The 141725-nt window shown below is 44.7% G+C and overlaps 13 protein-coding genes, 2 long non-coding RNA genes and 2 pseudogenes across 17 annotated transcripts; 10 read left to right on the top strand and 7 right to left on the bottom strand.

Annotated features, from left to right (window-relative positions):
• Positions 1-8891: 8891 nt before the first annotated feature.
• Positions 8892-9770, top strand: LOC127769071 (uncharacterized). The gene is made up of 3 exons (XR_008016650.1): positions 8892-9021; positions 9114-9206; positions 9701-9770. It is a non-coding gene; the product is annotated as an uncharacterized LOC127769071 (long non-coding RNA).
• A 3791-nt stretch (positions 9771-13561) lies between these two features.
• On the top strand, positions 13562-16885 carry LOC127769048 (heat shock 70 kDa protein 8). The gene is made up of 2 exons (XM_052294751.1): positions 13562-13811; positions 14820-16885. Exon 2 carries the CDS (start codon positions 14821-14823, stop codon positions 16555-16557), a length of 1737 nt encoding a protein of 578 aa, XP_052150711.1. The 5' UTR covers positions 13562-13811; position 14820; the 3' UTR covers positions 16558-16885.
• Positions 16886-22707: 5822 nt separating this feature from the next.
• Positions 22708-27475, top strand: LOC127768347 (sugar transport protein MST4). Its single transcript, XM_052293901.1, has 4 exons — positions 22708-22939; positions 23715-24034; positions 25912-26036; positions 26141-27475. Exons 1-4 carry the CDS (start codon positions 22810-22812, stop codon positions 27111-27113), a joined length of 1548 nt encoding a protein of 515 aa, XP_052149861.1. The 5' UTR covers positions 22708-22809; the 3' UTR covers positions 27114-27475.
• A 211-nt stretch (positions 27476-27686) lies between these two features.
• LOC127768346 (protein OBERON 4-like) lies at positions 27687-33759 on the bottom strand. The gene is made up of 3 exons (XM_052293900.1): positions 29349-33759; positions 28434-29069; positions 27687-28072 (listed from the first exon to the last, which is right to left on the bottom strand). Exons 1-2 carry the CDS (start codon positions 33094-33096, stop codon positions 28504-28506), a joined length of 4314 nt encoding a protein of 1437 aa, XP_052149860.1. The 5' UTR covers positions 33097-33759; the 3' UTR covers positions 27687-28072; positions 28434-28503.
• Positions 33760-35915: 2156 nt separating this feature from the next.
• Positions 35916-43315, top strand: LOC127768979 (uncharacterized). The gene is made up of 6 exons (XM_052294651.1): positions 35916-36241; positions 36829-36932; positions 37505-37593; positions 41865-42098; positions 42188-42340; positions 42431-43315. The coding sequence occupies exons 2-6, from the start codon at positions 36890-36892 to the stop codon at positions 42797-42799; spliced, it is 888 nt and encodes a 295-aa protein (XP_052150611.1). The 5' UTR covers positions 35916-36241; positions 36829-36889; the 3' UTR covers positions 42800-43315.
• Positions 43316-50651: 7336 nt separating this feature from the next.
• LOC127765019 (uncharacterized) lies at positions 50652-51564 on the bottom strand (annotated as a pseudogene).
• Positions 51565-56799: 5235 nt separating this feature from the next.
• LOC127765263 (uncharacterized) lies at positions 56800-59510 on the top strand. The gene is made up of 3 exons (XR_008016101.1): positions 56800-58523; positions 58612-58913; positions 59194-59510. It is a non-coding gene; the product is annotated as an uncharacterized LOC127765263 (long non-coding RNA).
• Positions 59511-61930: 2420 nt separating this feature from the next.
• Positions 61931-67662, bottom strand: LOC127768588 (uncharacterized; annotated as a pseudogene).
• A 2376-nt stretch (positions 67663-70038) lies between these two features.
• On the top strand, positions 70039-70708 carry LOC127768777 (hapless 2-like). Its single transcript, XM_052294424.1, has one exon. It carries the CDS (start codon positions 70151-70153, stop codon positions 70580-70582), a length of 432 nt encoding a protein of 143 aa, XP_052150384.1. The 5' UTR covers positions 70039-70150; the 3' UTR covers positions 70583-70708.
• Positions 70709-70791: 83 nt separating this feature from the next.
• On the bottom strand, positions 70792-75617 carry LOC127768776 (uncharacterized). The gene is made up of 5 exons (XM_052294423.1): positions 75032-75617; positions 74558-74902; positions 74142-74438; positions 72150-72377; positions 70792-71451 (listed from the first exon to the last, which is right to left on the bottom strand). Exons 1-5 carry the CDS (start codon positions 75452-75454, stop codon positions 71104-71106), a joined length of 1641 nt encoding a protein of 546 aa, XP_052150383.1. The 5' UTR covers positions 75455-75617; the 3' UTR covers positions 70792-71103.
• A 3594-nt stretch (positions 75618-79211) lies between these two features.
• On the bottom strand, positions 79212-81863 carry LOC127768547 (polygalacturonase-like). Its single transcript, XM_052294151.1, is given in 8 exon segments — positions 79212-79502; positions 79589-79705; positions 80184-80292; positions 80512-80593; positions 80703-80910; positions 80984-81004; positions 81109-81498; positions 81618-81863. Coding segments are annotated over 8 exon segments (1398 nt in total). The 3' UTR covers positions 79212-79277.
• Positions 81864-90983: 9120 nt separating this feature from the next.
• Positions 90984-101999, top strand: LOC127765451 (protein DETOXIFICATION 42-like). Of its 3 annotated transcripts, XM_052290361.1 has the most exons (16): positions 91139-91233; positions 92777-92828; positions 93402-93463; positions 97311-97719; positions 97822-97943; positions 99041-99247; positions 99605-99798; positions 99905-100040; positions 100158-100254; positions 100359-100459; positions 100548-100711; positions 100836-100907; positions 101011-101127; positions 101223-101318; positions 101423-101544; positions 101675-101999. In XM_052290361.1, the coding sequence occupies exons 4-16, from the start codon at positions 97475-97477 to the stop codon at positions 101715-101717; spliced, it is 1716 nt and encodes a 571-aa protein (XP_052146321.1). In that variant the 5' UTR covers positions 91139-91233; positions 92777-92828; positions 93402-93463; positions 97311-97474; the 3' UTR covers positions 101718-101999. The 3 variants fall into 3 exon arrangements, with proteins under 3 accessions (XP_052146319.1, XP_052146320.1, XP_052146321.1); XM_052290360.1 differs by lacking the exon at positions 92777-92828 and having other exon boundaries at positions 91112-91233; XM_052290359.1 differs by lacking the exons at positions 92777-92828; positions 93402-93463 and having other exon boundaries at positions 90984-91233.
• A 708-nt stretch (positions 102000-102707) lies between these two features.
• On the bottom strand, positions 102708-106724 carry LOC127765450 (probable glucan 1,3-alpha-glucosidase). The gene is made up of 6 exons (XM_052290358.1): positions 105122-106724; positions 104734-105007; positions 104521-104656; positions 104080-104290; positions 103792-103998; positions 102708-103359 (listed from the first exon to the last, which is right to left on the bottom strand). Exons 1-6 carry the CDS (start codon positions 106688-106690, stop codon positions 102991-102993), a joined length of 2766 nt encoding a protein of 921 aa, XP_052146318.1. The 5' UTR covers positions 106691-106724; the 3' UTR covers positions 102708-102990.
• A 4637-nt stretch (positions 106725-111361) lies between these two features.
• Positions 111362-112908, top strand: LOC127767611 (uncharacterized). Its single transcript, XM_052293001.1, has one exon. It carries the CDS (start codon positions 111477-111479, stop codon positions 112527-112529), a length of 1053 nt encoding a protein of 350 aa, XP_052148961.1. The 5' UTR covers positions 111362-111476; the 3' UTR covers positions 112530-112908.
• A 692-nt stretch (positions 112909-113600) lies between these two features.
• Positions 113601-115053, top strand: LOC127767610 (putative pentatricopeptide repeat-containing protein At3g13770, mitochondrial). The gene has a single exon (XM_052293000.1). It carries the CDS (start codon positions 113678-113680, stop codon positions 114854-114856), a length of 1179 nt encoding a protein of 392 aa, XP_052148960.1. The 5' UTR covers positions 113601-113677; the 3' UTR covers positions 114857-115053.
• Positions 115054-115068: 15 nt separating this feature from the next.
• On the bottom strand, positions 115069-118481 carry LOC127767607 (pentatricopeptide repeat-containing protein At5g64320, mitochondrial-like). The gene is made up of 4 exons (XM_052292996.1): positions 116753-118481; positions 116576-116676; positions 116219-116296; positions 115069-115671 (listed from the first exon to the last, which is right to left on the bottom strand). Exon 1 carries the CDS (start codon positions 118458-118460, stop codon positions 116859-116861), a length of 1602 nt encoding a protein of 533 aa, XP_052148956.1. The 5' UTR covers positions 118461-118481; the 3' UTR covers positions 115069-115671; positions 116219-116296; positions 116576-116676; positions 116753-116858.
• Positions 118482-133125: 14644 nt separating this feature from the next.
• Positions 133126-135316, top strand: LOC127767612 (zinc finger protein 8-like). The gene has a single exon (XM_052293002.1). The coding sequence runs from the start codon at positions 133634-133636 to the stop codon at positions 134525-134527; it is 894 nt and encodes a 297-aa protein (XP_052148962.1). The 5' UTR covers positions 133126-133633; the 3' UTR covers positions 134528-135316.
• The last annotated feature ends 6409 nt before the right edge of the window (positions 135317-141725 follow it).

The following is a 141725-nucleotide window of genomic DNA, read 5'->3' as shown; positions in this document are numbered from 1 at the left end:
CTAGTATTTTATTTTGGAAAATAAAAACGAAGTGACTGTTTTTCAGATGGTGGCGCTAGCTACTCCCTCCGTTCCAAAAAAAAAAAAAAAGTCAAACCCTGAATTTTCGTGCCAACGTTTGACTGTCCGTCTTATATGAATTTTTTTTATAATTAGTATTTTCATTATTGTTAGATAATAAAACATGATTAATGCTTTATGTGTAAACCAGGGTTTGTCTTTTTTTTTTAACGGAGGGAGTAGTTGGTAATATACTGATATGAAATGTCAGTTCCATCGATGTCATTAGCAAGAGTCCACGGCCTTGTGAGTCTCCTTTGCATGCTTACAGGGGCCCCGGCGTACGTGGTGATGGCCACCCCAGCATTTTGTTTGTCGTGTGGATCTTAACGCTTCACATTTAAAATCCCTTCCTCCCCCTAAACACACTTTACAATTAAGTACCCTATCCGTTTTATATTATAAGTTGTTTGATTTTTTTCTAGTCAAACTTGTTCAAGTTTAAATGTGTTTATTAAAAAATATATTAGTATTTTCAATACAAAATAAAAATATTATCAAAATATATTAAACTTTAATTTAATAAAACTAGTTTGGTATTTTAGATGTTACTAAATTTTACTATAAATTTGGTCGATCTTAATTAGATTTTACTAAAAAAACAAATGACTTACCGTATGAAACGCAGGTGGAATAGCAATGATCTAAGCACTTCGGTATGCTGGCTGCCTCCAACAAAACAAAAGTAGCAGTTCTTTTTCGGTGAAAAAAGTACTCCTAGCCGTTAATCCAGACTCCGTCCGTCATTAGTTTAGTGCAAAGTAACCGGAGAATTGCCATACATCTAGCGTGCTAAACTACTACTCCGGCGGTCCGGCCCATGCAACAAAACGACCGTATCGATCCGGCTATGAGCCCCCTGCAAGGCTGCAATTTTACCTACTACTACGTACTACTATGCTACCACCTCGCTGACGACCACGTACGTACGTAAAAGCGGCCGCACGGAAAGCCAACAAGCTCGCCGGCCGCGCAATCGACGCGAAGCCCGGCCATGAGCCATCCCCAGGAAAACATCGAAAACTTGAGGAAGAAACAAAATCGGCAACTCTCGTCCCCTTCTTCCTACCACCCACAAACCACACTCGCCGTGCCAGAGCCCCGCAACATGGGTAGCACCGTACGTAGCACGAGATGAGTGCGCACGACCTCCATGCCATGCATGCGACCCCTGCCCACGGCCGGTCGGCCACGTACGGTGCGTGTCTGAGCGAGCAAGGCAGGCTTGGCTTACACACACCCCGGCCGCGGCAGCGTGTACTCCGCCATGCACCCGTTGTTATTTCCGGTTCCCGAGGGCCGAGGCAGCCGTGGTGGGGAAGGGGGAGAGAAAAAGCTAGCGAGCCAGCCAGTCAGCCAGCGCCACCGTGCGTGCGTGCATGCATGCATGGGCGGGTGGTGGGTTGGGTTGACTAAATGGGGAAGCAAGGCGCGGGTTGGAGGCGAGCGCGGCGTCGCGTTGCGCTCGGTGGAATCCCGGAGAGGGACAGCGAGAGAGAGGCCGCGTCACTCACCGCGCGAATGCGCGATGAGACTGGTTGGCGAGTGCCGCCTGCCCCGTACGTAGTACGTCTCGCGCGCTCGAGCGTTTCGGGAAGCCGATCGATCGAGTAGTAGTGGGCCGGCTAGCTAGCTGCCGTCCACGTACGTCGCCGTCGGTCATGTCGCGCGCGGCGGTGGAAGCGCGCGCGAGGCCCTGTACGTAGATTGATCGACGGTGACGGATGGAATCGATGTGTGTTCGCCTTGTTCTCTCTTGTTTCCCGACTGGCTGGGTTGATTGGTTTCCACTGTTTCGGACTTCCGGTTCAAAGAGAATAGAGACGTGTACACATGATATGGAGTAGGACTTCTTCTCCAGCTGGCAAAGTAAGAAAAGAGCAGCTTATGCTTAACTTTGTGCCATTTCTGTGAATCAAGATTCAAGACCTAAAAAAGAAACTGTGAAATCGTGAGGTGTAGTTCGATCTCATGATTACTACTTGTAGTACATTCTTTTCTAAGCCTGTGATTAGTTTGTTTTTTAGTGTAGTACTACATGATGCTGCACGACTAGCTTGCTCTGCTGAGTTTGTTTCAATTCAATTGCGCTACAAAAGGTCAGGTAGGATAAAAGTCCTTTTGACATTTCCGCTCTGTTTCAGCCGGTTTGCACAGCAGAGGCAACCATTCTTCTACTACCTCGTTGAGTGTCCTAGAAATAAACAAGATATATATAATTACGGCACCGTATTTTCGCTTATACTTATAAAATTTAAATTTTTAACTTTAAATTTAGAGTTGATTTTAGAGTTTTTTTCCTCAAAATTTATTTTTCAGCCTTTACTTTTATATCGTTATAAGAACATGTATATAAAATTTTTATTTATAAATTATTTTCCATTTAAAAATATATTGTTTGGCTTATTTCCCGAATAAATGAAATGATGCGGACCTTAAAAGCATAGTGATGGACGCAATAGTGATGTTTATTTAAGGGAGATACGAGGAATGCATGTCATAGTGCTGCTTTGTTCCCATCGGACCGTCATGGGGATGAGAAAACTGACGGCACTAGTCAATCCTACTCTGCACTCTGCAGCCCTGCACCAAGATGGGTTCAGATCGATATTTGTACGGTTAGTTCCCATCTCGAGATTATTCAACAATGTCGATCACCAGCTAGTACGGTGTATCAGTTTTTGGAGCGTGGATTCTAATCCCTCGAGGGGATATCCCCTCGTATAATCTTTTCTTTCAAATTCGATGCAAATAGTTGTAAAAAATTCTGAAAAAAATTGACAATGTAGAGTATAATGATACCTACCAGTCCACCAAAATTCATGTTCAAATTTGATCTACACATCGAGAAACAAAAAAGACAAATTTAGATATAAACAGTACGCTACTATTCATACGCTGAATTTGTCTTTTTTACATCTCGACGTGTGAGTTGAGTTTGGATTTAAGATTTTGTAGAGTTGTATATATGTGTTGTATGAATGTTGTCAAATTTTTCCAGAATTTTTCATAACCGTTTAGATGGTTTTGAGCAAACGAGGGAACATCCCCTCGAGGGATTAGAATAGTTCCCCAGTTTTCGTACTGCTAGTCACATGGGCGTCATGTAGATTGACCGCAATTTCCAGCTTACGTACCGGTCCAAATGAGCGTGCATGCATGCATAAAACTGAAGCAGTCCTCTTTGTCTAAAGATGATGGAAGAATAATTAGCCATTTTCAGTCTGTCCAAAATGGCACTCTGCGCTAGCTAGCTCCACTAGTTAACCAGGGGAGAAAAGGGGTAAATCGGAGATGAGCATGCATGCATGTGAGGTGTGACTTCAGGTTAGGTAAGCCTGGAAGGCTGGAACTACCGCAGTCAAAAGCTACCGACCAAGTAGCGAACAGCAGCATCCACTGCCTATTCAGCCACCATTCAAGCAAGACGCAAGTTTAATTTGAAATACGATGTACAGTCGATTCATCCTCCTCCTTCTTTGTCGAATGCATTTTAGGTAAGATCAAACAATGGTTAGTATAGAAGAGATCGAGTACCTACTGCTCGTTACTAGGAGTATCTGTATCTCATCCAATTCTTTGGTGTTTTCTCAAAGGCTAGCGATCGATCGAAAAGGGTTCCCGCTGAAGTTTCTTTCGATAAACCTGCTGTTGCTACTGCTTATCAGAGGTGTGCCCACGACCTTCGGAGACAGTGGTCCCCTCGAGTCAGTGAGAAAAATAGGTGCCTGATCAATGGGTGCTATGTCAAAGAGAGAGGTAAAAGGTTAGCTACATTGCCAGAAGGGGACAGAAGCTTACGGGTGGACCATCCGGAGATCACGCGGAATGTCGGATGTGGGTCCACATGTCTGCGTTTTGCTTCACCTACTACTGCTTCCACACCAATCCACCTCCTCTAAGCTGGCAGCAGCGGCACTGTAGTAGTGTAGTGAACTACTCCTACGTACAAAGTACTCCAGTATTCGTGGGGCACTTACCTGAGCAGCTCAGGTACACTCCGCACCAAGGTTGTCAGTATCTCGATTCGTATTCTAGTATCTTATGATACTACGATCCTACCAAGCCGAAATGATACCGATCCTACCTAGTATCCTAATTTTCATAGTATCTCGATCCTACTATTTATTACTACACGATCCTACGAAATCTTAGGTGGTATCCCGATTCTACGATCCCTACGATACTACAAAATATTATTTAAAATAACATGGTTTGAAAATAATGTAAATAAATATGCTCAAATTTATATAAAAATTAGTTAAATATATCAAACCAACGTGGTTTCTCTTTATAAATGTCTCTATTTGCATGACATATATCATTACTACATTTTTTAATATATAATGGCTATATATAATTAATATAAATATTAATTAAACTTAAAAAAAAGAAATCTTATAGTATCCCGATACTACGATACGATTCTACGATACGATATTACTTTGAGAAAAACGATACTGCCTAATATCCCGATCCTGACAACCTTGCTCTACACTACTGCTGATTACTATAGCTGAGTGAGCAAAACCAGTTCAGACCATGCACCACTATTACTCTATTATTATCATGGACATGTTCTTATATATACTACTCGAATGTCTGATGATAATACTGCTAGTAGTCATTAACAACTATAGTTCGAAAACGTTTTGTCAACCATGTTTGAATGATTGAATCCCGGGACACGGCGCACTGCTTGCCGCATGTCGCGCATGGATTCGGGCATCTTTGACCATTGCGCCATGTGCCGCGCTTGTGTGTCTTCGGTTAATTTACCAAATCGATCGATCTTGGCCATTTCATGGCCGGCCCCATGCAATGGACACTTGTTTGGCCGTGACAATGTCTGCAGGCAGGGACAACGCAAGTAACGGAATACATGTGTGCGTCTGGCAGCCTCGGCTCTCACCCTTTTTACTCCTGGGCCATCCATTGGTCGATCGTAAGCTAGGCAGCAGTCGTGACTCGCGATTCCGGCCCCCCACGATAAATCCTGGGGGCTCGGTTTCAAATTTTTGAAACGTATAACTGTTCTAAATTTGATTCTTATAAAAAACGTACTTGCCACCTTACGTCCTCCATGCATGGCCCGTAAAAAGTCCACGGCAGCAAGCGAGAATCTTGTCGCCCCCCCCTTTTTCCAACCTTTTGCGTGGAATTTCTTCCTCTGTATATATATATCTTTCGAATTCGAAGTAAGCATTCAATAAAATCTTTATCCGTTCACTGTTTCTCGTGCAAATTTGTGCATTCTTGCTGCACCCAACAGCATGATGGCTGCTGCTGCGTGTGTCCAACGAACGAGACATCATGCCACCAATCTTATGCATCTAGGCTGAAAAATTTTGGCGTATCACATCAGATATACGGACACACATTTAAAGTATTAAACATAGACTAATAATAAAACAAATTACAAATTTCGTCTGTAAACCACGAGACGAATTTATTAAGTCTAATTAATCCGTCATTAGCAAATGTTTACTGTAGCACTACATTGTCAAATCGTGAACCAATTAGGTTTAAAAGATTCGTCTCGCAATTTACACGTAATCTGTGTAATTAGTTTTTTTAATATTTAATACTCTATGTATGTGTCCAAACATTCGATGTGACAGGGTGAAAAGTTTTTACGTGGGAACTGCCTTAGGCTGCGTTTGTTGTCCCTGGTTGGGAACGCTACCCTCTGACACAGAAAACGGAATGGTTCATTAGCACGTGATTAATTAAGTGTTTGCTATTATTTTTTAAAAAAAGATCAATATGATTATTTTAAATAACTTTCATATATATATATTTTTTAAAAATATACCATTTAATAATTTAAAAAACGTACGCGTGAAAAACGAGGAAGAGGGGGTTCCGAACAAGCTGCAACGATCGCAAGCGCGGACGCTCGCTGGCATCCTCCACGTCTCGCGTCGCTGCCGCGGCTGCGGCTACCATGCAGACGACGGCATTGGCAACTTGGCTGCTGCTGCGCGCTGATACAGCGTTTTCCTTTTACCCATCGTCTCTGCGAGTTTCACGCGCGTGGCCAGGGGGCGTTTCTTCCCTCTCGCTGATACTGGCCCGGCGCTCCGCGCGCGCGCGTGCATGGCGAGGCCGATAGACGACGACGGATGCCACGGCGCGTCGCAGGGAGCCGCGGCAGTCGGCACAGCGCGGCATAAGCGCGGAAAAGATGGGGCCGTGTCCGTGCTCGAGCCGGTACAATGATGCTAGCTAGCTTTTGTGTTTTCTGGGTGATGCTACCAGTGGTACAGTACCACTGCTACTCCCTCCATCTCACAATATAAGGAATTTTGAGTTTTTGATTATAATGTTTGACCACTCATCTTATTCAAATTATTTTTGCAAATATAAAAAACGAAAAATTGTGTTTAAAGTACCATAGATAATAAAGTAAGTCACAAATAAAATAAATAATAATTTAAAAATTTTTGAATAGGATGAGTGATTAAAAACTTAAAATCCCTTATGTGACGGAGGGAGTACTTCCTACTGGATGTGTTGTACTGAGTGGAGATCGTACCGCGCGCGTACGTGCGGTGTCTGGTATCCCGGTCGGTCGTCCGGTGATATTTTTTTTTTCGCGGCGTGGTAATTATTGTTGGCGCAGCTTGGCGTTGAAAGGGAAAGGAGGGGTGCAGTGGGTGGTGTCATTTGGGTATCCGGGAAGTATGATTGATTAGCTGATACGATTTTCGGTCCGGGTCGTCTTCTGTATGAGCTGTGAGCAGGCGTGTTTGAATTTTCTTGGTGTGGAAAAGCTTGAGCTGCGAATGATGATTGTTCAGAGCACCAGTCGCGAGCTAAGGGAGCTTATCATTAGATCTTGTTCGAGTCATCGTCGTTCGTATTGGGGATTCTCTGCCGGTGAAAGGTAACTACGTACTACTACTACTATCGATCACCGAAAAAAAAAGGAAGGAAAAAAACATTGCTGCCCATCAAACATCGGCAAAATGTTTAGAGGTTGTTTGGTTACCAACATCCCTCTTGGGGTCATAGAAATGGTTTAAAGTTTCGGTCTCTGCCAACAATCAAACGGTTAATGAGTCAAGAAAAGATAAATAACTAATGTTATTATGGGGCAGGCGCGTGCGGCGCCGGCCGATGGTGCTCGTAGGCGTCGGTCGTTGGTGCTTGCAGGCGGCGGGGATGGCGATGGCGGTGGGCGCGAAGGCGGCTGCGGTGGTCCCTACGCAGCGGCGGCGCGGTGCTCGGCGGCGGTCTCCCTCAGATCTACGCCTCTTGGCCGGATCTGGAGGGTGGCCGGCGGTGGTCATCGGCGACGGCGGCTGACTTGCAACGGCTGGCGACGGCAGCGACAGTGGTGGTCGCGGCAGTTGGCGGCGACGGCGTCGGCTGACGACGCCTATGGAGGACTTGGCGGCGACGTGGCGGACGGTGACAGCGAAGCGGCCGCTTGCAGTGGCTGGCGTCAGTGGCTGGCGTCAGTGGCAGCGGTGACAGCGGCCGATTTGCGGCGGCTGTGACTGTGGAGGCGCTGGCGATGTCGGCGGATGCGGGTCGCTGGTGGCAGCAAGTGGAGGTGCGCGGTGAGGATGGCGACGGCGAGGTGGCTAGGCGTTCAACAGCAGCGACTGTGGTGGTGGTGGCCGTAATTGCGGTCACCGGAGGCATGACGGCCTCAGATGGCTAGCCGAGGGAGTGGGAAACGGCTACATTTGGCCGGCATGGCATCGTTTGGTGGAGGGTCGGAGACCGGCTTGGCGCAGAGAGGCGTAGCCGATGGCAGCGGAGGTCGGCTCGGCGCGAGAGGCGCGGGCGGCGGAGATGGAGGCCGGCTTGGCCAAGAGGCGCGGCAGATGGAGGGAGGCCGGATTGGCGCGAGAGGCACGTCCGGTGGAGAAGGCCGGCTTGGCGCGAGAGGCGCGGCCGGCGATGGAGGAGGCGACCTAGGTGTGAGGAGGAGCTGCCGGTGGGTGTGGCGCGATCTTCGGCGCTCGAAGGCTGGCCAGCGGGGGACGGCGGTGCAGGGGTTCCACAGGTCGGCAGAGCTTGTGTGGTGGTAGGGTGTCACGCCCTGAAGTTCCCCTCCCTTGCTCTAAATTCATAAAATAAATCGTCCGAAGAAATTGTTTAATTTAACTTAGAGATGAATCCGTAATTAATAAATGCAAATAATAATCGGAATCGACATGTGGATTTTTTCTTGGATTCTACATGTCAAAATATGCTAACAGGATTTTTAGTAGAATTTTCAGAGCCTTGGAAATAATTTTAACCAATTAAAATGAGCAAAGGGCAATATTAAATCCCTAGAAAAATCCTTTCTTCTTTTTCTTTTTCTTTTTCCTCCTTTTTCCTCTCTTCTTGGGCCGTCGGCCCAGTCCATTCGCCTCCCGCGCCGGCCTTCCCTCGGCTGGGCCGGCCCAAGCCAGCTCCTCCCTCCTCCCTAACCCCTCCGGGTCACCGACAGGTGGGGCCCACCTGTCGGCCCCTTCTTCCACCTCCCGCCGCCGCTCCCCAAGCCGGCAACCGCCGAGCCGCCCACGCCGCCCGCCTCCCCCGCCTTCCGCGCCCCACTCCGCGCCTCGCGCCCACGTCGCCGCCCACCATCCCCACTCCTCCCACTCGCGCGTGCACCCTGCAACGGAGGGATTCGAATTTGAATATCTCTCTCTCTCTCTCTCTTCATTCCCCACGTCGGCGAGAAATCCGGCCGCCTCCCGGCCTCGTCCGCCCCTCCCGACCCCATATAAACCATCCCTCCACTCCCCTCCACCTTTTCCTCTTTCCACCGCTCCCTCATGTGCCCTCTATCACTCCCGCGCCGCTACACCCGCCGCCGCCGCCTTTTCCACTCCTCCGGCCGCCGCTCGCCGCCGCTGGAGCCACCGCCGAGCCAATCCGCCGCCGCCAAAGCTACCCCGGCCGCCGCATCCCCATCCAATCCCGCCGTCGGGGCCCGCTTCTCCCCGCGCGCCGGTGAGTACCACCATAGCCGCCGCCGTCGGCCATGGCTCTCGCTCGTCGTGGACACCCTCTCTCCCTCTAACCTCTCACACTTCCTCTCTTAGGGTGTCCCGGAGCTCGGCCGCCGTTCGCCGTCGCCCTCCGGTCGCTCACCGTCGCCGTTTGCCATCGTCTCCTCCCGCGCCGGCCGAACCCCGGTGAGAACTCCCTCTCTCTTCCTCCCGCGTGCGCCGCCGCTCCTCGCATGCGCGTCGCCGCGATGCACCGTCGCCCGCGTCGCCGGCCGCCGCCGTCCTCGCCTTAACCGGCCGGCCGGCTTGAAGCCGAGCCGAGCCAGGCCGCCTTCCTCCTTCCCCCATGAGCCGCCGCCCAGTGGGCCCCGCCTGCCAGTACCCCTCCCTCCCCCTTGAGCCGCTGACCAGTGGGGCCCGCATGTCAGCGCCGCCCCACCCCTTGCTGACGTCAGCCCTGGGATGAATTATTGCGCAATAAATACATTAAGGATTTTTCTTTATTAGTAAAAACACAGATAATCTTCTAAAAATCATAACTAATTCATCCGAGCTCCGATTAAGTCCATTCAAGTCTCAGTAAATTCATAAAAATGTATAGAATCCATTAAAAATGGTTTTGTTTCCTGTTTCAGTAGTCTTATATCATGTTTTGCTTGTGTGCTTTGTTTGTCGTGTAGATTTCGCCCATTTCGTCGATTCGCGGTTTCTCGAAGACGTTGCTGTGGTTCCATCAGTGCGAGAGCAAGGCAAGTCATACATTACAATTGATCATATTGTACCCAATTTACAAATGTCCCGCATTTCTATTAAATATTGCATTGTTTTACAATATCATGTGGGATGGGTCCTATTACTCAGCTATATGTTGTTTCCCTTACGCCATTGATAACTTGGGTATTAAAATGACTAGATGTTGGTTTAGGAGATGCTTAGCCATGCTTAGTTCAACTAGTGCACAAAAGGGGATCACATTAAAGCATAGACTTTGATTATCGGCAATAGCTTTGGATTAGTGCCACCGCAATGGTGTTGGTTAATTAAAATACACTACATGGTGGGCTGTGGGTGCATGGTTTTGCTAGTCGTGCCCATGGCGATTAAGGACCGGTTCGCGGGATGCCCTGAAAGAACTTATCGTACTTACCACAAGCCAGCGTGGGCAACGGCTGGGCTTGTAGTGTAGCTTTTCTCTAGCCGACGTACCCAGGCGAGGGTGGGCGTGATGGAGTTGGGTCGGCCGGGGTGTCCGGTTGATTGGCTTCCGGATTCACCGCGGCACGAAAGGGGGGCTGCCCGTTGCCTGCTGGGGACGGGGGCGAACCCTAAGGTGTGGTGCGATCGGTTAGAGAGGGTTATGCGAAGGGTCCTGTCATGGCCTCTTTCCGGTATGTCGTGGTGGCATGTCGGCGCACGGGAACGTGTCGTGGGGCTGTGTCTTGTGGGTTCAGTTGTACACCTCTGATCAGAGTAAAACTATTCGAATAGCCGTGCCCGCGGTTATGGGCGGTCGACCAGATTCACCGTGATTAGTCTCACCCCTAGTTTAGCTTAATGAACTGGTGTAGTTCAGGTGGTTGGTTGGGCCTGTTGCAACGTGGTGTAGCGTTGGACAGTGACTGGTTGATATTGCTTAATTACTACAACTGTTTTTACTGTTTTCAACTACTGGTTTTAAATGCCTGCTTTATGCAAATGAACCTCGTAGCCTCCTTTGGTTATATCCTGCATCATACCTCCTCTTCCGGTATGGCTTGCTGAGTACAGTGGGTAGTACTCAGTCTTGCTCTTTTCCCCCACATCAGAGTTGAAGTTCTTCTCAGTTGGAGATGTCTTGAAGAGGTTGGTTTCGTCGCTGCCGTCAAGGGTTGCCTGTGGAATGGAATCGCCCGCTGCAGGAGTCAAGTCTTCAGGCTTAGCTCGCTTTTACCTTTTTCGCTGCATTTGTAATCTTTTATATTTTTGTAAGACGTGGATCCGTATGTCAACAATTGTCGTTTGTGTACCCTGGCTGGTCCTGGACAGGAGTTTAATACACATTCAGCTTAGAAATTCTGGTTCATGAATTTCTAGGCGTGACATAGGGCATCGGTGCGTCAGTCGTGGATTTGCAGGTGGTGAGCGGCGGCTGAAAACTCAGTCCGGCCTTGGCCGGACCGACAACGATGGTTCATTCCCCCTCCTAAGGGCGTTGTCGTGCTGTCTCACCCCTCAAGGGTGTTTGTCCGGCGAAAACCCAGTCTTGGCTCTTTTGAGTCCCGACGGACGGACGGCGGCGGCTTTTCCCTCGCTTCTCTTCTTGAAGACGTCGTTTTGGCATCCCCTAGGGGGCGATCTTGTCTGGGTCTCTTTGTTGGTCTAGTGGCGGTCGGTCACGCTTAGCGGCGGCCGGTCCGGTGCTAGTCTTCTCCTTGGCTTGTGTGTTGGCGATGTCGGTGTGTGGGTGGTGGTATATTTTTCCTTTTTCCTGGTTACGACCCTACAGGGTTTTAATCTTATAATTTTTTCCTGCTCTATCAATAGAACTTCGCACCGTCTCGTGCGAGTCGTTCAAAAAAAAAAAGTGATTATGGGGCACATCTCCATCTCCCTCCTAATTATGTCCAACTGGGTTGTTTGATAGCCTATGACAGTTTATGAAACTTTGTCACATTTTATGAAACGCTTGTTTGTTCCCACAATTGTAATGTGCCACGGATTTTTCACTCTTAGACCCACTAGCGATATATTTGCTCACAATTTTACTAAAATTTGCCAGTAAAATTTTGCCTAAGATGTGGTCATCATTTTGTGGGCTAACAACTTAGGCTAGATTATTTTGACAAGGTGTCCGTTGTACTATATGATGTAGGATTGTTTTGGTTTACTATCGTATCAAAATATTAATAATACCAAAACCAATATTTTAGCATATTATATGGCTGATTGGCATATTTTGACAGCTAACCAAATATTACCGTATTACTATTCAAAGTACTTAATATATTATAGTGCTAAAACTCGGATAAGTTTTTTACAATTTATATATGTATTGGTAACTTTTGGCAGCAGTCCAAACCTTTCTAAATCACTATTTAAAATACCAATAGTTTAGTGGAGCAAAATTTGACATCAAACCAAAACAACACTAAACTAAAACATCCTTAAGAATTCTCACGAGCTTAATGTGTCCCAGATGCTGTTAGTGTAAGCGTTAGGTTAGGCCCCGTTATTTTTTTTCTGTTAGGATGAGCTAATCCCTTGATTATCATCAGCACACTTTTTTAAACTTATAAAAGGTGTGTGTTTGAAGTAAAGTTCTATGTAGGACGGTAGGATTTTATTAAAAAGACTCAAATAAACCCGTTGTCGGTTTTCTAGATCAACGATAAAAAAAAGCGTATAGTACGAGATCTAAGGAGGATGAGTAAAAGGGACAAGGTTTAAATACATTCAACCATTCTTGATAAGAAATAATACTCTAGTCCTGTTTCGGTGATTGAATCCGCTAGGTATGTATACAATCGAGTTATGATTATATCCTTATATAGGTTGGAAGGCAGGGTTAGTTACAAGGAAGACCTAGTCAAATACGTAACAAATTTCTAAACTATTATATAATATTACATAATAGTATCTACTGTCTCCGTCCCATAATATAAGGGATTTTAATATTTTGATTGCATTGTTTGACCACTCGTCCTATTCAAAAAATTTATGCAAATATAAAAAACAAAAAGTTGTGCTTAAAGTACTTTGGATAATAAAGTAAGTAAAAAAAATAAATAATAATTTTAATTTTTTTAAATAAGACGAATGATAAAACAGCGCGAGAAAAATTGTCAAAATCCCTTATATTAGGGGACAAAGAGAGTAACACAAACTACAGAACATGCCATATTACAGAAAACGACGTTAAATCCAAGTCCGAGCATATTTTTTTTATCAGAAATACTGCCAGGGTTTTGTCTAGCAGTATAATTTTATAAAGAAAGAAAATATTTACAAGATTACAGAGTTACATGAGGGTCACATAGGAAGACTATAAGGTTTGTAACCAATTAAAAACAGTTTGTTTTAAAGGATCTTTCATTCTGCACATATGCAGAAGAACTTCTTTGAAAAAAAAAAATCTCCATGTTTGAAAGGAAGGTTGAACGTTCTAAAATATTAAGCCATTCTTTCCTTTCAGATGTGCCAAAGTCCGAGCATATTACATATTATATGTACTAATATTTAATTAATCATCATTGCGTTAATCGCTCGAGATTAGTTTCCCTGCCATCGAATAGCTCAGGAGCATCACTTTCGAACGTGCATCTGCACGGCACGATGACAGATGGAGTACTTTTACAGCCCAGCACGCTATCTGAACTAGTCGGACTTTTACAGCCCGGAGCGTTCGTGGGTTCGGCCCAACCCCAAGTACCTCCCAAAACATATGGGCCTATTTCTATACGAAATTTGGTCTAGTATCCGGGCCGTGTGCACTGGGCCTAGATCTCCGCTGCATTTCCAGGCCCACGGAAGCCACGCTTCTTCTCCAGCGGCGTCTCGCCGCTTCCCGACGCTTCGGGAGCCCGGCTCCGCACTGTCGGCGTGCGCGCCGCGTGCCGCCTCCCGTCCTCTCCGGAAAACTCCGGCGCGGCTTTCTTTCTTCCTCCGCCTTCTTCAAGGCTCCAGTCCAGCTGCTCGCTCCCACCACCCTTCGCCTCCCCAAGCTTCGTCTTCGCCCGCACTCCCTCCCAGCAACCGCCGCCCCGGAGAGTCCCGGATTTCGTGGCCATCTGCGTCGCACGATCGAGTGGCGAGGTATCTCCGCACACCCTGCGCTTGCCTTGTTTTCTTTACCTGCTTCGGTTTGTTCCCCGTCGTAGTGCTGTAACTGTAAGCCCGGATCTGTGAACCTGTTGTGATCGCTGAATACTTTCTCTTGATGGAAGCCTAATGCGATGCGATGCGATTGTCTGCTAGCTAGTAGCTAGGTGTTACTACTGGAAAATCCCGACATTTAATCCTATCCCGTTGATGTTGGATGTGTTGTTGTCAGTGCTAGAGGTTGGAGAAATTCCTGAACCCCGGCAAGGCATGAAATTGGCATAATCAGTGGAATCGAAGTACGTGACCTACTAAGTCCTAAGTTTGTCTTGTCGCAGAGAACTCAACTCATTACTTGGTTCATTGGTTTTTAGCAATCTTATTCCTTGGTCGATCCAGGATAGTGTCATCTAGTTACATGAGTTGAGACCACTATATACAACTGTACTGCAAGACAAGTTACTTGTTTCAAATACGCGAATTGGTTATCTATAATTCAAGCTGCCTTCGCGGGTGCATCAAGTGAGTCCGATATGCATGGATGAGGACAGAGCCAGAAAAAAAAAAGGAATTTCTTTTTATCTGTATGTGAAATGTACAAGTACTGTCAGGACTCCTGAAAAAAGAAAAGGAAATACTGTTAGGATTCAGAAAATATCACTTGAATGGATTGCTTATTTTGAAATAGTTTCATGGGTAGCTCCTTTAAATGGCTCGAATAGGTCATTTCTGAGTCATGGACATGTTTGGTTTGCTAGGATTTCACACCGTTTCATCGAGTGTCATTGGAATTCTGTTTTCTTGCTTGTTTTTTTGCCTTATGTATTGGCTTACACTTTTATGTTACATTTTGCAAATGCAATAAAATAGTACTATCATAAACCCTTGGCCTTAAAACTACTAATTCAAATGGTGGGCATAGTTTGGATTAACCATATCTTTTTCCCTTTTTAGAACAAGAAGAATGTTAGGTACACAATACTGACGCTGCATTGTTTGCAGGATGACTGAACAATTATACACTGTGGCATCTGACAGTGAAACCACTGGGGAAGATAAGTCGCAGATGTCGTTTCCTGATGTTGCTATTGGAATCGACATTGGGACCTCAAATTGTAGTGTTGCCGTTTGGACTGGCCATCAGGTTGATCTCCTCAAAAACACTCGCAACCAGAAAGGGATGAGGTCATATGTGATGTTCAAAGATGACAGCCTTTCAGCAGGAGTTACAGGAGGAGCAACCCGGGAACATGGACATGAGGAAAGAGATATTTTGTCAGGAAGTGCCATATTTAACATGAAACGTTTGATTGGGAGAATGGACACAGATGAAGTGGTTCAAGCTAGCAAGAGCCTTCCTTTTCTTGTGCAGACATTGGGTATTGGGGTGAGACCATTCATTGCAGCACTGGTGAACAATATGTGGCGGTCTACCACTCCTGAAGAAGTTCTTGCCATCTTTCTCCTTGAATTGAAGGCCTTGGTAGAGATGCATCTCAAACATCCGGTGAGGAATGCTGTTCTTACCATTCCAGTTGCATTCAGTCGGTTTCAACAGACCAGGATTGAGAGAGCATGTGCGATGGCTGGGCTGCATGTGTTACGGCTCATGCCAGAGCCAACCGCTATCGCACTTTTGTATGCCCAACAGCAGCAGCAATTGCTACATGACAATATGGGAAGTGGCATTGAGAAAATTGCTCTGATATTTAACATGGGTGCTGGCTACTGTGATGCTGCTGTGGCTGCCACTGCTGGAGGTGTTTCTCAGATAAGAGCACTTTCAGGAAGCACTGTTGGTGGAGAGGATATCCTTCAGAATGTCATGCGCCATCTCATGCCTGATTTTGATAGTCTATATGCTGGTCAAACAATGGACAGAATCAAGTCAATTGGCTTACTCCGGATGGCAACTCAGGATGCAATTCACAAACTGGCTACGCAGGAGCATGTGGAGATCAATGTAGATTTGGGGGGTGGCCACAAAGTGTCAAAGATCTTGGACCGTGGAGAATTTGAAAAGGTGAATCAGTCTATTTTTGAGAAATGTGAAGGGATCATCAAGCAATGCCTGGCTGATGCAAAGTTAACACCAGAGGACATCAATGATGTGATATTGGTTGGAGGATGTTCCAGAATTCCTAAAATCAGAAGCGTTGTCCTTGGCTTATGCAAGAAGGACGACTCTTACAGTGGTATAGACCCACTTGAAGCTGCAGTTTCAGGGGCTGCTTTGGAAGGAGCCATTGCCTCAGGAGTATCTGACCCTTCAGGGAGCCTGGATCTGTTGACAATTCAGGCAACTCCAATGAACCTTGGAATTCGTGCTGACGGCGGTAACTTCGCCGCAATCATTCCAAGGAACACTGCTGTTCCTGCGAGAAGGGACATGCTCTTTACCACAACCCACGACAATCAGACCGAAGCTCTCATTGCCGTCTATGAAGGCGAAGGGAATCAGGCTGAAGACAACCATCTATTGGGATACTTCAAGATCACCGGTATTCCAGCAGCAGCAAAGGGCACCGTCGAAATCAATGTCTGCATGGACATCGACGCTGGCAATGTCCTCAGGGTATTCGCCGGCGTCGTCAAGCCTCAGGGCCAGGCTGTTCCACCGTTCATTGAGGTGAGGATGCCAACGCTAGACGATGGCCATGGCTGGTGCGGACAGGCTCTCGCCAAGATGTATGGCAGTACGCTTGACGTGGCTACTATCCCGAAGAAGCTGCATCCTTGAGAAATTGCATATCGTCGCATGTAGTTGTATGACTCCATTATCTAAAAAAAATGTAGTTGTATGACTCGTATCATCCGGTGCCGTAGTTCGTGCATATGTGGTTCGACCGTGTCATGATGGTTACTTGGTTCAGTAGCTTGTTTGCCGGACTTTTTACATGTAAACATAAAGAGTGCCAATGTCATCTCTGTACAAAAAATGTGTGTCGCGTGTATAGAATAAATCAATGTTACCGGCTGTTCGGAACTCGAGTATTCCACTTTGTATAACACTAGAGTAGAAAACTAAAGGTATCTAATCCGTTGCTTGTGAAATATAAGGGCCTGTTCACTTTGATGCTAAAAAAAACCTTACCAAATTTTAGCATTGCTAAAATTTTGGCATAGTTGCTAAAATTTTGGTAATTTGTCAAAATTTTGGCAAGATTTCTTATATAGTTATCAAATTTTGACAGCAAACTAAATGTAGCTATTCTTTTAGCAACTTTATCAAAACTTAGTAAGGTTGAAAATGGTATTAAAATGAACAGGCCCTAACTCCAAAAGGTTCTACCTGGCTTAAACCCAGTGTTGATCGCTTTCCTGTATATCCTTCCCTGAGTTCTCTGTTCATCATATTTGTTACATTCAGATGTAGTAGCAACGGCGAGTGACAAACGTAAGTGTTCATCATATTTGTTACAAAAGTACTAATATAACATAAGCTTCTAAGCACAAATCCTAAAATGGTACTCCCTCCGTCCCATAATATAAGAGATTTTTAGCTTTTGCTTGCACTGTTTGATCACTCGTCTTATTAAAAAAAATTTGTGCAAATATAAAAAACGAAAAATTGTGCTTAAAGTACTTTGGATAATAAAGTAAGTCAAAAAAATTCCAAAATTTTTTTGAATAAGACGAGTGGTCAAACAGTGCAAGCAAAAATTTAAAATCCCTTATATTATGGGACGAAGGGAGTAGTATATAAACTTAGATGATGAGATGGAGAAAAGAAGTAATTAGGAGAGAGAGGATAAGTTATCCCTTGTAAGAGACTCTAGGAGAGAAAATGCAAAGAGTAGAAAGGAAAAAGAACTCTAAAGATACTTTAAGGCTGTGTTTGGGAACCCTCACTTCCCTAGCATGCAAAACGGAGCAACATGTAGCGCATGATTAATTAAGTACTCCCTCCATCTACTTTTGATAGGAATATTTTCAAATCTAAAAAATTTATTTTTGATAGGTATATTTCAATCCAACAACCTATCATCTTAATAACTTTCTCGGATTTAATGTGTGACTCTCCATTCTTCCACACAAGATTGACTATATGGGTATCGAGAAATTTAAATATTAATGAATCGCTTATTTACAATGAATGACTAATAGCATGTTTAAATAGATGATAAGTAAAATTACTTATCCTTGGTCTGTGTGCCAAGATAAAATATGACTATCAAAAGTAGATAGGGGAGTATTAGCTAAAATAAATTTTAAAAATGGATTAATATGATTTTCAAAGTAACTTTCATATATAAAGTTTTTGCAAAAAACGAACCCTCCCTCCCTAACACGTAAAACAGAGCAACGTGTAGCGCATGATTAATTAAGTATTAGCTAAAATAAATTTAAAAAATGGATTAATATGATTTTTTTTTAAAAAAATAACTTTCGTATATAAAGTTTTTGCAAAAAACACACTGTTTAGCCATTTGAAAAGTGTGCACGCGAAAAACGAGGGAGGTGAGTTGGATAAATAGAGATAAGAACTCAGCGTTAGGGTTTATTTAGATCCCACTCCAAAATTTTTCATCCTGTTACATCGAACGTTTGAACACTACATGAAGTATTAAATATATGCTAAAAATAACTAATTGCACAGATTGCAACTAATTTGCGAGACAATTTTTTTAAGCCTAATTGCCACATGATTTGATAATATGTTGCTACAGTAAACATTTATTAATGACAGATTAATTAGGCTTAATAAATTCATCTCGCGATTTACTGACGGATTCTGTAATTAGTTTTTTTATTAGTACTCGAACACCACATACGACACCGTATATAATATCCGATGTGACATATCAAAACTTTACGCCCTGAATTTAACACCCCTTTATTACTACCTTTGTTCCAAATATAAAGGATATTCATGCAAATCTAACCAGAAATTCCTTGATAGGTCCACCACCTGTACTGCTAACCACCAGACCCAGGAGGGTCTTTCTACCTGACTAACCCAGTGCAAATCGTGGTCCTGTATACACGGCCCATCGTTCTCGGTTCACCAATCAACATGCTTGTTTAGCCTCATTGCTTGTTTTGAGAAGCTTAAAAAACTGAGAAACAACTGATTGATAGTCAGTTTTTGACAATATGGAAAAACTCGATTGTCTAGTTTCTAGTTTATTTTCTAAATTTTACAACTATAACTTCTCAGAATCTGAACCAAAAGCTCAACTGTTTAAAGGAGTTTCTGATTCTGAGAGAAATTGTAGTAGTTAAAAGCTCCCTAAGCATGCTCTTAGTAATGGCCAGTGGCGGGCCGGCGTACTGTCTCTCTCTGTCACAACTCACATCGTCCTTAGGACGACAGGCGGTGTGATGTATCATGCACCTGCACAAATTCGTCCAGGTCTTTCTACCGGTCATGCGAGAAGGAAGCTCTGGTGGGATGGTGATATGTAACGGCTGCGACATCCGGAGGGCGAATTGGCATCACAGAACGGGCTAAAACGTGCACGTATAGATCATGGGCTAATGCATCGATGTATGCTGGGTGCAAGCATCGATCACCACAACTAATTTCGAGAATCTAATGACCCCTTTTCCTGCTTGCCCTCTGCACCAACATGTTGCCGTGTGAATCAACAATTATCTGCTTCAGGTTGGCCGCATATATTTTTGACCAATAGGCATTACTAGACGCCGTAGCAGCCAAACAATCAGAGAGTTCCATTGCTTACGCCTGCCTCGTCTCCGGGGTCAACTCCCCCGGTTTCGTGTTGCTCCAGTGCATGCAACCCTAATACACAGCCTCGTCATTTTCACTTATACTTATAATCAAAGTTTAAATTTTTAATTTTTAATTTTACTAAAAAAATTTGTGCGTTGTAAACGGGTGAAGGTTATTTTTAATCTTATTATTGTTATACGGTTTAGTTAAGATAAAATTCATTGTGGGAATTCACTTAGATATATATATTTTTCTAGAAAAGCGAGTTTTTTAAAAGAGATTTTTATGCGACTCCTTATATATTTCTAATATCAAACAATTTTAAAACACGATTCAAATGTGATCTGTATTTCTAAAAGCGAATAAACTTAAAAATCGACCCATACACGGATGACGTACCAAAGTACCGACAAAAAACATCTTCAATTTTTATAATAATAGAGATATTTGATTTGATAGTGTTTCCATTTGTAATTTATTTTATTGCATTTGCTTTTCAATCAAATCAATAAGGGCACACATGTGAAAATTTTTATCCATAATCTTTTATTAGTAAACCGTACGAACATGAATAATATAAGTATAAGTGAAACAACGAGACGGACACTACTCGACACGTCCTATGGCTCCTTCACGTCATTCTTATAAGCAGAATGCAAACTTGCAATGGCACTGTAGCAACAAAACAACAACTTAAAAAAATATATTGCATGCCAGCAACAGTTGACTGCAAGTACGGTGAAATCCAAACACACACACACACACACACACAAAAACCAGTCGGTCAGTTCCTGCGCGTACAGCTGTGCGGTGGATGGTACTAGTAGTTACAACTTCGAAATTACCAAAAGTCCAAAGCAGTATTAGAAGTCAACTAAGCAGGATGAAATTAACGGACGTGTCAAGGGGCAAAGCGCGTGTACGTCACCACTTGCCACGCACGGGGGATCGGAGTCATGCCCAACCTGGACACGTGCACGTATCGCGCCTGCCTCCCTGCCATCTGCCGCTCAAGCCCCGATCGCGACGGGTGTTTATTTTAGAAATTGTAACACACGAACAATCTCAAATGCAGAGATCGTTGGGAAAATTTACCACGGGATAAAAAACGGCGGTGTCACCGTGATCTACGTGCATGAAACCGACACCGATTACGTGCGCGCGCGGACTTGGACTGCATACGGCTGGTATTCGAGTGGCTGGTATTCGAGTGTTCCAAGTCCGGGGAATAGTACTGCTCCACGCGAAGGATTTCTCGCGAAATCGTCACGTACCTTACGGTGGCAACTCGTGTATGCAGCGCCCAAGGATCGAGCTGTGATCAATCGTGCACGCGTCAAGCGTCAGCGAAAGAAATTCCATGGAAATTTTCACCATGTTAATTCGTGAGGCTTGAGTACATTTGTCGGTGTGTACACAATCAGTTCATGGTCGATCAAGTGGAGTAGTTCCATCCGGTAAGCGTCAAACATCGTATCACAGCACGATTCCGACGACAAGGAGTTCACCCAGTTCGATCGGCGTACGTGAAAATTCCCATAGGCACGGAGAGTACGTACGTGCAGATTGTAAGTTGCAAAACGGTGCCAAAATTCAAATCATCTACCGAACGTGACGTGATGTTTGCGCAACACGTGTGCGTGGATATTACCGGATTTTTGGCTTTGAATATTAGTTGATCGATCTGACATGACCACTTGACTATGATACGGTTGTATGAACTCAACAAGAGTGAGAGCGTGCGAATATTTTTCGATGTTCAATTCGTTGATATGCAGAGAAGAACGAAGCAAAATTAAATTTGTGTAGACATAGGTACGGAGGTTATTTGGAGAGTGACTGGCCGTTAGACCACACGTTTGTTAATTCGTGTTCACGGTTTTTTTTTTTTGTTCTTTCTCATGAACTACACATGGCTGATTAACGGATACCTATTAATTATTACTAGCAACTGTGTCCGGTACTACGTACGTATATCTTATACAATCATATCTTAATGAGAATCACGAGTAGATCAAATCCAATAACAATACAAAGATGACTAAACTAGCAGCTCTTGGGCAAGAATAGCGGCGGCTAATCACCACTGCTTGTGTTCTGATTAAACGCCGTAATCTACACTAGCTACTACTAATATAGTACTATGAGAATGTTTAGATGCAGAAGTGTAAAGTTTTAGCGTGTCGTATCGGGTATTATATTGGGTGTTATATGGGGTGTTCGATCACTAATAAAAAACTAATTACAGTATCCGTCAGTAAACTGCGAGACGAATTTACTAAGCCTAATTGATCAGTCATTAGCACATGTTTACTGTAGCACCATATTGTCAAACCATGAAGCAATTAGGTTTAAAAGATCCGTCTCGCAAAGTAGTCGAAATCTATGCAATTAGTTATTTTTTTTCTATATTTAGTACTTCATACAAGTGTTTCAACGTTTCATGTGATATGGTGTAAAATTTTAGGGTGTGATCTAAACAGACCCTATGGTACCACGTTTACTAGAAGGAAAATATTACAAGCTAGGTAAGCCGACTAGCCGAACTAGAAGTCATTTTCTTTAGCTCGCATTTTCCACAGAACCACAATTTCCCAAGTAATAGTACTACACTACTACTCCACCATGTCCATCGCACATGTTGCTTAATTTTCCTTAGCAAATATTCAAGTCAAGGTCCTCCATTCACATGATCAGCTCGCCAAAGATTCAAGTGAGCATCACCGTACAGTACCAAGACAGCAACCAGCGTCAAGGCACTGACATGCGGGCCCGCCTAACGCCAGGAATCAATACTGTAGTACCGTACATCCAGCGTCAAAAAGGCCGGCGTTCAAACTTCAATATATCCAACTATATATCCAAATTTCCAAACTGCTGCTCCTACTTGCTCTCTCCCTCTTTTCCAAAAGGAGCTCAAAAAGCTTTAAAAAAAGGTTTTAATTTGGATAAGCAAAAAAAATTAAAGTGGGATTTGAAAGTCTTGTGCTGCTTATGCAACAGTCGCAGACTTGCGGCACGGCCAGCCTCCGGCCCGTGGGCCGCCGGGAAAGCCGTCGCTGACCGGCCGGCTAGCCAGCCCGGGAGGCGACCCGGCGGTGGGTCCCACTTATGCCACGTGGCCGCATCCTGCCTCTCCGATGCGTTTGAAATGTCTCCCCCCGTGTGATCGGGCTCCCACTCCCTCTCTATATATAGCGAGCGGCTTGGAGCCCTGTGAGTTCATCGTCTCCATCTCCTGCTTGCTCTTGGTAGCTAGCTAGTGGAGATCGCCGGAGAGGAGAGAGACGACGAGAGAGAGAGAGAGGGGGCAAGATGGCGGGAGGGTTCTCGGTGTCGGGGTCCGGGGTGGAGTTCGAGGCGAAGATCACGCCGATCGTCATCATCTCCTGCATCATGGCGGCCACCGGCGGCCTCATGTTCGGCTACGACGTCGGTATCTCAGGTATATATCTACGCACGGCCGGCCGCCGGCGATGTCCGAACATGGCCATGGCCGGCTTTGATGTCCTTCTGTTGATTAGTTGGTTCATCTCGATTATTCATATTGGTGTCTCCTGCTTGAAATTGAGTGAGATTCCTCTTGCACGTGTGTGTTATCGGTTTGATCTGTCTACATATTTGTGTTATCTTGCTATGGATAAGCACATATAAGCGCAAAGATTAAAGCGAAACGGATGATTTTATCCTTGTCATTAAATACCTACCATTTACAGAGGATCAAAAAAGATCTTGCCATTTTATTGAGTCCATTTGGTGCAATTTTATCCTTTTTCATTAGTTTCCGGCTTGTAGTGCTCCTACAGTCCAGCTAGTAGTATGATTTTCTTGAGGATCCCAAAGCATTAAAATTTTTAGATGTTATTTTAGAGAAGGAATCGAGTGTTATGAGCTAGCCACCTGCTTTGACAGGCTGGTAAGTCAATGCATTTGTTTATCCACGGATCACGTTTCTTGCAACTCTCTCAGCTTTCTTTCCTAATTTTGTGTGGCCATGTTCCCTTTTTACATCTAAGCCAATAAATTCCAATTAAAACGGAAAAAAAATCTTATTCACTCTCTGATTCAACCTTTTCCATGGCGCACTAACACAACATTTTAAAACATTCCAAGTTCATACTTATACATGCCATTTTTGCCACAATAGATGACGAACTTTACGACTTATGAAACTAAATAATATCCGTTGAAAATCTTGTGAATTTCTTTTTCTTGGTTAGGCGGAGTGACATCGATGGATGACTTCCTGCGCGAGTTCTTCCCGACGGTGCTGAAGAAGAAGCACGAGGACAAGGAGAGCAACTACTGCAAGTATGACAACCAGGGCCTGCAGCTGTTCACCTCGTCGCTGTACCTCGCCGGCCTCACGGCCACCTTCTTCGCCTCCTACACCACTCGCCGGCTCGGCCGCCGCCTCACCATGCTCATCGCCGGCGTCTTCTTCATCGTCGGCGTCATCTTCAACGGCGCCGCCCAGAACCTCGCCATGCTCATAGTCGGCAGGATCCTGCTCGGCTGTGGCGTCGGCTTCGCCAACCAGGCAAGCAACTTTCCAATAATCTTATCGTTACAGGCTTACAGCATTATATCATTTCATATAATAAGCTATGGAGTTAAACAAAGTCATTACGCCTTATACTATTGTTTTCACTCATAATTTGCACGGATATTTCCATGTTCCTTTTTTCGTCCTGTACTTTCTTCGCAACATCATCTTCTTTGATTCCATATATTATTGACTAGTACTAATATAAACTGATACTACTCACTTGAGTCCAAAAGTCTTAGCACAGAGTTTAAGTCAAACATATAAAGCGGTGGCTGGTTTGAGAATTTGCATCACAAGCAAGCCGAATTTTCTGCTTCCATGAAAACGACGTGCGTTCCTGCCTGCCTAATACTCCTATATGAACCACCGTCCTGATTAGAATTTTTATACTCGAGTCGAGCATATACATTACTAAAAATTATATTTTTATACGTATTTCTTATGGCGTCGGATACTGGGGTAGTTAGTACTGTACTTAAACACGGGGCCCTTCGTAATTGCCGTAATTTTGGGGTCAAACGCGTAGAAGTATGGGCATATATATACATGGATTTATGGACACCTCGGCCGGTGCCGAGAGAGTCTTGATCGTGCATGACTTGTGTTCGTCTACGTTGACATCTTCCATTGGCAGCAGCATGCGTGTGATAAACTTTTTAAGTTCCAAGATTCCGATGTCCTCGTGACTCTCCTAGTTTAGGATTAGCCACGCTTCTTAATTAATCCTTACTGAACCTGGCTAAATTACCCATTTTTTGTTGTCCAAGTTTGTAGTCGAGACGTCTGAAGAAGTTGCAGCCAACCAAGAGGCGATAGGTGTGCATGATTTTACAGCCGGTAGTTTTGCGTGTGGCTGCCTGCTATCTGGCCGTCGCAGTTGTTATCAACGGAGGAATCGACCTGTGTAGTGTAGCAACAGACTTGTGTTTGTCACGTTTGTTGGAGATTGGTCAGCTTTGTTGACTGATCTTTACAGCAACTGCTAGCTAGTTACAGCCACAACTGTCAATTCCTCAATGGATGCAGCTAGGAATACACACATGCTGTTGCAGCTTTGGCTTGCTCTGGTTTGATTTTTAAGCAGAGGCTGCTATGGCTGTCCACGCATATGCCACACGGGTCGCAATATGTAGACCTTTGGTTTGGTTCACTGAGTTTTGGGCTGCAAAGTACCAGTTGGCTGCTAGTGTGCTTGATTGGTAGGAGAGTAGGAGTAGTACTTAATTTGCTTGGCTTCTTCTGAATTTATTCGTGTCTAATAGATGAAACAGTAGTTTACATATTACGCACACTCGCCAACATATGGGACGTCTAGACTCAATTATGAAGCTGCCAAGACAATAAACTAAGTATGCAAGAGGTTTAGTACAGGACAGAGTTCATGTGATCAGTTATTCAGTCACCACCTAACAAGACTTTGATGGAGGCCTAGGTTCAACAAACATTAGAGTGGTAGCAGCAGTCAGCAGACACTATCGTACTCGTAGTAGTAGTCTAATACTACCATATGTACAACTACTACGGTTTGTTAATTCCACCTCTACCGATCAGCCCCCTTGATTATGGTTAAGATAACAAAAACTATCTTCTCTGAATAACAAAACTATCTACATAATTCAAGGGTCATGCCGTATTGCCATGTGATTAGGTATTAGGTTCAACGCCTAACCTAGCTTGGGTTGTTATTATACTCAGAAATACGCACGGGGAATTTATTGGCAGAGTTGGTGCCTTTGTAAGTTTATTATTACTACTGAATGATGAGCTAGGTATCTGCACGCTAAACAAAGGCGAATCAAGTGTCACTTTGGGCCTAATGGGCCTCGTCAAGCCCATCTGAATTTAATAACAGAGGTGAATACGTGCAGGCCGTTCCATTGTTCCTGTCGGAGATCGCGCCGACGAGGATCCGCGGCGGGCTCAACATCCTCTTCCAGCTCAACGTCACCATCGGCATCCTCTTCGCCAACCTCGTCAACTACGGCACCGCCAAGTACGTCACACATCATCATACACACACATTCAGATACAAATGCAATGCATTGTACGTATGATGATGAACTGACATGAGCTGCATCATTTTACGTACGCATGCAGGATCCACCCGTGGGGATGGCGGCTGTCGCTGTCGCTGGCCGGCATCCCGGCGGCGCTGCTGACGCTGGGCGCGCTGTTCGTGGTGGACACGCCCAACAGCCTGATCGAGCGCGGGAGGCTGGAGGAAGGGAAGGCGGTGCTGAGGAAGATCCGGGGGACGGACAACGTGGAGCCGGAGTTCAACGAGATCGTGGAGGCGAGCCGCGTGGCGCAGGAGGTAAAGCACCCGTTCCGCAACCTGCTCCAGCGCCGGAACCGGCCGCAGCTGGTGATCGCCGTGCTGCTGCAGATATTCCAGCAGTTCACGGGCATCAACGCCATCATGTTCTACGCGCCCGTGCTGTTCAACACGCTCGGGTTCAAGACCGACGCGTCGCTCTACTCCGCGGTGATCACGGGGGCCGTGAACGTGCTGTCCACGCTGGTGTCCGTCTACTCGGTGGACAGGGTGGGGAGGCGGATGCTGCTGCTGGAGGCCGGCGTGCAGATGTTCCTGTCGCAGGTGGCCATCGCCGTCGTGCTGGGGATCAAGGTGACGGACCGGTCGGACAACCTCGGCCACGGGTGGGCGATCATGGTGGTGGTGATGGTGTGCACGTTCGTGTCCTCCTTCGCGTGGTCGTGGGGCCCGCTCGGGTGGCTCATCCCCAGCGAGACGTTCCCGCTGGAGACGCGGTCGGCGGGGCAGAGCGTCACCGTGTGCGTCAACCTGCTCTTCACCTTCGTCATCGCGCAGGCGTTCCTCTCCATGCTCTGCCACCTCAAGTACGCCATCTTCGCCTTCTTCTCCGCGTGGGTCGTCGTCATGTCGCTCTTCGTGCTCTTCTTCCTGCCCGAGACCAAGAACATCCCCATCGAGGAGATGACCGAGAGGGTGTGGAAGCAGCACTGGTTCTGGAAGCGCTTCATGGACGGCGCCGACAAACACCACGTCGTCCCCAATGGCGGGAAGAGCAACGGCGCCACCGTTTAATTTAGTCGCTGAACTGTTCTATATATATGTCACTGTCTCACTGATCAAATCACGGTTGAGAAACTACACCGATGCTATGTATCAGCTCATGCGTGGCCATGTGAGATTGATCGATAAGCAGCTAGCGACGGCATGCAAACTTAAGGGTAGTGTAGCAATTTCGGCTCTGTACGTACTGCAAGCAATGGCGAGTATTTCAATTCGGAGTGCTTCTTGAGTTTGTAGTTTGTTGTATGAGTTGTATCCTTTTATGTTTCTCCGAGCAAGCCTGACACGAGTTGGCGCCTCAGTGTAACTTGCAGAACAGAATGCCATATATCTGCACCTTTTTTTTGCCAAATTTTAATTCTGGAGCTCTGAAATTCGACAGTTTTATGCATATAGTCGGTGACGGTGAGGGTACAGTTCAATACTGTATATCAGCAATGTGATCCCAGCAGGAGCGGCTGGCGACACATTTCCGGATTGCATTTCACACTCATTCCATGCCGGCGCATTCCCATGCACGTACGTGGCCGACGTACAAACGCTGCATAATTTAGATAAAAAAAAAAAGGAAACTGGTAATGCATCTTCTCACTGAAGATCAGAACCATAAACCTTATCATAATTTACATACGAGAAATAATTCATGCCTACCTATACTATTGCCAACATCAATTCATAATTTAGATGCTGTCTAGCTACGTTCTGAAATTCTGCTTCGAGGACCTTGCAGGCCTGATTACTGTGCTTCAGTTTGTGTTCTCCCTTGCAACAGCAATCCATACTGGATTCAGAATTGTATTTGACCAAACAGGTTTTGCAACGATTATGATCCACTCGCCTGTTCTCATAAGAGAACATTCATGCTCATCTTCATTGTGATGCTTAAAGTTGCAGATTTGCAGTCTAGCACCCTTCCATAAGAACTGTCCAGATATGTAGTAAGGCACGCCACGCTGATAAGAACTGCCCTCCTGTAAACAAGATAAACTCCAAAACGTCACTATTTCCCCTTATTTTCAATTAAGGGATGTGATGCGGTGCACCTAAAGATAAGTATGCAAAAGAACAAAGCCAGTGCCAAATTGGCGCACAATAAGTCATAGGTCATTGTCTTCAGTCTTGACTGTTAAGTCTAAAGCCACAAAAACAGTTAACTCCACACAGACTTATAACAGCAGATCAGTAAATAAAAGTGAAGTATATACTGTAACAGCTAAAGTTTATTGCACATCATCAAAACTCAATAACAGATTGTTAAATAAAACAACAGAAACATAAACTATATCAAAATACTAGAAAATGGATAATCGTGCAGTAAGTCTTAGAACTTACATCACATGGAACCTTCATTAGGCAAGTTGAGTAAATCCTGGTATCTTCAACCCAGAGCTGTTATCTTGGCTCATGTGCTAAAATTTTGTTTTGTTGCTTCCATCTTCAACAATAATTCCCTAATACTACCTTCCATCCTTGTTTTCATGCTGAGAAATCGATGGTGTGTCCTTTCAATGACTTGCAGTTCTTCAATCTTTCTTTTGCGTTGCTCTTGTAACTCATTTATGTGGAGTTCACCTATTTGAGTAGCATAATGTTCCTCTATTTGTGCATGTTTAACCATGGTGACGTGTTTCAGAGTCTCAGCTTCTTTGCGTGCATCATTGGCACGTTGCTGGTACATATTTGCTTCAGCCTGCTTTAACCTGATTAGGGCATCCAGTTCATCAACAGTAGGCTTATTATCAACTGTCTGGAAGTCAGTTCCGCCAAATTTTCTAAGCGTTGATGGGCTCCCGGTGGTTGAAATTACTCCTTGTTTTTCTAAAAATGGAACTCCCTCCAGGGTCACTGATGGTAGCCATGATGGTGCCTTTCGACTTGAACTAGGAATCCCATCTATTCTTTCAGCAATGTTGCATGGAATGCCCTTCAGTGGTACTGATGTACCACTACCAGCGTTAGAATTGTCATCTAGAACAGGGAAAATCGAGCATTAGCCTGGTTTTATTGCCAAAAGACCATTAGCATCTCTAATATAACAACATGATATCAGAACATGGATCACATAATCTTTTTGCCAATATAGCTGATACTTCTGCTATAGCATTGTGTAAAATATAGAAATCTTATTTCTATTTCCAGAAATATAAAATATCTTACAGGACAACAAAACAAAAAACAAACATCTTTATCAAGCATGAAAATGATAACTATTATTTTTTTTATTATGAACTATGATTAGTAGCTTACCAGAAAAGAATGCCATGATATATTTCACTACTTCAGGATGATAGGCCCTGTTTTCCAGTTTAATTATCATCTGTTTTACAAAGTCCCTGACTCTCTTTCCCCTTGCATCATCACTTGAAGAAAAAATTCTTTCTACGTACTGAAGCTCCCTAACCAGAGTCTCCATCCTCCATTGCATAGCACATGTTCGGAAGACTTCCTTCACAAAACCAAACATCTCTGATGGATGCCCACAAGCAGCACAATGAAACTGCAGCTCATTAGTACTATATGCCCTCGAGCCACTTCCCCCCTTCCGAATAAGAGAGTGGCGCAGGCCACAATCAGTATGGCACCAGTGAAGACATACGTCACAACCAACCCAACTACATGTATTAGATGCCATGTCAAAATTTGAGCAGACAATGCACATGCAAGAACTACAGAAACCAGTCTTCCGTTGGCAAACTTTACAATCACAATCATCTACTGGTAGAATGCTCTTGCATGAGAGATTGCGGCATTTCAAATACAGAAAAATGTCAACCAAATCACATGTACCAATGCTATTACTTTTCTTCATAAAATCTGGAAGACCAGTTCTTATAGCAACGAGTATCTCCAGCAATACGCGTGGACACCTTTGCAGCATTTCACTATTCAAGTCAGACCTTTTTTTAAGTGCCTCCTGCAATGCTACCACCTGCCCTCTTTTATCCGCATCAGCTATGATATCAGAAATGGCCTCCCTCAAGTATGTTACAGAATTGCTTGTCATCTCGTCAAGCATCCTTCCTGTATGATGCAAAGGTTCTGATACTATCTTGGAAATAATCCTTTCGATGACACCAGCACCATTAAGGACAAGTTGTTGCCCATCCTGCCGCTCACCCCTTGTAAGACTGCTGCTGCTTCTCTCTCTTGTGAGCTGCCTTCTATGTCTACTTTGTTCAAATCCTGAATCATGAGAATCCCGACTATGAGTTGGCGACAAAACACCTGAGATCCCTGCGCGCCTGTGAATGTCCTTGGAAATCCCATTGTTCTGCACATTCACACCAAGAAAGGTCTTGTCCGGCAGATTACCATATTTTACTGTATTCTGAAGAACTGCGGTAGGTTCCCTCTTCTTAGTAGATTCATTCGACAACTGAGCTTGCCATCTTGCGCTGTCGCTCAACTTATCAACACCCTTAAATAAAGGTTTACTGCCGACTGAATGCTCATAGTTGTCTAATGACTGTTGGGTAAGTGAGCAACTAGGATTGTGAACAAATGTTTGAGAATTGGTCAATGATACAGAACCTGTGAACCCTTCTGAATTTGTGCGGAACGATGATGATGGCAACATTTGGGAGCATGTTGCAAGGTCTAGAGATTCAGATCTGGGAACTGAGCATTTGAATTCAGGATTCTGTAAACAACCTGATAAGCTAAGTGAAAGGTCAAGCCTCCCTATCTTAGGTGTGTCATCTTCCTGCTTTACAGAAACAGTCCCACTAGATTTTAGCACCTCTGTTCGGTCAATGTCAGGTTGCAGTGCTAAGTCAAATGATCTTCCTACTGAACTTCCTACCCCTATGTCTTCTTCTTTACTAAGGACATCAAATGCTATACCCTTTCCTTTATCTTCAGCACTAGGTTTCCCCATAATTAAATTTAAAGCTGTACCCTCTTCCTTCCTATCCCCATTACATTCCTTGCTTGGTTGAAGGAACACATTAGCACCTACTGAGTTTGCTTCCAAACAAAAACCTTTTACTTCCTTCTCGATAGTTTTGTTCTCAGCAGCTGCCTCTTGTTCTGGGACTTCAGTATCACTTAATGCAACTATATTTTCACGGCCATCCCTCGGGAGTGCCTCTTCCACATGTTGAGACGCATCAGGTTCAAATGATTCACTCATCTTCTTGCTGGATATAGTACCTTTTTCATTTTTTTTCATTTCTGGGGCCCCTTGGCTTGGAGAGGTCGCCACCTTTTCATGTACCAGTTCCTCTGTAATAGCCGACTGCTTGCACTTTTTAGCTATTTCAAGAGCACTACTGGGACAACCGTCTTCTGCAGTTATTTTTCCATGCATTGCTTCCTTTACAGTGCTAGGTGAATTTCCCTCTCCCACCACATCAGCAGTTCCATCTAGCACCAGCTCTCCTTCAATCGTTTCCTTCAACATATCAGAATCAATCTTCTCTGGCTCAACAGCATTGGCAGTTCCATCTATTGATGCCATTCCTTCCTGTGGTGTCACCTGCAGAAGACCAGATGAAGTACTACATTCAACCCTGTCAACATCATTGGCAGTTTGATCTCTCGTTTTCCCCAGAAGAGCTTCTTGATGCATACCGCACAAACTGACCTTCCTAACCACATCAGCAGCATCAACAGCTTCATCTAATGCCATCGCTTCCTCCTGAAGTCCTTCTTGATGTATGCTGGATGAAGTGCCCAGCCCAGATTCATCAACAGCGTTGGTTGTTTCATCTTGTACAGGCACCTTTTCCTGAATAGCCGCCTCCTGGTTGCTAGATGAAGTGCCATTCCCAGCTTCATCAACAGCATTAGTAGTTTCATCTCGTATAGTCGCCTTTTGCTGAATAGCATCCTTCCGGATGTTAGATGAAGTGCTCTGCCCAGCTTCATCAACATCACTAGCAGTTTCATTCCGTATAGTTGCCTGTTCATGAATAGCCTCCTCATGTACACTAGATGAAGTTCTCTGCCCAGCTTCCTCAGCAGCATTAGCAGTTTCATCTCGTACAGCCGCCTTCTCACAAACAGCTTCCTGCTGGATATCAGACGAAGTGCTCTGCCCAATCGCATCAACAATGTTGGCAGCCTCATCCCGTATCATCGTTTCCTCCTGTGGCACCTTGTGACTTCCACTGGATGAAACGCACTGTCCAACTTGATTGAGAGCATTGGCAGCCTCATCTTGCCCTTGCACCTCATGTCCTCTCCCCGTTGATACTGCGGCATCTGAGGTGGATTTTTCATGCCTTGTATGAGTTACCGTTCCTGCTTCTGCAATCATACTATCCTTGATCTTCCCTTCTTCCCTCCCTGCATTGCGAGCAGCAGATGAACCAGCCACTCCTTTACCATGAGCTCCTAAATCCCCTCTCACACCGGATTCCATTTTTTTCACCTCACCGCGCTCCGGTCCTTTCTCCTTGGCATGCCCAGAAGACTCGATCTGCTTCCGGTGATCCACCGCAGCAGCGCGGGCCTTGGTCTCGGGATCTGGCGCAACCTCCCCTTCCTCCATCTCGCTGATGCCAAAGCTCTGCTTCCTGGACTTCTCCACCCTCGCACCATCAAACCTCCTGCTAGACTCACTGGGCAACCGCAGTGGCGGCGTCGGCGGCGACGCCCCGGACCGCCTGGGCGCCGCCCTGTACCCGTCCAAACCTTCCGAATCCCTCCACCCGCCGCTCTGCCGCCTCCACGCCGAGCTGCCGCCACCGTCCCGCCGAGACCGGTCGCGCTCCGAGCGGAACCCCTTGGGGAACTCCCGCCGGAAGCCTGAGAAGCTCTCGGACCGGTGCATCGCCCGGTCCCCGCCGTACCCTCGCGGAGATGGGGACTCCCTGTACCGGTGGTCGTAGAAACCACCGCCACCGCCGCCGCCGCCGCCGAACCCCTTCCGGCGGTCGAACCCATCGCCGTCGTAGTCCCCCGGCCGCCGCCGCGGCGGCGGGGGTCCTCGGTCGTAGAACCTCCTCCGGTCGTCGTCCATGTCATCTCCGTACGACCTCTGCCGCTTCATGGCGCCGCCGCCGCCGCCGCCCGGAAATCAACTGCCCCTCCGATCCGCCGAGGAGAGCGGGGGCTGCAGCTGCTGGGTAGTAATCAGGGGGGGAGAGATAAGGAAAGAGAGGAGCAGCTTGTACGGGGAAAGGCGTGCGCGAGATGGCTACCACCGCCCCCACTCCCCCATCCGCTGCTGGCTTGGCTGCTCGCCCTCCGCTTGCTTCCGGGTCACTCCTCCCCTCGATGTCTCCTTCCTCCTCCCGCTCGCTCCCGGCCACCACTTCACTGCCCCCACGGTCGCGGTCAACGGCCGTCACCTGGATTTGGACCCGGGTCGGAGATTTTTTCACCACCCCGCTGAGCACCGCGGTTAAAAACGCCTCCTCCTCTCTGTTTTTCTTTTCCTTTTTCACCGACGACGACGAGAGGGAGAGGGGCCGCAGGACACACACGCGGGCGCCTGCGTGCGGCGGGACCCGGGCGACGGCGGTGGGGTAAACCGGGGACGCCTGCGCCACGTGAAGGTGAAGCGGATCCGGAGCGGGGGGGCGGAACAGGGGACGCGGGGACGGGGCCGCAGCGGCGCGGCGCGTGGTGCGGTGTGGGATTCGGGCGCTCGGGGGTTCGTGCGGCGGTGGTGGTGGTTGGTGGCGAGTTGGGGATGCGGTGATGGGTTTGAATGTTTGATACTCCTACTCGTTTGATGACGGGTGGTGGGGGTGGAGGTGGGAGGAGTCGGAGCGGAGCAGCGTGGTGGTGGCGTGGGTGGGTCAGCTTTTTGACTGGTGTTTGCCTAGATAGGCGAGCGGTTAGCATCAGCGCTTTGACTTTTTTGACCCCACAAGCACAAGGCACACACCACCACACGGATGCCTTCCGTCGTCTCGTCTCCAAGTCCAAGCGGGCTGTGTGTTTCTCTCATTTATAATTTTCTTTTCTTTTTCTTCGCTCTGAAAAGAATAAAAAAAGGGCAAAACAATTGTGGGGCTTTGGTGGGAGTATTGTTTCGCTCGCCGCCTCGCTTCGCCGACGCTGGGAGGACCAATAGTGCAAGAGTGAGAGAGGGAGAAAATAGAGAGGACACAGCACAAATGATCGTAATCCATTTTTTTTTATAAAATTAAGGCCAAAAGCTCAAATCTTGTGCTTTCACGTCATCATCAAATTCTGAACTGTTGGATGAATGTATTAGATTGCTTCTAAGACGTTTGATGCAATACAGGATAGAGCCCAACCCATCAGTCATCGGGTGAGTCTTTTCGCCTCTTCAGTGCTAAATGTAGCCCACATGAACACATTGGCCAATCTCTACACACATGTATCCAACCCGTCTAACCGTATAAAAGATCTTTATGGTTGAACGCTCCTTCAGTTGACATGTGCTACCTAAATTATCTACAAATTATTGATAGGTTTGCTAAAAAGAATTTCTCTAAGAAAGCTATTTGTTTATTCTGTTTCTTCTTGAGATCATATCTCTTATCTAACAAATTGATGTTAACTAAATCCCGCAGCAACGCGCAAGGCATCCTCTAGTTTTTTTTAGTTATAAGGCCATATACAATACACCACTGTGAATAGTGGTTTCAATCCTCCCCATTAGAACCGTTGTTCCATAAGCCCTTGTCGTGCCTGTAGAGGTCATGGTTGCCTCGGCACGCTTCGGCTCTTGAGGTGTGAAACCACTGTTTAGAGCCACGCATTGGGGAGAACCGGAGCCTCTTGATGTGCTTGGGGAAAAAGGAGAGGTCGAGGAGGGCTTGCCATGGTCATCATCGCGCTCTCACCGCGGCCGTTGTGGTCGCCAATCGTCGGATCCAGCGAACTCACAGCCAAATCTACCGCTCGCCACTGTTGTGGTCGCATCGCCATTCCCCAACGAGGTTGACGGATCTGGCAAGCTCGCGAGCCCCTCGACCACAAAAAGAGGGTGGGAAGGGAGAGGCCAGCGGCCAGATTCGATGTCGTTGTGGGGATCCGCCGTCGCCACTCGCAATGAAGGAAGGGGGGGGAGGTGATGCTAGGCCCTTCCACCATCGCCGCTAGCAGATAAAACGAGGGGAAAAGACCGGAGGTGGAAGAGAAGTGTACCGGTGATGGGCAGCAGGGGGAGCAGCGCCACTGCGGCGGAAGAGGGGCGGCGTCGACACAATAGCGGAACAGGAAGAGTGGTGCGGTGGTGGAAGAGGAGGCACCGTTGAGAGAACGGGATGTGTCGGTCGGTTGTGGATAAGGATAGAGTTGGGTAGTGGTGGTCAGATCTGATTCGTATATCTCAATCACAAACCCGGGTATATCGACCCCTTCAACTATTAAAACCGTGTAAAATTGACAAGATAGAACAATATGTAATATATCACTCCACAACCATGCAAGTTAAAAATCAACTTATATAAAATGTAATAAAAATAACAAACAAAGCTCAGATTACTATACGTTTATTTGCAGTTAAATTTGTTATTTTTTAAACTTGTAGAATTTTAATTTGAACTTGCATAGTTATGGAATGATATATTACATATTGATATATATTTTTAATTTTTAAAATTTTTCGTAACATTTAGTTGGCATGCAATAGACGGGTGAGAATCCATCTTCCTAAAACTGCCATGGGAACAACAAAAAGGAGTCAATTTTTAAGTTTTCAGTAATTGGATGGGTCAAATACCCGGTTTTACGGTTGAGGACACAGATCAAATCTGACCTATATTAAGGGACTTAAATTGGACTTTTTGGTTCCCGGTGTGTGCGCTTAATTTGCACGGTTTCTGTCCAGTCTCATCTTTAGGGCCCAGCTTTGCTATCGTGTGCATCCGGCGTCGTCGTCCTCCTCATCCAGTGTAGTAGTATACTAGTATGAGTAGGCTTGGTAGGTCGCCCGGCCCGGCGGCGCCGACTCGATTTCCTCCCCTCGCGTCTCGTTTGATTCAGAAAGAAATTGTAAGCGAGCGCAGCATTGGGTTCAAATAATCAGAGAATCGAGAGGAGAAAGACATTAGATCAGTAGAGGAAGCGGGAGAGAAGGCAAGTCTGAGGTGCCCCCGACCCGATGCCTCCGATTTCTCGACTAGATCCGAGATATCATCGCGCCAGGGGACTACATGAGCTGAATCGGTTAATGTCCCTAAGGCGGGAGCAGCGCCATCTCCAAATCGAAACCTGTAAGCCACCTATTTGGCTCCTAGGTCCATACAATTCATCTAGTCCTATATTGTGCTATCCGCATGACATGCTTTTTCTTATTCGATTCATGACGTGCTGTGCTATACCACTTCTAAACTGTTAAAGCCGATTCCTAAGCTTATATACGTTACAGAACGTTGAAGAAAAATCCTCTTTTTAATGTGTTTTGCTGTTTGTCCATTTTTTATGTGACCTTCAAAACATACCTAGTTGGATATATAGCACGCTTCTTCCTTTCCATGGTGGAGGCTATCATGGTTAAGAGGAGCAAGAATTATTCAGCCAAACACAACAGTGAGCAGGGTTAGATGTTATAACTACGAGGTTGGAGATTCCAACTCATTGCCTGATGGTCTTTTGGGACGGTTGCATCATTTTTCAATAATACCTCAAATGCTCAATTGACGTTTTTTTTTATATACTGTAACAAGTTCCCTCTACTGAAATTCTTGTCTGTAACTAATGGATCCAATTTGGTTCTCTGCGTGTTTCATTGTGACTGATATCAACCTTGGTCTTGTTGTTTTCTTCCTGTATGTAATATCATGAGCATAACATGTTGCAGATCAATTTCTTGCTCAATGTGCTAAAAGAAAGGAATCTCCCTGCCAACAAGATAATTCTCAATGTGTGAAGAGAATGAGATATTCAGGTCCGGACCTTCCAGAGGTACGCCGTAAATGCCAGAATCATATATTTGGATGTCTCAGAAAGTAATTTCATATTATCATAATCTTATCAGGCTAACAATAGATTATAATGTAAATTATTAGTCAATGTTCTGTTTTGGAGACCGTATCAATGTCCAAAAGACTTTTTGTAAGCAGAGGGAGCTAGTGTCACCGTTATTGCTCTAACCACAAACCGTTGGGTTGATCGTTAGCAAAATATTGAGTTGTGAACAAATCCTGCAATACTGCAATCTTGTACGGTCCTACATAGGGATGGCAACGGACCATTCCCTAGTGAGGGTGGTTGCACCAAAATTTGGTTTGTCAAACAAACTGGTTCTACTACAACTTAAAAAATAATCACATCGTGCACAATACACAAACACAAACTGAAAAATGAGCTCAGACTCCATTCGAATGCCATATGCATTTTATACAACCATGTGTAGAGCAACATTATAGAATGCCACTATATATGTATCTTCTTTTTTTTTTTGCTTTCTCTAATTGTGTTAATTATTTACTCTTGAATTCCAATATTGAGATTTTTCTAAATGCTTGTGGATGCAGGACATATGGCACCATATACATTCCTTGTTGCCACTGCAAGATGCTGCCCGTGCTGCTTGCGTGTCTCAGGCTTTTCTACGTTTCTGGAGGTGTCATCCCAACCTCATTTTCAGTTGGAAAACGATGGGTTTGAATAAAGTGCCACATAAAAAGGGTGGGATAGTTAGAGATTACAACAACAAAGTTGACCGCATAATGAAAAATCACTCAGGAGGTATAAAGACATTTAGCCTTGAATTACATCCTTTTTCCAATGCCAACACCTATTATCATCTCAATAGTTGGCTTGAGATTGCTATTACATCTGGGATTAAAGAACTCACTCTCGTGTTGACTTCAAATGAGGAAAAGTACAATTTCCCATGCTCACTTTTATCTAATGGGAGTGGCGACTCTATTCAGTCTCTTCGACTTGTTCATTGTTCCTTCTGTCCAACAGTTGGCCTTGTTAGCTTGAGAAGCCTAACAAGATTGCATCTATCTTGTCACGCCCTGAACTAGCCCCGAACGGAACTAGCCCGTGACGCTCCAAATTAACCTGTTAATCGATACCAGTCCCAGGAAACAGTGCTGGTATCACAGGAAGACAGAATATCACAGCAACAGTGGTCTCTTTATTACAGAGTAGGAGTACAGTCATGTTGGGCTGCGGACAGATCCCGAGCTCACAACTGCATTACAAAAGGGAAAGCGGAAGCCGAGACTTGGACCAATCATCACAGGCGCGACTTGGGAACTAGGCCGAAACCCTAAAACTCGTCGTAACCGACTTGCTCCTGGAAGAACTCCTCGTCAGCGGGATCCATATCATCTTCTTCAGCAACTGGGGGGGGGGGGGAGATTATTTATATAGAGCAAGGGTGAGTACAGGAGTACTCAGCAAGCCATGGGAAATAAGTGTTTAATGCAGGCTTCAACGGGAAGGCTGTTGTTTTTGCAAATGATTTTATTCAAACTCCTTTTTGAAACATCTAAGTGAGTGCTTCTCAAACGGCACGGATGAGGCAGTGCGTCTCGTCCGGTCGGAGTATGTGCAATGTATCAGTCTTTGAATTGGTTTCAAGGTTGGCACCCGGCCAACAACTTTCAAACGGCCACCCGGCCTGGCTGATCCCATCAGCCGCCGCAGATTTTCCAAACGTCGAACCCAATCCCCAACAGCAATTTCACAAAGCAGTAGTCAAACAAAACTACGCTAGGAATCACCTCACATCCGCCCATGACCGTGGGCACGGCTGTTCGAACAGTTTGATAACGTCTGCAGAGGGGGTACACTTTACCCACACGACATTACTAACCCGAATCACCCAGCCCGTGCAGAACGACCACGTCTGGTGACCTAAAGGTTTTCATGACAAGGCATTTCGAGAGCAGACACAGGGTTGCCATATGCCGACGAGAGGGGTCCCAGACCAACAACAGGTTAGGTCCCAGACCATACTGTGCCAGGAAGCTCGGGGGTTCTCCCCGACACCACCCCGCTGAATCCACATGTCTCTCGGCATCAAGGCTCCCCCGATTAGCTAGTTACTCAGCCAGGGGTGTCCCATTCCACCCATGTGGTCGCACTTGTCTTATGTTCGGATGAAATTCCAAGGAAACGGTCCTTAAGTGCGAGAGCGGGAAACCGTGCACCCGGTACATTCCCCGGTCCGCGATTTTGGAAATTTATTTAGTTCGCAAGCACCGACCCAGGTGTCGGGTTTTCCAAGTCTTTTGTAAAACCCAAGTTTTACCCATCGTTGGATATTTTATATTTTGAGGGGGGGGAAGGGTGTTCCGGTACACGTACCCGAGGGCCCGTGCATCGAAGCACAACAGTTGACAAAGGAGGTTTAAGTGTTCAATAATTCAAGGAGGGTAATTGCAGCAATTAGGATTGGGGGGCCGGCAGGCTATCTCGCAAGCCGCGGCCGAATTACTTGTGTAAATCCTATCCATGCAATATTTGCAAAAAAGAAATACTTAGATTTACATTATAGGTGCAAGATGTTCAAAGGTGACTTGCCTTGCTCGAGATCTTGAGCTTGATCCTCGAAATCCTCGCACTGCGGGTCTTCGGGCTCCGAAACTACACGCGAAACGGGATAGCTCAACAAACGGCGAAAATAAAGCCCTATTATTGACCTCTAGGCGTGCCATTAGATAGATCTCGAGATTTGAGGAATTTTGGAAGTTGAACGGAGTCAAACGGACTTACGGTTGGGAAGATATTGAGTTTCTAAGATTATTGGATTTTTGGTCTAAAGGAAAAGGATTTATTTAAATCCTTTTTGAAAAAGAAAAGAAAAGAAAAGAAAGAGGGACGGGAATTAGACTTCGCGGGCGGCTTGAGCGCGGCCCGAGAGGGGTTGGCGCGGCCCGGCCTTGCCATTGGGCCGGCCGGCCTGAGGGACGGCCCAAGGGGCTCGCGGGGAGGAGAGGAGAGAGGGAGCCGGTGGGCCGGGTTCACCTTGCGTGGTCCCGGGTGGGACCCGCTTGTCGGCGGCTCGGCTCACCGTGAGTGAGGTGCACGCGGGGCGTGCTAGGGTTTGGGGAGGGGAAGCGTGGCGCATGCGCGCGGTTTGCGGAGGACACGGTGCGGCGGGCCCACGCGCAGCCTCACGTCTCGCGGTGGACCGCGCGCACGAGCAGGGCCGGAGGGAGCGGCCGACTGAGGTCGGCTCGACCCGGTCGCGGCTGAGGTGGCACCGACGTGGCGCCTACGTGGCTGCCACGCGGGCCGGCTGGAGGAAGACGAAGGCGCCGGCCGCGAATGGACGGCGGGCGGCGGCGGTTTCTCTGGGACGCTGTGCGACGACGAGGGGCGACGGGGTGTACACCGGAATGACGAGGGAGAATTAGAGGGAGCGAGCCAACGGCTTGGATTCGCCGGAGGGAGCTCGACGGCGGCGGATTGCGGCGGCGGCAACCGGTGGCGAGGGAAGGGGGAAACGGCGACGGCGCGACGGGAGATCGATTTGGGCGAGCTAGAGCATCTACGCGACTCCGGGAATCCGTCCCTTGCGCCGGATTAGGAGGAAACGCACCAAGGGAGGCCGGCGACGAAAGGCGCTTCCGAGCTTGGGCGGCGACGACGGCGGGCACGCGGCGAGCGACGGCAGCGATCGGGGCGGCGCCAGCTAGCTACTGGGGTGCTACACATGCTACTAACCGAGTCTAAGGGGAGGAGATGGATCGAGGAGGGAGAACGGGGAGATGCACTACCGAGACGAGGCGGGGCGCTGTGACGAGAGGCCGACGGCACGGGAGTGATCTCTCCGGCCTCGGGCCGGGGAAGCGGAGGAAGACGAGCGCCCGGAGTCCCCTTCCGCGTCCTTCGCACGCTCCGGCTCTCCCGGTGCTTGGCGATGAACGGCGGAGGTGAGACAGAGGGACGGCAATGGCGCGGTGGCAGCGAGCGAAACGGGAGGAGGAATGATGGGAGGGCGCCTTGGTTAAATGGGAGGCGATGTCGGTTTGGGAACCGACCTAGGGCGGTCAAGGGAGAGGGCTAGCGCTCGGCGGTCGCGGCCAAAACGGCGACAAGGAGGGAGGGATGACGCCGGCGGGAGAGAAAAGGGAAAAAGGAGAAGGGAAAGGGGGCTTGCCCCTCGCCACTTTGGGGAAAAGGAGGAGGGAGAGAGGGCGACACGGCAGAAGGAGGAGGAGCTCTGCCTCCGTCCCTTGGAGGCTAGCACGCGGAGTGGCGGGGCCGGGTTGTGACGACGGCGATGACGGCGGGGGCGGTGTGGAGCGGAGCGGCGACACGGGCGGCAGGCGCGGACAGGCGCGGCAGAGGCTGACGGCGGCGGCGACTGGCCGGTCGGCCACCATGGCGCGCACGCACGGGAAGCAACGGCGCGCGGCGACGATTTGGCGGCGTTGGCGGGAAGCGGCAACGAGGGCGGAGGGCGCTCGGTTCGGCGCGGCCCACGCGCACGCGCGCGCGGCGCACGGGCAGAGCGGGGGAGAGAGGGGGAGAGAGAGAGAGAGAGAGAGAGAGAGATGGGGAGGGAGGGAGAGATGGGCCGAGAGGAATTCGGCCCATCGAACCTGAGGGAGGCAAAATAGACTTTTGCGGGGGGATTTGATTTGGGAAGGATTTGGATTCGGGATTGAACTTGACGATAGATCGGGGATTTGAGATCCGGAATGGCACGGAGACTGACTGCAAGCGAAGAAACAATTTTCGCAATTAGGGTTTTTAGGAATTACATTTTCCCGCTAGGCGCCACGACGGAATGGGCGCTACATATCTTGTGTGCGTATTATTGATACCGACATAGAATATCTTCTTTCCAATGCTTTAGCTTTGGAGAGGTTGGAAATCAAGCGTTGTGGCGAGATTAATCGCCTGACAATACCTTGTCTGCTACAGCGGCTTAGCTTCCTGGGGGTATTTGGATGTTTCGGGCTACAAATGCTAGAAAGCAAAGCTCCAAATCTATGCAGTTTTCACTTTGAAGGTAAACAAGCGCAATTCTCACTAGAGGAACCTGTGCGATTGAAGAATCTGGAAGTGGTTTTCCCCAACAATGTCTGTTATGCTCGTGTTGAGCTTCCGTTTAGTATGCCAGATATTGAAACTCTTAATGTCATTTTGTCTTGTGAGGTATGCACCGCACTTTAGGTGATACATTGTTGGCGTGCAATGTAGTACCATGCTCTGAAATATAATTGGTCTGAGCCTTCTTTTTGCAGATGGTGGATACACCAACTGGCCCTGGCAAATTCCTCCACCTTAGATACTTGATGATTACTTTTGCAACATGGAGATTTTCCTGGGCTTATGATTATTTTTCTCTTGCATCTTTTCTTGATGCTTCTCCTTCCTTGGAGACTTTCATCCTATGTGTAAGTTGCCGTTCATTATGCAATGCTTATCTAATAACTATGGTGGACCATTTATAATTTATTGAAGTATCATTGATTTTTCATCTTCAGATTTCACAGAAAGAGAAGCATGACTTGACATTTAAGGATCCCATATGTCTAAGGCAAATCCCCGAACACCGGCACGACAAGCTTAAGAATGTGAAGATCACTGGTTTCAGTGCCACAAGAAGCTTGGTTGAGCTAATATGTCATATTATGGAAAATACAACGTCCCTTGAGTGCCTTACATTGGACACTCTTTGCACTCAACTTCGGTGTTCTGACGGCAACATCGATGTCTGCCTCCCATTGGATCAGGATGTTATCAAGGGAGTGCATAATTCGCTCTTGGCTATCCGAACATACATCGAGGGGAAAATTCCCTCTACAGTCAAGTTCAATGTCCGGGAGCCTTGCAGCCGTTGCCATGGTTGGTAACTTGGATGTCGGATCATTATTACCCAGTATTTAATTTTGTAACTTAAGGTGTGTTGTCCTTTATGTTTTAAGTTATTTGTTGTGTCCATTGTTTAGGTATGTGCGTTGGTTAATTTATTAATAACAGACTTGTGTAACTTGAGATGTGTCGTGCTTTACGTTTTGAGTTATTAGTGGTGTGGTGTCCATTATTTAGGTCTGTGCCTCCATTAATTTATTTGGAGTTATTAATAACAGACTTGTGTAACTTGAGGTGTGTCGTGCTTTTATCCAAGTCATCAGTGGTCTATTCAGCCATGTGCTTGGTTAATTCATCACCAGAATGCCAGTACCAGACCATCCTACGTTCATTGATGAAACTGTAGGAAAGCTGAAAACAGGTGGTATTTTACCTGTCTCCCACTGGCTTGGTTAAGATTTGGAGGATTGGAGCAAGGTACACTGGCTGGCTCCGCCCCTTCATCGGCGCCAGGCGAGAACAGGGGACGGTGGTCATTGGTGACAGGGTCGGCTGACGGTGTGATTGTTGTCAGCTCGCCTAATGCAGATGAGGCTGGTGGCAGTGTCCTAGAGGCATCACTTGCCAAGCGAGCGTCGACACCAAATCTGATTGCTAAGAGGTGTGGATGACAGTGGAGCATCTCCAACGATCTCATGGCAATAAAGGCAGTTGCAGCAACACTCTAGGAGCGACGACGAGTTTGACGATCTGCGCAAGACAATGGTAGCGCTGCAAAGCGGCTTCGCGGTGCACTGGGAGCGTTCAAAATACGGCGACAGCATAAGGGGATTGAGTTTGAATGGTAGCGCTGCAAAGTGGCTTCGTGGTGCACTAGGAGCGTTCAAAATACGGCCGACAGCATAAGGGGATTTAGATGATGACGGACAACAGTTGTAGCAGATGGTTGTTATGATCCGCAGAGGCATAAATGGTGTGACAACTGACAACAGGCAGCACGGACCAATTTTGATTATCCCTTCCGCCCTTGTACGGTGACGAAGCAATCTTCTAGCTTTCCATTTCCTTTTTGTATGTGTCATGCTAGGGTGTGACCTCCACGATGAGGTCATTGGTGTGACCTCCATGTGTCTAGCCCCCACCATTGTCCTGTCTCCTCTCTCCCGCCACCGCCACTCCCCATGTCAACGCTGGTCGTCGCCCTAAAGAGGGATGGGGAAAGAAGGAAGAGGTGGGAGAGATGGGAATAGATGAGAGAGGGCGATCAAAGGAAGAAGAGATCTCCTAACATATATGGATCTCAAATGTTCTTTATTTTCTTTCTATTGGCTAGGATGCACATAAGTTAAAACAACCATCCATACTATGATGGGACCCGACTAAGACGGTTTTGCTAAGATGAAAGGTGAAGATTTTTGGTTTTGCGGTTTAGGGATTTCAACTAAATTCCACGTAAAGATGACGAATGTTAAGTGGACTTATTCCGAGGAAGTACGCTAGCTAATAAGTCCACACATGTTTACTGGGTGGCGTCTCCTGCCTTTGTGCCTCCTGCCCAAGATCGCCACCTTCATAGCTTCATAGCACCGTACACCTTGTGTACACGTTGTATGCCACAACGCCCATCGCCATAGGCTTCATTGCGACGTAGAGGAATACATACAAACACACACAGCGCTAGCAGCAACCAACGGTGGTGGTGGACGGCCGGGCTGCACGGTGAGTTCGCTACCGTCAACGCCATCATCGAGCTCTGCCTCGTCGTTGCTGGCACTTCCACATGGACACCATAGTTGCAATCTCCTAAGCCTAGTACTCCCCGGACAGCAAAACGATCCTTGGCCATCACCGTGGCCTCTGAGCTCGCCATCGTCATCCACCACCTCGTCCCCTCTGCCCCCCGTAAAATCTTCGGTTATGATCTTCCATGTCGAAATACTGGTAGCACACTTCACACATGTATAAAGTCACAGATGATTCATGTTGAATTACAAAATATCATGTCGATTAGTTAATGAAAAACTTCATCGTCAAACTTGTCTGGTGCAGGATTGTAAAGAATGTACATGTTGCTTTCCCCGTCTTATGTGCTCTATGCATGACAAAATTTGAATGTATGATCATACAAATGTATCATGTATATGCCTGTGCTATGACCAAGGCAAGCAGGAAAGATATATGATTAAAAACAGTAACCACTTATTGTAAAAATGAAAATCTATGAAAATAGAATCAAACAATCATATAGAAGAACAGCCATTTGGTCAGAATGTCTAGCTGTTGAGTAAAAATCAGGATTTGCAATAGATTGAAAAAGTAACTAATAATGTATACCCACAAACTGCACTATTTTCTTTAAAAACAGAGAAGATATTATGTTGGGCTAGGGCGCTATTCCCTTTGAATGTCCATACAGCTTGCACAGTTCTAGCACTATACAATTTGAAATGGTCTGCATTAAGAACACTGTTAATTCCAACAACTTGCCAATAATTACTAAACCTATCATCTTTTACACCCAGTGTACTACTCTGTAAAAGTCTAATATTTACACTAATGTTTGGTTTAGCCTTGAGTACGTATAAGCATTTCATTTTTTTTGAACGACTCGCACGAGACGGTGCGAAGTTAGCTTATAGGTACTTACTGTGAACAGATCATTTATCGTTTCCATGTATGAAATCCTGAATGTTTTATAAATGACCTGCAGCACATCACAAAATACAACCAGAAAACCCATGTAAGAATTTATCTGACGTGAGGCCAAGAATGGCCACAATTTTCATCAAGATTTTGTCTATGAAAGATCATGTGTAATTAAAAATCATTCAGCATTCCATCAATTTTGTTGTTTACATATAAATAAACATCCACTTGTTTAAGTTTGAGCTACACACCAAGAAACATGTTTAAGTTTGAGGTACATACCAAGAAACCAACAGCCTGGCATATGTGCTTGAGTCATCCCACGCAGATCCTGTATACTGTTAGTGTCTCAGTTAGGTAGAACTGCAGGAGAAAAACAGAAAGATACTGGCAGTACAATATGACCTGTTTCTTTCTGATATAGGTCAAATGTAGAGGTCATACAAGACAGCAGTGAAATGGTGATGATTTAATTTGAAAACCAAATTTTATAGAAAAAATACAGTGTTTTATGCTTGATTTTCACTTAAGTTCACTCATCTCGGTTAGAATTTGTTTGGTTTTCCATGTAACTGTCAATACAGATTTACATAATGTAGAGGTGGCGATGTGCCGACAGTGCGGTTCACATATTTATACAGATTCAGTGTTAGATTTCTTTGTGATAGCTTTGATTTCAGGGTAGTGCTTCTCATTATAGCAATGTGCAGCCATATAGTACGTGAGACTTGTCATTAAAACTTGTATGCATGTGTTATGGCCAAGTCTATTGATAAACAAAGGAAGCTTTGTGCTCAGAAACTTCCCACAGGATAAAAAATTGTCTGCTCAGGAATACATAAACTTTCTACAGGAATACGAAGCTTATTATGCATAAATTTTCTAGAACACAAATCTTTGTGCTCAGAAACTTCTAGTCAAAAAGTTTATACAAGAAATAAACATTACTATGCATAAACTTTCTATAACAATACAAAAAACTTTCTGCTTAAAAACCTTTTTGAAACTGCACTGCCTAGAAACTTCCTACAGGGATAAAAAAAATTCCAGCGATGGTAGCTAATAAAATAGAAATAAGAATATGATCGAGTAGAAAAGAGAGAGAAAATTGATAATCACTGAATTGTTTGCCAATGTAAACACCACAAACCTAAAGTCTCCTTGAGAAAGCTACAGTCCTATCATTACACTTTCTTGAAGATTTAGCCCCACTGTTGGGCCTATTACGGTAGTTGTTCAATAAATCTCTAAGAATATTATGCTGCTCTCAGATGAGAAAGCTACACATGGACAGAAAACTCAAGATGGATTAAAAGAATATCCAAGGATGTTTTGTACAAGTCAAAGCACATCAATGCCACTAAGAGCAACTGCCTGAAAGACAAAGCACATCAATGCCACTAAGATGGATCTGTGAATGCAAGTGGCAAGTGGACAAGCAGCATTTAGTACACCCTACACATGTTTCTCCGTTTAGCTAATACTATGAAGCAATATTAAGGTAATATGTTGCGAAAGTAGTAGTTAGGAAAGTAGGAGACCATAGAGAGTATAACAAGTTATTACTGATTCTATATGAGTGTGCTTAATTGCTTAGCATATCTACCTTTGTGATACTATCCTCATTTGTAAATAAAACAATCTCGTTGAAGTGAAGTTATTGCAATAATAAGCATAATAATGTCCAAAGGCACTAACAAGCCCTTATGTTGAATTAGGTGCAATTAATAATACAGGTCTGCAGTGCTGAATTTCTGCGTACCTTAACTCTCTAGCACAGGGAGTATGACCAAGAGAGGAACCGCTGTGCAATATCCTGAGGTTTCAACAGAAGACATTCTGGATTAATGCATCATACATTTATTTGAAAGAAACATTTCTTTAGAAATATCAGTTTAGAGAAGAAAAAGGAAGACTGGTACAGTTTATCACCTGCAGGAGGATTCCCAGTGTAACTGATCTAAACCAAATCTCTTTGGGAGTTCACCTTTCTCAGCAAAAAAGGCTGCAGATGGCTTCCAAAAGCCCTTACTTTAAGAACAGTCCTGGTGATTGGGCTCACACAAGAAGATAAGTTGACATATGGAAAGACCTTCAGCAAAAGATTGTTGTAAATTACATTAGCCAGTACTTTTCAGTAATTGCAGTATTCGTATGAACTTTGCAAAGTTACAGGTACCACTTGTTAAGTCAGGGCATACCTTTCCTGGATGAGAAGAGTGAATCAGAGCTCCGATATCATTTTCTTCTATCCCATAAAGACGATCCAGATAGACATTTTCTTCTATCCCATAAAGACAATCCAGATAGACATTTTCATCCTCAAGTCTACTATTTTACATATCTAATTCAGAGAACACATAAAAAAATAGCAAACACATAAAAATGTAAATGACAAGCAGTAACTGATGAAAAACCTCATTAGGAAGGTCCATTACAAACTGCCCATATTTTGTGGTCAACACCCTTGCAGTACTCTAATAATAAGGATGTCATCTCAGACCACCTTTGACACAGACAAATCTCAAATAATGTCCTCATAACATGATCCAAGCTTCGACTAATGCTTTGAGCATTAGAGTGCAAAGAGGAGTTATCAAGTAGAGCACGTGATATGTAAACCTGCAAAGTTGATACAAGTGCTCAGTTAAAGAAAGTTGTTAGACTCAAGAATTATTGATAAACAGCATTCTCCAATAGATACCTGTATGAGAATTGAAATTTTCCTATGTTTGTCAGTGGGTCCCCCCTCCCAAACTTCCCCTTAATATCTTGTGGGCATGCATTCTAATTCATCCTGCTCTTCTTCTCTTAATACACTATTTTCGAATCCAGAGGAATGGGACCCCCAGTATCCAGAAAGGTTAGTGCAAATTTACAAGCATCAAATAAATAAAAAGAGAAAAATATATATTATCACCTTACTCTCATTCATGTGATGCCAAAGCATCTCATTGTAAGTCTCCACACTGGAGTACTGAAGGTAAAAGTGGTTTGCAATTCGACCAAGTTCTGTGCAATAAAAGTTGCCGCTCTTTTCACATAACCGCACCATCATAGCTTTATCTAGCGCACATGCAGCATGAATAATAAACGCTCTTTGCTTGGCAACCAAGGAACAATCACCAATAACCTTGGCAAATATGAAACTGGGAGTTGCAAAAAGATTCAATTTAGATTCAAAAACCAGAGCATGAGTATCAATAGTGCAATGAAGTACCATAACAAAGACAATTATCTTGCTTGTCGCATGATAGAAATGATCATCAGTAATACACAGAATATGTCACACTACCGCAACTGCTAATGCATAAAAAGTTAGCATACAACACAGTAGTCAACTCACACTACAAAATACGTACTTCCAGAATAAGCTTATGCAAGTCGTCGAAGATGTGAACAAGGGAAGAAAAGGATACCTCTTCCCAAGCTATCCCATACACCAGAGGATTAGTCTTCATCCTTATAAATATGTATAGCGAAACAGCACAGCCACACAGGCCTCCGTGACATTTGTTACAGTGCCCAAGGCACCTCAGAATTCAAATCATCTTTCAAACAGCCAAGGAACTGCAGGATAAACATTGCCACGAAGATTAAAATTAAGCCAGACCAGAAGAATGTACAACATCAGCCAACTAACCACCAGCCAAAACCAAGACACAAAGGAAGGGAAAAATACAAGATGCATCTCCAAATTTATATACAGGCCTTACAAGTACATGCATTATCCTACCCAAGTACCCATCTGAAGTGCTTATGTATTTGTGCCAAAGAGATTATGATGAATCTGGTCAGTTTGAATATTTGGTTGGTTTCCATATTAAAAGTCACAGTAATCTTAAAGCACAATTGTCAGTGATGTTAGTGCATGTAGCCACATGTACATGTGGAGAAGGCATTCCACATAACTCTGCAACTTTTTCAAGGCTTCACAAACAATATTAAGAAGAAACCGCCATGGTATACAAAATTAGGCCTAGGTGAAAATTAGTCAACAACCTAGGGGCTACACTTGAGCAAATCCAATGTGGGACTGAATCCAGCAAAACTACATGCATTTGTCACTTCAGATCCCTAGTAATTCGGGTGTGCTACAGAACTACTTTCTTGTAGTTCTACAATACCTCTTGTAGCACCAGTGAGAATCATGAAAAATGTTTTCAACTAAATAGACATGGTGTATGACAGACAAACAACAGTGCAATAAATATCCAGAGTAAAATAATTTCAACTCATTGTATGCAAATGTAGATATAGTTGACAAAGAAAATAAATAAAGTGCTTAACGAACATAGCAATGCAGTGCCTTTTCATGGTATCACCAGTTAGCCACAATAAACAGCACCAGTAAGGCTTAAGATAGTCCTCTCGCACTGGACTTCCTAATTGGAACATGGATAGTCTTCTTGTTGTACTAACTTAGCGTTCACTATATTTCTAGTTGTCTCCCTAGACAGTTCTAAATGCTGACCACACCGGCATAGCCTTTGGACATATGGCCAACTAGTAGGGTTTAGTGATCTTATCACGTGATTTGCACCAGTAAAATGAGTCCTCGAATTAGTCTGGTTTATATACCCTACTTCCTAGACAGGTTGCAGAATATAGAACTAGGTGACATATACTAGCATCTAGCTGAATATCAATAGAAGTTATAACAATTGCAGGTTATCTCAGAATCTTTCTTTTGGCTATCTTATCTCTGTAACATGTATGAAGAACAACATGCAAAATAAAATGGTCTTCTAATCTTACCGAAAGGGGATACTAACTGTTTCAAAAGCAGCATCAGCAAGAAGAGCCAACAATTCACCAGCAATCTGCAAAGTGGTATTATTAGATAATTATAGCAACAAGAAGAAAAACTAAAAACAGTTCACTCCAGGGTATTGCAGTCACCTGATTTATTAGATAGGAGCAGTCTGCACAAAGCCTTTGTAAGTTCATATCCTGAAAACAGAGCGACCACTTCTAGTTATCAGAATGCAATGATCTTTTATCCACGACCTGGCTTCTTACTCCAATTTTGTCTCTTAAGGCCTTAACCCTGTTTTTCTGTCTTCTCTATCTTCCTCTCAACTAACAGTGCCACTATGCATCATCCTCATTTCCATTGATCCTCAATTTCAACATGGATATTGCAGGGAGGATAGTAAGCAGGGAAATCGTAAAACAGGATGATAATAGGTTCAAATCCTAAAGTACAAACAGCATTCAGCAAAAATCTGAACAGAGACCAAAAACAAACGAGAAATAAATGCATCGTGTCATATTAACTCGATTTCTGTTCAAATCATATCCATTCCTTACATGATTGTTAAGGCAATTACAATTGAACATTACGGGATCCTTTCCGATATACCATTCCACAATTCATATAGCATTTCGAAATTCGAATCTCCTCTATGTTTACTCCTAATATATGCAGGATTCTATCTGTATTTCATATAGTACCTATATACTCCTCCTAAGGTGAGAATGTGCTCCGCCTATGCAACCATTAGATGAAACTCAGGCCTATCATCAAACAAAACTACTGCACATGAGTCGAAGGTGAAACCACACTGCTACCGGACAAAACATTCACCCTAAAAACGCTCAAAGGTGAACAGGTGCTTCGACGAGACCACTGAGGCGACGCCTGATGTCGAGCAGACGCTGCTGGAGCCTCGCCGCCGCCATGGAGTGGTTGCGGGCGCAGCTGGCGACGAAGCGAATCTTGCGGACGACGACGTAGGCGCGGTTGCGGAAGTTCCCTCCGATCACACCCGCCATCGTACGAAGAGCCGCCGCCTGCCTCCGGAAGTGAGTGAGCTGCGTGGCGTCGTAGGCGTCGTCGAGGAGGCGGGGGAGGGTGATGTCGAGGATGTTGTGGACCAGGTCGCTGACGCGGATGACTCGAAGCACGGCGTGGCGGTTGACCACGACCCACCCCTGCGCGCCACCATCGCCCGCAGCGTGTGGTCGAGACGGCGGGCACGGCAGGCGGCGTCGACGATGACGACATGGACCAGAGTTCCGACGGGCCACCCGCCGACCTGCAGGAGGGCGCGGGCCTGCGCCTCCGACGTGACGTAGGGCATCGTGTTTCACTGGCTAAACCTAACGAAGAGGAGGTACGGCAGATGCCGCCGTCGGAGCTCACATTTATATTTGCCGGCGAGGCGCCGCTGGATCCCGGCGAGGAAAAGGGAAAACACATTTGCGCTCCTATCCGTTCGATCAGAAGCGATCCGACGGCATATACTGCCGATCCGCGTGGCGATCCGTGGCGCTTCCGCGCTGACCATTCGCAAAACGACACGTGTCGATGCCGCCCGCGTGATGAACGGGAGAGAACTCCTACGGTTCTACCCGTTCGATCGGAATCCATCGGACGGCTAATATTGCCGATCCGTGGCCCTCCCGTATTTGCCACTCACAAAACGACACGCGTCGCTGCGTGTGCCAGCCACGCGCGAGCTGGACTAGAGAAGCGGGCCGCGTGGACCGAAAAGAAAGGAGGGAGGAAGCGGCCGTAGTGGCGGACTGCGTCATCGGTAGGCACGGGAATGGACTGACTTTCGATTCGGAAAGAAAAGCGATTAGTTTATATAAGGTCCCTTAACTTGACAACGAGTTCGATTTTCATCCCTGAACGACAATACCAGATACAACTGGTCCCTCAAGTCTCAAAACTGTGCAGATGAGGTCCCACAACGATTTGGATGACGGTTTTGGCTGACGTGACGTTTACGTGGTTGGTTTGACTTGGTCATCATCACGTAATCCTACGTGGCGATGATGTGACACTAAAAACAAAATATAAAAACAAAAAAATAAAACAAAATGGGGGGCCCACATGTCAGTGGGTCCCACCCTCCTCTCTATCTCTAGCTTGGGCACGTCATCACCGGCTCCACGAGTCCACGGATGAGCGCGTGCGGAGAGTTGGGGACAGAGAAAGGGCGGCGGTCGGTGAGTTGAAGCCAACCGGCGGCCAAGAGGCCAGTAAGCGAGTAGAAGAGGGAGGTGACTAGCGAGGGGGGCGGGGAGGCCAGGAGAATCGTCAGAGTCATCCCTACCATCGCCGTCATCGTCTTCGTCCGAGCCACTCCTGCCGGAGTACCACGAGCCCAGCCTCCCCCGTAGTTGTGACAACGACGACTGCCTTTGGCCTGACGACGACCCCCGTGCCCCGCCGCCCTTCCCCGATGCCTGCTCACCGGGATCGATGGCTGGAGGCGGCCAGGAGGGTCGTCAGAGTCATCCCTGCCGCCGTCTTCGTCTGAGCCGCTCTAGCCGGAGTACAATGAGCCCAGCCTCCCCAGCAGCTACGATGACCGCCTTTGGCCCGACAACGACCATCGTGCCTCACCCTTCCTCAACACCTGCTCGCCGGGATCGATTAAGAATTGCATGAAGTAAAGGCCTTGTTTTTTCACTTATGCTTATGCTTATCAACCAAATTTTGAATATTCAATTTTAAATTTGGAGTTGATTTTGAGGTTTTTTTCATTGAAGTTCATTTTTCAGCATTTACTTTTAGATCGCTAAGAGCACGTATATAAAAGTTTTATTCATAAGTTATTTTTCGTTTGTAAATATGTCGTTTTGCGAATAAGAGAAACGATAGCTCCGTAAGGATTTAGCCTCTCAACCTCCATGACCCAAATTTAATTCACTGCAGTAATTATGCCATACTCCATCCGTTAAAAAAAACTGAACCTACTATTTGATATTGACGCAACCTAATACCATGAATCTAAGCATGTATATGTCCAGATTCATTATATTATAATGTGGTTAATTTTTTTTAATGAGACAGAGAAAAGTACTTGTTTGTCGCATGATTAGATGTGGCATTCACATTCGTTGTATATCACATGTTTATTTTAATTCGGAAATAGTAAAAGTCCCTTGCTCCCTTAATTTTTTTTCCTTCATCATTTATGAGTTTCCATTATCAATTTCTATTTTTTTGACCATTATATTTTTTTAGCAGTAAGTTTAAACTCTTAACTATTTTGTTTGTCTAATAGTGAACGGTAATATAGTTGAGGGGTGTTCGATGTAATAGATTAACGGGTGTATTATTGAAAATACAGTAATCGAGAGGTAAAATGTACTTTAAATATTATGTTGTTATAAAAGGATAAGGACTTTCTAGATTTCAAACAGCTATTTTTTAATAAAAATATCCACTTACTTTTCCCGTATCTTTGAATGGTACAATGCTTATCACCACTTCCCTATTACTTAGGGCCCGTTCTACTTATCTGAAAACCAAAACGTTTGAAAACAAGTCATTAATAATTGATTAAGTATGTATGTATGAACTATAAATTTGATAAATGAATTTATTTGATCTTTAATAAACTTTTATATAAAAAATTTTCACACAAAATGCACATTTAATAGATCGAGAAGCGTGTTTTTTTAAAAAAAAAACAGGAGGAATTTGTTGTTTGAAGCTGAAAGAAAGAGCACAAACTTGTTTCCACCTCCCTAAAATATAACATCTTATCTGGGCAACGGTATGTCTGCATAACACTCCAAGTTGACTTCTAAATGAGACCTTAGGATAAGGGAAATACACCTAAGACATGGAGTATATGATACTACATCCGTCCAAAAAAGAGCTATATTTATATAAATTTAAATTTGATTTTAAAACAATTGTCACCTTATACTATTACATATATCGGGAGTTTAGAGCGATGAGGCTATTAACTGTTCTGTTTTTGTTCTGTTTTGTTATGAGACGTGAGAGTTTAGGTGGGATGGGGATTGGGATGGGAATTGTCACGCTATGATTTTTCTCGGGATTAAAAATAATTAAATAAATCATTTTTCTAGAATTTATATTAAAAGTTAAAGCAATTTAATCAAGTGAATTAACGAGGGAATTAAAATTTTCCTTTAAAAGTTGTCGGAGGATGATCTCCTCGAGCAGGGGACCGTGAGACCCTCCTTTTTTAGTTTGGCGAGAGGCAACAAGTGAAAATCGAGGAGCTGTAAGGATTAAGAGGGAGAGAGGGGGTCGGGCCCCCGATGGAGATGAGATGCTTGGAGGTTATCCAGGTTCGGGCCGCTAAGAAGTGTAATACCCTATTCCTGTGTATGATGATTTTTCTAAGCCTACAAAGTCTCTGAATCTCTGGTGCACAAGTTAGGGCTAAGCGTTCCACCTATCGATTGATCGATCCCCTTCTCACTAGGCCTGGACCTCCTTTTATACTACAAGAGGTTTCCACATGCGTTAGGAGTGCCACTAGTGAAGAGGGAAAAATACTCTCCATTAAATGTATGCCTGGTGCCCCAACCCGAAAGTCGTTTGTACATCGATTGTTGTGCGGGGCCTATCAAATCATGCTGACTGACATAGGCCGACGCGGGGAGGATCCCCCGTCATCCATCATTTAATAGAGGCGGACTTGGGGGCACGCATGCACCGAAAACACAATCTGGGGCATGTCCAGAGCGGTCAAGCCGACTCCAGACGGTTGAGAGGCGCAGCGCCTCTCATCATCGCGATGGGCGCGGGGCATACTTGCCGCACGCTGCCTAACACCTGGCTAGAGCGTGCCTGCCTTTCCGCCGTCCCATCTGTCATTCGACCGGTCACGCACCGGTCATGAGCTAGTCAGGCGCTTAGCACGCCGCGGCGTGGCGCGCCTGCTCTAGCCTCATTAAATGCGGTCAAGTGGGCGCTGGTTGGCGTCCACCCAACCTCACTTGCATGGCGGCCACGTGGTGACCGTCCCAATGGGTCGGGGCAGCCCGAGCCCTCAGGCTAGAGAGGGGCGGCTGCCACCCATCCACGGGCCCGACCCCCTCGGGGGAAACGCCACGTGGACGTTAGGGGCGACCTCTCCCCTTTAAGCATGCTACCCCGGGTCCATATCACCGATAAAAGTCATGGATGGAAATATTTTTTTAATATTCTCAATGCCCTAAAATAATTTTCAAAAATTACCATAAATTTGCAAAGCTCAAGAAGTAATTTTAAAACCACAAAGTTTATCTATTCAATTTATTTAACGATTTTGCTATATCTCATTCGAAAGATTTTTTCTTATCTCTCACTCGATTTTCTCACTTAAATTTACAATGCATTTTCTTGTAAGTTACAGTGTAATTTATGAAACTTACATTGTAACTTTTGTAAGTTACAGTGTAATTTTTGAATCTTCGTATGTAAGTTTTAAAATTTATATTGGATTTGGTTTTTTTCTTGAAGATATGGTAATTTAGTGTCCATTATGGTGTTTCTTAGTTGCTTTTTGCCTTTTACTGTGTCTATCAGATTTTAATCTAAAGATTAAAAATCTGTGTGATACGATCATAAAAATCTTTCGAAACATGTATAGTTACTCCCTTTTTAAATTAAAATCCCCTCCTTCACTGTGGACCGCTTCCAGCCCAAAGGTCGTTTCCGCTCCCCGCGGCCGCTCGGCCTTCCCTCCTTCCCCTCCCTCTCGGGCCGGCCCCTAGGCTCCTCTCCGTACCGGCCGCTCGACTGCGAGGTCTGTTTCACTTCCCCGTGCCGGCTTCCTCTCTCTTACTCTGGCCGACAGGTGGGACCGGCTGTCCGCTCCCTCTTCAGTCTTCAACCGCCGGCCACCACCCCACGTCGCGGCCAAATCTGCGCTCTCCACCTCCTCCACGTCGTTCCCCACTCTACCCGCGGAATCCGGCGGCGCACCACCCCCACGACCTCCGCGAAGACCGGAGCTTCGCGCCCGCCGCCTCGCCTCGATCTCGGCCTCCCGGCCCAACAAAAATACTACCCATATGCTCCCTTCACCGTTTTTCCCCTCCTCCCGACCTCCCGCGCATAGAAACCACCTCCCCACCGTGCTCTCTTTCTCCACCGCACTCCGGCCACGCGCCGCCGCCGCCCTAACCGCCGCCGAGCCGCTCCGCTTGCACCGTCAGCATCGCCGCGCCGAGCTCTATCCCGGCCCCTACTCCATTTCCCTCTATCGCCACCTAAACGCCGCCTTCGCCACGCAACCCGAGCCGCCGCCTCCAGCCGCTCCCCGCCGGTGAGAGAAGCCTCGCCCGGCCGTGCTGCCGCCTCCAACAGCGTCGCCGCCCCACCGCAGCCCTGCCGCCGCTCCACGTCGCCAGAACACCGCCGGAGCCCCATCTCCCTCGCCCGTCGCTGAGCTTCTCCATTTCCCCCTCCCTCCGGCCGACGTTCCTCGCCGCGCATCCTCCTCTCTCCCTAACTTCCCCATCATCTTTCTCAGGTCGCGCTGCTCCTCGGCCGCCCCTACACCTTCGCCGGAAGCCGTCGGACCGCCATCCGCGCCGCCTCCCCGAGGAGCGCCACCGCCTCATCCCCGCCATTGGCCACCCCCCCCCCCCCCCTCTCCGCCTCACTGGCCCGCACGCTCGGTGAGCCTCCACTCCCTCTCCCCACCTCCCTCCACCGCTTCCCGCGCTGCCGCTGCTTGCCGCCGGTCGCTGTCTCACCAAACAATCAAGATTTCTCTGAAGCTAATATAAATTCTACAAGTGTCCCGTTCAATAGGTGCATCTTTCTTCGTTATTGTCCACTCCTTCGTAGGCATACATTTATACTTCAAATTTCCCTTGTTTCCCACCTCTCTGTATAGGAGTATTCATATATGGATTAATTGTCACTGCTTCTGTGGTCCAGTTTTAAAGTTGAAGGTTTATTCTACATACCTTGTGCATCTTAAATAATTAATTTCACCTGTGATCAAACTGCCTCGGTCTGTGCCACTCCATCGAAGGTGAAACACATGAATTCAGTAAGAACAGCATACTGCATATTCATGGTCTCTTCTAGCACATATCCTGATCATTTTTTATTGCTAAACTATTGATATCTTCATACTATAAACCTCGAATGACTGTTTGTCACATGAAGGCTTCATGGTAGCCAGCCTCATCTAAGTATTCCTTTTGCACCAAAAGCACTATTTGGTCGTAAAATACTAATACCATCTATCTCATTCCCTTTAGAGCTAAAAATGCATTGCACAATTGTTAGTCAAGTGACACATAGCTCCACTACCTAACTTATTGTTATATTTGTACCGGATCATGTATTCCAGCAACATTTGGCAACTTTAATGCCATATGTTTTTGTGGTATGCTGATTCAGATTCATGTCCTGGATCTTTCTGTGCATACTAATTTAACCTTTTTTGGGTAAATTACATAGGTACTAATCTTTAAGTGTAAACTATATACTTCCTCCGTTTCACAATGTTAGTCATTCTAGCATTTCCCACATTCATATTGATGTTATTGAATCTAGATAAATATATATGTCTAGATTCATTAACATCAATATGAATGTGGGAAATGCTAGAATGACTTACATTGTGAAACGGAGGGAGTACTAATCTTTATGGGTAAACTACTAATCTTACAACATACATGCTGGTATGTTAAATCTTTTGGTATCTCCTAAAAAATTGCTATATCCTTTGCTATATACATATTCCTGCCATTTTGCCAAGTAAATGAGTTGTGCCCTTCATATCATCCATGAGGTAAGTGTATGATATTAAATAAAATGAATCAACATGTTATCTAATCTATATAATGTTTGTACATTTGATTCAACGAATACATATATGCAGACAAGGCTGGTTTATTTTAAGGAAGGAAATGTACCTCTTCTCTTTTTCATTGATCTAGGAGTACTAATCAGCCAGCTTATATTTCATTTTTGCACTTGATATTTGGTGCCATCTCACTTGTCATCTCATAGTATTATCGATTCATTGTTTTTCACCTTGCTTTCAAGACGATGCTTATACCGAACAACATAGACAGTTGCACTATATGTGTTTTAGATTTTATGATAACCATTCCTTAAGTTCACTTTTTTTTCCCCTTTCATTGTACTAGCAGATAAGCAGCCATCAGACCCTACCATCCTGCTTTGTTTTGCATTTGAGATTGCATTTACCACCTTTTAGGGTTGCTAACTTTCTTTCCATTTTATTCGCTATGTTATATGATGTATTGTTTAGTAGGACAATATCAACGAGGGCAATTCCAGTTCACAGTGCTTTAGAGAGCCACCGCATTTGTATGTTAAAAAATATGCTGTCAAGTTGATGGTACGGCAATGAGCAAACTTCTAAGGTTCGAAACTACCATGTGCTCTGATCTCAGCAACATACGTCAATATAGATATCATCATGTTCTAATTTTATGAATTTAATTTAATTAGGAGAAAGATTGTTACCATTGCTAAAATAGGAGTATTCGAAGAAATAGCTACCTCCGTGACTGACTGACTATTGATGAATCATATGTGTTTATGCAACCATCTGCTTCAGGGCCTATCAATGGGCAGGTCCTACAACTGTTTATTTGATTGACTTGCTGCGGTGCAGTGGCTTTTCTTGGTGTGACGGGTCTTTTCAACATCGCAACCTTTACCTTGAGTTAAATTCAGTGTCCTGCTCTGTTATTGAAATGAGTTCAATCCAAATTCTGTGGATGTTGCTTGCTGCTTCACCAACCTAACAGGTGATTTCAGAGTTCCAATGATTTTACACTGTTACTACTTCCCATTTTAGCAGGATAGATCAGCAAATGCAATTTGTTTCCTCTCCTTTTATGAAGAATTATATACTATATTGTCAATTTATATTCAGGAACCAGTGCACCACAGCGCTACTTTCAGATTTAAATATTCATACCTATTACATCTTATATTGTTGACTGCCTGGTTAATATGTTGGAGATATATACGTGATAAAATGCACTGAAGCAAATTTCTCTCTATCCATGTGGCTGCTTCTTGAAGTGGAGTTGCTTCACACAGACATCACTGATAGGATGAGGTTACAAGACTGAGCAGTGAGCACTCGTAATCTTCACTTCAAACTTGAAAGTTCAAGTACAAGATGTGATACTGATGTTACCACGTTGGAAGACAATTCCATTGCCTCTTTTCTTAAGCCTTGAAGATGACGACTGTTATAGTGCATGATTAGTAAAAAAAATGTCGTTGCATATACATTGATAATTTATTGATTATTTGTGTTCATTCTTTTTATTTTGCACATTGTTAATATGTTCTTATTAAAAGCATTATTTTACTGGTTTAATGATTACTAGCCATTTTAGTTGTGCATTGTGCAACTTTAGATACCCGTATAATAGCTTGCTTTTGGTTGCAAATGTCTCAAAATTTTTTTTTGAGATGAATCGTACATCGCTATTAAGGCTTTGTCCATGTGAGACCAAACAAGCAAGAGTATCTTATGTGTATATATTTTTAATGCCATTGTCTGATATTAAAACTATGCATACAAGCTTTCCGTGCACACTTAGTGCACATCAACTAGCAAATATCACGGAAAATTCTAAAAAGAGTTGGACACATATTTCCAATAGTAATACCTACATGTGAAATTTTATCTTTAAATTCATTATATTTTAGCCGTAACAAAAAAAAACAAAATTCTGACAGGTTTTTACCCTTAAAACTGTCAGATTTTTTAATTTTTTTACGGCTAAATATAATGAATTTGAATATGAGACTTTGTAAATGCTATTAGGAGTAAATGTTCATTTTTTTTATAGAATCTTTCATGACATTTGCTAATTGGTGTGTATGGAAAGCTGGTGTGCATTGGATATGTTCCTTTTATATTTTGGGACGAATGTAGTATAATATACCAACATGTGATTCAACTATATAAAATTTATCAGTGGCTTAAAATTTTCTGAATGGACAATCAACATCATAGAGGACTTGCAAACACAGCATAGTACTTACGCACCAAGTTTTCCCATCCAACCCAGATGTTCAGCAATGACATTTTTCTCTACCTGATAAACAACCGGAGACAAGATGATGATAAGATAAATGTGTCACATCTGGTTCATAGAAAATTAATTGGCTGCAAAACATAGCATTAACAGCACGCTACGTTGCCGACGAGTCATCCTTACCTGACAGTAGGAGCACTTGGGAAGGTTCGGTATGACATCAAGGGTGAAGCTGAACTGGTATCCTTTTGGAAAATCATGACAAGTGTTCTTGACAAAATTTCTTCCGGCTCCTAGAGTCATAATCTCTCCTATGCGTACTGGTGGACGGATCGGGGTCAGTCTAGATGAGGGGGAAGCGGCGACGAAATAAACAGAAAAAGAGGAGCCATGCACTGAGTACTCCTCTGCTGCACATTGCAGACAAAGGCTGTGTTTAGTTCAGCGCAAAGTTTGGATTTTGGTTGAAATTGAAGATGATGTGACTGAAAAGTTGTGTGTGTATGACAGGTTGATGTGATGGAAAAGGACTGAAGTTTGGATCCAAACTTTGAATCTAAACACAACCTTTCTTTACCATGGACGGCAAGAACCCATGCATCTGTTCTCGTTGTTGTGTTGACTATATCTGGGAGGGCCACCGCTAGGCGAGTAGAGATTGCAAGGCGGCAGCGGTAGCGGCGGAGATGGGTAGAGGAGGAGGCGGATGACGGCGGCGGAGGCGCGAAGCGGTGTCTCGCGAGGGAAGGCGACGCAACAACAGGGAGAAAGGGGGAAAATGTAAAAGATGAAAAAAAAAATTAAGGACGTGGAAGGACCAGAAGCTTATATAAGTTTCCTGAAGGGCCGAAAAGAGATTTCATTAATTAGCGGATCTAATGGTCCAAAACATCCGGAGGAGAAATCGTACGGTCCATATTATTTTAATAACATGACGAATTACCGTCTCGAGAAAGATTAGATGCTTCACTGCTTTACATTATGGGTTTTTTTTATCATAACAGGCATGCCACGCCTCCCTATCTAGCGGCCTACTCCCTCCGTCCCATAAAAAACGAATCTAGTATCAGATGTGACATATGAGTACTATGAATCTGGACATATGTATGTATAGATTCGTAGATGGAGTATATAAGGGATTATTCTCTTTTGGGAAAGATTAATGATGAAAAGAAAAAACTACAATACCCCTATTGATTTTGGTAAATTTGAATTAGAGTTGATGGATGTGATAAGTAGTATATCAAAATTCTTTATATTATGGGACTACTATAAGATTTTACCGTATCCTATATTTTTTTAAAAAAACTTTAATCTATATTAAACAACATAAAACAACAACTAATTTGAGATAAAGGAAGAATGCCACTTGGCAGGCTGGGATATGGATGGACGCTGCTGAATTTGCAGTGGTGATAAATAACTGCGACTATCGTGTCAGACACTCAAGCGTTAATGAGAAATGAAGCATTGGATTATAGAAGTACCGCTTTAATAAGTAGCCTTTTTTAGCAAAGCTTTAAACAACTTCCAGTAACATGAGTACCAAACTGACATTGCAGAGCAGAACAACCGTACAAGCACATGGATGAATATCAGATGGTCTGGTTGGTATTAGTATCAAATTAACCAAAGCACAGTCCTGAATATAACAGACCACCAATAACTTGGAACAAAATCACGACACATCTTAAGTTACAGAAAGAGATTAATAATAAACCAAAGCACATACCTCAGCATTTTTATGGACACCAGTACACCACTGATTTTAAAACAGAAAGCACAACGCATCTGAAGTTACACAATTAAATACTGTTTAATTACAATGATTTGGCATAGTTACCAAGCGTAGCAACGGCGGCAAGGCTCTAGAACACTGAACTTGACTTTAGCGGGAACTATACCCTCAATATATGTTCTGATAGCCAAGAGCGCTTTATGCGCTCCCTTGATAGCATCCCTGTCCGATGGGAGACATACATCAACACTACTATCAGAACACCGAAACTCAATGCGAGTAGTGTCCAATGTAAGGCACTCAAGCGAAGTTGTGTTCTGAAGAATATGGCATGTTAGCTCAACCAAGCTTTTTGTGGAACTGAAACCATTGATCTTCACATTCTTTAGGCTGTCATGCTGGCGTTCAGACATTTGCCTTGGATATATAGGATCCCTTAAAGTTAAGTCATGCTTTCCTTTCTGTAAAATCTGAAGGTGAAAACCAATGATGATATGTCAATAAATTATAAATGGCACAGTTACTAAATATGCCTTGCAGAATGAATAGTAACTCACACATAGGATGAAAGTCTCCAACAAAGGAGAAGCATCAAGAAAAGAAACAAGAGAAAAATAATCGTAGGCACGTGAAAATCTCCATCCCGCAAAAGTAATACTCAATTATCTGAGGTGAAGGAATTTGCCAGGTGCAGTTGGTGTATGGGACATCTGCATAAAGATGACTCAGAACAATTATATATCAGAGCGTGGCGACTGCTGTAAGCATAAGTGTAGAGCATACCTCACAACGTGAACTGATATTAAGAGTTTCAAGATTAGGCATACTAAATGGAAGTTCAGCACGGCCAAAACTGATACTGTTGGGGAAGATCACTTGCAGGTTCTTCATTTGCAGCGGTTCTCCAATTGAGAACTGTACCTATTCACCTCCAAAGCAAAAACTGCATAAATTTGGAGCTTTGCTCTCTACCATTTGTAGGCTGTAACATTCAAACACTTCCAGTGAACTGAGCCTCTCTAGAACACAAGGTATCTTCAGGCAATTAATCTTGTCGCAGTATTTGATTCCCAACTTCTCCAAAACTAAAGAATTGGAAAGGAGAATTCCTAACTCTCTATCCGTAATACGCACCAAACATAGATCTAAATTGTCAGGCTTCTCAAGCTAACAACCTCAACTGTTGGACGGAAGGAACAGTGGGAAAGGTGAAGAGACTGAATCAAGTCCCCTCTTCCATCAGATAAAAGTGAGCAAGGGAAGTTGTACTTTGTCACATCTGGAGTCAACCTAAGGGTGAGTTCTTCAATTCCAGATGTAATAGCAATCTCAAGCCAATTATTGAGATGATAATAGGTGTTTGCATTTGAAGGACCATAGAATTCGATCTCAAATTTCTTCATTCCTGTGCCTGAGTGTTTTTTCAGTATGCGGTCAACTTTTTTATTGTAATCTCTAGCTATTCCACCCTTTTTACATGCCATTTCACTCAAGCCCAGAGTTTGCAAACTGAAGGTGAGGTGGGGACGGCACCTCCATAAACATAGAAAAGCCCGAGACACGCAAGCAGCACGGGCAGCATCTTGAAGTGACAGTAAGGAATGTATATGGCGCCAAATGTCCTGCATGCACAAGCATTTGAGTAAAGTATAACATTGGAATTTTAGAAGCAAACAATCAACTCAATTAGAGAAAGCAAAACAATATATGTCGTAGCATTGTAGCAAGGTGGCACATGGTTGTGTAAAATGCTCTGCATTGCAGAGGTACATATTGAATTGGAAGCAAAATTGTTCCGTAGAGAAGAGCAGTCCATAGGTCACTATGCGTTTATTGTACCATGATGTGCTTTCATTTTAAGTTGTACTAGAAAGGTAAATTCATGAGCATCAAAGTTTGTTTGATAATCAAGCTATGGTTAGACAATAGATGTTATCCAACTGTCCAGTGTCTCCAAATTGTTCCTTATTTTCAGAACATTATCATTACCATTATCATCTGAACCTAGATTGAAAGAAAGGTAATTTGCCAAACACTGAAAAAATTCTAGAAACAGTTGCAAGAGCAAGCACCATGTGGCTGCTTGTAATCAAGAAAGATTGTGATTGCCAGATATTACAACTGTTTTGTCTGCATATTCTAGTGAACTCACAATGGCATATCTTCTTGAGTTTGAGAAAATGGATAGCCCAGAAAATGAGATCATATGCTGGCAGTTTACCTAGGATCGCAATGTATACCATACTACTTATGTAGTGGAAGCAGTATGGAAAGCATCAACAGGCATATAATCGGTCAATTCAAACACCCAAATTATGGACAGTATTAAGAGTTGCCACTTGCCACGTGAGAATGGAATATTTATTGCTCTGAAAATCATCAAGGAAGTGTTCTTCAAAGATTGGTGTGCCGGACCTCCTTTGCCAAAGTTGGTTATGAGCTGGATGAGAATATCCCATAAACCACACATATAGTTGTGAGAGGCCGAGGAGGCGAGGACAAGCTGTAGAAGGTTTTGATACGCCTTACAGCAGGATTTTGGATCTCGGTCACAGAAGTCACAACAAAAGAAGCTCAAAACCCTATCTAAAGTAGTGAAAAAAGTAAAGTTTTTTACCACCAGATTGCGCCACGTCATCAAAAAAACATAAGCCGCCCGATTGCCCCTACAGATGATGTGAGCTGTTGGATTCATTGATTGGAAAAATCTATTCTAGATCCTTCGTAAAAATTCTTTCGCAATAAGATCCTTCCACATCCCTAGTCTTACCATTCATTTTCACCCCTACTACACCATCTCGGGAGGCCGCCTCCCCTTTCCCTGGTCGCTGCGCCGCCCACTCCCGGGAAGCGGAGGCGCCGGATCGTGTGCTCCGCACTTCCGCTGCTGCCACTCGGCTCGCCTCCTCCTCCCCAATCCCCTCACCGCTTCCTCCACTCCCATCCTCCCCGCTGATGTGCATCGTCCTCCCCCCATCTCCAAAGCCGCCATGTCTCCTCCCAATCTCCACCACATCAATGGGGAGAGGTAAGAAGAAGAGCCACCGGCATCGAGAAGGACGAGGATAGATGTACGGGGACTGGCCGGTCGAAGACGCCTGCGGTGGGAAGCAAAGGAATCCATACCTCCCCTTTCTCCGCTTCCACCTCCCCCTGCCCTATTCCTCCTCATCCCCATCCCCAACACTACTAGCTATTCATGTGTTTAGAAAAAAAAAAAGGTTGCTCCTAACATTATATAAATGACTGGTGTATTGCTATATTTGTGTATCTATATATGTGTGTCTAACGAGCAAAGCTGCAGCAAGCAGGGGAGTGGAAACCTATAAAAGATAATTCTACAACTACAAGGTGATTTGCTTAAGCTTAAATGAAATTTGACTACTAAAGATCAAATGTATTTGACTCTAAGTACCCACTTAGCTTCCAGTTTGCTGTGAAGTATATTCACTGATTAAGAATGAATTCTGATGACTTATGAAGCAAATAATAAAGCAATCAAATATTGTATTATCAGGTATTTCTTTTTCTTGATGTTACGAGTTTTAAAGCAGGAATTGAAATGTCTGTAATATTGATTTGCGTTATTTGTCTTTACCCGAAGTGATAGTTATGAAATAAATGTCCTTCCAAAATTTGTGGTTTCATTTTTTATTCAACTTTCTACCATGCATCTAGGGTATGAATCATGAACATTAGTACTTCTTGAATGGTAAAAACTGGATAGGAGTTGTTGAGGAATGCTATTGTTTGATAGAACAAGAAATTTATTGTTGTTGAATGTGTCATCAAATCAAGTCCTTTTTATTTTCTTCCCACAAATTCTATTAAGAAAGCATTTCAATTGTGCCTCCAAAGATAATTTTCGAAATTTCTAGAAACCACCCAAACTTTTGTGTATATACCCATTTAATCAAATTGGAATGTTGTATATACCCATTTAACCAAATTGGAATGTATCTACTCAACCTTTTGTTTTTTAGCTATGATTCCACTGGTTTAGCAGATGACATCTGAACATACGTCCCAAAATAAATGGTATTGGGATCATCTTTTTCACAGGTTAGATACTAACCATTTCATACTGAACGTTTTGGCTTCACTTCCCCCCCAAATATATACTTTGAATCCTATGATAGAAACACCCCCAAATGATGGTACAGACGCAACAGGTGCAATTATCTCCCCAAAGGTAAAACCATAAAAGTATCTCCTCTGTTAAAATTTGAGAGTTTTGGAACTTGCAGATCCTACCAACAAGGAAGCTGGCACCATCCAAACCAGGTAATATTTTTCTCGGTACTAAAATGTACAAATAATCTCAGAACTTCAGAGACGCTGATTCTAACTTTCTAATATGTGTTCAACCATGTGGATTGCTTATCAACTTCAAACTTATAATGCTTAGTATAGTGCATACTATGTAACAACCTGGAAGTGAAATTCTACCTACATTTAGGTTGTGTCTTGTGCAAGCATGATAATTATTATTATTAGTCAACTTTAGAAAGCACCTACTTTAGATTTAATATCTACACGATAAGATTATGATATTACTTTTTTAGACATTCAAGTCCATGTATGCAAGCAAAAAATCATAAAGATATTTATTTTCAAAGTTTTGAATGCTTGAGAAAAGGTATGTCCAAAACGACACGTTTTGTGACAGTTTGGTTTTTATGGTGTACCTCCGGAAGGTCTGGCTGAGAATATCTCTCTCTTTTGCTGCATCGGGAATTATCTTGTTTGCAGGGAGACCCCTTTCTTTTATCAGTGGATGCAAGAAGACGATCTGCAACACACAATGGTTATGACATTGTGTATATAATTGGAAGAAAACAAACAGATGAAGGCATCAAAGCACTGAAATACACACAGATTCAATGATCCATTATCCTACTTAGTAACTGTTTTAAGCTGCAACTTGTTACTACAGTATATTAATGGGAAAAAAAACTCCGCCAATTGAGCAGAGGTATTTTTTTGCAAAACGGTGTGACTTTTTCTCTAATACCGTGGAGCTCATCAGCCGACAGCAAGTGGAATTCCTATTTTCTCAGCCACCACTGCTCTCCTCCCCCCGTGAGTTCCATGTCCAAGTGTCCAACCTCCTCATATAGTCGCACACTATTAAAATACAGTATGCCAAATTTTGTGTTTGAGTGGATAATCCCAGCTCCTCTAACTATGACAACATCTATCGTGAAAAAAAGGAACAAGCTTGTAACAAGGTTAGCTTTGAAGCTCACAAAAACCTTGAAAAAACAGCAAGCACATCAAGAAGAGGATTTTTGTAAGGAAGAACAGACTGGTGGCGGCTGAGTCCTGTCTTTCTGTAAGATATAAAGCGTAGCAACCAGCTTTAATTGTATTGGAGAAGTTATATAACACATAAAAAAAAAGGGGGGGGGGGGGGGGGGGGGGAAACACAACATGCAGATAGCAGTAGCACAGATCCAACATGCGGCTTACTGGCTTCGATTTGGCGACAGCGCTGCTCCCGCTGTATGGACATGAGCCGATTCAACCCCAGCAGTCCCATGATGCGATGATATCTCAGATCTAGCCGAGAAATCAAGGGGTCCGCGTCTGCTTCCTCTCTCTCTCTCTCTCTCTCTCTCTCTCTCTCTCTCTCTGCTATATGATCTACAATTTCGTTTCGAATTCAGTAAGGCGCGAGGAGAGGAAATCGCGTCGGCGTCGCCGAGCGGGGCTACCAATGGCACTAACCAAAGGAGACGGATAGGAAGGAGCCGGAGGTAGACAAGGAGGAAACCTAACACACCGGTTAGCAGGACCGAACCCTAAACGTAGGACTACGGGCCTGCTTTGTAAGGCCTGGATTTGGCCCAAAACAGGCGTAAATTATGAGCCTATAAATTTTTGGAACAAGTCTACTTTGGCCACCTCAAATATATGTCCAATCTAATTTGTAACCCTCAATTACAATACCTGATATATTTGAACTCTCAACTATTAAAACCGATACAAAATAACACCTTTAATAGTTTTAAGAGCGACTTTTGCTCATGTGATCTGTTAACCTAGTGTAACCGTTGAGTCGGCGTGTGAGACCATATATCATCCTCTCTCTTCTCTTCTCTTCTCTTTTCTCTCTCCCCTTTCGTTCCCCTTCTCCGCAATAGTGGCAGCAACAGCGTGGCTTGCAGCAAGTTGCCGAGCTCGCACCGGGATGAAGCGGAATTGGTGGCGGTGGTCAGCGGCTTGGAAACCTACCGCCTATGAGCCACCACAAGTCGGAAGCAACAAAAGCACGACACCAACTACACCGAGGGTGGTTAGGTTTCCGAGTGCGCAGGCGGGGAGCGGATTTTGGGCAAGGAAATGGCCGACGTGCAGTCACCGCCACCACCGAGCAGGTAGTGGCGGATCGGCGCCAGACATGCTAGGGTTGCTCCCCCTCGATGTCCTTGACAACATCATATCCCGCCTCCATATCTACGAGGTGATCCACACCTCGGCGTTGTCCCGAGCATCGCACCACCGCCGGGAGTCGCTCCCTACCGTCGATCTCCTCAACAACCCCGGCATCAGCGCCTTGGACGTGGACACGCTGCTCCTCCGCCACACTGCGGTCATCCGCTCCTTTCGCCTCGCCACGCATGACCGTTCTTGGTCCGATACCGCCTTCCACGGCGGCCTGCAGTACCTGCAGCTAACCCTTCGGTACGAGTTTATGCACCACAAGCTCAACTCCTGCCTCTTCTCCTTCCTCGAGCTCACCTCCCTCAAGCTCTACTGTTGTGGTCTCCCCCACTTAGGCCCCCTTTGATACAAAGAAAATTCACAGGAATTCTATGGAATCCTATGAAATTCCTATGGAATGCCTAATGCCATGTAAGTTTTGGAGGATTTCTAACATGAGGTATAACCTCATGGAAACTTTCTTTTGATTATTTATCTCTCCTCTAATTCCTACGTTCCAATCAAACAACTATTCTTATGTTTTTCCTGTGTTTTGCAATCCTCTATTTTATATTTACATTCCTATCAAAATCCTATATTTTTCCTATTCCTACGTTTTCTCATTCTTGCGATTCAAAGGGTCCCTTCCCCATTGAGTTGCGAATGTGGTAGCGAATATTCCTTGGGGAATGATTGAGCCGAACGCCAACATGGCGCGTTGTGAACGCCCTAACAACCACCCAAAACAGTGACTGTGGGTCTGCAATGGTGGGAACTCATTCTAAGAAAAAGGATAATATGCCACCCTATACATGTGGTTTCAACAAAAACGCCACTCATTAGGATGTATAGGATAAAATGCCACTTTATATGTTGCTTTCAGGATAGATTGCCACTTTTGAGAGTTTTAGCTATTTTATTTTCTCTGTACAAACATGCATATTCTGTACACACATGCATATTCTGTACTTTCTCTGTACAAAAGTGCATCCCCTAAAATATATCAGATCCATATGCATATTTTGTTGTACTAGAGTGGGGGAGGGAGACTCGCGCGCGAGGGGAGCTGAGCTGGAGGAGCGGCGAGCGGTGTTGGGAAGAGGAGCAGAACTAGCCGCGCGCAGTGAGGGCAGCACTGGAGGATGGCGACCGCGAGGCGGCGATGTGAGAAGCGGCTCGATCTGATATGTTTTCTATATTGTGAGCCCAAGGGGTATTTTGGTCACTTCATGAAAGAAAATGAGGAGAAAAGAAAATAAAATAGCAAAACTCTCAAAAGTGGCAATCTATCCTGTTGGCAACATATAGAGTGATATTTTATCCTATACATCCTAATGAGTAGCATTTTGTTGAAACCATATGTATAGAGTGGCATATTGTCCTTTTTCTCGTTCTAGGTAATTTTCTTCTAGCTAAGAGCTACTTAGTGACATACACCCTCCCTCCTATAATATAAGGCATAGTCAAATTTAGCACAATCTTCAAAACTAATCTTTGACTTATAATTTCTCATGTACTATAAAGTTTATTACAACAAAATTATAACCATCTTAAAGTAAATTTAAATATCAATCCAATAATATTAATTTTAGCAGATAAAGTTTAACTTATATTATAATAATTGGTGGTCAAGTATTTTTAAAATTAAATCTGAGAATTTGTGTACGTCTTATATTATACATCTCACTGTCTCAGTGTCTTGCCCTTCTCCTCTCATAGTCAGGAGCTACTTATCCCCTCCAATTCTCCATCTTGTTGGAAAAAAAATATCCACAGCTTCCCCACACGCCTCACCCACCTCTGGAGATCCGATCATCCATGCATGGCTGCTTCTCCCCTGCGCCTCCTCGCCATCGGCGCCGCTGCTGTACCTTCCATGCGTGGTAACCGCCACCCGCGAGGACGACGAGCCGACGCCGTGTCTAGGCCGCCGAGATCATCGTCCTTCCTCTGCCAAAGCAGTTCGCCGAGCGAGCCGCCGGGATCGCCGGCCGGTGGCGGCGGCGGCGGCGGCGGCGGAGGAGGAGGAGGAGGAGGAGGGAAGAAGAGCGCGTGGTGGGCCGCCGCCATGGCCGAGAGGGTGTTCGGCGACGCGGCGAAGGCCGGGAGGGCGGTGCGGGAGAGCCTGAGCCCCAAGCAGAAGGGGGACTGGAAGGACGTCACGCTCATGAGCTTCTCCTTCGCCGTATACGTCTACATCTCTCAGAAGATCGTGTGCACATATTGCGCCTGGATCTCCATGATCAATCACTAGCTAGACACAGTATATCTTTCCAGTAGTTGCATATACTCCTATATATGAACATATATACTGTAAGTTTCTGTAGTGGCAATAAAACTGACGCTTGTTTGGTGTTAAACATGATTCAGAATTCGAGTATTGCAATTTTGTTGTGGTTGATTTGTCATGTAAGAGAGCAGTTAACGCAGCATCATCAGATCAGATATTGGAAGAAGCAGGAACAAAACTGCATATATCAGCAAAAAAGAAGCATCCGCCTACATACGTATCATACCTATTCCTCAACACTGTACCTGGATCTTAACTCCGTCTCAAACCTCAGCTACTTCTACTTGCTACTCACTACAGATCTGACGAGAAGTCAGCCGTCATTACACATCAGTGGGTTATAATTTATTTATTTAGTAGATATATAGATATTGATTGATCGAAGCAGCTTGGAAGATGCGAGATTAGCTGACAGAATTCTCTCTTCAGACTCCTGCCTGGAACCTTGGCTGCGGCCAGCGAACGAGCTCTCTCTCCTCCTCCTCTCAGCGCTTCATCGGTGCGTGCCGTGGCAAGCTGATGTTGCGGATCTCCTGGAACGGCTGGCGCTTCGCGGCCACGCTGGGCGAGTGCTTCACGCGGCAGATGAGGACGTGCTTCTCTTTCTCCCTGCCGCCGCCGGGCTCGTGCGACGGCCGGGGCGGGTGCTGAGCCTTGTTGCTTCTGATCGGCTTCTCCATCTTGCATGCTTCGGACCACTCTTGGTTAGGCTGACCTGGGCTGGGGAAATGGGCCTTGAATGTGTGCAGCTTGCTCTCCAGCTCCGAGATCTTCTTCTGCAGATCTTCCACGTGCTGTTCGGAAACCTGCGCGCGATGTTTCCACTCCAGCACCTATCAAATGTTAAGCTTACAGTTTAGAGGCTGGACTCTTCTCACTGGGCAGAGAAGTAGGACTAAAATGGATATGGTGACTGAAAAGCTGAATCCTGAATATGTGCAATGCTTAGTGATGCATCTTGAGAAATGCTGGTTTGTTTAACTCGATCTGGAACTAGTGAGTAAATTAGATCTTGAATCCAGGTTAACATTTATTCATCAGTTCAAACTAGACAGTAAAAGAACCAGAGTAGGGCCAGCTTCTCATAAATTCTCAAAGCAGTGCACGTACAGTTTAGAGCTTAAAGACAAGTTCAGCATTGAATTCTATATCTGCACTGATTTACTTCTGAATCTAGGGTAAGAGACCATTGTCAATAGTAAATTTTCTAGTACAGAGAAATACTTCACTTGAAAGGATACTCTGTTTAAACCAACATTTCTTAACCCTAGTTCCAGAGATAGAGGCATGATAAATACTCCCACAATTCTACTGAAGTGATCTTTCAAAAAAAAAGGCAGTATGAAAGGGCTGCCAGCACAACAGCCTTGACAATCTCTGAACAAGGTTGCAGTCTGAACATACCAAAATTTGTGTTCATGCAAGTGAAATAATTTCAGTGCAGCAGTCTGGTGCACTGAAGCCATCACATACAAGAATATGCACTTAAAATGCGATAAGTGCAACAATATCATTTTTAAGCTATACTTACTTGAGAATTTAGGGAGCGTAGACTGATGTCAGAGGCAATAGCACGACGCTGCCATGTATCTCTGGAAGACTGCAGCTCTTGCATCTCTAACCTGACCTGCTCCAACATGTCTTGCATCTCAGTCCATTGCTCTGATTCTGTTCTTACTTGCTCCATTATCTTCCCCACAATTTCCCTGCAGTCACAGCAGCTTCCTGAACCCACCATTTTGCACTCTTCAGACATAATCTGTAGGGAAACAAAGAGCAGTTACAAAACATAAAAAAAAAAGTTGAGCTGCATTGAATAGAATTCAGCATATATGACATCATTTTAGCCTAACAGGACAAACTATCCAGAGTACAAAATCTATGCAAGAAACACCAAGCATTTATGCAAGGCAGAATGGATTGGTGAGAGAACGCCATTAACATTTGCCCAGTATGGGTCGACCCAATTCGACGGCATTGTTCCTTGTCCACACTGAAGCCTAGATACTGAGTATCATAGCTTTCTCATAATTACAAACGGCTCAATATGTGAATGCAGTAGTTCCTCTTCATTCCTCAACAACAAGGATTTCATACCAATGTACTATACGGTATAACTATTCACAGGCTCACAGCTACCTCAACCAACTTCCACTCTACAAAGGCAAAGGCTACTTCAGCTGTAAACATTCAGAAGGCAAACGCTGCTGATGCCATATAACGCATTGCGAAAGCTACTCGCCATGAGCACATGCCCTGGTCCCTGGGCCTGGCCCAGACTTTTCACGTTAGCCAGGAAAAGGCTTAGCTTTCTTGTTGTGGGGGCATCGTCTCCTTATTCAATGGTCGTACTTTGGCCCAGATGCATCACATGTGCCTGCTTGTGGCTAGGCTTTTTTCATACGAGTATCCCTTTGCCTAAAGTGCTTACTAACTTCTATTCCTGCACCAGCATGTGCTTTGCTGCCTTCAATTTAAGTTCAGCTCCTTACCACTTTTCAAACTTGCACTTCCAATAGAAGATGCCTTGCATGCATTCAAACATGGCCGTATCGTTCGCGTCATTCAGAACAATCAAGCATGGAATTTGTCATGCATGCTTCAGCCCCAAGTGACTGGTATCCACTTCTTGAATAAAAATGCAGATAAGTAGTACAGCAACGATCTTTAAATACGCAATTTGCAGGCCCAGACCGTTTGAAAACAAAGGATTTAAAAGCTTCTCATTGGCCCACGTCTCACAAGTCGCACGAGCAATACAAAAAGAACTATAAACTCTCACCCCAGGAGCTAGTCCTCCCGCAGGCAGGACCACCTGCCAGCACGGCCAATGGACGCAGCCGGCCGCCGGCACTGACACCCCGGGCCCACTCGCAATCATTGACGGGGTTTCAAATCAGGGGAACATATGGTAAAGCCATTTTTTGAAACAGCTAGGACTAGTAGTGAGGTGAAGGCAAAAACTAGAAAGGCTCAAAGGCCATGCTTCTTACGAGCTGGTCCCATCCACACACCAAAGCAACAGTGTTTAACAGCGCTAGCATAGTGGTATCAATCCAAAAAGGCAGGTATAATAACATAGCCGAATTAACGTAGGTGTCGAGTGCACCGAGCCAATCTAAAGATCTGTGGACCCCCTGGTTGATCAGATCAATTTACTCATCTGCAACTGCAAGTGATCCCCACACCACAGCACAACTGCGTTGTTAGGCGATTTCAAAACTTGCCTAGGAGTAGTATCTCTCCCGTATGAGACAAAACCGACCTAATCGTGGATTAATAATGTTGTTAAGATTGAGCCGCTGACCAGTTGTGCTCACCTCAAGTCAACGACATTCGGGTGAGCCCAATGCTAAACCATGCGTGCATCGGCATCACTTGGTACTAAAGCAAGGACAAAATTAACAACAGTTTTTTTGCATTGCTGTACAATTAAGAAAGCTTGAGAAGTAAGCGTACTAAACGTAACACTGTTATGGAACAGTAAGCAAGCGAATTTGAATTTATTTTTTTTCATGTTTACCTTGTGCTGCTGGTGATGGTGATGATGCTTCTCCGGCGCCACTGTGTGGCGGCTGCGACCGTGCGAGGCGGCGGTGTCGCGGGACGCGCCGGCATTGGTGCTGCCGCCGCTCCAGCTCCTCTGGCTGCTCGCGCTCGGCTTTCGGCTGTGACGGCTGCCGCATTTCCTGGACTGGCAATCGTCGGCGGCGTTGTTGTTGTCGCCGCCGGCGACGGCTTCCAGCCGGCGGCTGTACTCCGCCATCCTCTCCCGCATCCCCTTCGACATGCCCTCCATCTTCATCCTCAGCATCTCCACCTGGAAAAACGTGTACATGGCGCAACGTTACACGTCTATTGATTGATCAACACAGAAACGCCATTTGAAGCAGCATCGCCGCGCGCGGTGTAGGTGTTCATCGGGAGCATCGGGCTTACGTCAGAGAGGTTGGGGCTGTTGGAATGGTCGTCGTCGACGTCGCTGTGCTCGGCGGGTGGCGGCGGCGACTGCGGTGCGACGGGCAGCGCGATCTCGCGGATGTCCTTGACGCAGGGCTCGGCGTCGGCCGGTGGCATCTTCTCGAGGCGCCGGCGGAGCGACGACGCCTGGCGGTCGAAGTTCCTGCCGTTGCTCCTCTGCAGCTCCCGCCTGCTGCTCACTGCCCTCCTGCCGCTCTCCTTCTCCGCGCGTAGATCCTCCATCATCTCCTCCAGGTCCTCGATCCCCTCGTCCAACGCCGCCGCCACGCCGACGTCGCCCCTCCCATCGATCTTCTTCCTCCCCTGTTTCATCCGGACGATCGAGTATTACCAAGCTGCAAACAGTTTGCCACGAACGAGAAACACCGAGACGAAGAGGAGCGATCTCAATAGGTTTAAGAGGACGAGGAGGAGGAGCAGTCCGTGTCATACCGAGACGAGCGTTTCGACGGCGGATTTGAGCGCGGCCTCCATCTGTCCCCGGTGGCGGTCGAGCTTGCGCAGCGCGACCTCGCGCTCCATCCGGAGGAAGTTGCACTCGGCGCGGAGGATCTCGGCCTGGAACCGCCACTTCTCCTCCTGCTCCCCGGCGTCCTCCTGCGACCGCGCGGCCCGTGAGTAGGGCGGCGGCGACGCCGGCGCGGACTCCAGCCCACGCACCCGCCGCTCCATCTCGAACAGCGCGCCGAGGTTGACCGCCCCCGGCGCCGCCATCCGCTGCTGCTGCTGCGCGCGCCCGGCGCTCCGGCTCGGCCTCCCGCCACCCGCCGGCCTCCTCGGCATGTTGAGGATCCGCGGCGCCGGCGGCGTGGCCGGCTCGTGCTGGCACTTGGCCGCCGCCCGCCGCGCGGACATCGGCGACGCCGGAGGAGAGAAGAGAAACCGTGCGGCCGCGGAGGTGGGCGTGGCGAGGTGGGCGCTCGCACTCTTTTCTCCTCGGGCTTAGGTGGCAACGGTCGGGTGCTTTTGATGTGAGGAAGGTGTTGGTCGGAGAGGGTGGGTGGATGGCGATGCGGGCAAAAAGGCTCGGGCCGCGACAAGGGAAAGAAAGAAAGGGAGGCGGTGTTTCTCGTTTTCCGTGGAAAGGCCACGGTTTGAAAGGATCTTTGCGCCGAAATGACCGGACTGCCCCCCCTCCCCCGTCCGGACTCCGGACTGACGGCCGCCGATGCCACCAACGATTGCGCAATCACTACCCCGGTGATGGATGATCGATCGACTGATGGACGTGTGCAAAAACTGCTGCTAGTTTCGGCGTTTCCGGGCTACTCCTACTATAGGGATGGGAAACTGCCAAGTGGCCAATAGAAAGCAGCCAGCCGTACGTGTACTAACATCTTGCAATTTGAAACGAGCCTGTCCAATACACGAGCACGGAGCACTCCTACTCCAGTCGATGACTGTGTACAGTACTGTAGGAGTAGTATTTATCTGCAACATATGCACAGTCCGCACAGACACACTAAAAAAAAGAGCAGGCTGTGTCGCAGTTCACAAGAAATAGTGTGCAAATAAAGGTGAAGTCAGGCACCTAAAAAATGTCATGACCATGCGTTCTTGCCTCCATTAGTTACTGTGCTCTGCGCTCATTCAGCACCTGTAAATCTGTAATCTGCCGTACTGTTCAAAGCGCGATTTTTTTTCTGTAGTAGCGCCAAATGCAATCATTTGATTCAAAAACAGCACTTTGCTAAGTTTGCTTTTCGACAACTATTACTACTGCTCTTTTGGCGTGATGTCGCACATTACAGATGCTATAGCCGTGCAGTGCATCTGGATATGCATGTGATCTGATACAGATGCTAGTAAACACAAGAATACTGTAATTAACTTACATGTGTTTAAGGACTAAGGGTGAGTTTGAGAGGAGGGGAAAAGAGAAGATTGGGAAGATACGCAAAACGAGGTGAGCTATTAGTACATAATTAATTGAGTATAAACTATTTGAAACTTCAAAAATAGATTAATATGATTTTTTAAAGCAACTTTCATATAGAAAATTTTTTGCAAAAAACACACCGTTTAATAGTTCGGGAAGCGTGCGCGCGGAAAATGAAACAAACTAACTCACAAACTCCTCCTGCCGAACGCTCCCTAAGATCACCTTTTTCATGCAACTTAGTACTACCAATGTTTGTTTGGCACTCGACAGTCATAGCAATGAAGTCATTGTACGTTGGCATAACAATTCATCTGCCCAAATAGTACGGTGCCATTTACTGGTACTAGGAACGAAGTTCAGAGCAACGACAACGAAGGCCGACATTAATTCGCCGGACTCATGTCATGCAACCGGCTGTGTTTAGTTTATAGTATGCCAAAAAAATTTTTAAAGCATACGTACACACATTTAAAGTATTAAATGTAGACTAATAATAAAATAAATTATAGATTCCGCATGTAAACTGCGAGACGAATTTATTAAGCCTAATTAATCCGTCATTAGCAAATATTTACTATAGCATCACATTGTTAAATCATGGTATAATTAAGCTCAAAAGATTCGTCTCACAATTTACATGCAAACTGTGCAATTGGTTTTTTTCGTCCACATTTAATGCTTCATGCATGTGTCTAAACATTTGATGTGACGGAAAAGTTGGAAGTTTGACGAAATTTTTTTGAATCTAAACACCTACTCTCTCCGTCCCGAAAAAACGAACCTAGTATTGATGTGACATATTCTACTACAATGAATTTAGATAGAGATATATCTAGATTTGTTTAAGTTGGTTTTTTATGGGACAGAGTAAGTCCCCAACAACCACATACGCTGATAAGCAGCCAACACCTTGGAACTCAAACCCACACCTTGGAGCCATAGCTGCGCGCAATGGAACAGGAATACGCGCCGGCGCGACCAACCTCCGACACCAAGGCCGGTACTACAGAGCTAGCTCGAGTCAGGCATTGTGGTCTACTACTAGGAGAGGAGCTACCGGCCGTGCGCGACGCGACCGCGCCATCGCGGCGCGACGCCCGGGCATAGCACTAACTGCCCGCGTGTCACGCGGCCACGCACCGCACGCAGGGGGGCAGCAAGCGAGGCCGCTCGCAGCAGAGTAACTTCCCGGCGGCGACGCTTGGAGCCGCGTGAGTCGTTAGGCGCGGGCGCGCGGCAGCCGCGACCCGCGCGCCTGGTACGCAGAAGCAGAGCAGAGGTGGGTGGGTGGCTGGCTGGCTGCCGTTATCTCGGGCGTGGGACCCCCTGCGCCGATTTTAAATCCGAGCCGCTGGTTCGAGTCCGGGCCGTAGTTGACGCGGCCGTTTTGCTTGGCCTCGTTCCACGCCCGCCTCGTCCCGTGTCTCGTATACTGCCTCGGGCTCCGCCGCCCGTTCATTCACCGCGTCTGCCACACGGGGCCCGCGCGCGTCAGCGGGTCGCTGTGCCCACTACTCGCTCCGTAAAAAAAAAAAACAAACCCTAGTTTCTGTGCCTAACGTTTGACCGTCCGTCTTATTTCAAAAAATTATGAAAAAAAATTAAAAAGACAAGTCACGCATAAAATATTAATCATGTTTGATCATCTAACAACAATGAAAATACAAATTATAAAAAAATTTCATATAAGACGGACAGTCAAAGTTGGATACGAAAATTATTACGGAGGGAGTATACCGCTTCGACACAGGTCCGTGCCATCTCGGTGCGCGGGCTAGGGCCACGGCAACCCCAAGGCCAAGTTCAAAACGGTCGCTGCGTGCGTGCGTCCGCGCGGTCTGTGACATGTGGGGGCGCACCCGAGCGAGCGGTGTAACGGGGTCGGTTGGCCTCTTGGAGTTGGAGGCATGTGGAGCAGCCGAAGCAGCAGCAGCAGCACGACGCAGGCTGCACTGCACTGCGGGCAGGAAGCGCAGGTTTGGTTTTGAATCGGCAGTGGGAGGCCGAGGATATGACAGCGGCGAGCTGGGGTCCCGGCTAATTGTACGTCCTGCGACACACAGGCGCAGCACGTATACGCACGCACAGCGACACACTACTCCAGACCAACCGAATTTGAAGTGCTGCTAGTGCTACGACGCTCGATCGAGAGTCGTTTTGGGACGCGACGACGGGTGCCACGTACGACAAACCAAGAGCGGATTGCGTTGGGATAAGGGGGATCATATCATAACTTAGCAAGTGGTCGCGCACCGTAAGCCCTAGTGTTGGAAGATGTAGGCGTACTTTATAAGCAAGAAATGCATGTGTTCAACTAGCACCTATCGGTACTTGTATCTACTAGAAAACTGAAATCTTAATACTAGGAGCAGCCCTTTATAAGCAAGAAATGCATATGTGCAAGGGCAACTATCACCTAGTAGTGTCAGTTTCATCTCATTTGTGCAAAACCACAAGCACTAGCTGTTTACAGGTCTAGTCACAGTGCGTACACATTCTCGGTTGTACACTAGTACTCCCTCCATCCTATAATATAGTAAATAGTTTTAGAGTTGAACACATTAAAAAGGTAGATGGAAGTGAGTGATGGAGGGTTGTGATTAGATTAGTAGTGGATATAGGTGGGGAAAGTGAATGGTGGAGGATTATGATTGGTTGGGAAGAGAATATTAGTGAAGAAGTTGTTATATTTTAAGATAAATTCTAAGAACTAAAAATTGTTATATTTTAGAATGGAGAGAGTACTATTTATCGAAAGAATGAATAATATTTCCGCTCTGCAGTACTACAGATACGCTACATTTCCGCTCTGCAATACGGGAAGTTATACCCCAACTCTACCACTCTAGCATTCATGTACGAACAAGAAACGTAGGATCCTTCTCCAACCAAAGAAACATCCTGCATCACTATGCCATCACAATGGACAGAGTTGCTGCAGACGAAGTTGATGGCGACTTTTGAAGAACTAGTTCCACGTATGTTCCTGTAGCGTATGTTATTTATGGCGACAGCTGATCCCTGCAAAATGTTTTACCAAACACTGTTAACTGGGGCTTGGCTGATCGGTCTCTAGAAGAAGAGACGGAGTTATTGTAGGATAGTACCTGTTCATGACATGGTGTCATGGAGTCACAGTAATTCTGATCGATAATCACCGGGTTAGTGACGTTGTGCATTGTTATATCTTGAAAGGTAATCCTTTCTGCATGGCCATCTCCTCCCTGTCAAAAGGATGATAAGAGGGGAAGCATAAATTGCAGGAACAAACATTTCAGCAGTTAGGCACAACATTTCTTATTTTCCAACAATACCACATTTCGCTTTTGGAACTACCTTTTCTATATGACCTATAGAAATATAGGAGTATATAGCACTATATAAGGAGAGTGGATTTATCTATATTAGATTACCTGTTATATGTACGAAATGCATTAGCAAGATACTACAATATTACAACTACAAGTACTGCTTATAACTAGTATAATTTCGTAGTACTACATTATATATTTAGCTGTTCTTGGATGTAGTTATAATTAAATTCATCTGTCAAGGCGTTGTTGAATTTGGAAATCAACGCCATCGCTCTTTTCTGGGAGCAGAAGGTTCAAGAGGGTGACTCTGAGAACAATGCTGTTTCAAATTCAGAATATTTCTCCAATTTTCCATCCAAGCCAATCCAGCAAGGTGGACGTGCATTACCTGCCAAGTTTTGATCCGCACACCGTTGGTAGTGCCCACCAGTGTAGCTTTCTCCACCAGCACGTCGGAAACATGGGCCCATGATTTGTTTGCTCCTAGACTACCAATGCTGCAACAGCGACCAATGCCAATAAAACATCAGAAAACCCTATCTACAGTCTACTGCATGTTTTTAATAAATTGATTATTACTGGAAACGACAAGTATGAAACGTGTAGCCCTGAATCCCAGCGTGGACCATTATACACCACAAATCCCAATTGTGTATGGAAATAGGCGAGTATAGAGAGAAAGATACAAGTTCAGAGTCTTACTAGAGATAACGTACCTTATGCCATGGCCTGGTCCACAAAATATCCCGGTTGCCCGTATAAACATAGAGCCGGTCACAATTGATATGCAGTCATCACCTACGCCAACTCACAACATAAAAGTACAACAGAGTGATGAACAACATTTGCAGATAAATAAAGTCATTTGTGATACATTCTGAAAATCTACATAAACAGCCATTGGTACCTGTGCTGATGATGCAGCCACTCATCAACACTTCCCTGCTATTGGATACGTGGATGCCGTCGGTGTTGGGGCTCCATCCTGGCGCCGTGATGAGCAGCCTCGAGACCAGCACTCTCCAGGAGTAGGCGATCACGACGTGCATCTGCATGCTGTCCCTGATCTGGAGGCCCTCCACGACCAGATGGTTGCACCTCCTGAAGTACAGCGCCTGCAGTTCGCCAGCTGAAACACATTGCTCATGCAATGCAAGTATGCAAAGATTTTCTGATCAAACAGGGTACCGTTGGGCCGGTGACGCATCTCTGATCCGTGGTTGAAAGAAAAGAAAAAATGGAGTTTTGTGAGTGAGCCAGGATCATGTCGAGGAAATGTTCATGAGAGGTAAGCGAGTGCAGTGGGCAAGTACCATGGATCTGTTGGTCTTGCAAGAGTTGATCCACCATTGGTGTCCATTGCCATTGAGCGTCCCGCCGCCGAGGACACGGAGGTGATCGATGTTGTCGAACGTGATCCATTCCTGCAGATCGAGATCGAGCCAAACCGATCGATTCGATGGAGCCTCCAGCGTCCCCCTTATCTGAACTCTGAAACGTCATGATCTGAACAGCAATGGAGGATTCATCCTGATGAGTAGTTGAACAGCAATCGGAGCACTCACCGTTGCAGTGATCGTGGTGGCTCTGCAGGGGCCATTGAAGCTTACAGGCATCAGGAGGTAGGTCTTCCCCTCCGGCACGAGGAGCACGGATGGGTAATCGGAGGAGTTGCAGGCCTCCTTCCAGGCCTGAAGAAACGCCTGTAACGCGCATCAGCCGCGTCAGGGAAGTTCAGAGAATTCTTGCCACACGGGGCAGCATTGCGGCAGAAATCTCGGGCAATTCGAGAGAGCAGAGCAGTTGGGGTGGTCTCGTTCACCTCCGTGTGGTCGCCGGCGTCGGCTCTCGCTCTGTAGTCGTCGACGTCGACGACCCTCGGCTGCGGCCCAGGGGTGAGCTCCAGCTGCTCGTCCATGACTGAACTTTCTGCTGCTGGGCCTTCAGCTTCAGGAGGGTACGTGCCGTCAGCGACGGGGAAGGCTTGTGCTGAATTGGTGTGAGCAAACACGTAGAGAAAGATTGATAGGGCAGAAATGGAGGCCAGATGAAGCTTCTTGGGACCCATATTGTAGCAGTAGCTAGAACTTAAGAGAGGAGAGATTAACCCAGTAATTTACTGATGATGGAGGAGAGGAAGGGACGAGCTAGCATACATGTTCTTGGTGAGGATCATCTGTCCATGACTCTTGCATTGCATGCCTGCCATGCAACTGACAGGTGGGGCCGATCTTATGTCACTAGTAGGGCGTTGGTCACTGCTCTTCCTATCCTCGTGGGGGGTCACCTGTCCGTCTTATGCGCTGTTTGGGAGAGCTTTTCCCAGCTGCAGCTTTTCTCAAAAACTGCTTCTGCTAGAAGCTGCTCCAAATAGTCCACAGCTTCTGAGAATCTGTAGTTACAGATTCTGAAAAATGAACTAAGAAGCCAGAAGCTGGGTTTCAGAGCTTTTCCAGATTCTCAGAAGCTGGCTATCAAACAATTGTTTCTCAGAATTTAAAGCTCCCCCAAACAGACCCTTACTATCTCACGGGGATACTGGTAAGGGTGGTGTTTGGATCTAGGGACTTAACTTTAGTCTCTGTATTTAGACACTAATTTAGAGTATTAAATATAGACTACTTACAAAACTAATTACATAAATGAAAGCTAATTTGCGAGACAAATTTTTTAAACCTAATTAATCTATAATTAGAGAATGTTTAATGTAGCATCACATAAACTAATCATGGATTAATTAGACTCAATAGATTCATCTCGCGAATTAGTCCAAGATTATGGATGAGTTTTATTAATAGTCTACAGTTAATATTTATAATTAGTGTCCAAACATCCGATGTGATAGGGATTTAAAAGTTTTAGTCCCATCTAAACAGGGTGAGATTAATTGAAATCAATATGTGCAGGCGTTTTTGTTTTGACGAATCTGCTTGGGATAATTAATTGGGTTTAGTGGAAATCATAAATTCTAGAGTTAGTAACCTTCCTGACCGTACATGATTCTTATAGTTCCGGTCTGTTTGACTGGGCATGTTGGAATTTGCCGCCCAAATAACTAGCACTGTCAGCTTTTGGGTGATCTAGCATGTTTAATTTCTTGAACATATTGTTTTATTTTTTTAAATGAAAATGATTTACATCTCTAGCATTAGGGGTGGATGGCGAGCCAACTCGGCTCGGCTCGGTCTAGCTCGTTAGGATAACGAGCCGGCTGGGCCGGCTCTTTATCCTAACGAGCTAGAAACCCAGCTTGGCTCGGCTCGTTTGAAAGCTCGAGCTGGCTTGTTAGGCTCGCGAGCCAAACCTGCACCTGTAGCTGCCGACGAGATTGGCCTCGTGCAACGGCGTGGATGCTGGTGCCGGCGATGGCGCAGAGTGGCGGGGGGTGGCATCGAGTTCCTTCGGTGGATGGTGGCTGAGGAGTGGTTGGATGCGGCGGTGGCACCGCTCCTTCGGTGGCGTGGCGACGGCGGCTGGCAGCTGGCTGGTGGCGCTTGGCGTCGGCGGCGCTTGGTGGCGCTTGGCTGGTGGCGGCTGGCGGCGGTGCTTGGCGACGACGCTTGGCGGTGGCGGCCGGCGGCGGCTGGCGAATGGTGGTGGTGGACTGGTGGCTAGTGGCGGGGAGGATGAGAACGAAAGAAGGGGATGGATTAGAATCGGCCACGCATGCCAGGCGCCAGATCGGGATCGAGGTCAAGGTCACTAGGGTTTTTTTGGCTGCTGAGTTGGGCTATTGGGTCTCCATTCTTTAAGGCCCACAGGCCACAGCTCATGTGCCCTGGCTCGTTAAGGCTCGCGAGCGGCTCGTGAGTCAGCTCGAGCTGGCTCGTTATCTCTAACGAGCTGAAATGCCAGCTCGGCTCGTTAGGAAAATCAAACGAGCCGAGCCGAGCGAGCTAACGAGCCACGAGCTTCCTGTCCAGCCCTATCTATCATCTCCAACAAACACATATCCAATAAGTTTTGTTGTTAAAAGTGACAAGGTATATCCTCGTAAAAATGACCACGCAGAATTAAAGCCAAGAAAAATGTGTACTCGGTACTCCCTCTGTTCCCCATTAGCATTTACTATATGACTTTAACTAGTTGGCACCCGCAATTTTGACAAATTGACCCTTTTAAAAAACTTATTTCAAGAATAAGCCGTGCCAAAAACTAATTTCAGAAATAGGTTGTGACCTCAGCGCCATTAAAATTGGCGCTGAGGTAGAACGTCTCAGCGCCACCACCGTTGGCGCTTTGTTTCACGAAACCACTAGGTACCAGAAGCTCAGCGCCATGTGTATTGGCGCTGATGTCAGTACTCAAATGTGCATGGGCCCCATTGAACAAAGAAGTGAACCTAGCCTGGTGGTATTCCCCTTTTTTTCCTTGTTTTTTCTTACCTATCCTTCTTAGCACATGAGATGCGTACTTTGTGGTTGGCCAGGATAAGCAAAGCCTACATCATCTAGGACTTGCCATTGAAAATAAACCTTTCTATTCGGCCATCAACAGCTCGGGTCCATTTAGCTTCGGTAACCAAATAGAAACTGATAGAGTTCTCCTGCCATTGAAAATAACCTTTCTATTCGGTCATCAACAGCTCGGGTCCATTTAGCTTCGGTAACCAAATAGAAACTGATAGAGTTCTCCGCGAAGGCTCACTGAATTCAGGTAAATCAATTCTGATTTGATCACTCGATCCATGGCATGGATCAGTCGGATAAACGCAGCAACGCGGATACATAAAGTATTATCCTTGCACAAGTAGCTGTATTAAATCCAAATAATCTTTACACGATTTCCAATAAAATAAGATTATCAATTAAAAGGATAAAAAAGTAATATACAGGAATAATTAAAAAAGAATTCCCGGAGAGGTAACTCCGGGAAGATACAATAAATTAAAATTAAGTGGTAGGAATCCTTGTTTTTTCTTACCTATCCTTCTTAATGCTGGTTGTATTAATGTGACTTGTGTATAAAATTTATTTTATGTTGAATTTGGAATAAACAAATTTGAGATCTTAAATTATAATTCCAAGTTTAAAAATAAAATGAGTTGTAAAAAGCACGTCAACATTCAAAAGAAAAATTATTAAAATGAGTGGGAGACAGGAATCGAACTCTTGCGCCTTGGCTAACAACTCTGTGACACTACCACTGGGCTATTCTACAGTTCCATTAGTCTTGGAGCTTCCACAAAATTTAAAGTATACGGAGGTCAGCGCCATACGCTATGTTGCTGAGTGCATATCACGTCGGATAAGATGTTAGCACCAATGGAAGTGGCGCTGAGACATTTTATCTTAGCGCTATTAGGATTGGCACTGAGGTCACGGCCTATTCTTAAAATTAGTTTTTGGTACGGTTTATGCTTGAAATAAGTTTTTTGAAAGGGTCAATTTGTCAAAATTGCGGAGTTGGCACCCCGCGCCTTGCCGTGGGATTTGCTAGTTTTATCGTCAAATAAAATCAATATTTTAAATGATTATATGTAACTCTATATATATACAAAATAAATGATAATATGGCTTTATATATAGCCTCTGTTATTATAATATAGTTCATGTTTTGTTTTTTTAAACGTCATTGTGTATTCTTGTGACATATGAAAATTATTTTCATGCACAATCTGGATATCGTCACAATTAGGTAGATTACACCTCATTGCTTTATCGCAAGCTTGTTTTAAAAATAGGTTTGGGTTACTGTATGTTATCCAATTGTTTATAAAAAACAAAACTCACATCTTATGTAATAATTTGAGTTGTATTTGAAAAAATGAGATAAGTTTGCATTATCTTTGAGGACTTGGGAGGAAAAAATATAGTATTTTGTGCAGAATGGCACGGATGATTATGAGTTAAAGGGAGGTGACTGGATGAATAATCAATGATTACATTAGATGGATGAGTAGTTTCTTGATCCAATGATTGATAACTCTATACTAATGCGATCCGATGGCTTAAAATTATTGATGATGTAGCTTCTTGTATGCTTTACTTTATAGGAGTAAATGTCTCTTAGTGGGTATCAACTATATAGGAAGATAGGATTTTGTAAATAATATAAGTATTTCTAAAATACTAATTGTTCTATCAAACGCCTCTTATTTATTTTTTTCCCATTTTACTCCTAACCACCTTCTGACTGCTCATTTAACTAGAGATACTATAGTTCTTGAACTTTAACTTTGCTAAATAATCTAGAAATGCTTATATTTGTTTGTGTTTCTTTATTTGCTCCTCTAATAACTCCATTAAGGCCGTGTTCGTTCTTCCTAGTTGGGAACCATTGTGCATTGCACGCAAAACGGAGCGACTCATTAGCGCATAATTAATTAAGTATTAGCTATTTTTTAAAAAAAGATTAATATGATTTTTTAAAGCAAATTTCGTGTAGAAAATTTTCTGCAAAAATGTACCGGTTTAACAGTTTAGAAAGTGTGCGCGCAAAAAGCGAGAGCGGGAGTGAATTGGGAAGCTGAAGAACACATCCTAACTATATATGCTTTAAATTCAGAGAAAATTTGAAAGAGCTTGAGGTGTACACTGATTCATAATAGAGCAACGCTTGGATAGCAAAAGAAAGGAGGGGGTGGTTTAAAATGGAAAGGGATCCTCTAACGTGAACTCCCCCGACGTGGTCACTGAAACGTAGGCTCATGAACAGTGGGACCCATATATCAATGACTACACGTCTCTTTAACTTTTTTTTTAGAAAATTACGTCTCTTTAACTTTACGTCAGAGGATACCAATCCATTCAAAACTATACAATTTGAAAAGCAATATTACCTTCCCTTAAACTAGACAGCTATGGATTATACATCAAGGATGCTCACACAAAAAATGTTAGCCTCTTTCATACTTCTCTCCCTCCTTTTTTTTTCTGCACTCTTATTTCTTCTCCATTCATCCTCGAGCCCTCGATCATCTTATTTATATTCCCATTAATCAAAATTAATGAAAAAGTTGCCCACATGACCAAAAAAAACCATCTTAAGGTTGATCACTGTCAGCAAAACCATCATTGAAAAAATAAGTTGTATTGATCATACCTATATGGCCTTGCAACCACCAGTCTGTAAAAACCAGATCAACTTTTAAAATTTTTAGTCTGAGTGTTGATGGATGGTTCAGAGTGTTTCTCTAAATAAAAATGGGGCTTACACTAACTAGTAATAATGTAGATTAACACATAGTGTTCATTTGTAACACCCCCCTTGGACTTGTTATTAGGATAGTGGCAGTGGCACTGCATGCTAGTACAAGCCTACAACACAGGTCCACATGAGAAAACATATGGAGACAAGCAGCAAGAGCCACTGATAAAATTAAAATTTCCCTTCCTATAGAGAGAAGCGCACATCTTCTCAGATACAGAAGATGACCGGATCATCGGAGAAAACAAATCCTGTATTTAGTCCAAACCAGAAGATGATTAGGTCTTGGTACTTTGGGGTTGGGTTACGTTTTGTGGGTTGCAAATTGCAGCTTGCTAGGACAGGTTCTTCCAATACAAAAAGAGGTTACTTTCTTGACGTGGACATAAAAGAGGTTTACTTAACAGAGATAACGCGACAATGAAATTGCTTTTCTGCCCAATTTTCTTCCGCCCCCTTGTTCGCTCATGCGTGCGGTGGATGTCACCTCGTTACTCCTTTTGGCGTTTTGTTGTTCCAAGTGCACGCGGTGTACCATGTATAGAGCCCACGAGATGATTAGATCCCTGAATAACATGGTAACAACAGAACTGCACAAGTGCAGTGTACAACACTAGATATCAGGACATGCTAAGTGGAAATGTTCACACTATTTAAGCAAACTACAGAAACACCTCCTACCTACCGACAAAATAAACATCAAGCTTTCGAACTCGAAGCTGTCAGTCCATCTTTAGCAAAGCATTACGCGCTTTCTCGCAATTCGTTTCCATGAGGATATTAACAGCGACTATCAACAAGCTTCTTCTGGAGTCTGGACGACTGTGCTTCACTGTCCGAGACATCGATCGAGTGTCCGTCGTCGTCGTCGTCGGTGGCGAGCTAGATTGGGCAGCACGAACGGTGCCGTTCACACCACTGACAGTACAATCTTCCATGGATTCATGCGCAAGCAGCCACTCGCCCATTGTTTTTTTCACACCACTGCCAGTGCCGGACTCTTTTCTTCCATGCATTGAGACCAAAAGTAGGCTGTGTTTAGATCCAAACTTGCAACTTTTTCCATCACATTAACATGTCATACACACACAACTTTTCAATTACATCGTACCAATTTCAACTCAAACTTTCAACTTTAAAAAGAACTAAACACAGCCGTAATCCTCAGATCAACTTATCAAAGGGCAATTCTTCCATAGTGCGTGCTCCTACCTAGCTAGGTGCACGTATGCCTCAACAAACAGCGAAAGAGAAATTGCAAAGGCGCGTGCACCCGGCCTCACTACCTACGCACCGGCGGCTGACTGACGCTTTTTCCCCGTACGCTCCGGTCGGCGTAACCTAACTTTCCCATTAAAAGTAAGTTGATTTCATTTTGACATGGAAAAAGTAATTAAGTAATAATGACATTATGTACTACTCCTCTGCACTAATCAAGTAGTACATTATCAGCTATGCAGCTAGAGAATGGTCGATCAATTCCTCTGCATATATCATGCAACTCTAGTAGAGTCGGTGACGGTGTCGTAGGATTTGCGCCTCTTGATCCATATGGTTCATCCATGATGATCGTGTCAAGGTTACGTTTTTGCTGGTTTCTGTTGACAACTAGATTTGGCCTCTACAGATAATATATATAGTACAGTGGGAAAGTGAAATCATTCCTCGAGGAGATATACTCTCGTTTCGTGCATGTCATCTAAATAGTTATAAAAAATATAAAAAAATTGGCAATATAGATTAATATGAAATATATCACTCCACAAACTTGCAAGTTTAAATTCAACTTCTACAAGTTGTAACAAAAATAACAAATATAGTTACGAATGTGCGATAACTATTTTCAGTTTAGTTTGTTATTTTTATTGCAACTTGTAGAAGTTGAATTTGATCTTACATGTTTGTGGAGTGATATATTTTGTATTAATCTATGTTGTCATTTTTTTTCAATTTTTTGATAACTATTTAGATGACATGCAAACAACGAGGGGATATCCCCTCGAGGGATGAAAATCCACATCCATTGTATAGTGTGATCAAATTGTGACGTAAATTATTCTTTTTCGCTGCGAGAGTGCGATATCCTTTGTAGACATGTCCAGTAAACCTTTCAATTCATCCACGAGATGTGTGGTTATCTTCAAATCAATCTAAATCGTACTAGAGGCTGGTCTGATCTTTAAATCGGCTCTGCTAGCCGGTTTAATCTCTAAAACCTAGTTTGATTTTGAGTTTTTTCTGTGGTTGGGCAACTCCGTTAACACCGTAATTTTTTAGGTAAGTTTGTATTGGCCAAAATGGATGCCAACAATTTGTGTCGTTGTTAGGTTTTCGGTCCATTTTAAAAAAATGGATCGACTCTTTTCTTCTACATCAAATTGCATAAACACCTTATCCTTTTTCTTAAAAAAATATGTTAATGAAGAAAAATCTCATGCCAATGTAAAGCAGGGCTTACAGAACTGAATCATCCAGAAAAACAAGACCACAACGGTTTTTTGTCTTCACGAAAAACATTTGTAAATTTTTGACTACTTTATTTTACAACCAAGGCAGAGGCAGATACATTTTTTTTATCGATTTTTGTCGTAAATCGTCCGTCTTTACTGCAAGAGTGCAATACTATTTATAGAGCCCGTAAACCTTCCAATTCGCCCACGAGATGGGTGTTTACCCCATATCAATCTAAATTGGATTAGAGGTTGGTTTTATCTTTAAGCCAGCTCCACTAGCCAGTTTAATCTAAACCCATCTTTATCGAGAATTTTTCTTGGTTGAGGTGGTTAGCGACTCCGTTAACACCACAAATTTCTCTAGACCTTGCCTATGAGCTGGTTCTGCCTCTAAACCAATAATAATAATAATACTTTGTCTTTTCTTAGTACTTTTCCTATAAAATAGATCGGTTTGTGTTTTCAAGCTGTTTTGTGTGGTCGGTTTTCACGAAAACCACCGGTTATCGTTGGTTTTGTAAACCTTATACACACAAGTGCTCCTCTCCATTATCAGCCCGACGCACATAGAAAAACAAAGGGGGTCTCGATCACTAGCTGCTTCATCGTTGGCATATTTACAAACGAAAAATAATTTGTGAACAAAACTTTTATATATATGTTCTTAGCAATCTAAAAAATAAATGCTGAAAAATAAATTATGATGAATATAAAATCCTAAAATCAACGTCAAATTTAAGATTAAAAATTTACATTTTAACTTGTAAGCATAAGCATTATGGAAATGATGGGCGGCACGCATGCAGCTGGAGAAGCTAAGCAAAGCTCCCGCTCCGGTCGCCATCACGATGAACTCCGGTCGGGATCGCGTAAACTGCGACGTGGGCTTGGATAAGCGTAAGTGGGCCAGGCTTTCCATTTGCCAGCCTCTCCCTAGTGCTCTCTATCGCCGAGGGTAAAAGAAAACCATATCGTGAAAAAGCCCGGCGTGGTGTGTACGTACCGATGCGCATATGCCGTAGCACGCACAGGCGGCGTGCAGCACACGCATCGTGCCAATGCCGCGGTGACACGGCGGACAGTCGGACGTACAGTGCGTACGGTCGGGGCTCGTGGAGGCCACGCGGCGTGCGACTAAACAAACCATTTCCTCCCCGCTATTGCGACTCCCGCCTGGACTCCAAACCGAGAGAGACCGACTGGCGGCCGGCGCCCTTAGCCGAGCGACGGAGCTAACACGCAGAGGCGGACAAACAGAAGAGCAGTGGATTTTTAACACACGAGGAGATGCCGCTTGATTGTTGACATGTCATTTAAATCTTATGAAAAAAATTAAGAAGATATTTTAACATATGATATATCACTGTATAAACATTTATATAATTCAACTTCTACCTGTCACAACAAGGAAACTAAATTTATTGTAACTAGTTGTGGTTTAATTTATTTTTTTTATTACGATATATAAAAGTTGAATTTGAATATGATGTTTGTGAAGTGATATATCACATACTAATATATTTTTTATTTTTTATAATTATTTAAGTGATGATATGTAAATAACGAGTGATGTTTTTGCCAAACAGATGGATGGGTATTCCACCGGGTCGGGTCCCCTAAGCCGCCAGCGCGCGCGGCGCGAGCGCTTTTACGGGCTATTTATACGCGAGATCGGCAAACCGAGAGAAGCAGCAGCAGCAGAAGCGGCAGCGTACTCGTCGATCGGTGCAGGTCCGTGCAAGTGCAAGAGAGTGCAGTGCGGTACAGCGCGCGTGTGGTTGCTGAGCACTTGTGCTGCGCGGGCTACCTACCTGTTTCGAGCCAGGTTTGGTTCAGGTACGCGCTTCGCTCTGCTTCGCTCTGCTCCGCTCGTTTCCTCCGTTTATGCGTGCATGCGATTGCATGGTCTTCTGCTTGGTTTGCTTTGGGTGCGTTGGATACTTGGATCAGCTGGCCGTTGCTTTTGCTGGCGGCCGTTGCGATCAAACTCCCAACTCCAGCACACATAGCCGGTCAGGTTATTAGCACTGGACTGCTAAACTCGAGCGCTTCTTCGAACTTAGTGCGGTGCCCTAGCGATTATACGTGACATACATACATGTATGCACGTCGATCTCAAGCACCGCGTATGTACTGATGATCACCAGTCACGTACGAGCGCTGTCTACATGAATGCTACTGACTGTGACCGCCGACTGGTGATGAAGCCGTATGTCGTTTTCTAATCCAAGTAATGTGTAATGATATTAAAGAAAACGAGATTTAGAGGGAGAGAAGTCCCTCCAAACATTTTTTTTAAGATGAAATTATGACATGTTGAAGTTCGAACACGTGATCTTAGGTTGAAACCACATACCATTATCACTGGATCTCTAATGTGTAATGACATAGTACATCATTATAATAATAGAGCAAGTAATCAACCAATGGCAACCACTGAGAACATATACGAATAGGCTGCGTTCGGTTGCGCTAGCTGCGGCTACAACAGTTGTGAATGGCTGCAGCGGGCAGCCGGTTTGAACTACCGCAATTGTAGCGGTTGCGGTAGCAGAGCCATATTCCTGGACTATATATTACTACTCCTTCGGATCGTAAATATTTATTTATCACACATATATGGTTATCATACATCCAATAAACATCTAAATATCAAGAAAATATTAATGCTCAATGTTTTAAAATTTCACTTGAAACGGATCTAAAACGACATGATAGTTTTTTTTTTACCAAAGAGAGTAGTAACTCATTAACAGAAGCTAAAAGAACACAAAATCTCTTAAAGCCAGTTATATTTGAATCCTACCGAGTAGAGAGTTATACACAAACAACTCTGTCACCGTATGACTGGTGTTTGGTGCCCCATTAATTTATCATAAGTTAATTAAGTATCTGATCATATGATTTAGTTTTGAGGGAATTTATTACCTATCAAGTGACCAATATGAGAGAATTTAATTCTTACTGCAAGAAGTTTCTAAGGTTGTTTGTCCCCCGATATAAAGTACGTTCATCTTGTTGGTGTTATATATTATAAAAAAAGAAAAAACTATCTTGGTAAGTGGTGCACGTCAATGGGCCGGTCTGTATATTGTAGTGCCTTTCCTCCGTTCATTTCGACCAAACACTCAAAAGTTAGCAGGCACGATCTATCTAGATGGTATTAGTCCTCCAAAGTCGCTTAATTAATGGTCATGACGCAGCTCGCATTTCATTGCTTTTGTTGAAGATATATGCAGATTGTGATATATGTACTTTTCCAAAAAAAAGTAAACAAAAAAAAAGTGATACCTTAATCATATTCACTATTCAGATAGTTTAGTTATTGTTTTGTCAATGTGTTAGTTCCTGCCAATTTTATTTTGGTGCTCTCTCGCAGGTGTGTTTGAGAGGAGAAAAAAAGAGAAGATTAAGAAAACACACAAAATGAGGTGATATATTAGCGCATGATTAATTAATTATTAACTGTTTTAAATTTTAAAAATGGATTAATATGATTTTTTAAAGCAACTTTTCTATTGGAAATTTTTATAAAAAACATACTGTTTACTAGTTCGGGAAGCGTGTGCACGGAGAACGAGAGAAATCTTATCTCATTCACCAGCTGAATACAACTTGACAACACAATAGGACTCTCTATTATCGACCATGCAACTTAATCTGTTGCCAAAATTAAAAGAAAAAAAAATCTAAAATGAAGTGTGGAAATCATACTGTTACATGCCGTGTGGAACTCTGAATCTCTGATGACAAGCATTGAAGCATCTGATCTTTCAACAAAGAATGTTAAATCATCTACCTAGTAGAGGAATTTTCTTTTATGTGTAAACTTTATGGGGAACTAAGATGCAAAAGAATACGATATCATTTGTTAGAATTTTTAAGGATGCTTGGCGATATTTTGTTAACTTGGCAATGTTTTGTTAACTTTGCTCTTTCTTGGAAGGAGATCTGCATGCAAAAACTAGTTTAACCCAAGTTTTACATTCATGTATCTTTTGCAGCTAGCGTATGATAGTACAGAGACTCCACTTCGATCCACAAAATTAAGGCCAGACTTAGCAAGGTACTACTCCCGCCAATCAAATTGAGAAAGAGCACTCCACTAACTCTTGTATCATTGGAGTAAATTATGTCCATGCTTATTACAAACTGCTAGTGGCTGACCAGTAACATTATCCTGGCACTAGTAGGAGACTCGGTGGTGACCAACACATAGTTTATGTTTCATGCTTAACTCGATGCATATAGTCACAGAAGACTGCCTTTTGTCGGTTCAAAGTTTATGGCTGTATACCCGAAAAAAAGTTACAGAATTGTAGTGCTGTGAAAGTATCTTTCGGTGGCAAAATTGTAGGTAACATTCTTATTTTCAAATATCCAAACCATACATTTCAGCCATAGCTGCAAGACAAGCATACATATATTTCATATCTGAATTTGGACATAGGGTGGTAGCTGTTCTCTTTTCTTCACTGTCATTGAAAAGAGTGAGGAAGGAAACACTAGACCACAATGGGGGAAACCAAGAGGATCATATCTTTTCATCCTCCCACCTTGAAGAACGGGAGGATCCTAATAAGCTATACTAGTAGATAAAGAAGAGAGAAATGGAAGGCCAGATGGAACGAGACGAGATGCAACTACACACCTCGAGAGAGCCTCTACCCTACTGCAAATCATTCGGTTGTAGATTTATGGCAAAATTTCGTTGGACCTCGCATCAAAATGGGTTGATTCTACACATGCGTCACTGATACTACAAAAAGACACTGATGCATCAATCAACTCGCGTTAATCAGTCCATTTCTTGCCGCGTGAAATTGATTCAAACCTCGCATTAATCCACCCATCTATAGGAAGATAAAGGAACTAGGTTCAATGAATCTGAAGAATTCCATTTGTCATCCCAACATCCGAGGCCACCTTCTCGGAGAATCTTCATACTGAATTTTTATCCAGACCTTACCCATCCTAAAGCCTAGTCAGCAATGGAGCCAAATCCCCTTAGTGCTGGCCTTCTTCCCATGCTCCCTTGCCGCGTTGATCGAATCTCCAGTAGTATAGTCTCTCTGTCTGGACTGAAAATTTTCTGGAGGATTTATTCGGTTTCTTGCAAAATTATAGGAAACGTATCCTTTCATATACACAGCAATGTCCCTTTTAGAGCTAGGAGAACATTCTAAGCTTAAATTCTGTTGCATCACAAGTTCAGTTACATTCCAACAGGGCAACCAAAACAGGAGTTTGCTGCGTAACACACATTCGATTCAGGAAACAATCCCTGATTCAGCTTTTCTTACGTTCCTTTCTGACCCTGAACCATATCAACAGCGACTCAAGAAAAGGAAAGCTGTAATACGGTAAGCCGGTAATTAAGGCGATGGAGTTGTATATATCAGCATCAGAACCTACCACCAAAACATCATCAGTCCACTTCACTTCAGCTTTCTGAACCTACCCCGGAGCTTAGCATTGTCCACAAGCAAAAACCTTCTTTAGCAACAAGACGAAGTTGTTCGGCATTTCGACTTATGAACACATAGTGATCAGTTGATCACCCTTATTCTGCAAAATATCCCAACGTACTATCCGCGATGGCAAAAGCACATGGATACAAGTTTTTTTTTTCCATTTTGAAGATTGGATAAGACTTAAGAGTTGTAGGTTGTCTCGTTTATTTTCCTCCTGAAGTTCAGCAGAAGAACAGAATGTGAAGGACACTAGCGCGGAGATTCGAAGTCAATAGTGCAAAGCTATAACTCTCCATATATATTTAGCAAATAAGAAAGTTCAGATAAGATTGAAGAGCATAACCGGTATAACGTTTTCCTACAAGCTGAAGCTGATATTGAAGTTTAGAATTTGATTTTAGGATTAATTGTAAGAATTTATTTAACATTTTCGTTACCTAACTCCCTTTTTATGATGCTATTAGTTACATGCTCGTACGTTGTAATGGTCAAACCAATATAATTATGGATAGATTGGGAGCTCGTAAGTTACGAGCCAGGTCCATATAATTAGAGAAGAACAGTGGTTACTTTTTGAATATGGACGTCCCGCGTGCATTGAGAGGAGGGGATGAAAGGAGAATAACTCCGCTTTTAAGATAGTGGAGATAAGAAGATAGGTAAAAAGTCTACCCAATGTTATTCTTACCAATAATAGAGAAAAATAACGAATCTCCCACTAGGGAGGAAGTTAAAAGCATCTATAAAGTTTGGCCAGTAACTCGTTTGGCACTAATAATCCAAGAATCATTATTTTGATCACAAATTTAACGTTTATTGTTAGATGCTGCCAAATATATAAAGTTCCAATAGAGTTTTGAATCTAATGCAACCCTTCCCCTCCTAAAAAACAGTGGAAGTTTCTCTTTATATGTTTTCTTATCATGTTTTTCTAAGTATGGGAAAATTACGTGAGTAAAATAGAAAATGTATATACAGTTGACTATGGGTCATATTATAGTGCTAGTGTGCTACTATCATATTGGTGTAACAAGTACGGTTTTGTTTTCAGCCATATGCATTAGAGTAACAAATGTAACTATGCATGCTTTAAAATATAAACATATATTATAAGGTTTGGTTCTCTACCCTGCCAAATTTTGGTAGGGTAGAAATGGAGAAGGTGTTATTTAGTTTGATGCAGAATTTTAAGTCCTGTGGGATAATAAGATATGAGTAAATGCTCATATTATAGAGAATATAGATTTTGTATAAGAGCTATTTGGTATGAACTAAATTAAATTTTAGCATTACCAAATTTTAACATGTTAGAAAATTACAGACCACTAAATCGTTCTTACATTAGAAACCACTTATTATATGATGATAGTAACTTTGTAACCTACCCTGAAAGGTGGCTGGAAAGAGAAGAACTGTCCAATCGGTCACTCTCCTGCTATAGTGCTATCTTCATATTTCCATACTTTTTCTTAGGTGCCCAAAGCCTCCAACCTTCTCTTACCCAAATAATAATGATGATGATGATGATAATAAACTGTACGAGAAATCAGGTGTAACTGAAAAGCAGAGTCCATGGAACCTCACCAATCTCTTCATCCTCTTTGGTCAAAACAAGGTCCTGATTAAATCACTCAAATTAAGCTGACCCAGTCACCCAGCCCATGCTGCTCACCGGCAAACCTGTGGCTATCACCGATCGCCACAGCAGTACAAGTGATCGAGTAGGTGACGGACAGGCAGGCAGGCAGGCATGCTGACAGCTTCGTTCGAGCCTCTGTAACGGCGGCATGGTGAGCGGCTGCCGTCTGCCGGGCGCCGACCGGGTCGGTCGACACTGACGCCGGCGTCCGTTGCGCCTTTAGACCACGCAGGCGTAACAGCCACCATCAATACAATACGAATCACCCCCTGCCACCCAACTCCGTCCGCACGCAACGGATGGCTGCGCGGCGCGCGCACGCTGGTGCACCCCGGATGAGGATCCTCTACCATAATGTTACTACTTACGTTTTCCCGGGCCGACGGTGCGGCCTCGGGTCGCGTACTCGCGTTCCCGCCTAGCTAGTGTGCTAGCAGTAGAATTAGCCCCTCGCACCGTGCAACTTGGCAGATTTTGACGGGCGCCGGCCGGAGGACGCGCGCGCGGTTATTTAAGCGCGACCCGCGCACGCCTCGTTGCCTCGCACAGGGCGCGCTCGCTTACGCTTAAGCTTACGCTGCGACGCGTCCCCCCTGTGCCGCTGCCGCCGCCGCCGCCGTGCTTTCTGTTTTCCGCCCGTTGCTTGCATCCTCACGCGCGTGCGAGAGGGGGGGCGTACGGATTTCGTTGGTTGTAACCGACTGGCACCGGTAGACACGTTACCGCCGGTGGCCTCTGGCACACCTCTCGCCGACGTCGTCGTCTGCTGATCGTCCTCTGCCGTGTTGCCCCTGTCGCAGCTGCTGACGTCGTGATAAGCGGAGCGAGCGCCTCGCTGCCTCTGAGAGAGGCCGGTATAAGTACGGGCGCGTCTGGCTCTCTGCTTGGCTGTGAGCACCGCGAGCACGTACAGTTCCGCCTCAGACAAGAGCAGAACACGTACGTTTCCCCGCCCGGCACCGGCATGGCTGGTCTGAAGAAGATGGAGGAGGTCACAGCAGCTGCTGCTGCTGTTGCAGCGAGCAGTACGGCCGAGAAGCGTGCGGCCGCCGTCGTCGTCCCCGACGCGGCGCTGACGATGAACGGTGCCGCCGGCGCGGAGGAGAAGACGGCGGCGGCTGCGGCGGCGCCGGAGGATCTGCCGGCGCCAGCCGCATTGTCCGGCTGGCCGAGGAGGGTGGGGCTCTACCTCTTCGTCATGAACATCAGGTTGGTTCGTCCTCTGCTATTACCATGGCAGTAACAAATCGCTTCCATTTCTCATAATCTCTCTTGCACCATGGCTCATTCTTGTGTTGCACCACCACACAGGAGCGTGTTCAAGCTTGACGAGCTCGGATCAGAGGTGTTGCGCATTGCCGTGCCGGCGTCGCTGGCTCTGGCGGCGGATCCGCTTGCTTCCTTGGTAGACACAGCGTTCATCGGCCGCTTAGGTGAGCATGCGTCACCCTGACATGTATGATTTCTCTGACGTTGCCATGGCTGCATCTTGTTCACCTGTTTAGTAAGTTCCATCAACACAGTGTTCATACTTAATTTGCTCGGTATAGATAAGTCATACAGAGGGATTTCTTCCAAATGCCAGTGCTAATTATCAGACAAATCATACAATTGATTTTACAAATATATCGAGCTTGTTGGTACTTTATACTTCATTTCCATTTTGGTAAGTTTGGCAGTGTAACCAACTTAGTACAGGGATGTCCCTTTCCATTTTTTTAAGAGCGGCAATGTCGTTTTCATTTGTATATATGGGTGGCCAATTGAATAAGTGGGTGCCGAACGCCAAATACTTCCAACAAATGTGCTCTCGAATTATTCATTCATGTTTGCTAATGGTGCCTAGCCGATTCTTGTCTTTTGTCAATATTGACAAGTCAATAAGATCTTACCTGCATGACTCCATGTAGCTGTTACTGATGCCATAATGTTCCATTTTGTTCTTTCTATCCTTTGATCAAGTCAGATATATGTTTTTTTATATGTATTTATATAGGAGGTTTTATTGTAATTTTCTTATTTATATCCTCCAGTCCAGTTAGATATATATTTTTCTTATATAAGAGCTTTTAATGTAACGGTATTCTTCTTGTCATATGATGGGTTTCTGTTGACAATACTAGTTTTTATTTGTTTCTTTAAGTATTGCAAAATGTCGTTTCTGAGTTTTCATTTGCATGCTGAGTTCATCCTTTTTATCTCATTACAATTGGTTAGTCAGGTACATGCTGAGTTCATCCTTTTTGTTTTGTCTTTTACAACAAACAGTCCATCTGTTTCCTTTTCGTCAAATATGTCATGGTATCTCTATTTTCTTCTTTCCTATTTTTAATATGCTCCCTTTTCTTTACACAAAATTCATATAGTTGTTCACTTTTAGTATGTCTGATAAGCATATTTAGATTGCTTTTGCGTGTTGAAGTTATTTCAAAGGAATAGTTTGGAGGATCAATTTGTTTTCAGAAAACAAGCAGCTGCTGTTGATCTGAAACTTAATGCCGTGAAATATTTGTACAATTGATTTGGTCAGGTTCGGTGGAGATAGCTGCTGTTGGTGTTTCAATTGCCATATTTAACCAAGTATCCAAAGTCTGTATTTACCCCCTTGTTAGCGTTACAACATCATTTGTGGCTGAAGAAGACGCTATCATCAGTAAATGTATAGAAGAAAACAGCAGCCAAGACCTGGAGAAAGCTTCTCCTGTGGATTCAGAAACCAATAATCTGCCTGTATCTGGTACTGATTTGTCGGAACATTTTTGAGTTTCAGAATTTTGAATAGCAGTAACTTAGGCCCCGTTCTTTTATCCAACCAGAGTTGGATGAAGATTAAGATTTTCGTTGCACACTTTTCAAACATCTAAACGGTGCGTTTCGTGCGAAAACTTTATATATGGAAGTTGCTCTAAAATATCATGCGAATCTATTTTTTAAGTTTGTAATAATTAAAACTCAATCAATCATACGTTAATACCACCTCGTTTTGCATAAAAAACTTAATCTTAATCTTCATCTGCAGGAGAAAAGAACACCGCCTTAATTCACCACAAATCTGAACTCGCTATTTGTTTATTTTGTCAAACTTTGTTTCCAGGTCCTGATAAGGTAGAATGTGTCAATTCATGTATTCCCACCGAGTGTACAAATCCCTCCGATCAAGGGTGCAAGAGAAAGTACATACCTTCTGTGACATCAGCACTAATAGTTGGCTCATTTCTTGGGCTACTTCAGGCTGTCTTCCTGGTCTTTTCAGCAAAATTTGTATTGAATATCATGGGTGTCAAGAATGTAAGTACTATTTCCTTTATCTCATTCTTTAAGCTTCAGTTACTCGTGTACTTTGTGTGACTCCTTGATCCTAACTCATTTTTTGTTTACATCACAACATTTTCAGGATTCACCAATGCTAAGGCCTGCAGTTCGCTACCTAACAATCAGATCACTTGGTGCTCCCGCCGTATTACTGTCTCTGGCCATGCAGGGTGTTTTCCGTGGTTTCAAAGACACAAAGACATCATTGTATGCTACTGGTAAGAACATCTACTGATCATGTCCTTATTTTGGTTGGATATCAACTTTGATTACAGTCAGGAAGAATATTTGAAGTTTAATGTGCCTGACATTGCTACGTTTCTTGTTTCTTTCAGTGGTTGGAGATGCAGCAAACATCATACTAGACCCAATTTTGATGTTTGTTTGTCACATGGGTGTCACTGGCGCAGCAGTTGCCCATGTCATTTCTCAGTAAGTTTCAGTGTATTACCACCAGTTTCAGCATCATCTACAGCTCCTGCATTTCATTTCATTGATCAATTTCTCCTAACTTTTCTCACTTCTCGTTATTGCAGGTACCTGATAACGATGATACTGCTGTGTCGGCTCATCCGGCAAGTTGATGTTATCCCACCTAGCCTTAAATCCCTCAAATTTGGGCGGTTTCTTGGATGCGGTGAGATACCATTGGGATACTGAAACTGGATAACATCTCCTTAACTGAACCTTGAGAATGATACTGAAGTCTCTCTTTTTTTTTTCAGGGTTCCTGCTGCTTGCAAGGGTTGTGGCAGTGACTTTCTGCGTCACGCTGGCGTCGTCGTTAGCCGCTCGCCATGGACCTACCATCATGGCGGCCTTCCAGATCTGCTGCCAGCTCTGGCTCGCCACATCTCTTCTTGCTGATGGACTTGCCGTCGCTGGGCAGGTCAGATTACCATGTCCTAATCTCATATATGTCTAATCTCATATATGTGTTCATAGAGCAGCTGTTTCAGACTTTCAGTTGTGTTCGGTTGTTCACCGATCTGTAATTTTCCTCATGGTTGCAGGCAGTTCTTGCAAGCGCATTCGCCAAGAATGATAAAGGCAAGGTTGTTGTTGCGACATCTCGTGTACTACAGGTCAGTCACAGTTTGATATTTCAGAATCTTGCTCTTGTCACTTCTCCTTTCTACTGCGAGCAACAGGGATCATGCTAACAGTACTGTTCTCATCACCTTGCAGCTGAGCATTGTTCTTGGCATGGGTCTCACTGTTGTGCTTGGGGTTGGCATGAAGTTTGGGGCTGGAATTTTCACAAAGGACATCGACGTGATCGATGTCATTCACAAAGGCATTCCTGTAAGAATATCTGTCAAGATGTTCAGAGAGTAGCAACATGTTTAACTATTTTCCAAGATTCAGACATTGACTGATAGCTTTGTTTTTGGGTTCAGTTTGTCGCTGGCACACAGACGATAAATTCACTAGCCTTCGTGTTCGATGGCATCAACTTCGGAGCATCAGACTACACATACTCAGCTTACTCCATGGTAAATCCCTTTCTTCACACATATGAGCTCTGAATATTCCCTGAAACATTTCATCTCTGAAAATCTTCCTAACAATGAATCAATGCTCTAATGAAAATCTCCAGGTTGGTGTGGCTGCTATCTCCATACCCTGCCTAGTATACCTTTCTGCTCATAACGGATTCATCGGTATATGGATCGCATTAACGATCTACATGAGCCTGAGGACCATAGCTAGCACTTGGAGGTATATCACTATAGGATATACTACAGCCTTATCCGCTCTTCATTGCAGCCATTTCTTCAGTAGCTCTTAGCTCTTAGCCTTTAGGACTCATCATATACTAGGTTGCTAATTACTTCTGCTCTATCTGCAGGATGGGGGCAGCAAGGGGGCCATGGGTGTTCCTCCGGAAGTGATGGGTTTTCAACTTCTCATGGCGATTATTATTAATCCTCAGCGTTTTGCTGGTAGATAGCCATGCATACTAGTACTAGCTCTCATGTAATTAAAAATAAGTACAGTTCTTAGCGCATGTCGTGGTGTCGAGTTTATTGCTTCGTGAATCGGGATCGTATCTGACTCATTGTGGGGGAGAGGATACACCGTTCTTTGGTGTTTGTTGTGTGCCGGCGATGGCACTTGTTTCTGTGATATATGATATTGAAGTATTATACATTAATTAGTAGTACATTGGATCATCTGGTCTCTTGTTTGTTGTCTGTCTAATAATTTATTTTGTGGCAATATATGTCCTTGTTAAACGAAACAGAGTGACATATGCAGAGTGAGTGAGGCTACCAAGTATCCTACCAAGTAATATCAAGGGCTACGGACAGGGGGCGAAAAGTCAGCCAGAATTAGGCCGGCCAGCTTGGGAACCATGTTGTTAGTGATGCAAACACTGAGACTGATGAGAAATCTGCTTAAACTTTCTGTTAAGATCCTGATGAAATTTTATCTAGCTTGCCCTGATCCCTATCACGGATGTTCAGTACTTCAGTTGCATTGAGTTGCTTATTGAGCAAACCATCTAGCCATCCAAGCTGTTGCAGTTTGTAAATAACACAAACTTGACCCTTTCCGAACTTGTTTAGAGGTAGGGCACATATAGCCCACGCTTTTTTTAAAAAAAAAAATTGTATACACATATATCGAAATAAAACTCCGTTCGTGAAATTTAAAATCCTTGTGCGAACATTCGGGGCAATGGAACTGACACAGAAGTAGTAGTACTAGTACTATATTAACCACTAATTTCGTAAAGCCAAACTTCCCAATTGATCCAGTAATATTAACACATTGATGCAACCTGAATACATTTTAATTCGTTGAACTAAAGCTCAAAACTAAGAATGTTTGGCTAGAAGCATTCCAGAAAGACTAACAAACATTTAGAGACAAAAGTATATACTCAAGAATTTCACATCTCATGCATCGTGGTACACAAACCAGTGTCAAAGCTACAGATGTACATCAGCAATTTCTGTCTCAAATTATATCAAAATTTGAAGTAGATAGTAAAAACAGCACGCGTACCAGTTACATGGTAAATCTTTGAGGCCATCAAAATATAAAATTTTGCGCTTCCACAGACCACATTGAGCAAGGCAGCACTACGCTTCTAGCCTAATTTTATGACCTGAGAGCGATGAAAATAAGCATCAGGCTTCAGATGTGAATGGATATATCTCATGCTATCCTTATAGTCCAATCATCTACAACTCGAACATTGGGCTTTCGTACTGTTGGTGCAACAGAGCTCGAACCGCTTCGTAGACTAATAGGCCCCAATTCAATATCCACTTCATGATTTCCAGGTTCAACAATAGCCTTCTTTGATCCCGATGATACCCCAAGGATTATAATTCTTTCAATCACGCACTCGGTCGAAAATTTCTTGTTTCCAAGATTTTTGGGTGCGATATTCATGGAAGTTAGCTTATTGTCTGCAAATACAAAACGACGATGGATGAATGCCCCTTGCTGATAATCATAACTCTTCCCATCATCCACATAAAGCTCGCCTTCTGCCGCACTTGAGCTATTGAGCGCTATCACCTGATCATTGCAAAATAAAACAGTTAGCTAGTCTCTCTCGAGTCTGGACATACTTAAAGAATGTAGCAACTCTAAACAGATCGGTAGACTCATACATATAGCAGGTATGCATGCCTAGATTTTGCATTTGCATATAATAATGCTCAACTCAAGCAATGAAATCACAGCAGCCTTTGTCCAAAAGGCCAAAATTGTAGTACTTTCAACAAACATTCAAAAAATGACATCGGGTGCATCATAATAACAGAAACTAGTGGGAAGTAGCTAGTAGCTAAGAAAGGTACACATATAACTTTCATTTAGTAAGAGAATAAAGAGACACCAGGCATATAGTTAACATATTCATGGCTATTTGCACATCAAATCAATGAAATTATAAGTTGCCAAATGAAATCAAAGAAGAAACCATATACTGAACAGGTTTAAACATACCAGGGTATATGGATCATTCACCATCTGAGTAGAACTGCGCCTGAATCTATCCTTTCTTGGCACAATTGCGCCTGCCCTTTGGAAACTGGGAATGCTATCTTCTGAAACTTCTAGCTTGTGTGAGACACAACCCTTGTATGGAGATCCATTTCTCAAGTCATACCATAACTCCTCTCCAGGAAGGTACACTGACACTGATTTCTGGCCCTGCAAGAAGTCATACTATATTAAACACATGTTTTGGCAAAATATAAATTAATAATGAAAAACATATGTGGTATGACTTACCTCTTCATAAATTCCTTGTGCTAAAAGGCTTGGCCCAACCATAAAAGCCTCACCATTATTATATGTCTCTTTGTCATCAGGAAATTCTAACCATAAAGGACGCATCACAGGAACACCAGTTACACTAGCCTCTCTGAACAGTGTGTAATAGTATGGCAGCAAAGAATATCGCATATGAATTGCCTCCCTCATGAGAGCAGTTCTTCGCTCTCTGTAGCAAGTACGGAGAATATGTTAGTCTTGGAAATAATTACATTATCATTTGTGCTTCCCAAATTAAATTTCTCAAATGCAAGTTTAGATCATAGTGAGGTCAAATCATGGTGATTGATTTTCCTCAAGTATAGCATTTTTTTAGGGAAATTATCAACCTTTTAGAATTTAGAAAACGGGAGTGTAAACCAAACTCCACAAAGTTTAGTATGAGCCTATGAGGCTTACCCAAATAACCATGGCTCGCGTCTCTTGGTGTCATGATGAGCATGACCTCTAAAGAAAGGATAAAATGCTCCTACTTGGTACCAACGCACCAAAAGATCAGGTTCTGGGTTGCCAAAGAATCCACCAATGTCCGCACCTGTCAAAGCTCCAACTGTTAGAAAGCCATCCGAAATAAACATTATTGATGTGAAGCTTTCAGGAATGTCCACCCACCAGAGAAAGTCATGCCAGTAAGACCAAGAGTTAAAACCATCGGAATAGAAGATTTAAGGTGGTCCCAATCTGCAGAGTTGTCGCCCGTCCAAATTGCTCCATACCGTTGACTTCCAGCAAAGAAGGCCCTTGACAGAACGAAGGGCCTGTCTTTCCCTTCACCTCTCTTAAGAAGTCCATCTGCTGTAGCCATATGGAAGTAGTATCCGTAGGCGTTGTGCAGTTCTCTGTGCTCAACATCCCCGTAATGTACTGCATCCCTTGGCATGGTTACCTATTCAAAGAAGCATATTTAAATAAGATTGGTCCACATGCAAGATGTTTCAATTGTGTTGATTACTTTATCGTCACAACATAATGAATGAGATTGTGCAATACAGTTGCATACCTCAGGGCCATTGAAGACTGATGGTTCATTCATGTCATTCCAGATATACAATGTTGGAGTTGATCCCTTGTAGTTTTCATAGGAGAACTTGTCAGCCCACCACTCTCGTATCTCAGGGTTTAACATGTCAGGATATGACGATGCCCCAGGCCAGCACCACCCATCGAAGTCTTTCCCAGTCGCATCTTTCACATAGTATCCCTTAGCAGTAGCTTCCTCGTGGAGGTGGAACGAACTGTCTCGCTTGATATGTGGGTCTACAATGGTGACCATCTTCCTCCCCTTATCTGCTATCTTCCCTTGCATCACCTCTGGGTTAGGAAATGCTGAATGATCCCATGTAAAGTACCGCTTGCCATCTGTGTGTTCAATGTCAAGCCAGAGCACATCATATGGAATATCATGCTCATCAAACCCAGAATCCACTCCGGCAACATCCTCCTCATCACGGTAGTTCCAGCGGCACTGGTGATACGCCACCGCAAACTGCTGTGGCATCGAGGGTGTGCCTGTGACACTGATGTACTGCTTGATCACATCCTTCGGCTCAGACCCAACGAAGAAGAAGGCATCAACAACACCAGCCTCGGTCATCCATAGCGTGTCGATCCGCCCATTCTCTGTGGACGAGGCTCCATCCCACCCTGGTGCAAGCACATCGATCTGCATCTCCGCGGCGTTTAGCCAGAAGAACCCTGAGGACGGACCATCACCGTGCGCGATCATGAAGGGAATTGACCCATACAACCCGAAAGGCGACTCGTGGAGATACTCAAACACGTCGAGGTTGAAGAGGCGATAGGGCTCGGACTCCTCGACCCCGGGGCCGCGGGTGGGGCGGAGGGCGAGCGAGGTGGAGCCGTGCTCGGGGAGGCCGTAGACGAAATCGGCGCCATAGAAGGAGACGTCGAAGGTGATGGACTGCGGGCCGCGTGGGCGCGTGTCGGTGTGGCTCCGGAATTGCTCCTCCCAGGTCTCGCCCTCCTGCTTGGACTCCTGCAGCGGCTCGAAGTCGAAGAGGCCGTGGGAGTTGAAGGAGAGGACGGGATCCCCCGAGCCGGCGCGGCGGACGGTCAGCTCGAACGGATCGTGCTTGACGACGACGTCGACGTCGGAGGACAGCGCGAAGGTGGAGACGCCGGCGGCGGAGGTCTTGGGCTGCGGGAGGTGGAGCGTGCGCGCCTCGACGTCCGGGAGGAGCACGTCGGGGACCTGGAAGCGGCGGTGCGGCGGCGTGTTGGACGAGTAGTCCTCGTCGATCTGGAGGCGGAGCGCGTGCGGGGGCAGCGCGGAGAGGCGGAGCAGGAGCGGGCGGAGGCGGGACGGGTGGGAGAGCGAGGCGGTGAGGGAGCCGTCGGTGGCGACGGCGAGCGAGGCGGCGTCGAGGGAGAGCGGCGCGTCGAGCGAGTGCGGGGCGCGGGTGCGCGCGCGCTTGCAGAAGGGGGTCTGGTTGCAGTTGCGGAACTCGTCCTTCTTCCAGGCGCGGGCGGCCGGGGAGGAGGCGAGGAGGAGGAGGAGGAGGAGGAGGACGGCGACGCGGTGGGGGCGCGGCCGCGGCGGCGGATCCATGGCCGCGGCGGCGTGGGGGCGGGTGGGATCTGGGCACACGCGCACACTGGAATCGCGTGCTACTGCTGCCTCCTGGAAGCCTGGGCGGAGTGATGGGGCTGGACGCCTGGGCTCGCCTCGCCCGTGGTGGACTTGTAGTGGGCCGCGACCACGTGTTTGACGGCGGGCCGAATCTCTATCAAAAGGAAATAAGTCTATTTAGTGTCCCTCATGTCTTGCTACTGGTCGAGTGACTCGACTCTATTCTTCTCTCTCCTTCAACCGTAAAACCAGATATGACGTCTTCCTCATATTTAAAAATCGGTCGACGTCATCTTTAAAAATCAGTGCAAATCGATTTCTCTAGTGGTTTCTGTTGATGTGGCATATCGATTGCAGTTAACTCACAAAGGCTGAGTTCTTTACCTCACTTTCCCAACTCATCTCTCTTATTTTCCGCGTCCACGCTTTTCAAACTATTAAACAGTGTATTTATTTTCTATACGAAAGTTGTTTAAAAAAATCATATTAATCTATTTTTTTTAAAAAATAACTATTACTTCATTAATCATGTGTAGTGCACACATCGTTTTGCATGCAACCCCTTCTCTTGAACGATAAATTGGACATTGAGCCACTGTCAAGAGTGGGTTTCACTACAATGCCATTCCACGGAATGGCGTCGTTAAAATGCCACTTCCAACCGATGCCAAACATTTGTTTTGCCATTTGGACCAATTCTCTCCATTTCCACCTAATTTCACACTCGGGCTGACCAAAATACCCTTCCGGCCGGTATTTCTCTCCGACCTCCACCACCTCGTCACCGTCACAAGCGAGGACCACCGCTAAGCCTCGACGACGCCATCGCTGCCGCTATGACCAACGTTCAGGGGCGAAGCTACATATAGCTATGGGGGTTCCTAGGCACCCGGGTAAGAGAAAAGTTTTAGCTATGGTTACCTCATCTCCAACATATATGCACCCCCCTCATCCCAACAATGTGTACCCCCAAGCAGACCATCAGGCCGAGCAAAGGTAACAAGGCCAACAGAGAAGCACACAGCCATGAGGATTTTCTTGTGGTGCAGCATGTTTAGTTGACAAATTTGCCCTGCATAACAGCGTTGTTAACTACTTCACGGTGAAACAGAATGCACTCGGTGGCCAGCCGCAGCCTATGGTCTTATCACCTATTAATCGTAGCAGGCAAGGGGTGACGTCAAAAGAAAGTTTTGCAATTTGCTTTCATAGTTTCATTCCATTTTTTCGATAATTTCAAACGAAAAATTAAGCTATTTTGTCTTTTTTTTTTCTTGAGATGCTGATGTTGGACGAGTAGTTCTTCAGTTTTGGCAACCTATTGGTTGTGATTTTAATCTTAACTTCTTCAATACACTGCGCTGATAACTATCGTCATTGGGAATTCCCATTTTGGCAAGTAGTTTTATAATTTACCGCTAAGTTTTCGTTCTTATATCACTCGTTCATGTTAATGTAGATACTGAAATCAATGGTTTTAGTATTGTTTACCATAATGTTCTTTGATAAAACATGGTAGGTCGTACGTATATCATTTTTGAACATGGTAGTATATCGCTACTATAGTGGTGCACCACCCTCTGTTTTGCTCTAGCTTCGCCACTGCCAACGTTGGTTGAAGCAAAAGCGAGGAGGAGGAAGAGACAACAGAAAGAAGCGCTCCATCGCCAAGATACTCACCTGGCTCGCTGCCCCTGCCCGTCATGTACCCCATGCTACAACAATGGCGCGGTGGTTAGTTTACTCACCGGCGGCGAGGTGACCGGAGAAATTACGTACGCGGCGGCAAGCGACGCCGAACACGACGAACCAGATCCCGGCCGCGACGAACACCGGCGCCGCCGTGAACCCAACCAACTGCACGCATGCGTCGTCACGAACGATGAGCAGAATCAAATCAAGAAACGGCATGAAACAAGAATGGAGGATGGACATGGATCAAGAGGAGGAGAAGAGGAAGAAGAAGAGCTCACGGCCCAATAGTGCTCGTCGCCGGATTATAGCTTCAGTCCATCAAGAGTATCCTTCCGCCGCGTCATCGAGTCAAACGCCAACCACAAATCACAGGTCGCGGCCGCCGAGTCAAGACGCCGCCGCGCGGTCCAAGCGCTCGTGCCTTGCCGCGTCGACCGCTACGGCGCCGCTCGGGTGCTCGCGCTTCACAAGGACGGCCGGCTCGTCCTTCTCTTGTTGGCGACGGTGTTTAGAACATCTCCTCGCACAACGCCGCCTCTTGCCCTTTTCCTCGCACAGCCTCGTCTCTTCCCACATGTTTGCCGGAGGAGGTGAAAGAAACTGTAGGAGAGAGGGGTATCTTGGTCCGTTGAAGTGTGAAAAATGGTGAAAATTTTATGAAATGGCTGAAATGGCAAAATAAATGTTTGGCATCGGTTGAAAGTGGCATTTTAACGACGTCATTCCGCAGAATGGCATTGTGGCGAAACCCACTATTGACAGTGGCAGAATGTCCAATTTCTCCTCTCGAACACAGCCTAAGTTCGTCCCACGCTGGGCAGGCCCAATTGAGCCAAATCTGCCGAGACAACCGAGCCAATCTGGGCCAAATTTCCAAATCTTCCGAGACGAGCCGGCCCAACTGACCTAAACACGATGCCATCATGCAAACTGATGAGGATTATTATCGCATAGCGCATACGGTACATCTCGCGAACACAATTCCGGGCCCGTTTTGATTTGCAGAAAAAACATAAGAAAGTCTAAAGGATTTCAGTCCTATCGAAAAATTTTCTATAAAAGCATTTGAAACAGAAGATTGAATCCTACCCTATTATTTGAAATTCATATGAAATGGTCAAATCCTGTAGAAATTTTGAAAAAAAATTATCAAGGGTTCTAACCTCTTCAAAATTTTCCTTTGAATCCATTTCTTTTATCCGATTCCTACAATTTTTCTTCCAAACCAATAAAACAACTATTTCTCTGTTTTTCATGCATTTTAAAATCCTCTATTTATTTACTTGCATTTCTATTAGAATTATGCGTTTGCCAAAGGGGCCTCAACGGTGTTCAATGACACGCCACTTTGTTGGCCTGATGCATCATCATTGGCCGATGTGTATACATACATGATCACTCTGGCATCTATCTTGCCATCTAAGTCACTCGTCGCTGCCGAAGCAGCCGGGGGCACATGTAAGTATGTAACACAGTTGTGCTCTCATGATGGTGCATAATGGAGGAGCGGCGCACGGGGTGTGACATTGTTAATGGCCCGGCCGGCTTACCAAAAGTTCAAATATCTTTGGAGCTTATTACAACGGCGAGCCCACCAAAGTTCATCCATTTTAATTTCAAAGTGTAGCAATGCAATCGATTAATCCTACATTACTTTGTTCGAATTATTACGTTCTAGCACTAAGCTTGCGCGGAGACTAATCGGTTTGATCGTAGTGGAAGGCTATACATGCTCCAGTTTGGCAGCCATAATTGTAGCGAGTAGTGATTAGCAGAGGCCACACCGGTGTTCCATGTTCACACAGAGCGGCTCATGGCTAGATAATTGTTCTGCAAAACTACACAAAAAGAGGTTAATAAAGGTGAGGTCCATGCTAAAATTGCGGCATGTGTGCTCATCACTTGCTACGTTTTCACTGCCAAGTGCTAACCATCATGGACACTCGCCACGACGCCAACCGGGCCACTCAATGAACTCCTTCCTGTCATGCGCTAACGTACACTTAATTGCAGCTGATTCACATTTAAACGGTTATGCTATTTTACTCGTGATAGATTTATAGGGGCTGTTCATATTTTAGTTAAAATAAACATTACCAAAATTTAAAAAAGTTAGCAATATTATCAATATTTTAGAGAATTTCTTATGTATTTACCAACAGGGCTGTCCTGTTAAATTTGGGAGCCCTGTGCAAAGTTGAAGGATAAAAACTTAATTGATGATATAATATGAAAATAATTTATACTCTGTAATATATTTCATAGCAATCTAGAATGGCCTAAAATAATAATCCAATATTAGGGATTACCGGATTATAAATTACCAGAAAGAATTAGGTCAGGGGCGCGGCAGGCGTCAGGTGGCACGACCGCACAAGAGAAACAGGTGAGGCGTCATTTACTACTCTTGTTCGTTGTGATTGGCGAGGTCCACAGTGGGAGGCGATTCAAGATTGCGAATCGGCACAACTGTGCGAACCGGCAAAGGTATAATCGAAGCCCAAACGACAAGAAAAATAACAGATTTTCGGGACTAGTTATGCTACCAATTTACTTATTGAGTTGTATATTTAGTGTTGAAGTTTTGGGCCTAGGGGCCCCTGAAAATTGGGGGCCCTGTTACCAAAGTTTGACAACAAACTAAATGTATGCACTTTTTAGCAACTTTGGTAAAATTGGTATGGTTGAAATTGGCATCAAACTGAATAACCCATCATGTTTGATGACTTCTCCTCAATTTTGTATCAAGATTTATGTTCTTATATATTTAACATACAGTTACGCTCATTAGTTAATGCACTAAAATTAATTTTTATAGCTGTTGTTTTTTTAATTACGATTGTTGACATATATGTCCTTTTTTATTTCATTTTAAATGAATTGTATTCATTCGTTGAAAATTCTACAAGATTTGAAGCTCCAAACCTATTGAAAAATCAATAGGTAGTCCCCATTTAAAAACGTGAGCTTAACTGTCCTATTATATAAGCGATCGATCACATTTTGACGTGCAAAGCGACGCGAAATTCTAGCTCCGGCCTTCCACCAGGCTTCGATCGGCGACGGCGACATGGCAGGCGGCACGGGCATCGGCGCGGACGAGCAAGAGCTTCCTCTGTTCCACCCTTCCCCGTGCGCCTACTACGTGCAGAGCCCCTCCGCCGCGTCGCACACGCTCAGCCACCCGGCGTCGGAGTCCACGGCGATCATCCTCTCTCCGTTCCCCGACGCCGCGTTCGCCGCCCCGCGCCACTCCCGCGTAGTCGACGACGCCACCGCGCACGACCACGACGTCGACCAGGAGGCGTCCCGCCTCACCCTGTCCCGCTACTCCTCCTCCCGCGGCTCCAACAACTCCTTCCTCGCCGCCGACAAGAAGCTGCCTGCCGGCGGCGGCCACCGGGGCCGGCAGGTGCTGTCGGGGCGGTCAGGCGGCGGCGTCGACGACGAGGAGGAGGACGACGGCGAGGGTGCGAGGAGCGGGGCGTGGAGGTACGTGAAGCTGGACCCGGACGCCCCCTGCTGCTGCATCGTGTTCCAGGTGGCGTGGAGGGTGGCCGTCAGCGTGGCGTTCGCGCTGCTCGTCTTCTTCGTCGCCACCAAGCCCCGCGACCCCGGCGTCACCTTCAAGGTCGGCAAGATCCAGCAGTTCAGCCTCGGCGAAGGCCTGGACGGCTCGGGCGTGATCACCAGCTTCCTCAGCTGCAACCTCACCGTCGCCATGGCCGTCGACAACCACTCCAGGGTGTTCACCCTGCACGTCCGCCCGCCGCGCCTCGACATGTCGTTCGGCCGCTTCACCTTCGCCACCTCGCAGGGGGTGGAGGAGGAGGGGTCCTCCTACGACGTCGGGGCGCGGGGCAAGAGGACGGTGAGGCTGTTCGTGGCGGCGGAGGGGAAGCCGATGTACGCGGCGGGGCGCGGCATGCAGGACCTGCTCGAGTCCGGCGGCGGGCTGCCGCTCGCCGTCACGGTGAGGGCGCGGTCTCGGTACTGGATGGTGGGGAGCCTGGTGAGGCTGAGCTACCGCCACGACGCCCAGTGCGTCGTGCGCCTCAGGAGGACGCCGCGGCGGAACAACGCCATCGACGCCAGCGGCTACACCTGCTCCACCATAAGATAGATAGATATATATGCCCTCCTCTATGTGTTTATGCAGAACGTACACGGTTAATTATGGCTGGTGCAAATTTTCCCTATAATCTGATTGCATAAATTACAAGTGAATGACTTTTGGTGTTTTAAATCACTGACTGAAACATTTAGCAGATGGCTTTCTCAAATAGTTAATAGTAGATTAAATAGACTATAACGACCAAATTGTACATGAGAAAAAATAGTTAAACACTTCACAAATAATTATATTCCCAGATAGTGGCATAGGCGTATAGAGTATAGCTATAGTGGTAACGACATCCAACATTGGGCTCCGTCGGTGGTTTTAGCTGTTAGTGAGTTCTGACGTGTGTTGTGTAACTGTTCAACCAGCCGGTGGTTGTTTTTTCTTTTCTTGTAACCCGTCTCCTACTTATTAAAAATATCATTGGCAGCTCTCCTGTCAGTTTAGTTTCAAAAATATAGCGGGAGATTTAATACCTTGCCTTTTAGCAATCCATATAAACCCTGTTTAGTTCCCACACAAAGAATTTACATCATATCACATCGAACGTTTGAACATCTGCATGAAGTATGAAATATAGGCTAAGAAAATAACTAATTACACATATTGCAACTAATTTGTGAGAGAGATTTTTTAAGTCTAATTGCTCTATGATTTAACAATGTAGTGCTACAGTAAACATTTGCTAATGACGGGTTAATTCAGCTTAATAAATTCGTCCAGCTGTTTACTGACTGATTCTGTATAATTAGTTTTTTTATTAGTGCACACCCTATGCGACACCCTATATAATATTCGATGTGACACGTAAAAACTTTACACTCCTAAATCTAAATACTCATATAGTATTTGGGAGCTGTGTACAGATGACATGGTACATGAACAATGGTTGATTGCTGGGGCTGAGCAGGGCCATGGCCTCTATTAAGCTCTGCAAAATTGCACTATATTTATTGTAGCTTTACAAAGTTAAAAAGAAGTATTATTAGCCCATTCCAACAAATAAATTAAGATTTGCATTATTAGTTCCCTCCAACAAAAAAAAGGAAAAGTTTGCTCGTGAGAGCCGCGTCCATCTCTCATCCTGTCACAAACTATTTAGAGTGCAAACTCGACTCGCTACGCGGTGCGAAACTGTTAGTCTGTCATGAATGATCCGTTCCTCGGGAGACGTGGTGCAGTGGACGAAGCGCATCTCGGCGCTGGCGAGGAGCGGGCGCGCGGCGGAGGCGGTGGCGGCGTTCGCCAGGATGGACGCGGCGCCGAACGCGCTCACGCTCGCGAGCGTCCTCCCGGCGTGCGCAAGGCTGGGGGACCTCGCCCTGGGCCGGGCGATCCACGGGCTCTGGCTCAGGCGCGGGGGCGGCCACGGCGCCAACCCGATCGTGGACAACGCCGTGCTGGACGTGTACGCCAAGTGCGGCGCCCTCGCCAGTGCGCGCAGGCTGTTCGACGAAATGCCGGAGAGGGACGTGTTCGCCTGGACCACGATGGTGTGGGGCCTCGCGAGGAGCGGCAGCCCTCAGGACGCCGTCGCGATGTTCCGGGGGATTCTCTCCGACGGCGACGCCGCGCCGAACGACGCCACCGTGGTCAGCGCTCTGCACGCCGTGGCCACCTCCGGCTCTCTGATCAGCTGCAAGCTGTTGCACTCGTACGCCGTGAAGCAAGGTCTCGGAGGCGAGCTGGTCGTAGGCAACGCGCTGATCGACGCCTACGCCAAGTGCGGGGACGCCTGGCTGGCGTTCAAGGTGTTCGTCGAGCTCCCGGAGACGGACATGGTTTCCTGGGGCACCATCACGCGGGCCATGGCCGTGCACGGCCGGTGCAGGGAGGCGCTGCAGCTCTTCTCCCTGATGCTCCGGCGCGGGGTCCGGCCGGACGGCGCCGTGTTCTTGGCGCTGCTCACCGCCTGCTGCCACGCCGGGCGGGTGGACCAGGCGCTGCTGTTCTTGGGCGCCATGGCGAGGGTGTACGGGATCTCGCCGCGGCGAGAGCACTACACGTGCGTGCTCGACGCCTGCGGCCGAGCCGGGCAGCTTGACAGAGCTGGAGAGATCTTCAGGCAGATGCCAGCGGAATACGACGCCGAGAAGGCGCTGGGAGTTTACTGCTCCTATGCCGTATCGAACGGCGTTGCCGGTGTCGCCGGCGAGCGGCTGCCGGAGTTGTTCCTCGATGGAGAAGTGGACGCCGGAGGAGGCACATACGCTGTCGTGTCCAAGTCGCTCGCCGATGCAGGGAGGTGGGAGGATGCGTGTGCTGTCCGGGAGAGGATGGCCGAAAGAAGGATTGAAAAGGAAGCTGCTTGTACCTGGATTGAAGTATAGCAACACCCTGCATCACCACCAAACATTCAGATCCTTGTTAACTTATAATTTGAGTCGTTGATATAGCTAGACCGAAATTACACTCGTGTAAAAGAAAAACATTTGCAGGTAAACAATTCAAGAGGAGATTTTAGTTACAAGCTGCAGAAGATGCCGTGTCCAACAGTCAAATACATGAATTGCTGGTGTGGTTCGTTCAAAAAAAAAAATGTTCGTTCAAAAAAAATTGCTGGTGTGAAGTATCAACATTTCCCTATTGAATTGACCAGAAGAATGAACTGTGTTTCAGGCAGTAAACAGTAGTACTAAGCAGTTCTGTAAGTGTCTCTACTCATCTACTAGCAAATAAGTTAGGTCTGAGAGCTCCACACACGACTCAGAAGTGCTAGTTACTATTACAGTGCCATCTCAGGGAACTTAGGAGACAGGAGTTACAAGGTCCATCCAACAAACTCTTATGCTAATTACAGTATGCCTATGCCATTCTCATTCTAATAGCACATCACTTTCCAAGTAGGGCACACCGAATGTATATTGTGTAGCCCATGTGATTTATCATCATCCAAATGGGTAGGCAAATCTAAGTAGGTTGATGCGCCCCTAGCAGCTTCCAGCCTTCCACACCCCAAATGAAAACGAAGATGGTCCTGTTACTCGGCTAAAATGATAAATTCACATCGATGATCCAAAGTTGAATGAACAAATGTGTTCATACTAAACATGCTCTCAGACATTTTATCAGATGAGTACACTTGACAAATGCGTGACCACCCTTCATTTCCAAGGTTGCATTCATATGTATATGCAGAAGAGACCTATAATAGGAAGCACCACAATGATGAGCTTGATAGTTTGATCCAAGAATGTATCAGCAATGTTCAACAATTCAAACAGTTACGTACACAACATTATTATAGCTTTCTCTTGTTGAAGTTAAGTGACATTGAGATCCCTCCAATATCACATATGAAGTATTTGATAAGGTGGTAGAGGAAGTGATGCACCAACTTTCTGCTTTTGATTACTGATTGAAGTAAAAGATGAAATGTGAAGAGTTGTCTAGTATTTCCATAGTACTTGAGTTTACAGTTTAAACTTTGGATGTACTGTACTAGTCTTGTCCTCAACCTTGGGTTGGGGAGTCACAATCATGAGGTACAACATTAGCAGAACATTTTTCCAGAAACCACACGTCTTCATGTTCATTTGGATATTTTATTTATTAAGTGTTCTTTAAAACAAATTCAGTGTGATAGCTACTTCTAATATCACACAAATTCCAAATTTTCCTACCTATTTAACTGATGATAATGTCACAGAAGAATTTACATTTGATGTAACTGACTATCGGGAGAACAATACCTTGGTTGAGAACTTATAATGTCAACAAGTGCACCTTCCAGCATATTAGCCATACCCATGACTTGTCACCACTGGCTCCTATTCAAGGGAAGGGCATTTCAGACCATTAGGTGATTGTCACCATTAATAAACAAAAGAAAGTCAGATTCGGTTTTTCTAAAAAGAACATGGGGCTTATTGAAGTTTCTATTGAAGAGTCAAAATTACAACAAAAGGACATGTCATCTCCAAAAATATCTAGTACAACAATGATTTTCTTTCACAAAAAAACAGAGGTGGTATAATACAATGATTTCAGCATAGGGATTGCCCTTGTGGGAGTAAATACAGAACAAGCCCCCCAAAAAGAAAGCATACCTCTCTGTCCATTATTTATCTAAAAGCACATTTAAACTTGATAGCTTCGAATGGACTCCTCAAATCTAAGTGTCATTTGTTCAAACTCAGCTATTCCTCCCCTGAAAACCTAACAAAGATTAATATCTTGTGAAGACATTAATATTATAGATAATATATTTTCTGGCACCAACTGACCTGATGAAAGATGATTATCTCTGATGTAGCAATTGTCAACCATTGTTTGCTTAGCAGAGAATAAAACCAAAATGAGTTTCACATAATCACACTGCTCTGCGCTCCATTACTGCTCGACATATGTTACTATAATGTCAAGTATAGGTGAAATTTGATAGAAATTGTCACGCCGACAGTACCCCTCCCAGCAAAATACCCTAACCAATGGACTGATAATGGAAGTATCTACCACAATTCCTTTACAGCGTATTTCATAGAGTAACTTCAGTAACAGTGTCATTTTTTTTGCTTTTACCAACCAATTATTCAGACGAATAAGATGATCAGGCACCAAACCATTTACCAAAGAGTCAAGAACAAATCTTTTTGCCTCGCCAAACTTTCGCTCTTTACATAAACTATCAATCAGCATTGCATCAGTAAAATTATTTGGAATAACATCCCTATTGATCATATCTGTACGAGTTTGCTGAACCCTGTCTAAATCCCCAGCTATGCAGAACCCATGAATCAAGGTATTGAAAGCCACAACATCATACTTAATCCCCTTATTTTCTATAAGGCACTTTGCCAGCCGAAGTTTCCCAGCTCGGCAGAGGCTCCGAATTGCAATGGTAAAACTAAACTTATCTGGTCCAATGCCCTTCTTCAACAGATCAACCAGCAGCTTCAAGACCCTGGCAAAATCATCAACGTCACAAAGCCTACTCATCAGAGTGTTATAGCAAAACACATCAACATCCCAGCCCAGCTCTTCACTATGTTCCAGCAAGCACACTGCTTCTGAAAACATTGCATTTCGGCACAAACAATCGAAGAGAATATGCACTGTCTCAGCTGTCACGGACAGCCCTCTGCCGCGCATGATATCTACTTGACGAAATGCCTCATCCAAGAACCCCATCCTGCACAGGCCAGACATGTAAATATTATATGTAACAGCAGTTGGCATCCACCCTTGCGACTCACTTTCACCTAAGATCATTTCCACCGTGCTGAATTCCCCAACACGGCAGAGCCCCTCAATGAGCACGGTGTATGATACTACATCCGGTGGGCAACCGTTCTGGATCATCGTATCGACTAATCTCCCTGCGTCGAAGAACCTTCCCTGCTCGCAGTAAGCACGTAGAATCGCTGTGAAGGAGCGAGCGGTGGGTCGCGGTCCGTTCTCGAGCATGTGGTCGAGGAACCCCAGGGCCTCCTGCACCAGCTGGAAGTCGCAGAGCATCGAGATGACCCAGTTGTAGACGGCGGCATCCGGGGAGCAGCCCAGGGCCTCCATGGCGCGGAACACGCTGTCCACGAAGTCGAGCGCGTCGCTCGACGACCTGAGCAGCGCGGTGAAGGCGGAGGCGGTGGGCGGGACGCCGGACTTGAGGAGCGAGGCGAAGGCGGCGCGCGCGGCGAGGGGCCGCCCTGAGGCGGCAAGGGAGGAGATGAGCGTGGTGAAGAGCGGCGCCGTGGGGGCGAAGGGCAGGGAGCGGAAGAGGCGGAGGACCTCGCCGTGGCGGCCGGCGCGGGAGTAGGCGGACATGAGGGCGTTGTAGGCGGCGGGGGTGGGGGAGGCGGGCACCGAGCCGGCGGGCGGCGAAGGGGAGGAGGAGGAGGAAGAGGGGGAGGCGGTGAGGGAGGCGAGGGCGGAGAGGAAGGAGGAGAGCTTGGGGTCGTGGGAGCACCGGCGGGGGAGCGTGGGGCGGAAGGGCATAGGCGGCGGCGGCCGGCGGCGGCGGGGGTGTGGGGAGCGCCGGTGTTTGGCTGGCCGTGGGGGTTTTTGACTTTGGAGGGGTTTTGGGATGGCGTCTCGAACTGGGGCCGCTCTATTGTTTGTGGGCCGAGATGGCTTGCGAGTTTTGAGTATTGGAACAAGTCTACTCTGGGTACCTCACCTTTTGCCCCTGATTGAATGACCTCCCACAACCACAGTAGCAGATATAACATCTCCTATATCTTCGAAAACCGGAGCAGATCGAGTCCATCGGCTGTTTGGATAGCATTTTTGTCCTACATGGTACTCATGGGACCGACATGTCAGTAAAAAAAAACAACCCACATGTTAGTCCTAATCTCTTTTTCTTTTTAACTCACCTTTCTCTTTTCTCGTTCTCTCTCACGCATACTGGGCGGTGGAAGCCAGTGGCCAGTGGGAGTTTCGACTTCGAGACCGCGACCGGAGAGCTCCTCCCCCATACACAGCCGGCTGGCGACCTCCTAGGCGTGCAATGCCATTGGGAGTTGCTGCACCGACACCGCCGCTGTTGCCTGCTTGCTGCTATTGTTGTTGCCAGTTGAAGTAGAGCACACCGTATTAGACTCGTAGCTCCTCCGCCTGCTTCACCATCTCTAGTTACTGCAGCAACGAAGACATAACCGCTATGCACATCTGTGCGTCCCATGAGCGTCATGTAGGACGAAACCACTATCTAAACAACCGAGTGACTTAATTTGCTTTGGTTTTCGAAGATGTAGGAGACGTTATACCCGGTTTGCAGTTGAGGGAGGCTATTCACTCAAGAGCAAGAGTTGAGAAAGCAAAATAGACTTATTCCTTGAGGTTGTCAGCCTGGATTCAAAGGGGACCTTAGACTTAATTTGCTAGGCTTGTTCTTTTTAGCAAGGCGTGTTTGAACTATACTCGGCCCTATTTCTTCCGGGCCCAACCTAATACAAGCAGTCAAATCTTAAAATCGTGAATAATTTTGATATAAAAATAATAATTCGTGCAAAAACAATTTCATGTTGTTATACTTTTATATATCTTATAAACATATTAATTGCAAAAAATGACTATTTGACACGTTCGTTGAAGCTTACTAATATATTTTAAGCTAGCAAAATACACGTGTTTTACAATGGGAAGAAAAGATAAGGTAGTTGAGGAAAAGGGCATATGGCTATGTTTTTTTAGGGGTTGGGAACCCCTCCCCTCCACACGGAAAACGAAACGATAGATTATCATGTGATTAATTAGGTATTAGCTATAAAAAAAATAAAAAGAGATTAATATAATTTTTTAAAGCAACTTTCTTATATAAACTTTTTATAAAACGCGTACCGTTTAGCAGTTTTAAAAACGTGCACGTGGATAATAAGAGAGGAGTTGGGCACATATAGGAAAGAACACAGCCGCCTCAGCCAATGCAACCAAATTAAATTAAATAGAGGACACCAGAGCATAAACCCGTGCAGGTGTCAGCTCAAGGGCTGGCTCAACTATGGGTGTGTTTAGATGGACTAAAAACTTTTTAAGTTCCTATCACATCGGATGTTTGGAAATTAATTATAAATATTAAACGTAGACTATTAATAAAACCCATCCATAATCTTGGACTAATTCGCGATACGAATCTATTGAGCCTAATTAATACATGATTAGCCTATGTGATGCTACAGTAAACATTCTCTAATTATGGATTAATTAGGGTTAAAAAATTTGTCACGCGAATTAGCTTTCATTTATGTAATTAGTTTTGTAAGTAGTCTATATTTAATACTCTAAATTAGTGTCTAAATAGAGGGACTAAAGTTAAGTCCCTGGATCCAAACACCACCTTAGATTGGCCCAAAGTTTAAAATTTGGTTAAAATTAGAGACAATGTAACTGAAAAGTTGTGTGTGTATGAAAGGTTTGATGTGATGAAAAGTTAAAAGTTTAGAAAAAAAACTTTAGAACTAAACACACCTATGATCGGATTTTAGTAGGATCGATCGTGTCGTATATATGACCTGGTTTCGAGGACGGAACGATTTAGTTTCAGATAGTGAAGTACCATGTTGCGTGATCAATCCCTTTGAGGTTTCCAATCCCACGAGCCACGGCCCACGGGCAAAAGTACAAACACTTCATATTATATATTTTAAAAAATTATGTAGTATAAGATTTTATTTTACCGCTCTAAAAATGGAGTATATAAATGCGCTCCCTAACGCTCGTATATATAGAAAAAGATACACCGATCTCTGCCGATCGAGAAAAAGAAAATGGTTAACTCAAAACTCCTGTTCCCAGTCACATGGTCATAAAGTCATAATTAATCTCCGTAGAACCTTTTTCTCCGTTTACAAATGCATATGCGTGTTGTCCAATTAAAAAGAAGGGAGGTACGCATGCACTGCACTGACGATAGAACGTGATTGCTGTTGGTCGGTGAATGGAACCAGAACACACACAGTACAGCCACAGGCCGGGTGCATATGCCAATCAACAATCACGTTGCAGAAACCGCACTGTTCCATGAACAGCTCCCCGGCCAGGCCTGCATCTTTCCCTATCGCGACAGCTAAATGCCAACTGAAAAACTAACAGGCGCACTCGCGCGATCTCTCACGAGCTAAGCGCAACGCGCGCGCCAACATGTACACGTACACCGTACGACCGCCACGCCGAATCGCCCGAGCTCTCGCTCTCGGTCGGGCCGGGACGCGGCCATGCTTTTGCATGGTCCACGGAATTTTGCACCCAACGAACGGACCGGACCGGCCGCGGCGCGCTCAGACGGATGCCGCGCGCGGAGGACCAACGATGCCAAGCGGCGCGGTCATCTGCTGATGCCGCGAGCGGTGGACCAACGACACGCCAAGCGCCGCGGCGCGGCCATCTGCTCGCGCAGCTGCCAAGGTTGCTACGATCATGATACTAGCATCGTTCTGCTCGAGCAATATCGTATCGTAGTATCGGGATACTATAAGATTTTTTTAAGTTTAATTAATATTTATATTAATTATATATAGCCATTCTGTATAAAAAAATATAGTAATGATATATATTATGCAAATAGAGACATTTATCAAGAGAAACACGTTGGTTTTGATATATTTAACTGATTTTTATATAAATTTGAGCATATTTAGTTACATTATTTTCAAACCATGTTATTTAAAATAATATTTTGTAGTATCGTAGGGATCGTAGAATCGGGATATCACCTAAGATTTCGTAGGATCGTGTAGTAATGAATAGTAGGATCGAGATACTATGAAAATTAAAATACTAGGTGGGATCGGTATCATTTCGGCTTGGTATGATCATAGTATCGTAAGATACTACAATACGAATCGGGATACTGACAACCATCGCAGCTACGGTTTTGCCGCCGGTCAGGTACGTACGTGTCCATGTCCGTGTCCGTGTGTACCAGCTAGGAGTAGTACGATTTACTACTATAAAGCTTGTGAGTAGTAGGTGGTAAACCGGTAAAACCCATAGGTCGACAATCGAGATGATTGCACCTCAGGTGAGAGTTGATTCACTCTCGTATAACGAAATCTCAACTGTAATGTATACTCCCCCGTCAAATGTAAATGTCAGGTTTGATTCTAAGAAAAAGAAAAACTTGAGCGACAATATTTTCTAATATATTTAACCTCACTTACACTAAGATCTGGAGTAGTATCTGTTTTGATCTTGCTTACAGAGTAATGTCTATGTGAAGGAGTCTTTTTTTGTGTTAAAGATACACTTTATAGATGTGTACGTGAATGCGATGTACGTCTTCCGTGTAATAAAGAAAAAGACGATCTACCTTATCAAAACCGAGAATTACGGAGTACTAGTATTCATGAAGAGAGAACTATACTTAAAGAAAATGAGATCACGAAATGACCACGTCTATTCCTGGTCGGACGCCATGCCTGCAGGCGGAGAGCGAGATCGAGCGTCCTCTGCACTGCACGTATAGCAGGCGAGACTACTACAGAGTGGCGACCCGACCGACCGTACGCTGGCGCGGATCGGAGAGGATAGATACAGCTCGGCGTGCCGGCTTTTCCAGCTAGCGAGAGCTACTCTAGTATGGCTGTGTTTATTTCAGCACAAAGTTTAAATTTTGGTTAAAATTAGAGATAATGTGACTGAAAAGTTATGTGTATATGACAAGTTGATGTGATGGAAAAAAGATTGAAGTTTGGATCTAAACTTTACAACCTATATACTGTAGCGCGGTATAGTAGTACTTGACATACAACATCATGTCAGTTTCGAGATCGTCGTCAGTGAGCCAGCCAGTACATCGATCAAGCCATGGAGGGCCCGAGAGAGCTTAGCCAGCCGTGCCAAATACTATATGCACATACACATGGCTAGGTAGCGCTAGCTAGCTCAAATTATTGGCTATATATATGTATATTTTCGTCGTTCTGTCCAGTCATGCACCCCTCTCCATCGATCGATCTCAACTAACCAATCGGCCGATGGGGAAACCGTAAAACTGCCGTGTCAATCGATGGCGTCCTTTGCCCCCCCTTTTTTCCCTCCTTTTTCTACAGTTACCTGACGGTGACGATTAATTAATTAATGATCTCGACAGACGGCCAGGTACGTACGTACGTATACGTATGTGTAGAGGGGAAAACCGACAAGACGTACGTGTACATTCAGTAGAGGACTCGATTGTACATGCGTACGTACGTCGAGCTCGATCTATAATGTACGTACACATGACTGTACTACACATCACATACAGAGGTAAGCCGGCCGTAGCGAGTAATGGCCACACCGGCCACATGCAAGCTAGCTATTAGCTATAGCTTGGAGTATTATGTGTGAACGAACTCGTATAAGCACCAAGCACACTGTGACACACTGTACATATGCAGTAGCATACGTACTACTTACACTATACACTACCACGTAGTACACGGCAGTACCGCAGTTACCACCTGACAACATGACGACGCGCAACATATCTACACGCCCCCGCACGTACATACAACCTGTACCTGTTGTGACCCACGTCTCGTACCTACTCTATGGAACTCATTCCATAACATAATATAAGAAATTATTTTTAATTAGATAAAATGGTAGGATGTCCCTATTAAATACTAGTTATCACATTTATCCTAAAATATTCACAATATAGTTAGGATAAGATTTAACCCATCTTAGGCTCCGTCCAGTTTTATTATCATAGAATGGATCAAATCTTATCCCATGTTATGATTGGGACGAAGAAAATATTACTTCCTCCGTCAAAAAAAAAAACTCAATCTAGGATAATGAATTTGGATTACAATTTGTCGAGGGAGTAGTTGTTGGTTGATGGATAGTCGAGGGATAAGATTGGAAGAAATTTGAATTATAATTGATTAATGTGATAATTAATATACTAAAATTATTTATATTGGGTTAGACAGGTTAAGAAAAACGACAAAGTTTAGGTATAGTATTCCCACATGCTGGAAAAAACCTCTCTGCAGTCTGCAGCAATAGCTCTACCAGACTACCACACACTCCATTTATATGGAGCATGCATGTTCGTCAGAGGCTCAGAGAGCGAGCTATAACATGGTTGCATGCATGCGAGCAAGCAGATACACAGCTCGATCTTTGCCGGCCACCTGCTGCTGCTACCACAAACAGTCGTCTCGAACAGTGCCCGGACTATACGCATGCATGGAGCAGCCAAGCCGTGGTATGGTATATAGTACGGCCACGCTCCCCCTCCTGCAGCTGCACGGTCGGTCTGCATGCTACTCCCTCCGTTTAAAAAAAAAATCTAAAATAAGACGTGATATATTCTAAGATAATAAATCTGTTCATATTCTTTATTATTCTGTGTTGATTTTTTTATGAAGAAAATAGCTACGACGACCCGGCGATGGGCACGGTTCGGTTGAACGGAGGGAGTAGAGGAGATGGTGTGTGTGGTCCTGCAGGGAGGGAAGGGGGGTAGCTAGTGAAGGAGATGAAAGAAAGTTTCGAGATCTCGACCCCGACAAGCCTATAACGCCGTGCCCATCGGCCGCAGCGCCCAAAGCCTGTGACGGGGGATCAATTCGGACGCGTACTACTCCCGCGCCCGCCCACGCATTGATGGATCGATGCATGGATGGGGTCATACGCAGCAGCAGCAGCAGCCAGCAGCTATAGGGTCCCCCTTACACAATGCGTGCATATGCATCGCATGCGGATTTCGCACCGCTAGCTAGCAGCTAGCTAACCGCGAGATCGATCGATCCATCACCCGATCGTTTGCGGCCGCGCGCGCGTACGTGGGGAGGCTGCGCAAGCGCAGCCGCAACGTACATGCCACGAGAAGGCCACGTATCGATCGCCTGCAGCCACGTCGCTGCAGTTAGGGCCTGGGTAGATCGCCTGGAAAATTTTTTCACCTGTCACATCGAATATTTGATACATGAATATAGTATTAAATATAGATAAAACAAAACTAATTACACAGATTGCGTGTAAATTATGAGACGGATCTTTTAAGCCTAATTGTTTCATGATATGATAATGTGGTGCTACAATAAATATTTGCTAATGATGAATTAATTAGGCTTAATAAATTCGTCTCGCAGTTTACGTGCGAAATTCGTAATTTGTTTTATTATTAGTTTACGTTTAATACTTTAAATGTGTACTGTGTCCGTATATCCGATGTAAAACACCAAAACTTTTTGCGTCTGGATCTAGTTAGGTGACACCTCCGGTAGATGTCTCATGTCATGTCCGTGTGTGCGCGTGTGCGTTCTCTCGTGCATTTTGAGGGGGAGAACGACGCACTACTAGAAAAAGCATTTTTGCAAGCGGACAAAACTAATTTTCGCAGGCGGGAGAGAGGTCCGCCTCCACCACAACGACTGCGAAAATCATCCATCTTCGTAGTCGGGGCAACGGCCCGCCTGCGAAAATAGAAGAAACGAACAAAAAAAAAAATCGCCGGTCCGCGCCGGGAGCCGCTGCCGCCGTTCCACGCCGTCAGCGCCGTCGCTGGCCTCCCCCCTCCCTCCTCCGGCCATATCTGGGAGGGAGTGGGGAGGGGAGCCGCCGCCGCCGCTCCACGCCGTCGGTGCCGCCGCCGGCCTCCTCTCTCCCACCTCCGGTCAGATCTAGGAGGGAGCAGGGGAGGGGAGCTGCCGTCGCCGCCCGGTCCGCGCCGCTACTGCCCGGCCCGTGCCATTGTCGTCGCCGCCTGGTCCGCGCCTCCGCCGCCCGGCCCGCGCCGTCGTCGCCGCCGCCGGCCTCCCCCCTCCCTCCTCTGGCCAGATCTGGGAGGGAGGGGGGAGGGGAGCCGCCGCCGCCCTCCTCCGTCGCCCTCCTCAGACGCGCCGCCTCGCCTCCTCGCCGCTGCCGCCCTTCGCCGCCGCCGCCGGGAGCTGCCGCCGGGGAGAGTAGAAGTGAGGGGAGGGAGGGAGGAGGAGAGGGGAGGGGAGGGGCCGCTGGTGAGGAGAGGTGAGGAGGAGAGGTGTGGAGGGGAGGACTGAGGACTTAGAAAAAATTGCCGCTTGCGTGTATTTATATTCAAGTCTATTTTCGCAGGCGGACCACTTAAGCGGCGCCTGCGAAAATGGTTTTCGCTGTCGCCCCTTAAGTGCTCCGCCTGTGAAAATTATTTTCGCAGACGCCGCTTAGGTGGTCCGCCTACGAAAATAGATTTTCGCAGGCGGACATCAAATTTCACCCCAATTTATATTTTTGTAGGCGGTTATTTGGCTCTAAAGGTCATATCGGCCTGCGAAAATGAGACCCCCCACGTCGGGAAAAATGCCTTTTCTATTAGTGACGTACGCGCGGCTGCATTGCAGGGAGAGGGGAAGGGCTAGCTAGCGCTAGGCGGCTACTACTGTGGAGTATGTGGGATTAGCACGCGGATTGTTATGGAAACGGGAGCCAATTACACGTACTGCGTAATGATGAAAACTGAATAGTTAAACGGGGTACGCGTAGTACTTGGCCGATTTAATTGGACAGTCGACGACGATAGATCAATTAATTGTTCGATCGATCCATGGACGACGGTCGGGCCAAGGTTGCATTAATGCATCAACAACGTCGCGTCGTACATTAGCTGCATAGTTAATGTCGTTATGTTTGTTCCCAACTTGTGGAATATGGGGGCCAAGCCGCCAGCCGGGCGAATTGGAAGTTGGAACTCTCATGTCTCAACTCTCAACCAAGATATCTCCAATCTAGTAGCTAGTTTGATTTAACTCTAGTAAATCAAGTACGAGTACATCAACTGAGAACGATGCAAATGGGCAAGCCCTGTCAACTGTCAAGGAACATTAGTGGGTCAACATGCATGTGGATTGATTTATATATATTAATTAAGTGGGTTAACCCGTGTATTATCTATTTGTTTGTTGGTGGGCCAACCCATTTACACCCTTACACTGTAAACAGTAGGAATGGATGTGGATCGATCTAGAGGTAATATTTGATCTACTATAATCCAACTAAATTAGTGCATGCTATCATCTCTTACATATTAATCGTAGAAAAGTGTTAGACCATTTAACTTAGGAGTCGTTTTCTTTATGGAGGTTCAATGCTAAATCATACTAGTATGCCACAAAAGTTAGGGTGCACACTCCATATTGTTGAATGGCTTTGCCAAACTGCCATAAAGTATATATGGATACTGTATCCTTTTGCCACACTAACATGAAATGACAAGTTTATCCCCACCTCCTTCCTCACTCTTCTTTATTTTCGTACCTCTTCTCTATTCTGACGAAGAAATAACATGCACTGCGAGTAGAGCGCTGGTGAGGGATAGTGGCTACGAGATATAGTGGTAATAAAAGATGATCACACACTGGCTAGTGGAGGCGGAGGAACACCAATGAGTAGTGCAACAACATTACATGAGTAGCTATGTACAGAACTGCGGTGATGACGTGTGAGCAATTATGATGATGGGCAAGCAGCTATAGAGCAAGTAAGCATCAAAGGCCAGTGCACAAGGGCTGCGATAGAACTGGTTGTGGTGGTGACGATGATCAAAGTTGAAGATGAGAGGCCATGGAGACGAAGGAAAAAGACAGGGAAGAGAAAAAGGGTAGTTTGGTAATTCAAGAGACAATGTGGTTAAATGAGAGGGGTATCCACCTCTAGACCTTATGGTAAATCTGCAAATACACTTTAACTTTATGGCAAATCTATCTGAGTATGCATCTCAACTTTGTGAGGTATTAGCAATTTTCCCTTTTCTAAAATATTCTAGTCCACTACTACCAAGATATATATGAATTTGAAAAGAGAAAAAAATTACCCCGATAATTAGGACAGGTGGGCACACGGCTAGCACCTTATCGTGTGGATGTGGGGTTTGATGGGGGCTGCAGGCAAAGTACCTTAATCGACCATGTCGCAGTCACAGCAGAGAGAGAAAGAAAGAGAGAGATAAGGGTTGCAGTGAAGTGCAGGTGCAGCTGTTGCCTGAACCAAGTAGGATAGTGTCCGTCTCTCATGAGCTATGGCCTGAGGGATGCAAATCCACTGCTGTACTGCACCTGCAGTACGTTTCACTGACGTGTGGGTCCCACCTATTCTGGCCCATATTTCAGTGGCACTTACTGCACATGTATTACAGCAGAGGATCGCAACTCTGGCCTGAGAAGGTGGATGGGAACTGCAGAGAGAGAGCAGAATAAAGAGGGTGTGTACCGTTACAAGAGGAGGAATAATTGCCTACGAGTCAGGCATTGCATCAGTAAAGCAAGCAACCACCGTTCTCAGTTTAAATGATCACCAGCTTCGTACACAAAGGTTGGCCACTGCCCGGTAAAATTAACATAGGGTTCATCATGGGAGCATCTAGCAACAATCAAACTCTATATAGCATTCGCAGTTGATCAAAAGGTGCTTGCTCCACATTTAGCAAAAATCATGATACCGCCGTTGATAATTTTTGGGAACTGACTGTACAAACATGCATTTTAATACATAGTACCATGTTTATTATGCCAAAATGTCCATAATATCACTTGATTATTGGCTTCAATCCTATGTATATGCTCACGGAATAAAATGCAAGGGCGGTAACGCTAGTTATGGAGTGAATTTCGTAAAACTAAATATACTTTATTAAAACCACACCAAAAAACTACAGAACTATGGTCCCTTTAAATCGTAGAAATGAAAAAAAAAGAAGAAATAGAAAAAACACCGGATTCTAACAGGTACGTAGGGGTGAAAAGGAGCGGATATTATCCGATCCGATCCGCTCCGAATCCGTCCGAAGTGAGGATATGGTAAGGGTCTTTAGATATCCGTCCGGATGCGGATATGGTATCGGTAATATCCGGCGGATACGGATTATCCGCTATTTTAAGCGGATTATCCGATAAACGTTTTGGCTGATTATCCGAATTTCACAGCCCATATAACCACTCAATTTGGCCCATTTGACATGAGCATTTTCATCGTGTAAAGATTCAGTCCATCCATGTCCACCTTATTCATCAATCTATCCAGGAGTTCAGTCCGTGACTCAAACGACGTCACGTCAACCAATTTTTTCATCGAGACTTCTCTTCTTCCAGTCCTCCCACGCCGCCACCTGACGCCCTGACTTACGTGTGGAACTTCTATGTCTTACGTGATACTGTTTTTTCTAACATTTGTGGAACTTTTATGTCTTGCGTGTTATGTGAATGCGATATATCGTGATGTCAATACTGTATGTGTCGATTACATGCTTTTGGACATAAGACAAGTCAATGTTAACTTGACATTATATTATGATGTGATCGGTGCTTTTATGAGTCATGTGAATTGTGATATTGGTACCTCATTGTTGTTCATTGTTCAGATGATAAGATGTTATATCGATTGTATATACATATCACATCCGATTATTTTCATCCGTTTCCGAGCCGAGTCCACACCGACTCCGCACCATTTCCGACATCTGAAATAATCCGCTCCGCATCCGCATCCGCACATTATCCGCACCGCCTCCGAATCCGATTAAAAAATATGGTATAGGATATGGTATGACTAATATCCGTCCGAATCCGATCCGTTTTCACCCCTACAGGTACATAAGTGTAAAACAAATGATTGCAAAAAAAAAAGAAATAATCGTTTGATTGGACCGTAGGAAAAACATATAAATCAAATGAGAGAGACACTCAAAGGAATTTTTCCAAGAGGTTGGACCTCTTGCTAAATTTCCTCCAAAACCAAGATGCAATGAGCCATTTCATAGAATTTTATAGTATTTCGAAAACTCTAATCCTTTGAATCAAAGGGCTACATAGGAAAAAAATCCTATAGGATTTCAACCATATGAAATTCTTACGTAAATTCTTTGATTCGAATCATTGTATCATATCAGGATCTAGTATCAAATCTATTACGATACAGTATCATAAAACTAGTACATATTTAAACAACAATACCATAAAACTACTACATCTTTTCTATTGACTTCATCACAAAGCTACAGACGAGTACTTTCAAAGTTCCATCAGAATTAGGATGAAACCTCTATAATTAATATGTATGATGAATTATAGCTCTAAACCTATGGCCCATTTTTTCTGATTAAGATGCAAATCTTACCTCGGTTTCTGTTAGCAGACTCTCAAACAACTTAACAATGTATTTTCATGCGAAATTTTTTTTATAAAAGTTGCTTTAGAATATCAGATAAATCCATTTTTTAAGTTTAGAATAATTAAAACTTAATTAATCAAGCGCTAATTTCTTTCTTATTTTTCATGTCCTTGTACTTAATCTTCATCTTCATTGAATTTAAACGGGCATAAGTCGATAATTTTAGCTTGGATAGAGTATTCGTAGTTTTATAAAATTTACTTTAGATTTCCAGTAACTTCTATGTCTCATCTACTCGTTTTACTACAACACTGCAGATTTATTTCCTTGCAGAGTTTTAGACAGTTGGATATATCAGACCGAACAGTCAAAACTAACAGTTTCACTTTACTGAGAGAAATTAACTACTATGTGCAAACATAAATGCCTTGTGGGATATTCACACACTTAGTTGTTGAGCAGTGTACGTGTAATTATATACTGGAGGCCCCATGAGTTAAATGATCAAGTTGCTGTTTTGGTAGGAACATATCTAAGGCGTAACGCAGTTAAAAGTCAGTACCACCTCCCTACTGGGCACATGCGTATGCATGCATGGGAATCCGTTGTGAATGAGAGGAATGATGTGCAACAATTCCCAACAGAAAGTGAGGAGCTGGAATGAGCAAATTGCACAAGCAGAAGTCTTTTAATAAACTTGCTCCATTGGACTACTAACAAAACTGACAAGGATTTATTTTTCCCCTCTCTCTCTTCTCTCTTTCATATGTATGGTCCCAACCTGTTGCAAAGCAGCAGGTTTCTCCGGAGGACAAGGATGGTGGCATTTTCCCTGGGAATGGCAGGAAGGTCCCTTTCTGATTAGCACAAGTAGCTATTGAGATCAAGTGCTGGTGAGATCTAGACCTGTAACCAACCACTAGGATTTGTATGTTTTTGGTTCGGGTCAAGAGAGCCCTAATCAATCGATTAGCGACAATTCTTTCTGTCCGAATCATTTAGTACGACTAGCTTGTAGCCATTAGTACAACGTACCTAGCACAACTTCGATCTCAGTCTCCGCAGAATATAATGAACATATATCTGGATGGTGCCGCTCCGCTGCTAAGCTCTGGATCTGAATTTCTACCTGCACAAATATTGATCCAGATTCATCACCACCATACTGTGAGCAGCTTTAAAATTTTCACACAAATAAGAAGGCATATATATATGTACGACGTACCTACACATAGGTGGTGTATATGTACCTCCTTGCATGCCGTAACAAGCGTAGCCCCCATAATATCTTTGAACGACCATGATGAGTAACTTCAATTCACTGCAAGCTTACGCTTCATTTTTCAGGCTTCAACTCCAGATCAAACTAGAATTGTGATGATGCAACATTATGATTTGTGTGACGACAGTGTAGTCACTGCTGAAAAAACTGACCAATCAATGCAATCATGCAATCTCGATCTGGGGCTTCGTCCCCAGCTGCTGCTGCCGACTATTCCCTATCCTTGGAAAGCTACAAACGATCTCCTCAAAGGCATGGCATGGAAAAGATGAGAAAAGTACTTACCTAATTGATGTTTCAACAAAGGTTATTATATACATCACAAAAATTAAACAAAGGATGTTAAGTAAGTAGCACACCTTTCGATATATATAGCAGCAGTAACGGACATTGATGCATGCAGAATTGCATAGCAGAACTCCAATTAATCGCCATGAAGGCAGTAAGGTGACCAGCCGGCCGGCGAGAGAAACAGCGATCTGCCTTTCTCCGCCATGAAAATCCTTTATCATCATATCTGGACATATAAATTGTAGTTCTCATATTTATGTTTCATGCCATTAGTTTAGCCATATATATAGTTTGGGAATATATGTATATCTATATTCTTGGTTGCAAGATCTAGGCAAATTGCGTGTTCAAGCAAAGCAAGAGAAAATAACCGTACCCACTGGTGGAAACATGAAACACATGGCACTCGATTATATCCCTCTCGATTCTCGTCGTTTCCGTCAGTCATGATGGATGCTTATGCAGGCGTAGTTTAGCAAAGTGGAACATTCTTTTCTTCCTCCAGTAAGGCCAGGCACCTGCAAAGCATTTGCATGCATGTGTAGTCCGCTACTTCAGCTGACGAGCCTCGCTTTAACCATAGGGACAAAAAACAAAGTGAGCACTGATGAGTAGCTTGATCATAGCAAAAGAACAAAGCAGATCCTAGAATGATGAACCTAGTTATTACTACTATCTTGTTGCATCAATTGATGATCGATCAGCTGGCTGGAATCAAGCAAATATATAAGATAGGTGATGATGAGCAAGCTGAAATTAATTAATAAAATGGTTAATTAAGCAGCTTGTTGCAACTTTCAGATGAATAGTAGCAGAGGTGCTGCAGAGAGAGCAGATATTTTAGGATGTTCCCATATAAGGTATAGCTTAAGAAAAGGGAAATCAAATAGTAGGATGAGAAGCTAAGACGGCCTGCACTGGCCTGTTTGGAGATCGATCGATGGAAGGCAGTCACGCAGGCAGCCAGTGTAGCCACAAGGCTACAACTAGATCTGTACGCAGGACCACTTCCAAACACAAGCCTGCAGCTCCAGATGTAAAGAAGCCAACAGCAATAAAGAGCCTCCATAAAACAGCCAGTACCACCCCCCACACATAGCTATATAGCGTCGACAGGCCCACGCTCAGAGCTTGTCACGTATTCACTGATGCTCACACATGCATCAAAGCCAGAGAAATGAAGAAAGCAAAGAAGAAAAAAAAAAGAGAGAGAGATGAGCAGAAGAATGTGGAGAGAGAGAGAAGAGGAGAGAAGAGAAGAGATGAGATGACCTTTGCTACCCTCAGAGACAGGTACTTGGTTGTTATGTGAGAGCCCAAAAGCCTCCTAGTGCAGGAGTACTTGCCAGAGCTTAATGTGTACTATGGGTTTCCCAGCCCCTCTTCCACTCAAGAATTTACCACCATGGACGATGATGTATATATCCACACATCTCTTTTCTACACCCCCTCCCTGCTGGCCCTACCCTCCCTCTCCTAATAACTAACCCACAATGTAGTACTCACTCTGTTTCAAAATGTTTAACACCGTTGACTTTTTAGCACATGTTTGACCGTTCGTCTTATTAAAAAAATTTGTGAAATATGTAAAACTATATGTGTACATGAAAGTTTATTTAACGATGAATCAAATGATATGAAAAGAATAAATAATTACTTAATTTTTTTAAATAAGACGAACGGTCAAATACATACTAAAAAGTCAACGGCGTCAAACATTTCGAAACGGAGGGAATAGTAGTATGGTGACAATTATCCTGCTCCATCAGTGCCCCATTTGCCTCAGCATGCAAAACCTATCACTCGTATACATTTGGCACTCCTGCCAGTGCTTTCTGCTCTTTCTATTCCCTCCCTCCCTTCTCCCTTCATAGTTCCACCCTCCTTCCATTCCTCTCTGCTGGTCAGGGACGAGAGAAACGTAAACCCAGCCGTGACATTATATTGCCTAGCTAGTTGATTAATTTGTTGCAAGAACTGGCTAGCTAGCTCGAGAAATTCTGTGTACCTGGTCGGGTGCATGGGCAGCGGCGGCGAAGGAGGTGGTGGAGCAGCGAGCGTACGGGATCAGCCGCCGCATGACTTCGCCAACGTCGCGTCCTTCTCCGAGTTGCCGTTCCTGCGGCCGGCTCCGGCGCCCAGGGAGAGCCCCAACAACTCCGCCATCCGCCTCTTCGGCATCGACGTCCCGCACGCGTCGTCGTCGCCTGACGGCAAAGCCTCCAAGGAATCCGTTGTCGTCTCCACCGCCGCCGCCGCGGCGTCCACGCATGGCGCTGCCGCTGCCGCCATTGCCGCGGCCGCCGACAGCAGCCGCAAGTTCGAGTGCCACTACTGCTGCAGGCACTTCCCGACGTCGCAGGCGCTCGGGGGCCACCAGAACGCGCACAAGCGGGAGCGGCAGCACGCGAAGCGGGTGCAGATGCAGACCGCGATGGCCGCTGCCGCCGCGGCGGCCAGCGGCGCGCACCACCACCACCACCACCACCAGCTGCTCGGCTACCCGCAGCATCATCACCGCTTCGGCTTGGCAGGCCCCACGGTGGCGGCATTGTATCAACACCCGTCGTGGCCGACGATGAGCGGCGGCGGCGGCGGTATCTCCTCAATTGGCCCTCAGTTCTATAGCGGGATCGGATCGGTCACCCAGCCGATCAACGGGAGCCCGCTGCCGGCGGGGCTCTGGAGGCCGGGCCCGATGGCGGCGCCGCCGCTGCTGGCCGGAGAGCGGCGGCCGGTCGCGGTGTCGACGTCGTCCGTGTTCCGAGGAGACGAGCCAAGAGCTTCAGCTTCTCTTGTGGCGTCCCAGACAGCTTCTTCCTCGTTGCTGCTGTCTCCGCAAGGTCAGTTCGCTTGTGAGCAGCCGCCGGCGACCACCGCAGCTGAGGGCGTGAGCTTAGATTTGCACCTATAATTGTTCTTTTCTCTTCTGTTGGTTTTAGCGGATTACTACGTACAATAACTGATTTCTCGCTACCTTTTCTTCCTTGCCTGGGAATGAGATTGCCCTTTACTAAATTCAGATGAATCGTGCGCTTTTTTTTTCTCCTGACACGTGCAAAAGAATTCCATTTGCCAAACTTTGATCCTTTTGTTAATGTGCATATATACACATGACAAAATAATTTGGGTACATTGTTAGGGTTTGAATTATCATAAATTACGTCCAATACAAAACGCCTATGCATTTGAAAATGTTTACTGAGTAGTTAGTTGAGGAACAGTCAGGTTTCATGCTGTTTCTAGACAATAAATGTGCATATTAATTCCTACGGATGAAAGAGAACAGAAATTACAACTGCATGCATTAACCAATTTCAATTTCGGATTGCAAAAGCACCAGGGACAATAAAAGAGTAAGATTTTAACTGATCATATTTTTCACGGAATCAGTCACATATAAGTAAGCTGAAAGTGCACAATACTTTTTCAACAATTGAAAAAAAAAATCATAATGCATATACTTTTCATGCGGCCCAGTAAACTGCTGCAGCTTGCAGGGCCGGCCTGTACGTATGCACACGCTAAAAAACATGAAGGATATAGACACTGTAAAATTCTTTCTGAAGCGGGTGCAGAGTTTTTTGTTTTTTTTAATCCTCTGTACGTGCGTACCTATGGGCAACAGTTCTAGCAACTGCTGCTGCTTGTATGCAATGAGGCTGTAGCTTTATGTGTAGCTTTCGCATGTCGCTAGGGTCAGGTATATGCACAACTGCAGATGCATGATAAAGAAAGCTGCTCGAACGTATAGCTAAAGTACGACTCGAAATCATAAAAAAAGAAAATCAATATCATATATCAGTTGACTTGTGGAAGTTGACGGCGTACACTGTTGACTCTACCTGAAAGCTGAACTATATAGTTTAAATAACCTGTCCTAAAGAAAGATAGCATCGCCTGCTGTTTTAAATATGAGTTCTTTTGCCTGGGCAGTTATATTTATATTGCAAAAGTATAAAGTGTATGCACAGATGAAAAAAAGAAAAGCAAAGGGAAGTACACGTTTGATAAGAGGAGCAGAAGGGGATAAGGAATTCAGAAAGACCAGGCACATGAGAAATGGCAGCTCAATTGATGACAAAAGAAAAAAAAGAGCTCATCAGAAGCCTGCCATAGTTACTGCTCTGTTAAAAAAAAAACAAAACAAAACAATCCTAGCTATAACCTGGACACGCATATCAGTATATATCCAGATTCGTAGCTAGGATTAGGTTTTTTATGCGACGAAGGGGTACTGTCCACACTAAGCTCAAAAGTGTTCATGCTAGATTATGAAAGCAATCTCAAAAATGGTGTTCATGCTAGATTATGAAAGCAATGGTACTCGGAGTGAAAGGCTGCTCTCGCTTGCTATCTCCTGCAACAGTGCAGCCTGATGTTGCCGTTGCCTAGGGTTTCGCTCTCAACGAGGCAAGAGAATGTCAGGCCGGGAGGACATTACCAGCAGTATATAAGCATCGTCTAACTGTTTTACTACTACCAGTAGTAGTTATTACTTCAAGAAATTTTATGGTCCTTAAAAAAGAAGTACCTCGAGATATTTTTTTATATCTCAAGATACTTAGTACTTAGAGGTAACAATTTTTACACTATAAAATAAGGTATCTGTTGGTACTTCTCAAGAATGGTAAAATTACCTTATTAACATAGAGTAGGGTTTTTCTTACCATCAAAGGTGAACCTTAACTGCGTGGTTACTGAGTAAACCTAAGAAAAAACAGATAAATTGTACTAAAATTTTAATTTTTTGTTTAATTTTTTAAAAAATATTTGGTCGATAGACTGGGCGGTTTCTGTTACCCACCTCCCGGTAGTAAAGCTCGGTTACCACACCGGGAAGGCGAAGTGTTACAAAAGAAACTAAATTCATGTGTATAGCATATAGGAATAAATAGCCAGGTTCTATATAGGAGTAAATGAGAGTACGTAGCTAGAGACTTAATTACTCTCTCTGACCCAAAAAAAGCCAAATGAACCTGGACAACTCTTTGTCAGCTTCATTGTACTAGGAGGGGATCCCTCCTAAGTTAGTTTTATTTGGAACGGAGGGAGTAGACTGTTTCCACCTCCTCTGTTTTTCACGCACACGCTTGTTGAACGGTAAACGGTGTGATTTTGCAAAAAAAAAAAAAAAAAAACCAAAAGTTGCTTTTAAAAAATATTTTTTTAAAAAAACTAATACTTAATTAATCATATGCTAATGAGTCGTTCCGTTTTACGTGCGCGAGGGATTAGCTCTCATCTCAAGCTGCCAAACAGGCGAACACAGCCTTTGGACTGAACACAGAAATTTACTTACCTTGAGGCGTACGTGTTAGTTAGAATGTTACTGCAGCCAGTGCGAACCATCGTACCGCCAATGAGCCATTTCCACCATCACTGTGTGACCTTCATTGCAAGAAACATTACCCGTTTGCACATTAGTGCATGCATGGATGATGAAAGAAATAACATGAAGTAAATGGGAGTTTACCAGCCATGCATGCATCAGGAATCTGGCACGCAGGCAACGATCGCCCTCTTAAGCAAGTGGTCGCAGAGAAGGATATCGTATGAACGTCCTGAAGCTTTTAAGGTGTCAAATACTCCCCAGTGCTATCATTTTTGATGTTGCTGCTGCTGCACTGTCGTTCCTGTCGCTATTATTGGTGATAGATCCAATGCGACTTCTCTGGATGTGTCGTTTTATCCCTTCTGCATGCAAATAAGAATTGTCCACAAAATTCAAAGTCGCTAGGTACAACTGCACTTTAATTTCACATGCAAGAAATCACTGTGTATTCTTTGGACACGACACTCCGTAACTAGATAATCTATATGCATTAAACACCGTAAGTGAATATTCTCACAGCCAAGGGTCTACTCAAGTTGGTTGTCTGTTCAAGCGACACCATGAGATGAAAATCCAAAGCAGGTACTCTGTGAAGGACAACAAAAAGAGGGAAAGAAAGAAATACCTAGAGAAAACATCTCAAGCTAGATAGACCTCCCATCACCATTCACCACCAATTTCCCAGTGCAAGATCGAAGGGGTAGAGGCCTAGCTAGCCCAAGGTGTCGCTTGTAGATATGTGGCAACCGCACCACCCCATGTTATACCAAGCTAGACTTTTGAGTGTTCATCATTTTCCTCCATAGAACTGATACACAATTACACATATAGGACCCTCCTATAGGTCCTTTCCTAGACAACATGCCTTTATTTTCCTCCAGGGTTACACACCTACACAGGTTTGCATTCTGTACTGCATATATAGCTCAATCAATCAGTACAGGATCCAGCTATGTACAAGTAGCCTAGATAGGTGAACACCGCCTACACATCACGTCCATTCTAGGTAGTAGGGGGATCGAGATCCAATGATCCTTCTCTGATATAGTGCGCATTCCTTATGTTCAGATTGAGGAGGCATTTGGACTGGAAAGCCTAAACTCCGAAAACCTTCAGAGGCAGGAGCATCTTTGTGAGGCCCAAGCAAAGGGTGGAAGAGCAGTACAGATTGTACAACGATTGCATTACTGATGGCAGGCTTTGGAGCAAGATGCGCCAGTTAAATCCTGGTTCCTCTGTTCTAGACACGCAAGAAAAAGCTGGGCACCTAAACAGGCTTCAGCACAAGAGGAACCCACGGGGTCTCCTGGCCACATAACTATACATGCTCTATCCCCAGCGGCGCAACAAAACAGATCACCCACACAGTTTTCAGGTCAGAGATTGCAGGGGCTAACCTTAGTTTCAGCACCAGCCTATGATGGCCGGCCCCTTTGGGACACACCCATGTGTGGTCATTGGACAGTCTATATGATGCAGTGCAGCCCATCTGCAGCAGCCAGTGTTCTGTTCTGCATGCACACAACGAAAATGGTTAATTAAAGACCAAGCAGCATCAATTAGGGAAAATACATGTCAAATTGAGTATAGCAAACAGTTGCTTCTGCTAATTCAAGTCCCTGTGGAGGTCCCGGGCTTCCCTGGAACAAAGTGTACATTAAGTTTCAGATGCCACGCTCTGAGAATCTTAGCAGTTACTTCTAGGCCGAAGCTATATGATCACTCCATGTCAGTGTCATCAGAATATGGAATTCAGCAGTTTTCAACCCATTAGCCTGAGCATCAGAGCACAGATTTCTCAATGCTACTGCTTTCCAGGTGGGATGTAAAAGTTAATGAATGATTGATTCCCCATTATTCAGAAAAATGTACTTAAGTGGCAAACTTAGCATGCATTTATACTTTTTACGATGTTATCATCTGATCCTTCTAAACTCTGTGTATTATAATAGACGAAATTTTTGTGAAAATTATGATTGCGACTTCACAGGCATGCAGAAGCAACCACTGTATGTTCATTCGCGAGAGGTCCGTGGAGATACACCAATGGTACAGGAAAAAGTACCATATATCCTCAGAGAAAGACAAAAAAATCTTGGGCCCACGTTCCTTATTCTCTCAACTGAGAGGAATCCAATGTGAAAGACAGTAATTCAATCATCTATTTGCTATTTTACTTTCATTTTCGGACCTTCTAGTTTTGTCGAATTGCCTAAACAAGTGGGGTATGCTTGGACTGAAAACATTTAGGCTTGTCAAAACTAATAAATAAACCATTCCCCCTTCAGTGTTCATAGGTAGTCAAGTCAATTTCACATCTCTAGACTGACAGTTGACGATATTTGTTCACATGTACAACAGCAAAGGAGGAACATACCACTAGCAGTATTTTTTCCTGAACCCACTAGCACTAATTAGTGCTTACAGTCACAAGCAATGAAGATAACAACGATACTTATGATTCAAAAGCAAATATCTCTTTCTGATTATGTATGCTGTTACTTGTAAGAGATGTTGGCACAATCATATATGGTGGTTAGTGGAAAAGGCAAACATCTAGCACATAGAGTCATGTGATAACAAGTGAGCTCGAACAAGCATAATGCAGAAGGTAGATTTTAAATATATACACATTATATTATGTAATGGAATAAATAAGCAATTAAATTAACTCGACAAATTACCTCATAGGTGATATGTAAAATGTAGACGCTGATGAGTTCAACATTTCAGATTGCCTTGTTTTAACTGAGTATCGTCACCATGACACCATTGCATATAATTATTGTATTGCAGTGCTATATAAATATTCTCACTACGAGTCTATGACCATGCCAGAGATAAAGGGAATTTCACTGACTGAATGAGTTGACGTAGTACTGCTTCCAGGACAATGGAGAAACACACAAAACCCTGTGATGATGTTCCCCAGTTCCCTTTGTTTGAAGCCATCAATATTCATGATAAACATGAGCTCACGCTTGGTTGCAGCCCAAATGATTAGGTACAAGATTGCATTGAGATAATGTTTGTAGCTTTAAGCTATTAGCCTTTTTTGTGTCCATTTCCAAGAGAGAGAGTCTGTGCATGCTCTGAAAATAGTCTTGTGCTGTTGCACATTTCATCACGAGGAGCTCACAGCACAATCCAAGGCCTGGATTGATCAGTTAAAGTATACTATAGAAAGGCTCAGTACCCATATCCCCTAGGCGGTTTTTTTGGATTCAATGTTGGCATTCAATGGATGATAGATTTATGTTGGCATGTATGTGTTTTTTGTAGGATCTTCTATAAAACTTCTCAGATTTGCATAGGTTTTCGGTTGACCTAATGCGAATTATAAAGCGCATAACTTGTTTTTCCTTCTGATATAGTATAGTATGTTCACTTTAGCATTTTATTAGTTATTTACAGAGTATGTACTTAAATCCGTTGCAAGACACAGGCAACATGATATAAAGTTAATAAGCAGACTATCCATCTGGGACTAAAAGTTATCTACGATAAGCTTAAGTTTATTCCAGACCAAACAATCCTTAGCCCAACAGCATAGCTCCAAATTTTCTAGTCAAAAATAATATTTTATCAAATATCTGAGGCCTAGGAAAAAACGATTTACCTCTAATAAAAGAGCCAAAATTTATGGACTAATTAAGTTTTCTGACCTAAAAAAAAAGTAACCATGCCACAAAAAGGAATCCAAGAATAATCTTACAACACTGTCACTCACAAATCGGAAGAACCTTTTACTAAGCCTACTTACCAATGGTTGGATCATCCTTACAGTCCTACTCCTAATGCTCTACTGGTTGGTCCATTTTGAAATTGCTAGTACCATATTTCTCAACTAAGGGTGAATGCAAGCATTTAAGATGCTTATTGTTATTGCAATCTCTATTTATATAACCAGTTTTTAACTTTGAAGTAGCTTGAAATTAACATAGTAGTATAATGAATCCTTTAGTGCAGACATGACCAGGAGGTACTGATATCACTACTCTCTGTTATCTCCAAGATCCTTCTTTTCCAAGTCTACCATCCAAATTAACTTTGTGAAAGCATATAGAGTCATATGAATAAATCCTGAATGCTACAGCATATTCAATGAACCCTACCTGGTTTGCAACAAATGCTCTAATGGAGCTGCCTATGTATGGAAGATTTCATCTTCTGAAACAAAACTTATAGTGGAAAATAACACCAGAATCAGAATGTTTTGTAGCTGACTAGATAATTCAATCTACAAGGGGCGCCACCTAGCAGTTCTCATCGGTACCTTGGAATACCAAATTAAGCATATGCATTGAGATGCCTTTTGCAAATGTACCAAGGCTTTTAGTCATATACTCCCAGTTGCATTATTGCCTCGTCATGGTCCTCTGTAAAATGGCAAAGCAGAAAATGCACAGTTTGTAGTTGCGAACATGGTTGATTAATGCTATAATGTAGTAACCCCCATAAGGAGTGTGATTGTAAGCAAAGAGCCCTGTTATGTTGACTGGTGCACAGTGTCATCACATGGATTTAAGAAATTATTTTGATAATATGGAGTTCACACTTTCATGGTAAACATACTTTCCAAATCCTACAATAATTGATTGAATCAAACACAGAAAGCAGAAAAGTTAAGAGTAAAACAGCTTACTGGTGTAGAAAATGTGGGCCGCTGATATGTGATAGCCTTGAATTCGACCGCAATAGGCCATTGTAACCTGCAAAACAGCAGCCATTGCAGATAAGATAGTCCCAAGTACACTAAGTTCGCACGATTATTACC

The sequence above is a fragment of the Oryza glaberrima genome, chromosome 3 (genome assembly GCF_000147395.1).
Source record: "Oryza glaberrima chromosome 3, OglaRS2, whole genome shotgun sequence".
Classification (NCBI taxonomy): Eukaryota; Viridiplantae; Streptophyta; class Magnoliopsida; order Poales; family Poaceae; genus Oryza; species Oryza glaberrima.
The sequence above is the reverse complement of the archived record's forward strand: the minus strand, read 5'-3'. Positions and strand labels throughout refer to the sequence as shown.

What these genes read in the sequence shown, in the direction of transcription:
- LOC127765451 (XM_052290359.1), top strand. Translation starts at nt 90,984, where the DNA reads ATGGATGGGTATTCCACCGGGTCGGGTCCCCTAAGCCGCCAGCGCGCG. An exon ending in GACTTGCCGTCGCTGGGCAG is followed by an intron (nt 100,712 to 100,835) that starts GTCAGATTACCA and finishes TCATGGTTGCAG; the next exon opens with GCAGTTCTTGCAAGCGCATT. An exon ending in CGACATCTCGTGTACTACAG is followed by an intron (nt 100,908 to 101,010) that starts GTCAGTCACAGT and finishes ATCACCTTGCAG; the next exon opens with CTGAGCATTGTTCTTGGCAT.
- LOC127768776 (XM_052294423.1), bottom strand. Translation starts at nt 75,454, where the DNA reads ATGTCCGCGCGGCGGGCGGCGGCCAAGTGCCAGCACGAGCCGGCCACG. An exon ending in CCGTCGAAACGCTCGTCTCG is followed by an intron (nt 74,903 to 75,031) that starts GTATGACACGGA and finishes CGGATGAAACAG; the next exon opens with GGGAGGAAGAAGATCGATGG. An exon ending in ACCATCACCAGCAGCACAAG is followed by an intron (nt 72,378 to 74,141) that starts GTAAACATGAAA and finishes GTTTCCCTACAG; the next exon opens with ATTATGTCTGAAGAGTGCAA.
- LOC127765450 (XM_052290358.1), bottom strand. Translation starts at nt 106,690, where the DNA reads ATGGATCCGCCGCCGCGGCCGCGCCCCCACCGCGTCGCCGTCCTCCTC. An exon ending in CAGTCTTCAATGGCCCTGAG is followed by an intron (nt 105,008 to 105,121) that starts GTATGCAACTGT and finishes TTCTTTGAATAG; the next exon opens with GTAACCATGCCAAGGGATGC. An exon ending in TACTGGCATGACTTTCTCTG is followed by an intron (nt 104,657 to 104,733) that starts GTGGGTGGACAT and finishes GAGCTTTGACAG; the next exon opens with GTGCGGACATTGGTGGATTC.
- LOC127767611 (XM_052293001.1), top strand. Translation starts at nt 111,477, where the DNA reads ATGGCAGGCGGCACGGGCATCGGCGCGGACGAGCAAGAGCTTCCTCTG.
- LOC127768346 (XM_052293900.1), bottom strand. Translation starts at nt 33,096, where the DNA reads ATGAAGCGGCAGAGGTCGTACGGAGATGACATGGACGACGACCGGAGG. An exon ending in TATCATGGCATTCTTTTCTG is followed by an intron (nt 29,070 to 29,348) that starts GTAAGCTACTAA and finishes TCCCTGTTCTAG; the next exon opens with ATGACAATTCTAACGCTGGT.
- LOC127768347 (XM_052293901.1), top strand. Translation starts at nt 22,810, where the DNA reads ATGGCGGGAGGGTTCTCGGTGTCGGGGTCCGGGGTGGAGTTCGAGGCG. An exon ending in CTACGACGTCGGTATCTCAG is followed by an intron (nt 22,940 to 23,714) that starts GTATATATCTAC and finishes TTTCTTGGTTAG; the next exon opens with GCGGAGTGACATCGATGGAT. An exon ending in GTCAACTACGGCACCGCCAA is followed by an intron (nt 26,037 to 26,140) that starts GTACGTCACACA and finishes GTACGCATGCAG; the next exon opens with GATCCACCCGTGGGGATGGC.
- LOC127767607 (XM_052292996.1), bottom strand. Translation starts at nt 118,460, where the DNA reads ATGCCCTTCCGCCCCACGCTCCCCCGCCGGTGCTCCCACGACCCCAAG.
- LOC127769048 (XM_052294751.1), top strand. Translation starts at nt 14,821, where the DNA reads ATGACTGAACAATTATACACTGTGGCATCTGACAGTGAAACCACTGGG.
- LOC127767612 (XM_052293002.1), top strand. Translation starts at nt 133,634, where the DNA reads ATGGGCAGCGGCGGCGAAGGAGGTGGTGGAGCAGCGAGCGTACGGGAT.
- LOC127767610 (XM_052293000.1), top strand. Translation starts at nt 113,678, where the DNA reads ATGATCCGTTCCTCGGGAGACGTGGTGCAGTGGACGAAGCGCATCTCG.
- LOC127768777 (XM_052294424.1), top strand. Translation starts at nt 70,151, where the DNA reads ATGGCTGCTTCTCCCCTGCGCCTCCTCGCCATCGGCGCCGCTGCTGTA.
- LOC127768979 (XM_052294651.1), top strand. Translation starts at nt 36,890, where the DNA reads ATGTGTGAAGAGAATGAGATATTCAGGTCCGGACCTTCCAGAG. An exon ending in ATGTCATTTTGTCTTGTGAG is followed by an intron (nt 42,099 to 42,187) that starts GTATGCACCGCA and finishes TTCTTTTTGCAG; the next exon opens with ATGGTGGATACACCAACTGG. An exon ending in TGGAGACTTTCATCCTATGT is followed by an intron (nt 42,341 to 42,430) that starts GTAAGTTGCCGT and finishes TTTCATCTTCAG; the next exon opens with ATTTCACAGAAAGAGAAGCA.